This window comes from Hippoglossus hippoglossus, chromosome 8 (assembly GCF_009819705.1).
Source record: "Hippoglossus hippoglossus isolate fHipHip1 chromosome 8, fHipHip1.pri, whole genome shotgun sequence".
Taxonomy (NCBI): Eukaryota; Metazoa; Chordata; class Actinopteri; order Pleuronectiformes; family Pleuronectidae; genus Hippoglossus; species Hippoglossus hippoglossus.
Window position 1 is genome coordinate 7,435,196 of NC_047158.1, and position 144,179 is coordinate 7,579,374.

The 144,179-nt window shown below is 41.1% G+C and overlaps 6 protein-coding genes across 13 annotated transcripts; 1 reads left to right on the top strand and 5 right to left on the bottom strand.

Annotated features, from left to right (window-relative positions):
• Nucleotides 1-16,904: 16,904 nt before the first annotated feature.
• On the bottom strand, nt 16,905-29,636 carry micall2a (mical-like 2a). Of its 3 annotated transcripts, none has more exons than XM_034593278.1 (19): nt 29,593-29,636; nt 29,271-29,479; nt 28,931-28,979; nt 27,693-27,834; nt 26,052-26,218; nt 25,794-25,924; nt 25,193-25,702; nt 24,901-25,085; nt 23,570-23,630; nt 22,936-23,114; nt 22,298-22,393; nt 21,878-21,976; nt 21,643-21,707; nt 21,332-21,455; nt 18,986-19,088; nt 18,737-18,810; nt 18,538-18,652; nt 18,375-18,421; nt 16,905-18,299 (listed from the first exon to the last, which is right to left on the bottom strand). In XM_034593278.1, the coding sequence occupies exons 2-19, from the start codon at nt 29,411-29,413 to the stop codon at nt 18,220-18,222; spliced, it is 2,370 nt and encodes a 789-aa protein (XP_034449169.1). In that variant the 5' UTR covers nt 29,414-29,479; nt 29,593-29,636; the 3' UTR covers nt 16,905-18,219. The 3 variants fall into 3 exon arrangements, with proteins under 3 accessions (XP_034449169.1, XP_034449170.1, XP_034449168.1); XM_034593279.1 differs by having other exon boundaries at nt 16,905-18,296; nt 22,298-22,390; nt 22,933-23,114; XM_034593277.1 differs by having other exon boundaries at nt 22,298-22,390; nt 22,933-23,114.
• A 3,214-nt stretch (nt 29,637-32,850) lies between these two features.
• On the bottom strand, nt 32,851-36,978 carry si:dkey-43p13.5 (visual system homeobox 2). The gene is made up of 4 exons (XM_034592773.1): nt 36,931-36,978; nt 34,432-34,693; nt 33,986-34,143; nt 32,851-33,276 (listed from the first exon to the last, which is right to left on the bottom strand). Exons 1-4 carry the CDS (start codon nt 36,976-36,978, stop codon nt 32,851-32,853), a joined length of 894 nt encoding a protein of 297 aa, XP_034448664.1.
• A 7,313-nt stretch (nt 36,979-44,291) lies between these two features.
• ints1 (integrator complex subunit 1) lies at nt 44,292-61,874 on the bottom strand. 6 transcript variants are annotated; one of them, XM_034593276.1, is made up of 48 exons: nt 61,820-61,874; nt 61,297-61,387; nt 60,887-61,177; nt 60,275-60,471; nt 59,796-59,933; nt 59,554-59,713; nt 59,344-59,449; nt 58,950-59,136; nt 58,606-58,751; nt 58,382-58,523; nt 58,075-58,251; nt 57,871-57,979; nt 57,649-57,769; nt 57,473-57,550; nt 57,222-57,379; nt 56,881-57,007; nt 56,703-56,794; nt 56,530-56,590; nt 56,252-56,449; nt 55,572-55,701; nt 55,206-55,385; nt 54,965-55,114; nt 54,682-54,861; nt 54,468-54,572; nt 54,209-54,376; nt 53,897-54,008; nt 53,653-53,811; nt 53,417-53,563; nt 53,225-53,323; nt 52,613-52,737; nt 52,194-52,448; nt 51,929-52,088; nt 51,711-51,842; nt 51,087-51,255; nt 50,042-50,165; nt 49,807-49,922; nt 49,261-49,348; nt 48,887-49,143; nt 47,350-47,479; nt 46,719-46,852; nt 46,414-46,606; nt 46,201-46,325; nt 45,984-46,093; nt 45,641-45,754; nt 45,475-45,545; nt 45,278-45,369; nt 45,008-45,117; nt 44,292-44,811 (listed from the first exon to the last, which is right to left on the bottom strand). In XM_034593276.1, the coding sequence occupies exons 2-48, from the start codon at nt 61,349-61,351 to the stop codon at nt 44,696-44,698; spliced, it is 6,594 nt and encodes a 2,197-aa protein (XP_034449167.1). In that variant the 5' UTR covers nt 61,352-61,387; nt 61,820-61,874; the 3' UTR covers nt 44,292-44,695. The 6 variants fall into 6 exon arrangements, with proteins under 6 accessions (XP_034449167.1, XP_034449162.1, XP_034449166.1 ...); XM_034593271.1 differs by having other exon boundaries at nt 50,042-50,168; nt 57,862-57,979; XM_034593275.1 differs by having other exon boundaries at nt 44,557-44,811; nt 50,042-50,168.
• Nucleotides 61,875-68,558: 6,684 nt separating this feature from the next.
• On the top strand, nt 68,559-76,548 carry mafk (v-maf avian musculoaponeurotic fibrosarcoma oncogene homolog K). Its single transcript, XM_034593624.1, has 3 exons — nt 68,559-68,803; nt 75,168-75,246; nt 75,338-76,548. Exons 2-3 carry the CDS (start codon nt 75,202-75,204, stop codon nt 75,776-75,778), a joined length of 486 nt encoding a protein of 161 aa, XP_034449515.1. The 5' UTR covers nt 68,559-68,803; nt 75,168-75,201; the 3' UTR covers nt 75,779-76,548.
• Nucleotides 76,549-80,428: 3,880 nt separating this feature from the next.
• On the bottom strand, nt 80,429-101,921 carry tmem184a (transmembrane protein 184a). Its single transcript, XM_034593475.1, has 9 exons — nt 101,398-101,921; nt 100,944-101,159; nt 95,715-95,880; nt 94,022-94,112; nt 91,581-91,656; nt 86,196-86,287; nt 84,726-84,895; nt 84,442-84,639; nt 80,429-82,078 (listed from the first exon to the last, which is right to left on the bottom strand). Exons 2-9 carry the CDS (start codon nt 101,157-101,159, stop codon nt 81,849-81,851), a joined length of 1,239 nt encoding a protein of 412 aa, XP_034449366.1. The 5' UTR covers nt 101,398-101,921; the 3' UTR covers nt 80,429-81,848.
• A 1,036-nt stretch (nt 101,922-102,957) lies between these two features.
• psmg3 (proteasome (prosome, macropain) assembly chaperone 3) lies at nt 102,958-106,238 on the bottom strand. The gene is made up of 3 exons (XM_034593928.1): nt 106,069-106,238; nt 104,731-104,959; nt 102,958-103,966 (listed from the first exon to the last, which is right to left on the bottom strand). The coding sequence occupies exons 2-3, from the start codon at nt 104,947-104,949 to the stop codon at nt 103,814-103,816; spliced, it is 372 nt and encodes a 123-aa protein (XP_034449819.1). The 5' UTR covers nt 104,950-104,959; nt 106,069-106,238; the 3' UTR covers nt 102,958-103,813.
• Nucleotides 106,239-144,179: the final 37,941 nt, after the last annotated feature.

A 144,179-nucleotide genomic window follows, 5' to 3' on the forward strand; every position in this document is an offset into this window, starting at 1 on the left:
AATTAAGCAAACGTTCCCGCTCAAATTTTCCCAGCGCCACCTGAAGTCCTCGTCGGAGTCGTGCGCCGCAGATGAAAAATCGCTCTATTAATAACTGTTGCATAAATTATCATGGCTGAAAATGTGAATGAGTTAACGGCGGCGCGATCAGTATTAAAAGCCGGATCTTATTCTTTAAACTTTCCCAGTATAAGCAGGTCACGTCCAACAGCGGATTAAAGGAGGATTTATCTTGTGATGTACAGCTGCTTGGAATCAGAGCAGCCTCCTAAATGTTTTGTTAGTAAAACTCATGTGGACGATATTGATTTCAGATGTGCACACACTGTTACTGCTGCTCTCAAAGACTCTAATTGTTGCTGTCTGCTGCTCAAGGAAGAGAAAAAAAGGATGTAAACAGTGGATGTCACTTATAGTGCAGCCGTACGAGTGTCCAACAATGTACGACTTTGATTTATTACAATTAAAGAAAAGACAGTTTCAGGTACATATGTGTGTGTATCACAATAATACTCTATTTAAAGTTTGTTATTTATATTTATTTACCTTGTATCTGTTCATCATCTGCGACATTGTGTGGAAACTACGCCAAATTGACACACGTCCAACTTATGAAAGTACAAGACGACGATGACGAATCTTGACATAGGCAAACAAAATAAACATAAAGCAAACAAGCAATTATATGAGCTCACTCTCCACCGTGAGCTCCAACCATATGCAGCTTTAAAAGGTGTTCCTCTTTCTAATGGGCCCCGTGGGGACGAAGGGGTTAATTGATGCAGATGTTGATCGCTTTTACACACAATGCAGGGAGCATCTCCCCAGTGGCTCCTATTAGAGGCAGTTTTAATGAAGTGCTAAACAGAAGGCTTTCCTACAGTGTGGCCCGTCCTCGGGAAGACCCGGCAAAGGAAAGCACTCTGCAGGAAAACAAGGTCCCCCATTGATTATCATGCCAAATAACTGAATCCTCCCCCGATCAATGCTTATTTCTCAACTTATGGAACCTAATAGAAGACAACGTGAGAGGAAGTCAATCAGGATGGCGTAACGCCGCTTAGGGCGCATAAATGAGTGAGAGGCTGTGGAGGGAAAAGACCGCTGAAGATTTTAACCTCTTGATGGTAATGGTCCCAATAATTCAGCTGTTATTTCAGTGACAGGCTGCAGTTTAATAAAAGGTCAATTCTGGTGCTTTATATTATTTTAGATTTTTTTTAAATGGTTCATTCTTTCAATATTTAACTCATGGGAAATATAATTTTTTTTTTAGTATCCAAAGTCAGGACATTTTCACAGCAATGATCACACTGGGTAAAACAGAACACAAATAAAGAATAAACACATGCTGTTCCAAAATTAACACATGAATTTAATTCCCCCAAAAAAGCACATTTTTCTTTCTAAAATTACACCGAGGATAAAATCACGCCGCATAATGTGTACTAGTCAGTGGAGGTTGGTTAAAGTGACGGTAATGTAATGGGGCTTCTCACGCAGCGTTACCAGCCCATAGTCACTAAATTCTGCTCATTAAAATGACAAACCCAAACACACAGTTACTCAGGCGTGATCTTCAGCTGTGTGTGGCATCTGGCCCTGACGCACCTCCGCCCCCCCAACTCCCAAGAGCATCGCCGAAAAACACACACACACACACACATAAATGCGCACACACGCGCACACACACAAACGCAACCTTACCCCAATCAAATTTTAAAACAATCAGCATTCCCTTCATTTCCAATTTAGTCACCTGTCATAGCCTCCTATTAGTGTCCACTATGATCCAGTATAAGGGGTTTATAAACGAGGACGGCGTTTTTCCCTCCCCTCCAGTCTGAAGGAGTTTTCCACATTTTCCCCCCAGTCGGCTCCTCACTCCATCCGTCAGCCTCCTCCATCCTGATTATCAGGAGACACCAATTTCAAAGAGACATCTTAATAGTGATGTCAACGTATTAATTAGAAGTGTTAATGAGCTAAAATCAACCCAAATTAAATTAATGCAGCAATAGACAGAGAGCGAAATTAGCTTCAATTTCTGTAAATGATTCTGAAGTGTGCACAACATATCAGCCTGTCTGAACATTCCCATCCCCCAAAGCTAATCAAGAGCTACATTGCAATTAGCTGCTTAATTAAAGCAACACTCTGCTCGGAAAATCCGGCACAATTAAGTAATGGCTGTTATAGCATGAAGACAGACTGTATTTTTCTTCTGGAGGAGAGAGGGGAAAAAAAATAGAAAACAACATATTCTATCCCTAATGGCCTGCAGGGGATTGAGCCAGCCAAGACGTGCCAAGATGGAGAGGTTTCTATCTCACGCTTCAATGGGGATCTTTGCTCCAGCTGGAAGCCTTGTGAATCAATGACAGCAAGGCAGATCAAACCGCCGTGCCCAGGGTTGCCGAGACATCTGAATTGGCACGGAATGGGGTGACTGTGTCCTAATCACCAGTTCTGTTTTAGCAGCTCAATGGCTTCCAGTTGGACGGAGCAGCTCCAGACTATTGACACTTTGCACATATTTCCGCGGCGGACCTGTTACTGATCCCTGTGGCTGTGGACACTGTTGTCCTTCGGTGCCTGCTGGTGTGGCTGGAATACGCCACGGTGACGAAACCAACGCGGGCCAGAGGACGCTGACCGTATCTACATGGTTAAACTGGATTCAGTTACTGTTTGAAAATGACACAACACACACCGGACGCCCAATTAGAATACTACGGGCCAATTAGTGCTTGAAATTGAAATTTTCCTTATAAAGGAATGATAAGATTTGCTTGTGGAGGATCTAATCTGAATGATGACATGAGGTCACTTGAATGGCTTGTTTCGTGTGATAAAGTGCAAATGTATATTTGTATATTAGGGAAGCACAAAGGAGGCCAGAGATCATTTTAAATTTGATGGGAACTGATCCTCCCAGTTAAACTTCACTGGAGCAGAAGGTGTTCTTTCACTGGAGTCAAAATCCCATAGTACAACAGTTAACATGACAGAAATCAACATTCTTTACTGTTTTACATCGTAGACTGTTTATAAAGATGGACAACGCGTCTCCACTATCCATAAATGAAGCTAAAATATCCTGGATACGAACAAATTTGGATCCAGAGTCTGTGCAGTAGCAATTGGTAGGGATGTCCTGCCAATATTTCCGCTCGACCAATCACGAGTGAGTCTCAGCTGTCAATCATTATGTCTCAGCGTTTTTTATAGTACGAAATAACTACGTAAAACCAAACTCACTGAAAAAACGACACTTGCACAGATATCAGTGTGACAAGAAATCACTGGAACCGTCTTTGAGAACTTTGACATTTGACCTTTTAATTTGACCCGTGTCCCATCTACTAGCATTGAGGGGACAGGATTTAAGACGTGTGCTGCAGTCAGCCACCAGGGGGTGATCGAGACACTGTGGCTTCACTTTTAGTACAGTATATATATATGCCATTATCTTTTTAAAGATTGCAACTTTTTAGTTTGTTGTCATGTGTTTCTGCAGCTGATAACTCTTACTGCTCACAGTTTCTTGTAATATTTAGCATCTGTGTGTATAGCTCCTCCCTTTTCTCTATGCATTGCATTGTGGTGCAATGTGTCTATCAAACCCACATTTAAAAATATATTCTTGTGTTATGCATTCTAACATCTTGTTGTGTTTACTTTGTCACTTTGTCAGTGGTTTTGAACACACAACACCCTGCTAACAATTCAAATGAATTGTGGGATTCAGACAGAGGGACTAGATTAAGTGGGACTAGCAAAAACAAATCTTTTTATTCCACTGAAGAGTAACAGCTTTCAGAGCTTTTTAAATAAGTGTAATGTCTGATCTCGCATCTGAGGAACCCCTCCCTGCTCTTCGTTTATTATCTGGCTTTTCAAAGTGTCTGAACGAGTGGTGAGCTGTGGTTAACAGCGTCCTCGGAGGTGGAGTCCAGGGACCGCGGTGTAAACGCCATCCTTCAGCAGGTGTAGGCCACAGCAGAGCATATGCCGTCAGGTAACCAGGCTGGTTTGCTCTGCAGAGACTCCGCTGTGATCGTTTTCCCTGGGCCTGCTTCTGCTGGGAACCAGTGTCACTCACAAACACCATCTGCCAGGGAACAGGTCCGCCTGCGAAGAGCATTTATCAGCGGGTCAAGTAGTGGTGCCACACACCTGCTGGATCAAACAAAAGGAGATGGCGCGTCCTAATTTTCGTCTTTAGGAATGAGCCGTGTAAACATAAAACGGTAAAAAGCACTGGGCCACAAAAGATGGCTCAGAGGCACCAGTGCCCCAGGAAACCTTTCCCTTTGCTGAAGAGAGGGGAGAAGACACCTGAAGTGTTTGACGTTAAATTAGCTTTTCAAAGACAATAATTAGACTTCTCCCCCTAAAGGTAAATTACCTGCTAACCAAGTGAACTGTGTTCTAATTATAGGATCTTGCCCCTGAGCCATTGCCAAGGATCCTTGTTCCTAGCAAGAAGATGTAAAACACATTTTCACAGAAAAAAAAAAAAAAACATGCTCTCGTGGTAAAGCGCACAGAATACAGAGAGGAAACATGCTCTGTGCTCCAGTGGCTCTGGGAAACTGACGGATCACTCGCGCAACCTGTGGAGGATTTAAACAAGATAATTTCATACAGCGGCCAGATGGAAGCTATCGTTCCTTATGTGCGTTTTGACAGGAGAGGTTGACTGAGCAACACTGGATGGGTGACAACTAGGTACTTATCTGTGCTTTGCATATTTTGCCGTTGATGTGGTGACACTGCAAATTGATTTGTAAGACACACACAGTCGGTGAAAGGATATTGAATATTTACACTCACTATGTAATAAAAAAACCTATCATGTCTGCCGTGTGGGGGGGGGAGGCTTCTGTTGGCCTTTATAGGTCTAGGTAATTTCTCATTGTTCTGCCGGGTCGAGCGCCGAGGCTCCCGCAAGGCGGCGGTGTGGCTGCGAAAGTCACAAGACGAGGGGGCCCACACATTTGAATTCATCACCCGTGCCGATAGCCCGCCGCTAATTAATATGTAAATTCAACATTGTTTGTTTGCTGCTGTGTCAAACTTTGATGTGAGGAGCAGCTTCCAGGTTAACAGAGATTTAGTGGAGATTGAGGGCTGGAGACCTGCCACGTATCAGCAGCCAGCCTGTAATCTAATATTTTATTTAAATACATCCACTAATACTGTACGTCTCCACAGCTTAGAACCTGGGAGACAGGCTAATGATATTTTATTAAGCCAGAGTAATTGAGGAGCCCATCAAAATATGTAATTAAACACTTAAGCATAATTATCCAACACAGTAGGAACCCAAATGAATTAATTAAAAAAAACGCCAATACATCAATTTATTTGAATTCCTTTGTCCCTTTTCTACTTGTAATAATTAACATTTTAATTGCCTTAATTTGTGACGAGCAAAAAGAAATTCACACCTTATTCAACAGCAGAAATAAAGTAAGAAATTGTGTTCGCGGGGAAATGATGATGAATGTTGAAGAATAAGATTGTCTTTTTTTTTGTGGAGTTAAAGTAGGAGGGTGTGATGGGGTGTAGTATATCCATTTGTGTGTGTGTGTGTGTGTGTGTGTGTGTGTGTGTGTGTGTGTGTGTGTGTGTGTGTGTGTGTGTGTGTGTGTGTGTGTGTTGCTTGCCTGGGTGTATGTTCATTATCAGCAGTCTGGGCTTGATGCATACCTGGAGAGCAACTTAATATCCTCAGGCCACTACTACATGTCAGGCCATGAGAAAGATACACACACAAGACAGAGGAACATCTCTGGCCCCGGTGGAGCCATTTACCTTTCTCCAAGTAGGTTCAAGATATTAATTAAGATAAATCTACCTCAATTCACACATTCCGCCATCTGCCTATTTATCAGAATTATGTTAATCATTTCTGTAGGGCAGAAGAATTATTACCCATTTTGTCGGTAATTCGTATTAACATTCAGAACTAAATGATTTCTGCATTCTGCTCCGTATGGACTCCTCGCACCATGTCATCTTTTTCAGCACACATAGTAAAATAAGGGACACATTCGTAACACTCGCACAGAGAGCGCATGACAGCGATTTCCCTCCGGTACTCCCACAAACAATATGGAAATGTATCCATTCTAATCATACACAGCCTCTCAGGATTTATCCGTCATGATGCACCTCGTGCATTTGAGCAGCTTTAAACAAAACAATAATCTTACGATGATCCGTTCTGTCTCGCTGGCTGTGATTTTTAAGTGATTCGAGGTTGCTTTTTTTTTTTCTCCTCTCTTTTGGCCAATAGATGAGCTAGTTAATTAAACTCTGAGGAGATAATTAAGATGAGGCGGCTGCTTGAATCACGCCGGTCATCCTGCCATTATGTGGGGCAGGCCGACAGGTGGCACGCGCAGGCCTGCATCAGGTGACGGCCCAGCCAACAGATCGCACCATGTCACGGTGTGTGCACATTTCATAGCGTCCCCTGGTGCGAGACACTCCTGAAGACCCACGTGTCAAGCAATTCTACGGCAGATCTACTGAGTTGTTGGACTTAATTTCAGCTTCGGCTGTGTGGATGCTGCCGGGGCGGACGCCATCACTGGGTCGGAGTCAGGGGGCTACGGGGGAAAGTGCCAGGGCTAAAACAGGGCAGATCATACTCCTGCACAAGCCATGGGCTAATGAGGGTGAGAACGGGGCCAGGCAATGCTATGTGATTAAATTTAGATCTGGAGGGAGATCTTGACCCACGGTGGCCTACGTCTAAGTGACATTTACCCAAGAGAAACACACTGCAGCTGAGGCTTATTAACCTTTTATAGATCTAAGCACGGACGTCTGTCTTAATTGGCAATTGGATTATTAAATGGGCCAAATACAGAGTGATTTGATCCAACAAGGTCTTTACAATGTTTTGAAAGGTCCAGTCAAGGTGACAACGTGTGCATCTGATCCATGTAAGAGGTTCAAGCTTCTATAAAGTCAAATTTTTTCCGGCCAGTATTTCAGTCGATTACAGACTTTCAACAAGCCGCGTTGAAGTTAAGTCATTGGGTTAACTGTGAATTACAATCACACGGTACAGAGCTGTCAATAGTACAGAGCTTGGATCAGTTTTACAGCAAAAATCGATATGTCATCAGAACAGAGACGGATACTGAATGATAGAATGATGGAAACTCTATTGACCACTGGCCCATTGCAGTGCATTTTTTTATTAATGTAACAAATGATAATTCTTCACTTTGTTCATATATTGTATCATATATTTACTTTTACAATGTACAATTGAATTGATCTTATTTACAATTTAAGGCCAATTACAGCCACTTAGACAACCAGGTTAATGATATAAAGGATTAAAGTGAATGTCTTCTTTTGCCGGTGTGATTACAAACAGAACGGGTTACGTGTGCAAAAGTACTGTGAAAAAGTTAACACCAACAAGAATTACATATATATATATATATATGACACTGCAACCTATGTTTTTATAATTTGAGCTTATGGATAATAGGAGAAATTAATTGTACATATATATTTTTTTCGGGTGAAAATATTTTAAATAAATGTGCTGTGAAAGTTACAATTTATTTGTCATACTTTTCAAGTCTATTTTTGTATATAGAAAATATAGGAGGTGATAATGATAAAAAGAGCTTTGTCTGCATTGATCAAGAATATTATAAACACAGATAAATATGTGTTTGTAACGGTGACATGCACATCTTGAAGCACATGTGCAAGTTTTTGATACTGTATTCTCTTGTATGCTGTGACATTACCAGCTAATTCCAGGCATAATGACCTTTTTACACAGTGAAACATACAGTTTAAATTGTCCCAGTGACGATTACACATTGATTCTATGTTTAGCTTTTCTTCTGCACGTGTGTTGCTTCATAAATGTGTGTTTGAATTGAGTTTGAATTTCATATTTCAAACCTTGATATATCTTTGCTAAAAACGTTGATAGCTTTTTAAATATTGGATTAATTTTACAAAAGTGTATTTGATTGCAATGATGAAATATATTTAACATCTAGGAAAGGTATATATCTTGGTGGCATATTATCTTCACACGAAAGAAAACTACTGGAGAGCTATCATACTCAACACTTTCAAAAGAGCAGTTTTTATTTACTGTGAAATCTGTAATATTCACTCACTGGCGATTGATAGGTTATATTTATATAAACAAAAGTACGTTGTATTTTTTGATTAGCATCACATTTTATGTTTTGCTGCACCAGTATTTAATTTTTGACATGCAAATAGCAGATTACACGACTCCATGTGTCCCCAATTTACTGACTTTTAAAAAACCCACATGAGCTCAGTGCTCGACTCATCTTAAATCACAAGGGGAAAAAAACTTGATTTAGGTTTGAATCATCAGTGTTAGTGTGATTCACAGTTTATTTACTCATTGAGTCTAATTTAAAATAAAGAAGCTGAGCCCAAATATCCTCATTTGAACAGATTTTCCCAGCAGCTCTAACACTCGTGTCTGTTTTCTGGGGTTGATATTCATTAAGCAGGAGACGGCCACTTTTATGGACTTCTTACAGTCAGTTAAGATGACCGACAAGCAGTGGGAACATTAGTTCTGTGCCACAAGTCCCATACATCAACTGTCTTGTGGCGAGTAAGGGAGGGGATCAACATATTCTAAATGAGCAGACATAATCCCACTGAATGTGGAGTTAAGCCATTTCATAATTAGCAGATTTTCTAATGTATGCCAAGCTTTAATGACCTTTGCAAATGAGAATGGTTGTTTGAATTTCCATCCTTCACATCGTTTTATCCCTGCCATATCTGCCTGATAGAATGAGTGCACCAGTTGATGATATGCATAAGCTTAATGAACAAGTGCACACACTTCTGAATGGAAACTGATGGGCTCAAGCCAGGGAGATTGGAAATGCATTTCCACACCTTGCATATCATCATCATGACCTTAAGTGGCGCCTCCCTGACCCATTAACAATGCATTTCAAGCCTTTTCCTTCAATTAGGTACACTTTTCAGTCAGATTCCCCTCATCAAAATGCTATTAGTAGGCGATCTTATCAGAAATATACCAGACTTCTATGGCATCGCAGCCCTTTAAGTGTTGTAAATAACAAAATTATCATTCATTCAGCAGCGCAGATGGCAATCAGGAAGAGCAGGGTATTGCCTCCTGAGCCGGTTAATATGTTGTTGTGAAGCGCTCCAGATATCTAACGTGAAAAGTGTAACTCTCACATATCAAGTTTTAAATTGGCTTTGATCAATACTTTTATTCTAATTCCACAAAAGTCTGTCTGTCTGTATATGGAACTCATATCTCGATAACTGTTCATCTTATTGACTTCACACTTGGCATGTGTATTGGTGAGGGCCTGAGGATGTGCAGTGTGGAATTTGGTACGATGTGGACACGTGATACATATAATATTAATAAAAATGTGAATAAACAGGCAACCAGCACTCTGTAGCAGTCGGTGGGGGCGGGTCAGTCACCGTGACGGAGAAGCTGCATTCGGGAAGTTCATTTTGCTTAGGACGATTTCTAACTATAGGGAAATTACCCGGAAGTATTTCATAATAAGACCTGTTTGGATTCTCTAAATGATAAGGAAAGGAGCTTCAATGCTTCCTAACTTATCTCCTTTAGCATAGGAAACAGCGGACCATCCTTTATGAAAGCAAAGGAGAAAATACCGCCCCACAAGTCTTTGCGGCAGCAACATTTAACACGACGCAACCTCGTATTTGCACCTGGACACACCCAAGTAAATATAAAAAACAGAACAAGCAATTTGTCTACAAAGAAAAAACACAACATTCCTTTTGTTGCATAAATGCTTTATACTAAGCTGAATTACAGAGCTTTTATTTTGAAAGCTGTGAACTTGGGTCTGAAGATTGTGTTGGTTGCTTAACACACAATAGCCAACATTTAACGTAAAGGAGTATTTTTTGACTTCACTCTGCTTCCTAGACTCAACATCCAGCCATTAAACAATTAAAAGTGAGAGTATATTGTAGAACTGTTTGAGGAGAAGTCACTAATGACAAGGAAGAATTCTAAAATAGCTCCGGTGCATTAACACAGGAGAAGAGAACAGAACATTCCAAACAGGCAGGTTTACAAAGGGCACCGCTCTGGTATTAACAATAGACCACCTGACTACATATAATGTGAAAGTTACTCCTAGTGATGAATCACAGAGAAGGTTACCACTGCTGCAGTTTCCTGTACCTGAACTTGTCCTTGGCTCCCAGCACCTTACTTTGGTTTGTCAGTCTTCAACTTGTTTCACTGTCACATCTCTCAATGTTTTAATTTTTTTAAAGCTGTAACAGGCCACAGTTTTCTATTTATCAGCTATATAGCCACCTATTTCTAATATATAATCTAACATAAAAAGAGGTGAAACACAAACAAAACTCCTGTAAACACATCTTCCAAAAAGGTTCATCTTGTTTTTGCTGTTCCAAAGCGGCCACATTAAAGGCCAATAATTACAAGCTATGAAAAATGTTAAGTTGTCAATAACTCCCTATTAATAAAACAGGTAAATCGCCCACATTAAAGGTGAAGCACCTCACAGCAGAAATTGAATATAATATTAATAACTGTGTTTAATCACCTGAAACCAACAATTGTTGTGTTTTCACTATACTACTAGATTGAACCCTTTGAATCTTTGTATTTTACAGTGGCCCAGAACAGACAAAATAAACTCTGGCTCCTGAGAGAGTTCATATAAATTCACACTGGCAACAACAATCCACATGTTCACACATCTTAGGCCTGGAGAGACAATGTAAAACTCATATTGATCAGAAAATGTTTCCCATCATATGCTGAGTGATGAATGCATTTTTCAAGGTATCTCTGCTTCCCTTCAGCCTATAGACATGATCTAAAACTAATATAAATATAAGTTTATATCGATCCTAATAACATTGGGATGATTTAATTAGGATATGCCTTATAAGAAAGTTAACACCACTTTATTGTGGTATATACAGAACATGCAGGGTATGAATCACCATTATGATGCTTTTCATTACCTCTGCCAAGGAGGTTATGTTTTCACCCCTGTTCATTTGTGTGTTGGTTGTTTTGTATATTTCTTTGTGAGCAAGATTCCACAAAAACAACTGGACAGATTACCAGGAAACTTGGTGGAAGGATGCGATGTGGGTCAGGGAAGAAACCAATACATTTAGGTGCGGATCTGTTTCAGGAGGCCAATCCAAGATTTCCCCCCAATATTGCAAGATATGACGTTTTTTTCTTTGACATTTTCCCAGGGAATCATGGATCTTGATGAAAAATCCATTACCCTGATATATCTATAAGTGTGTGCACTTTGGTGCAGCTTGATTGAATTCAAGAGGAGTTTTGGGCCTATTGGCTGAGGTCAACGCACTGTTAAACGTGCATTTAACACTTTACCTTTTAGCAGGTCTGCAACTGATCCTACAGACTTTCCATAGCCTGAGCTAAGCTGAGCTCACCTCACCTCACAGGATTACCTCAAACTGAATTTAGAGACATAAAGAGAAGTTAGTCGTTCTAAGTAAAAAAAAATTGCAAAATTAACCCGACAATGAAATAAATACCAGACGTTAACGACCTATGGTAACGTCATTTTCTTATGAACACAGAAGTTCCAGGATATTTGACTTGCTGCCTCACAAAAAGCAGCGTTTGATCAAACGACACCATTGATGTGTTTAACGCCCCGCAGTCACGCCGCCTGACTCTGCCCCCGTCAGACGCCTCGCAAGAAGCCACGCGGTGGGCTCCACCGAAAGCCACCAACATTCATCATGGCTTTAATGCTATCAAACTCTAATCTGTCTGGGATTTCATGTGTGTTAACACAGCTACAAATGCAGAGAGCAAACACTCCAACAGCACTACATAAATGTCTCAATATATGAACGAGACAATAAACAACCTATTCAATTCCGGGGATTTGCATGAGAAACGTGAGCATTAGCGAACAGACACAAGTCCTCTGCCTTTCTGCTGAGCGGTACGATGGCTTCAAACATGATCCTTTGTCAGACGGGATGGGAGACACAGACGCACAAGCCTCTCGGTTTTTTGGCAGATCTTGGGCTCACAATGCCATAGATTAGCAGGAGCCTGACCACAGAGCCGAAATAAGCTAATTGCTTAATTAGCTGACCCAATTCCATAAGCTTCTTTTAGCATATTAACCAGAGCTATGTAACAAATAGTTTTGTTTCACAGAGGCGGTGTTTGTTTATGGAATTACAATAATGAGGATCAAATACAAACACACACGGTCAATGGCTCTTCTTTTATGGGATCTGTGCTTCAGAGAACAACAGCATTGACTTCGGCAGCACGGAGGTGCTTTTATTTCTCATCCACATGCGCTGCTGCTCACTTGTAATTGACATCATCTGCAATCCCTCTGTGTTTTTCTCCTTACAGTTTATTATTATTATTGTTATTATTATTATTTATGTTAAACAATTAAGCCGCTCCGGGGGAAACAGTTTGACCGCCCTCTCAATATTTCTGGACATTTGAGCTACGAGCGACAAACAAGAGAAGTGAGGGGAGAGAAAAAAACACATCTTATTAGATTGAATGATGATTGAAATGGATTAATTTACATTTTCTGCATGCATACTTTACATACATGATCTTTGCTCAGCACGGGGAGGTCTGGGCAAAAGAGCACTATTTGTATGAGATGAACTCATCTATATGCTAATTCATTGGCATGTAGACCTGCTTCATTTCTTCCATTCAGGACTGTTTACCTATTAGCTCTTATACATGCAAGGGGAATTGGAATATTAAAAGCACAAAGCTAAGGAATACAGAGCATTAGCAGTACATCACCTGTTATAATATTTATATTAGGGCGCCGTTTCTGGCCTTTGTTTAAGCCATAACCACGAGGCGACTTCCCGAGACACTCGTCACAAATAAAATAAGCCAACTCTTTCACTCGAGTGAGACTTGTTGCCGCCGACAAAGGCACAGCGGGTTTTTCGAAAGTCCTTCAAAATGACGAGAGCGGGCGACACCCTGCTGAAAAACATATGAGCCCCCCCCCACCCGATTCAAATGAGGAACGATCTGATGCTCAAAAGACGCAACACAACTTAGCCTGCTTAGCATTTCACAAGTCGATTTCTGGGTTTTAAAGGTGCTGTAATGTTCTTTTTGTGCGACAGAATACGACTCGTAACAATGCGGATGCTTGAGTGTTGCATAGAACGTGGCCTTATAAGGTCTGACAGATCAACTTACAAGTGGTGCCTAAATGCTAATGTAATTTCATATGAACCAGGCTGAAAGAGATGCAATCGAGCAGTGGTGATTCAGCCGACTGTTGTGTTTAAGAGGATGACAACCCTCTTTCTTATTGTCTATGTAATTCACCAAAATTGCCACTTACAGCCGCTAAGAGCGGGACGTTTCATCTCCAAGCTTCCTCTGGTCTTTGCTACTCATCCCATTTCTACTTCCTCCAAAAGTGCCACCACTTCATTAACCTTGCCAGGCGTGAGATAAGAGACGGCAGCGCATCAAAGCCGCCTGCCCACAGAGAGAACAGAGCCCTGCATGTCTCCACTACACAGCAGCCATCACACACGCGGGCGGATACACAGTCCACAGCCCATCCAACATGCAGAAAGGACCCTTTGTGTTCCGAACTGCCACTCAGAAATGTGTTCTGTGTGTGTGTGTGTGTGCGTGCAAAGGACATCATTGTGTTTTAATATAATTCTAAGTGGGGTGAAAACATTTGCTTATTCCAAAGGTTTTAAAGGGAGTTTGATTAGCAAGGAGAATAATTGGCATGGGTCAGACTCTCCATTGCCTCAGACACTTTATATACACTTTTATATGCTATAAGAGGAGTTCAGGTACACAGCGCCCGTCATCGCCGTGACCTAAACACTTAAAACCTTGAAAATGAGAAAATTAAACAAGAAAAGCATCAAAGCCGACTCCAGCTCGATGTGTAACAGCTCCCGACTTCCTCGAAGCATGAAAGTAGACGGTAGGAAATGTATTAACTGAGTCACAATATTGTTTTACTTGCACCACATACAAATCTCTCTGGTGCATTTAATCCCTCTACCCACAGTTTCTCAGAAAGGAGGATATAAATTATTTTCCTTTGGTGGAAACTGCAAATCCCTGTCTGGATTCTGTTAAAAGGCTTAAAATGTCACTAAATGCCAAGGCTGAGACTCCCGCTAACACGCAGGTCTTTAAGACAAGATGTTAAAGCGTTGAAAGTTACCTGAAACTGATGAGGTTAATATTCTTATCGCAGGCGGAGGCTTCTGTGAAAGTGGATATTGAAAATAGCCAGGTAACCCTCCATATTAGAGGCTATCACACGGATTAGCAGCATAAACACCAATTACACATTTAATTGTTTATCGTCAGTGGTGTTAAGAAAGCAAGCCGCAGTCTATAAATTAAATGCGACGCAGGGAAGGGTGCAGGGGTGTCCCGCTGCTTGTTTTTTTTTTAGACAAGAAGACGAGAAAATGTGTCCAAAAATAAGTCAAACTGCACAAAGTTGGGCTGTAAATGAGCAATTTATCCTCCTGTATCCCTCCACGACCATATGAATTTCCCGAACCACTGGCATGGAGGGGTCCGTCACTGAAATTTAAAATAGAGGACAAAAGGGCCACCGAGCAAATAGGTTTTCCGTTTTTTTATTTATTTTTTTATTTTTTCTCAGCGCCATCCTCTGAAAGCTCTGCCAATGTGAATCAGAGGTAAAATACAGTGCATTAAGTCGACCTCTGAGGCAGCACAGAGGAGGGTAGAGTGAGACATTCTGCTATCTATTAAGACTTGCGTTATGTATATATTGTGTTTTTGAAGGAATTTTACTGATCCACAAAACCAGCAGGGGAAGGATAAGAGTGAGTCCCTATAAGACCATGTGGTAAGCAACTGCAGTGCCGATTCGCAGGCAAGTTGAAAGTTGCTGTGCCGTTGAGGAGAAAGTCTGGCAGAATCCTGCACGCCCGCTGATAACATGGTTGGATTAAGGATGTTTAAGGGAAGTGAAAATTATTCATTTGAGATGGATGAAAGCTGCACTTGTCAAGTCTACCAGTCATGCACTTTATACATTTCATTTCCACTAGCCAGCATGCATAATTTCCCCTCAATGCAAATTTCTACACACTGGAAATTGTGAGCATATTTACCCCGCTCCCTTAACACACTCTGTGACACAGAAAACGGATCATCGCCACTGAACAGGGGAAACGAAAACAATGCGATTTTGTTTGCAGAGGTGTGAGAATCTAATTTTTTTGGTGCAGGAAGATAAAGTCACGAGACTCGGTAGAATACAAACGAGGGGCTTCCGTTTGAAATCATGCCTGAATCAGGAAAAAAAAAGAGAAAGTGTTTTAGTCGCCCCAGCTCAACAGAACGACATCCACGGAAAATAATTTTAGCACATGGCCAATTATCCAAACAGACTCCATGTTACGAGTGTAATTACTGGTTTTAAGTCACATAAGTCTCGGCCTCACTGTTGATCCAAGAGCCTTGTAACTGAGTATATGTGCTGTATATCTGTCTCTCTATACAAATATTATGATCTCTCTGATGAGAATTAAGTCTCCAGCCTGGATGGCCAATAAATTAGAGGCACGCTTCTCGTTTACTCATCAGAGCTAATGAGCCTGATAAAATTACCTCGAGGATCATAATTACAGGCTAGTGGCACAGACTCTGGCAGGGACTGGAATAAGACGACACACACACACACACACACACACACACACACACTCACACACACAGAGAGAATTCAGATTGTATTGCAAGTGGCAGCGTACAACCTAAAGCATCACAAAGCACTTACGTCTTATTAATAGAAAAACAACACACTGATGTCAATGTGCAGAAGCAAAAGATTACACATTGTCCTTTTTTTCCATTCACAGAGCATTAACTAGTTGTGCTAATGAGACGTATAGAAACCAGACAAAGTGTTCGACATCGCCACATTAAAAAAAAAAAAAAAAAAATAGAATGTACAGGATTAACATAATGCAAGGTGCCGAACAATATTACAAATTCCACCTTTCTGTCAGAGTTGTTCAGACAGATTTTTTACCACCCTTTCATAAAGATTAAGCACTTCATGGGTAATGGCATATTTTAATGAACGATGGCAGCCTGGACACAAGAGCTCACCTCAGAGGATTCCATTTCATCACACATTCACAGGATGAATTGTTTTACTTATGAATATTAATGTCCCTCTAATTTGAGGCTGTTGTTAATGCTTGTCGCTAGGAGCTTGGCAAATCAGGTCCCATTCCTGTTAAAACCATGTATTAGACACCCCCCTGACACTAAGCCCTCGCCTTTGATTCTTAATTGCAGAAGTGCAAGCATTTGCAGGAGATGGGGCGCAAAGCTTTAATTAACTCTAATATCACACATTCAGTCTCGACTGTCACCCACATCACGCGTGGCATTTTGTACCAATATCATCCCCAACTCTGCTCAGCCTGAAAGATTGTGTTCCAAGTTCATGATCACAATTTCATGCATCTCAAAATGAGGGATGTGCAGTTTGTAAGTGGCTGCGATTTATTGACGCCGGTGAATTATCTTGATGCCGTCTTTAAGGGGGCCTTATTAAAAAAGCGTGCACTGATGCAGCTCTGCGATCGGCCGCGCGGCTTTGACGCAAAGCAGCCGCAGCATTGTTGGTTTCTCAGCGAAGGCGACGTCTCGTCCTCGGGCGGCTGTTGAATCAACAGTGAAGCTCGGGACATGGGAAGTGAAGTTCTGGGATGTGTAGTAAAAAGGTGTTATTGAGTAAATAATTCAACCCTCTTACACACGCTAATCTTCAAAAAAGGATTTATTGGACAAACAGATTTCAAGTTTGAAAATATACGGTAGCACAAGTACATTCAATCACACTTCTAAAATATGCAACATTACAGCACATTCCCTGCAAACACTGCGAATGTCGTTTCCTCACGTTGTGTCGCTCGAACGTTTTTTAATAGCTCAGGTGCCGAGCAATTCTGATGCAGATATTAGTAGAGAGTAATGTTTAATTAAACCAGGTTTGAAGATAAAGAGCTCAATACAACCTATAGTTTATAAGCCTTCCCCGGCCATAAGCTACTGCTCTACCTAATCCTCTTTCACATAACATTATTGCATCAGCACAGCCGAGCACTTTTTTTTCGCAGCATTTATAAAATTAGCAAAAGAAATTAACTGTCTGTACTGTGGCAAATTGGATTTCCAAGTTGTCGCCGGTGCGATACTGCATACCCAGGCTGCCACCTACAGTACGGTAAGGAACGAGCCGGGCTGCAGCCAGGCAGCTCAACATGTGTGGCTCTTCATTTTTACACTCCACAGCCATTCAAACTTAATTGTCGAGGCGTTCCTCTTTTTTCTTCCTCCCCCTCCTCCTGCTAATATCCTTACAGGAAATTTGTTAAAATCCATTATTAAATAAATACTGAACTAATTTCATTTTGGATCAAGACTGTTGAAAGGATTACACATTTATTCCCCCTCATTCATATTTGCACGTGGAACAGCCAGTGCTCCCTTTGTAATTCACACGTCACAAGAGTTAATTTCGACTCCCAGCATCCACTTGTTTTGACCAAGTGCATTTGAAATTTGAAATGCTGGACTCATAAATTTACACACCTCATTCCAACATTGCAATAAATATACAGTATTTTTTACATAGTAGGCAGATCCATACATTGAGTGTGAGTGCTCCAGCTCTGTTTATCAATATAAAGGAAACAGCAGGATTTGCCATGTAATTAAACACCTCTTTTCTTTCCCCTTTTTAACCGTGAAAACAATCGTGAAAAACATGACACCCCATGTGAAAAAGAATTAAGATTAAATCGTGAACAATACAGAAATTCCCACCGCACTTAAAAACCAACAAACTAAGACCTGAAAGTGAGTCTTGAACCTAAATAACATTTTAGCGAAACACGAAAACCAACCTGAAACTGCAGTCAAAATAAAAACATTCCCAATTTCTTTCTTTGCCTTCACATTAGCACTCCATGTACTTACTGTAGATATCAAAACGACTTAAAATGTTTATAAAGAATATAAATACAATTTAAAAATAACTGAGTAAAAAATAAAAACAATAAAACCCATGAGGATCATTGCACTCGTCTTTTACTTCTTCGTCTGAACAGTTTTGAGATGGAGGACTTCCTCTTATTTTTTGTTTTCTTTACTCCTATTCACCAACAAAGATAATTAGAATTATATAATCTGACTGGAAAAACTTGTTTAAAATAAAAAAGATACTTACCAAGATTTTTCATCATTTCATTCAACTGCTGATCCTCCTCCACTTCCCTGAAATTCATCCAAAATAAAAAAAACTGTCAGATTTAGATTGTAGTATATAAACAGCATTGCTCCGCATTAGTGATGATTCTCTTATCAATCAATTACAAGACGCATCACGTCACCTCAGCCTGTCTTCGTCCAGACCCTCCACTATCGCATTTCGGCCGTTCACGATCTCCATCAGCATCTGCATCAACGTGGTCTCCCGCTGTCGCTCCTCTCTGGACTTTAAATGATCTGTGACATGGGAGTTGATTTCAGTGTCCAGTGGGGAAAAAAGGGGAAGTTAAAGAGTTGCAGTTAAAAACTGCGTTGTCTCACCTGGCGTCTCCAGCAGCCGGCGAAGTTCCCCCTCCACACCTGGCTGCTGCTGCTCCAGCTCCTGCGTCCTGGCTCTGGACAAATAGATCATAGATTACATGCAAAGAGACGCAAAACTAATTTATCATGAAAATTACAGCGATTCCAAAAATGTTTGCAATCTTGAACCGATTCATTTCGTTTGACAGTGAAGAAGTTTAAATTCTCCCTCACACTGGAATTTCAAAATAAGAAGTTATTTTCACTCACGTGTATACAATCTCCGACTCTTTTCTAATGTACATCTGCTTCTTTCGAATCAGGTTGAACCAGTCAACCATCAGTGGGTCCATCAATATGTCTCCCTCTCCCTCTGAAAACAAAAAAAACAAACAATACATTAATTTTTAAACAAATTGTGATCATTGATAATGTTCAATAATGATTTATAATGCCAATAATGCCTATATAATTATAAGTTATATAATTTAGTCCACTGCTGTGTTCTCAGCTTGTACAGTTACATTTGAGCAAATTCAATTCTGCAGGGATAAATTAAACTCAATGAAAGTGTTTAGAAAACATTGTTTAAATACGGTTCTGTGCACTAATGTCAAATAACAACTGAAGTGTCAGAATAATTCTGTCTTCATTTATATTATACCGTTTTCCCCCAATATAACAAATTAAAAAAAGAATCAGGGTTCATTTTATCATTGTCAGATCGAGTCTTTGTTTTCATTAGACTGTGTTTGTTGCACAATAATAAAATTAAGTGCAGTTACAAATGAGGTTTTGGTTTAATGTGGCTGGTGACAGGCGACTAACCTCCTGGGACCATGTCAGCACAGCCTCTTTAGAGACTGAAGCTAAACCTGAAGACGACGTCCTCAGAGGCTGCAGCTTATCTCACTCTTTACATTCAGTGTCAATATTACTGTCATGTGATGGAACAGCATCTTTCGACACCTTGAATTGTCCTCAGTTAGTAAGACACTGTCCCTGCTGTTGTAAACACCTCAAATAGAACATGACACTCCTTTATTTTGCAGGGTGTGAATATTTTGGTTGATCAATTATCAATACAGTTAGTTTCATATGAAAATGTCACTTTCCACTTTCCACTTTCCAAAACACCAAATATTCTTTGTGTCCAGTTTGTAAAATGATTTGTTGTTTTTCAGGCATTAAGACAAAACAAGCTTTTTAAATGTCACTTGTAACAAACATTTCTCACTACATTCTGATATTATATGTTGAAGTTGATGTTGCAGATAATGAAATAACTGTTATTTGCAGTAGATGCATATTGAAAATGTAGACCAACACTGAGGGATTACAGTGAAGTGCAGATTTGTCTTAATCGTTTATTAAATAATAACGAGCAAAACTCCTGCAGGGATTAGCTCTATGTATTTATTTTTTATAGTGTTTGCACTCTTTAAAAAAAAAAAGAAAAAAAAAAAGGGACCCGGCTCAGAAAGTCAAATATTGAACATTCTATTGCAGATCCAATTTACAATGTTAAATGCAGTTTAAATATTTGTATTAATATAATAGATTTGTTATGTATTTGTGGTTTAGTGACCCACAACATTCAGTACAACGCAGCGCTGGGTGGCAGTTTCGACAGCTTGCATTTTCTGCCTCACCAGGTCAGACTGGAGAAACCTGAGTAGGTGGATGAATTGATTTTTAAAAAATGATTATTGGCCATTCCCAATTACTGACCAATCAATCAAATAGACTGTCAAGTCAGTCAAGACTGTGACTGGAGGACCAGTCTGCCTTCACCAGAACAAACATGAACTGAACTTCTGTCAGGGTTTAGTTTTTCACGCCGACAAAATTCCAGTTGAGTTAGATGATCTCCTAGGTGGTTGTGCAATTGATGTCAAATTCCGGCCAAGGGATTGAACACTCAAGCATCCTGGGTGGCAGGTAGAGGGAAAAAAAACAAAAAAAAAACTGTATGCAATCGACCAGAATATATATATATAACCATACCCAAGTCGTGTTGACCTTGAGGAAAGCAATCAGGCCCCCGACTCCCACTACCTTAAAAAGAGAAGCAACATCCCTGTGGGCTGCCTGTGCCTCTCACCTCATTTGGCTGCAGAAACAGTAATAGAAATAGCAGGTAAATCCCCTCCACACACACACACACACACACAAACACACACACACACACATACCTCCAGCTGACAGTGAGTAAATGTGTGTGCGTGTGTGTGTATATGTATATGTGTGTGTGTGTGTGTGTGTGTGTGTGTGTGTGTGTGTGTGTGTGTGTGTGTGTGTGTGTGTGTGTGTGTGTGTGTGTGTGTGTGTGTGTGTGTGAAGCAACCAGGACACAACTCCACACTAGAGATACCGAGGCAGCAGCGGGAATCGACAGTTTGCACAAATTCAATAAAAAAATGAAAGTTTGCAGCGAGGTTATCCGCTGCAGGAGAGCAAAATGTTCCACTGACATCTGCGGCTGGTTTCAAAATTGAAAAAGCTTGTTTCTGATTTGTCCACACTCGGTTTTATTTGTCTAAACAAGGCAAAGGGAGGACGTGGAAGAGGATTTCGAGTGATAACGGGGGGAGAAAAAGAAACCAAAAAGCGTACCTTCCTCACAGCTGCGGAGCTCCTTTTCCAGCTCCACACCCTCCTTCTCCAACTGAGCCAAGTTTGTCTCGATATCACTCAGCTCCCTCTCGATCTGCTCCACCGGGACGTGACAAGACTTCACCTGATAGAAAAACAAAAGGAAGTCACAGTCAGGTAAAGATCGTTTTAATTTGAAAATCCAGACTTTGGCTACTTAAATGTAAAGAAGGTCGTCCATTTTTTTTTTTTTTTTTACCCGGGAATGTAATGAAAGCATATTTGTAGAGCTGTTAATTAATCTCTTAAGAGACTTAATGGAGGGAACTTACAGAGGGTGACCTCATTTCAGTCCTGGAGGCGTTGGTGGGTGACAAATACTTTCCCTTTTTAGCACCTAGGAGGTAGATAAAATAGGATTAGATAGTCCTTTCATGGCAGCTTTTTAGAAAAGCATTGTCGCATATATACCACATCACCTGATCTATTTTTGGTTTAAAAAAATAAGGCTCATATGAAATCAACAAGATGGCTGAGGCCTAGAAAACAAAGAAGTTGGGAACCAACCAGACGGACGTCCATGATTGGCTGAGCTGGTCGTTGAAATGCTAATAGATTCCACCGCTGGACGTCTGGGTGGGGATTTCACAGGCGAGCGTTTAAAACCTAAATTGAGGACAGGAAGGATGATGTGTTTTACATCTGCAGCAACTTCAATCCGCTAATGTTTTCTGATGAGAAAGGAAAAAAACTCACACATGGCAACATGCCTGTGTGGATGTTGCCTCATAAATGCCCTTGCAACTCTGGTGCAGACGGAAATAACTCAACACCTATTGAACTGATTGCAATATTACAGACATGCATGGTCTCTAGAAGGTACCATTAACTTAGGTGAGCCGCTTCCCTCTAGCGCCACCCTGAGGGTCACATTTTGTGGTTTTCAGTAAGTTGTGGATGACATTTTTCAAAAAGATGGGACCCAACCTGGAGTGGTGGTCGTTGAAAAGCTTGTAGATTCCACAGCTGGACGTCCGGGTGGGGATTTCACAGGTGAGTCACCTGTGAAATGTTTAACACCTGAAATAAAAGACAGGAAGGTTTATGTTTTCAATCTGCCGATGTTTTATTAATGTTTTCAGATAAATCCGACTGAAAATCTACAAAAATCTGACTTTGCAGCATGTGTGTGTGAACAAGGCCCCAACGAAAACCTGGGACCTTTGGGGCCCGTCATCGAAATCTTTAAACAATTATAAACAAAGTGCATAATGTAGTAAATGCAAACCCATCCACAATCCGAGGTACATTATCATTCACACATTTAGTTTTCAACCAAACCTCTAATATTATTAAGCTCTTAACATAAAGTTGGTGGCATGGGGCCTCGTTTGGCGGGTTCTGACCATGGTGTCGTTGCAGACTCCAGTAAACAGACGATTTTAGAGGTCAAGGGGGTTCTCACTAACGCAATCAGCTCTTCTCTGGGGCCCTCTCTCAACTCGGGGCCCCAGGCAATTGCCAGCTTTACCTATAACCTGTTGCTACACCCCGAGTCTTATTTTTGTTGCTTCATGAACTTTTAGCAATAATACTTGTGTCCATTATTAACTGTGACTCACCCAGGTTTTCAGAGTCGGGCTGGGATTTCTGTGGAGAGACGTCCACGAGGTTCACAGGGTCAGACAGAGCAAAGCAGACCGGAGGTGGCGCCGGCGCTGGGGACGTGGGAGGCCTCGTTGGAATGACGTTAGAGGAAGGCGAGGACATGAATCCAGGCTCATGTTGCTCAGCTTCAGCATCTCTGTGAGAGAGTCACATGAATTGAGCCAATAATTCTGGGACCGTTACATACCTGACAGACATGTAACACGCTGACAGAGCTGATAATCAGCAATAAAAAGAAGGAAAAAAGACCTCACCTCTTCGCATGATAAAAAGTGGGGAGAAGAATGGAGGGATCATCAGCAGAGATTGGAAATGAGAGAGTGGAGTGTTAGGAGAAGGGAAAGTTCAGGCCTGGCACTCCTCGGGGTTTGTTAGGACGTGGGACAGAGCGAGCGGCTGCACTCTGAGCCAGTCAACAAGAACAGAGATGGATGAAGCTCGAGGTTTCTGCATTCTGGAGAACGAACACGCTCAGTGGTCACTGTCGTTTGAAAGACAAAATGTTTTCCTCCACCCGTGTGACCCTCCTGTTCCCCAGCCGAGTGAGCTCTGGAGTAATCATTGATTATTAGATGATTGAGGGGTTCTTACTTTAGAACGAGCTTGGTTCTCACGGGGTTGAACTCTGATTGTCCCTCTCGGCAAACCGGATCTGTAGAGACACAATTGTACAGAAAAAAAGGAAATGAAAATACAGTTAGAATAAAAATATACAAGCATCTAATTTTAATTAATTTTAATTTGTTTTCTCAATTAATCTGTAATTTTAATTTGTTGATTAATTGTTATCTATCAGAGTCATAACAAGACAAATCTTATACCTTGTGAACTGTTCGTCTCATCAGCTTCACACTTGGTATGTGTGTATTTTTAAGGGCTCAAGAAAAAGAAGTGCTGAATTTTGTTTTTGCGATTTGAAGACGTGATATGTTCTATATTAATAAACTTTGAATAAACAGCTCTGTGTGCAGCAGCGATGGTGTGGAGTCACGCAGCCGATCTTTTACTGCGGGTTACTTTTACAGCTTCATAAAGAAGAGCTGCAACCAGCCCGTTCCAAACAGGCAGGTTCAGAACAGCCACTGCACTTTAATATAAAAACAGAGGAGAGCAGTGGATGAGATTTGAGAGTGAAGCAAACTGGCTCGATAAACAACTTATAATCAAAATTGTTCTGTTGATCAACCAACTGATTATTGGACTAATTGTTTTCAGCACTGAAAAAAGGAATAACGGTAAAGCTCATAACTGCATCCTTCACAAATCATCACCTTCAAAAATCAAGTAAACAGTGCGTTCATTTTAAAGTGTTTTACGAATGGGGTGTGCACTCAAAGTTTCTATATGACAAAAAAAACTTCCTGGGATCTTCTCCATGTCTGATACGTAAACAGATCAGAAGAACAATTGCTGGTTTAATTTCTTTCACCATAAACGTCACTGACCTCAACCTGCATATGTGCATTAAACCCACAGATGATTCTCTAATCTGTGCGTGAAATTAATGGATAAATGTACAAACTCTGTAAAATGTGAGAGTTAATCCTGATTTCCAAGACAAACTGGAGTTTTGTCCGTATCAACAAGCAGCAGAACTACTTTCCCGTGATAGAGAGACTTCTATCAGCGCTCATACTGTGGCAACAGTTAATTGTATTTCTGTCTTAAAAGCACATCCATTCCCTGGAGAATGACAGTTCAACTCCGAAAGTTCATTACAAGTGTGAGACAGAAAATTAAAATGTCAGCGAGCAGCGCCGCAGATAGATGCTCCGGCTGTATAAATAGGGCAACAGTGACAAAAGGGCTTTGTTTTCTATGAATGCGTTCTGAGACAGACAGACAATGGGCGAGGGGGTGGATGCTGGCTAGATGTCAAATAATGGATCAAGAATGACTGAAATGAATTTAGCAGCTCTTGCCTTTGGCGGTTGCGTGTACCGTCGTTGGCCTCGTGTCGTCTTTGTCGACGGCCTTCAGACGCGGCGATTCCTTATTGTCCGCCTGGCTGGTGGAGCGCTGTCCTGCCCAGTTTCCTGCTGGGCCTTGGCTGCAGTTCTCCTTTCTCAACCCGGGGCTGTCAGCTGAACTTGGCCCGTCTCCAAACCTGCAGCGAGAGAAAGCCCTCGCCATCAGCCTCGATGAGAAAAGTCATTATACAGAAACAACATACAGTGGGAAAGACGAGATGTATCCAGAAAGTCCAAATCTCACCGCCTCTCTGCCGAACGGACGGTGAACGCACGTTTGTTGTTATTGTTGCAGTTTTCTTCAGCTACTTTCCATCCAGTTGTGTTCCTGGCTCTGCTCTTCTCGTCAGTAGGGCTCAGCGTGACCTTTGGCCTCTCCAAAACACCTGAGGGCTCCGTGGGCTTCCTGTTGTCAGCTGAGGCCTGCGTGACTGGCGAAGCAGTCTCGAAAAACCTCTGCCGGGCCACCTGCGTCCTCTGGGCCGACGACGTCCAGGAATGGGGAGGTGGAGTCGCACTGACTTGCTTCTTGATGATACTGAGCGGGGCTGACAGCACAGACGATGGCCGCAGTGCATTCTGGGTCTGGCTGGCACCATTTGATCGCACAGCTGAAGTGGCGAGAACGTTTTTGCTCGCGACCTCAGAGGAGGGGGGTTTGCAACTTTTGTGGTTGGTGCTGCAGATGAAAGTGTCTGGAGTCTTCCCGAGTTTGTAGCCTCCTGCGTGGAGCGTGCCGGAGCACTCGCTGCATCTGGTGGAAATGTATGAATATCAAATTACCAAAGCAGTAAAAACACAACACATGACAGGAAAGTGTCAATAAATATGGATCCAGTTCTTACTTGAAACAGCTTCTGTGAAAGAGCTTGCCTTCCACAAAGTGCCTCTGCACCAGATGAACGTGGTTCTTGCACGCGACACATTTGCTGTTGAGAGTCCCGGATTTGTTGGCGTTTTCTGCCAAAACCACCTTCTGTGAAAGAAAATGAGAATCCAAAACCTAACCCACTGAAATACGATAAAAATCCACCTAATCCTTTAATATGTGGATTTTAAAATGAACATTATAAGACTGTAAATGCATGATGCTGATTCCTGACCTGAGCAGCAGCTCTGGGCAGTTTGGGTGACGTCTGAGCCGTGCGAGTGGACGGAGAACGATTCTCTGCCGTGGTTTTAGACACAAAGGTTTTGGCGACCACAGGGAGATTCTTCTTCTCTGATGGCTCCTCCTTGGAGCCCTCTGCTGGCCTCTTCACACCTCCCACTGAGCAGAACACATTACTGTCAAACACCAGGAGAGGTACTGTCCACCTGCAGCCCTAAAAATACATGAAAACTGCAAGGATGGACCTATAGATGTGTGAATCCACCAAACCAGTCCATTTGCAGGAAATATGGTCACAATCTGTTTCTGAATTCTGACGTTAAATAATGACCAGGAAAATGTTTTTGCAGAAATGATGAGGTCAAAAGTGAGGTTGATGTTTGACTCCAAATTTCATCATTTTATCCAATTAGACATTTGTCAATTTAACAAAGTTGTTCTTTTAATTTATTGCCAAAAATGGGATTTGTGGTGTCAAAGTGACCTTTAACCCCCAAGAACTAAAATCAGTTCATCACAGAGTTTAAAACTCCATCCACACTAATGCAGATGTTTTGTGAAACTTTTTCCTCAGTGTGTTTGGGACTCTCGTCCACACACAAACACAAACACACACGTTTTAAGTCCTTTGACCGGAGACTTTTTCCAAACGCCTTCCAAAGAGCAGATTTTCAAAAACTGTGCACTTGTGGAATGATGACGTCACAGCTCACTTTGTGCATGCCCACTGTTGCTCTGCGTAACGAGCGTGCACCAGAAACAACAAGCTCACTCAATTAGCTCACCGAGCATGCTCACGATGTTTTTCTCCGGCATTTGTCGTATTAATGTAGACTTTATCGCCACCTACTGGCCCTGTACAATTGTTTTCAGCGTTTGGAGACAATTTTCTGTTGTCGTCTGGACAGATGTATTTCGTAAAACGGAGGGGAAAGTATCTATATATATTGACCTCTTACCTTTAACTAACAAAGTTAAATCAGTTACTTTTTACATCCCAGTGTTTGTTTGTGGCAAAGTCCCTCAAGGTGGTGCTGAGTTATTGTGTTCAAGAGGCCAAAAATGTGTTTTGAGGGGTTATGGTGACATTTCACCTTTGACCACCAAAATCGTATTAGTTCATCCTGGAGTCCACGTGGACACGTTTGCCAAATTTGAAGGAATTCATTCAAGGTGTTTTTGGAGATATTACGTTCACAAGACTGGGACAAATAGACAACTCCCCAAAAAAGGTCTGAATAAAAGAAAATCTTTAGGCCCTTTCACATAGAATGTTGTTCGTGCTGCACTTGCCACTGGGCTCAGAACAATAAGCAGACTTTTTGACATTTTTAGCAGGAACTACGTTACTACATGTACTATTAGTGGGTCTGTTTTTGTTTTCTCAGGAAAAGAATATCTCAGGGAGCTCGGACACAATGTGAGCTTGTCCTGCATTGTTCATTCGGTGTCTGGCTGCAAGCTTTGTTTCTATTGGCGCAGTGGCCAAAGTTTAACATTGAACTTTACGCTTTGCTCAGTGCAGCGGGAAAAAAAATGAACTGTCCTTGTGCAACGCATGCCGTGTCCTATCTGAAAGGGCCTTAAATGGGATGGTGCACGACTGCTCCACAGTTACTGGTCATGCTCTCACTTGCGGCCCGTCCCTTGAAGTAGTTGTAGTACTGGGAGACGTAGGTGAGAATGCTCAGCCTGTCCGGGACCCTTAACGCCACCATGTCTTCTGCATCTAACAAAGCCGGGATCCCCAACTTCTCCTCTGCGACCTGAAAAGCCTTGAGAGGAAAAAAAAAGAAAATACAAAAATTAAACCAACAGCCATCGACTCCTGCCAAGACGACGTTTAATGCTAGTGTGCGTTGGGCCAAGTAAACACAACCAAAAGCCTTTTTTTTTAACTACCACACAAAAACATGGGCACACAGACTCCTGCCGTTAAAGCATGTGTAAAAATGTCAACCGGTGGACTTTAAATAGACCTTTCTGTGGCCCGGCCCCAGGGAGGTCTAAAAAGGGAGCTGTATAATGAATAGCAAACTTCCTGTGAGCTGGTCGGTATAAGAATGGGGATGGAAGGGGCAGGATACCAGGGCATTGTTAAGGATCAGCCTGTGACACGCTCATTCAATTTAAAGCAAAGCCCCACTGGAAAGTGTTGACGTAAAAAAGAAGAGAAGCAAAATACAGAAGAGAGAACGACCTCTTATTGAACAGCTCCTGAAAAACAACCACCTGTAAGTAACATGAGACTATTCATGAAATATAGAAGGGTGTGAATTACCACACCGGTCTCATTCTCATATTCCAGTGCAGCGAGCATCTTCAGTTGATGAGAGACTTAAACACACTTAAACCGCAAATCGTGGTTTTAGGTTCTTCCTGCTTCACCCCCCAAGACGTTGAACAGCGTCCTCATCACGTGGATCGAGTGGCAGGTTGACAAGATAGCCTCATTCAAAATGAATAGACCTCGAGAGCCTCTCCCCCACCCACCCCCCCGAGCTCAGGTTTGTTGTCATCGGTTCATCCAAGAAGAACCAGGAAGTCGTGCAGAGAGCGCACTGTGGCCCCTGCGTGGGGCCTGTCATCCTCACAGGAAGCTGGTGAAGTGGAAGAAGACTAAATAATGGAGAGGTCCCGGCCGCGCTGCTCGGGTCGTGGAAGGGTTAAGAAAATAAATGAGGTCAAGTGCACGGAGGGAAGGTAGAGATTCAGATATTTAAAGTTTGAGTGCTGCAACGTTAAAATATTAAAACAACCAGCAGCATAAAGGCCACGAGAAGATTTTTGTCTGATGTGTCTGGGGTGGGAATGTTTTTCCTTTATCCAGGAGAGCGTGAAGTCAATACGACAAGAGCGCCAACAACTTACCAGTCTGTTGTTCTCGAACACGTCCTCCTTTCTGAGTGAGTCATAGTTTCTGGACACACAGGAACACAATGGACGCAGATGTCAGACATGTTGGACAACACCTCATGAAGCTTAAAGCATCAGGACAGGGAGGAATGTAACTAAAATGTGTTTTCGATGCAACAACAAACACACTTTTACATTACGGGCTCAGATAATAACATAGCAGCAGACATTTAAGGGGTTAAAACGTGATAAGAATAAAACTGATCACTGACAATCACAGACTCTCGGAGGAAACTACTACAAGACTCAGAGATACTAACAGTTGTGTCTCCTTCATCCTGAGCTGAATACTCACATCAGGTCCGGTCTGTATTTGTGTATGAGGGCACAGAACGCCAGCCCGCTCCTGAATGAAGTGGTCATGTTGGTGACGGCCACATCTCTGTAGCCGTCGCACTGCAGCCTGCACCACTGCTCCAGAGCCTTGATGGCAGCCATGCTCCCGAAGAACACCCACCGACGCTGTGCGGGACGATCACCGCAGACGAGGAGCGCAACAGGCGGCTGTGAGAGCGTGGGGGGGGGGGGGGGGGGGGAGCCGGAGGAGAGAGACAGATAGAAACAACAGTGTGTGTGTGTGTGTGTGTGTGTGAAGAGTTTGACCGTGAACTGCGCACTGTGCAGCAGCTGCGTCCTGTTTCCTCCTCCTCCTCCTCCTCGGTGGGCGGATGGATGGATGGAGTGTGCGGGGACGAGCTGCGTGCGTGTGACGGTGCACGTTTCTCATTACACTAATTAACACCGACTGATGATTCGTCATTCACAAGCATTGAATTAGACCCAGACAGAGATATGCAAATCATTTTACATGTTTACATTTAGTGAAGATTCAGTTTCAAGTAAATCCTGCAAAATTAAAAACTAATTTTAATAACAATGAACTAAAGTGACCAATGCACAGTCCCATACAGGAAAGGAACATTATTTCTGCAAAAATAACATTATTGTGTAAAATAGTCATTGACAGATTGAAGTTTGAGACTGAAGTCAAATCCACATGTGATCATATTTAATAATATTTCTACCCCCTCTGTACAAGACAATCGCACAATTGTCTCGTATCTTTATACTTTTTATTAAACTTATTTGTATTGACTGCACTGTATTTGACTGTCTCAGCTTTACTAACTGTGTTGTGTTCAACTGTGGATTTTCTATTTTGTATTTCTGTACTTTCTTCATTTTATGGCCGCTATGACAAATCTATGTCAAGTTTTCTTATTCCTATGTAAGTTAACACAGGGTCAATGGTACAATGAAAGGTGAGCTCAGAAAAGCAATAAGAGTAGTAAGAGAAGTAAGAAAAGAGAGAAGACATTTTGAATAAAGAGTTCAACATAGAATACTGTATTGTACTATCAACAATGTATACAGTACTATATACATAGTTCCCCAAAAAGTCTATCTATCTATCTATCTATCTATCTATCTATCTATCTATCTATCTATTTAAAATCTAAAATCACCATCATCTTAAGATGAAATAAAGGAAAAGTCTCTTTTTAGTTTATGTTTTAGATTAATTCCTCCTGTCTGGATAAGTCACCTGGAAATTAAATTTAAGTTATAGTATATGCTTCTTAATATTTTATTTTATGTATATGTGCATGTGCATAGATAACATATATTTGACAAATGAGCTACTTTATTCATGAACCACCATATTGGGGGGGGGAAAGGGATGCTTCTGTGCTTTTCCATATTTAAATGGACACTTTAGATGTCACATGTGGACATTTGCAATAATATTTCCATTCAAAGCTTCATGAAATTCATTGTTTCGGGGGAGGGGGTCAGTGAGGGGGGGTGCTGATGGATTTGTGAGGTAATTAAACACCAGGCTATATCTCTGGCTGCATGTTGGGGTCATTATGCAGGAGGAGAACCAATAACAGAATCCATGACAAGCTTTTTTTCTAACTCAGTCACATTTGTGTGGGCCCTAATTAGGCACTAATTGAGGCCAGCTATAGTCACAGAAGGATTTTGACCTAATTGGCCCACAGTGCAGTGTCCCACTAAATTTTAGGGGAAAACTCGCGACGTGATCTCTAAGCAACTTTCATGCTATAACAGAGTGTGAAGAATTATACCACTATACGCACACGTCCGTTTAACTCAAACCTTGTGCTTCTCTGACCCGTTTTGAAATGCAGTTTCAGATTTGACCCACAGACCTCGTCGCTGACCCCTGACGTGAGGACTGTAATTAGTGTGAGACCAGATCTGAACTTCAGTGTTTGAAATGTGAGCGACCCACAGTGACCTCATTCACCACAGAACGGGTTACAAACACTGTGAGCATGAATTGTTTATTAATTGTCACCACAAGAGGCCTCAGGAGATATATGCAGAGAAAACACAGCTTTAAACATCTCTAAAAAATACGATGTTTGACAAAAATACTGTAAAAAAACAACAACACATGCAGCAGATGTATTTGAAGAATGAAGCCTTGTCTGCACTTTAACTTTCTTGACTGAGAACATGTTTGTGACCAGAGGGGGGCAGTGTCACTCTGCACTGTTAAAAGACAGTTTCATCACTGCAAAACTGTGGTCACATGCATACACAATACATACATGCATATATATATATATACATATATATACATATACATACACAATATATATATATATATATATAAATATACATGTAATAGTGTTGATGTTTGTAGAAAAACTTACCTCCCTCATGTATATATAAGCTGAACTAGAGAGAAGTCAGAACACCACCTGCAGACTTTATTTTAGTTTATATTTAAGTTTTATGAACCATCATTCATATCATCATATACTATTGTCATATATCATTATAATTACATTAAATAAATTGATGAGTTTGTGATTCAGGGGTTTTATTATGTAGCATTTAAAAGCTGATGAGATCTTTTAAACCAGTATCCTCTATGATTCTGTATGAACGCTATGTGTATACACACCCACACAATGTTTCACTGTGTTTTATTAATAAATGTAAAATGTGAAAACCAATGATAAATTGATATGTTACTCAGATTAATGTTGTGAGATGTTTTAGTCTCAATTTAACAAAACAAGTGTTTTTCTCAGGCCAAAACCAGATCAAGAAAACCAGAAAGAAACATTTTCTACTGGTCACATTCATTGGCCTCAACATTTATCTACCAATTATTTTATAATATTATATTTCTAAAATTTAGTACGTGTTGACTGGTTTAAATCACATTTCTTGTTTTAGATTAACATGTAAAAAATGTCAGTGTGATGTATATATTCTTACAAGAGAAATCCATCCGTCATGTAATTTATATACTGTAGATTCACGCCCCATGATTTCATTTTTCAGCTATTTCCATCGTTTCCTATGAGGACGTGTGGCTGCTCGCAGACATCCTGCCTGTGTCTGTGGAGGTAACCGGAGAGGTCAGGGATAAGCTCGTCATTAAGGGTTAGGGTCAGACTGAAATGATAAGACGGCCACAGTTGTCATTTGTCTCTGTTCTGTTCTATAAAGGACCCAGAACACAGTGTTTCAGTATAAACAGGTTTAAGATGGGATGATGAAAATCAGATTCAGATTATAATAACAGACAAAGAGCACATGCATGTCATGTTATCTAATTAATTCACTTATGTAGGATGGATTTAAAAATTTGTGTAAAAAAATAGACAAAGTTAACTTCAAAAGAACTTTAAAAGTCTAAAAGATGCTGAAATTAACAATAATGTAACAACTTGCTTCTGATCTTATAGAAAACTATGAACATTTCACATTGTAAGAAGTATGTATTAACTACTGCTAAATATACATATATCAGTTTCCGGCATAGCGATAGTATACACTGTGTTTCTTTTTGTTATGACTGTCTGTACAAACAGGAAGGAGGAAAATAATCAATCACTGTGCAGGGCATCAGCTTCCTGTGTTTGTGACTGTGTGTCAGCCCCTGACATGTTTACAGTGCTGTGGATCTCGGCCTCGTGCTCTCTGGCTTTGGCCCTCAGTTTGGCGATGCTGCAGGAGCGGAGCTCCTCGGAGCTCGGCCCCTCCAGCCTCTCCCACTTCCTGGACCTCTGGGTCACGGGCTGCTTGCGCACGCCCAGCGCGGCACCCGCAGCCTTTGTCCATGGATAGTTTTCTCCTTCCTGTCGCTTCTCCCAGTGCTCGCTGTCAGAAGTCTCTGACTGCTGCTCTGAACTCCTGCTTGCTTTCTCAGAGGTTTCATCATTGTCTCTTTTAACAAAAGCCCCTGCTACCACAAGCTGGCTCTGGAGCTTCAGCTGCCGCCTCATCTTGGCACGACGGTTCTGAAACCAAACCTGAACACAAAATATAAATATAAATATAGATGGCCATCTGGATTTGACATTCAACATCTGGATAAGAATGTACCTTTAAAGTCACACAAAACAGATTTGTTGGTTGCTTTCATCATTCGGTTCAGATTCCTCTCTAATGTGATTCCAAGGTAATCATGCTGAAAATCTTACAACATAAGACATTTTATCTAATTTGACCAACTGTAACTGCTGAAGCTGAACTTTTCAGTGCATTATTGGACAGAGCGCATCGTGTACTCTTTGACCTGCATCTCTTCCACCAAAGTAAAGGAAATATGGACCAGAGGATCAAGTACAGTACCACCAGTGACTGTCTAAGTGTTCATATGGGCATGTGATGAGTATTTCAAGATAGACTTAAGAAAATGTGACCATATTCAAGCTATATTACATTTATATTGATAGAAATACAAAAAAATTATGCATTTTCCAAGAATTCATTGTGATACAGTTGAAAACTTTGGAGCTTTTACAGAACTTAAGTGAGAGCTCAGTGGGGTTAAATGTTGCAGCACAAGTTGGTAGTGATGGACCTGTAAACAACAAATCATAAGGTCCCAACCTTCATATCTAAAGCACCTTGAGATAATAGATGCTGTGATTTGATGCTTTACAAACAAACATCAAACCTCTTCACAGTTAATATATGGAGCGAACATGTTCAGAGAGCGTTCAGTGTGCCGGTCACCTGCACTCTGGCCTCGATGAGGTCCAGTCGGAGGGCCAGGGCCTCCCTCATGAAGATGTCTGGGTAGTGGGTGGTCTCGAAGGCCTTCTCCAGCTCCTCCAGCTGCCAGCTGCTGTAGTTGGCCCGTGCGCGACGCTGCTTCGCTGGCCTCTGTTCATCTGGAAAGCACGAGCACCAATTACACAATCGCCAACGGGTGACAAAGAACTAATGGCTCTAAATTGGGTAATTAGCGCGGCAATCATTAGGCCCACTTTAACACTGCTTGATAATTGATTGTTAGTTACGAGCTGTTAGCCAATCTTTTGTAAACATTTACACTGCAATCGGATGGTGACTCACTGACTGTCTTAGAGACTGTGCCAGTATTGGCTGATGTGCTGTATCTGCACACGTCCTTTATCGCACAGTCAGTCTCCATTCGGCCACAGGAGGTTTGAACTCACCCAAGCCCTCCAAGAGTGGCCCCATCCCGACCGCCTGCGTGGCCAGGAGCAACGCCTCCTTGCATGGCTCTGGCTGCAGATAACTCCTCAGGGATTCGTAGCTGATAAAGGGCCCCGGGATCAGGATCTGAGGTTGGGAGCCCAGTCTGGTTGGGAACGCTGGGAAAAGGTGAGCCGCAGCAGGCGAATGGAAAACTGCAGGCAGGAGGGTAGAGACCAGTTGCCCCGGGCCAAACATGTCCAAGCTATTAGGAGTCCAATACTGAGGGGCAGTCCAGGCTCAGTCCTACAGGGAGGCTGGACGAATGATGAAATGCATCCCAACGTCCAGAGTAATACAAAATAAAAGAGTTATCATACAGCCACTGGATCCCTGTATCGGTCCAGTTGTGAGAGCTGCTGTTTTGTGCAGGTATAAGGTGTTGTCGCCTGGAGAGTGAAGGTATGACTTGAGCAGGGGAGGTGGTCTCACCTGAGCTTTTCTGCTCCTCTCCTCAAAGCCTCTCCCCTCCTCCTTTCCTGGTCACATGACCTCCAGACAGACAGCAGGGGTTGGTTTAATAGGACCGAGGTGAGACTCCAACCTGTGATTCATCCCTCAGTGGATTATCAGCATTACCCCATCAGTGCTCGCTGCATGCGTTCGTCTTTACTTTCCCGGTCGTAGGATGTGATTGGGAAATATTTCTATTTCAGTGCTATGGTATTTTTCCTGACGTTTCAAGCAGGGAGATGGACAGAAGCTCAGTGTGCACATGTACGCCGTGAAGATTTGGCAAAGGTCTTATCTGACTGGTTTAATAGTTGTCAAGTGTAATAAAAACAAATAACTGCAGAGCAGACTTGATGAAAACACAGGTTGCTCAGTCCCGTGGGACCAAATAAAGATCAGCGAACCCTGAAGAGCGAGTTCCAGGACAAACAAACCCGAGAAGCTCATTTGCCGAATGTTTTTAATCCCTTGAAGTGATGTCAAGTTTCCAGCTACTGTTGATTTCACTCTTTCAATCTTTTATCATCAAGACAGGCAGCGGCCAAATATCATGTCAATCAACTTAGCGAATAGGAGCAGTGTAAACACACAGATTCCTTCTCGTCATGACAGTAGGAATGCATTTATGTAACATAAATTTAATATATAATGTAAACTAGGTGTATCAGAACAATGACAACTTAAAAAGCAAAACACAGATTCATTGTTTTGCTTGACTATTAAAAAGGACATGTTCATGTTGCATGTAATGCTACTTATTTTATGTTAATATTTGCCTCCACCAAGTGTGTAGGTTTTGTTGGGTATATTTATATATTTTTTTACAATTTTACCAATTTCCCAGTGAATCATTTATGCGCCTTGATGAAAAAGTGCTGTTCTAGTCTGTGGGTTTGTTTGTCAGCAGGATTATGCAAAAACGACAGAAGGGATTTTCATGAAACGTGGTAGAAGAATGGGGCATGGGTGAAGAAAAGAAGAAAAAATATATAGTTTTGGCGTGGATTCGGACAAAGGGGCAGATCCAGGATCTTCTTTTTCTTTAACAATGTGAGATAAAGCGTTTTTGACTTTTAAACCAATTTCCCAGGGAACAACTCACCTCTTCTCCTACGTGAATCAGGGATTGTTAAGGGACTGATATGATGGTGTGTGATTTGATGCAACTTGTTTGAATTGTTGGGACTTGGTGAAGGAATGTGTTTTACTGTGTGCAATTTTGGTTTGTTACCTCAGTGAAGGAGGCTACTTCACCCCTGTCCATTTGTTAGTTAAAGAACCCATGTGGCGCAGATCCGGACAAAAGGCAAAATCCAGCAACATGTTCACTACTTTACCAGGAAATAAATGAATGTGTAAAATTTGGTGCAGATTCACATAAAAATCTGAATCTAGTGAATTTAAATGTGATTTCATAATGGGACTGTTGAGCCTTGATGGAGGAATGCTCTCCCAGAGCTGTTCTAGTTACACTTGATTTCAAGTGTGTAGTATTTTGTGGTAGCAGAGTGATTGGTGGAGCCCATTGTGTGTTTTTTTTCTTCAGATGTTTTACACCATCCAGACATGTAGTATATATTGAGCAATAATTGGAAGTGATGTTTTCTCAGTGCCACTGTTGTAAAACATGCAACAGTGAGTGTTCCGCAGACACTCACAGGATTCTTCCATCCCTGATCAAAGCACACACATCAACACATTACCAGTGAAGACAGGAAGATTATTAACACTTTTTTTTTTTCCCCCCTCGGAGCAGAGCAGCTGTAGCTTAGCGTTGATGGATCTCTGATGAGATGATCGCCAGCACCGTCTGCGTGAATTAAACACAGGTGAGTCAATTAATCCGTATCACCTAACAGCACGTCCCCGCTAACTGCTCGTCACCGAGACGGCGGCGAAAACACTGAGCTGTCAGTGTCGTCACCGGCGGACCGGCTTTGATCCGCCGTGGGACCTCAGCAGGAGGCAGCTGGTCAGAGCCGAGGTGAGTCACGGGACGGTCGTACCGGTGCGAGCAGCGAGGGCCGCCGACGCCTCACCTGTGGCCCTTTCATCTGCACCTGTTCAAACACCACTTTAAAGCCTCGGAGGAGGCAGAGAGGAGGTCAGGATACGGGTTTGGCAGAAAGTAATGTGACTAAAGGTTGAGGTTTAGTCGATTCCACGGGGGGGGGGGGGGGTTTCACCAAAACTACAAACATCCACTGTTTGATCTTTAAAGGTTCAGTGTGTACGATTTAGGGGAAAGGAATCTAATTTATAATTAATATAAAATAACCCTAGTGATATTTTCACTGGTGTGTTTCATCTAAATTGTACAAATTGTTGTTTTCTTTACACTAGAATGGTCCCTTTATATTTAAATACTTTATATTTACATCAGGACCGTGTCCTCTCTACTGAGGCCGCCATGTTTTTTTTTTACAGTAGCCCCGACTGGACAAACTAAACACCTTTTGAGTTTTTATGACAACTGAAGGCTACCACAAGTTCTCTTTCATGTTTGGAAGGGGAGGGTGAGGTTAGGGGTATCCAGCTGCAACATGCTACTTCACCACTAGATGACACTAAATTCTACACACTGAACCTTTAATATAATTTAGCTCAAATAGAGCTGGGTGATATGATGTAATTAGATAAAAAGTTTTCATATCAGTTGTTATTGATAATTATCATGATACATATCACGTTATATTTTAATAAGGGTTGAAACACAGGGGAGACAGAGCCTTTGCTGTTGTGGCCTCCAAACTCTGGAACGAGCTTTGATCCTGTGTTTAAATCTCATTTAAAAACCCATTTGTTCTCCTTGGCTTTCTGGGACCCTGTATGAGAGTTTGATTGTTTCTGGTTTTAGCTTGTGGTTTATTGCTGTTTTATAAACCGTGTTTAATGTCAAATTTATGTTTTATTCTATGTTTTATCTATTTATTGATGAACAGCACTTTGGTCAACTCAGTTTTTTTTTAAATGTGCTTTAAAAATAAATTTAGATTGGATTGGATATATGTTTAAAAATGGATATGAATATTTGATTGGAGCTTGTGGTTTCATTTTTCTTTACTTTCTCTCGATTTGTTTTGTCATGAGAAGGTGGACAATGATGTTACAATGTTATTTAGGAAAGAATGTCAAGGATGATGCTGTGATTGAAGCTCTGCAGTTGATGGATTGAATGTGGGGCTCCTCGATAGAGGGACATGATATATTATCAATATATCATACATAAACAAGTTTATTTAGATTCAACATATTCTATTTAATTTGTGTTTTTGTCCTTTTGTTTTGTTTGATAGTGTTGGGTTTTGTTTTGTTGACTTGGGCAATGTCCAGAAATTTTAAGAAAATATCCCCAAAAGAAGGAATTTTGCCTCTGAGTGAAGGTTGTGTGGAGGATTGCCCAGTCCTACAAACAAAAGTGTTTTATCTTCATAAGAGATCCATATTTCTTATAAGCTCAAAATGCTTAAAAGTTATATTGAATTAATACCGTGACAAAGTTTCACCGTTTTCCAGCAGAAAAAAGACGGACAGAGACCGAAATGAACCATTTCTTGTTTTTTGCGAGTTCTGCGGGGAAAAGGAAAATAGATTAAAAGTGTCTGCTTTGAGCTGTGGCTAAACCAACACGGTGTGTGTGGTGGGACTGATGACTGAATAGCCATCTTCGTTTGTCCCTGGCACACAGGTAGTTACAGGGATTTCTGCTCTGTCTGAAAACAGACCCCTGCAAACTTCTGTTTGTCTGTGCTGGGCTCCGTTAAGTCCCATTGATCCAGATAATCAGCGACAGAATTGGCGAAAAACCGGTGGGGGAGGTTCTGACAGTAGTTGCTCTACAGATAATTGAAGGAGGCATTAAGACAACAATGGTGACGGCTAATGCCCGGCCTTGTTGCTCGCTCAGGTATGTAGCTCCCCGGGATGATAAGGCAACACTGGAGATCCACAGCTAAAATGGCAATCATCGTATCATTAGCAGACCTTCAACCGCAGAGACATATTGTGTTTTATCTGTCGGTTTAGCAAACCTTGACTTGTTTCAGCCTGCATTCATTCATTCATTGCAAACTGGAGGAAAAGGACATCGGAACTCCCCTCCCGAGGTGTGTCACTCGATCTCAGATAACAGAGGTCCTCACATTTGGAAACACTTAAAGTCGCTCTCTGCTGAATAATGTGTTTTGCTTATTGTTACTTTTACTTGGCTGAGTGGACTTCACTTTGCAGGATGATGCGTGTGCCAACTGTAAAAGGCTGTTTTCACTTTCATCTGCTGAAGAAGGAACATTTTATCACGGAAGCATATGGAAAGCCACTGATAAGTGTTTTCTGCAACAAAGTCAAACTTGAGAAAATATATTAAATGTATATAACACAGTATAAACTTTAATAGCCTAAAGTTTTATTTTCAAATTCTACAATATATTGTTGCAGGCAGCTGTTTTCAGCAAAAAAGAAAACTTTTAAACCCACTGTACAATATTTTCTGCAGCAAACAGCAGACAGAAACTGCTGATGACACAGAGCGGAGCATTTATCAGCGCAACCAACCAAATCAATCAAATTCTATTTGTACAGCACTTATTCACAAATCTCAATTTGGCTCATAGAGTTTAACAAGGTGTGACATCCTCAGCCCTTAACCCTCAACCAGAGTGAGAGAAAACTACCAAAAACACAACAACGTTTAACAGAGAAAACACCAAGAAACCTCAGAGAGTCACATATTTAAAATGTTCAAAATTTAAAGAGCCAGATGTTTCCAGCAGTTGTTAAAGCTGAGGCAAATAGAGAGTGAATAGTGTAACTGTTGGATACAGAGAAAAGTAAGTTTCACACTGGAGCATGATTGGCTTCAAAGCTGTTTGTACTATCACCCAATCAAAGTCATACAACTGGGATGTGGAAACTTGAAGCCAGTAGATTTTTTTGTGGTAAAACCAAATAAATACAAATTCAAAGGATCTGAGGAGAAACTTTAAAGCTGCACTAACAGAAGTTTTTTTTTTTTTTTTTTTAAACAACACTGTCAACACAACACTGACGTTTCATCATCCTTTAATCTGACGTGATAAACTTGTGCAAATAGTTTTCTGTTCAGCTCCGTTTCCTCACTCAGAAATCTGTGGCTCTTCAGCTGCTAAACCCTCAGCAGTCGGTCTCTAACTGTGTGTGTTGACTGTTTGGTGCTGAGCATCTTCAGCGTACAGTGGGTTTAAGGGCGTTCCTGCTGAAAACAGCTGCTTGCAGCTGTATAAATATGCACATATTACCAGTGTTTACACTGAGATGCATTTTTCTCATCTTTGAATTTGTTGCAGAAAACGCTTTTCAGTGAGATGAAATTCAAATGGGCTATTTAACCTCTCGTTTCCATGACAGACACGGCTGAAGTGGATTAACTGTCGCACTCTGCCCTCTCCCTGTGACAAGATACAATCTGACATAATGGAGATCATCAACACAGCACAGTATTATTCTTTCTCTTTCACGACAGTGGCACTTCAGCTCATAAAACACCAGTTCTGCCAAATGTCACGCGGAGATGGATGATTATCGTCAGCTCCACTGTCATGGGAATAGATCTATCTGGTGTAATTTGCGGGCTGGAACATAAATGAGCAGAGATAAGATCAATATTTAATGAAAGTGTAAGTGAAGCTTAAGGGTTGTCACTTATGCGGCTGCTGTTAATGGCATGTCACATTATCATACTTATCAGATTGGGTCAATCTTAACTGCAATTACTGGCCTCATTTCTTTTTAATTCATTACAAATGTTGAATCATTTCAGTCGTCCACCTCTGTGCAAACACGCCAGGAATATATTCTCCAGCTGCCTGCAAGTGTGTCGGAGTGTCCACCTGCACAAAAGATTCAAACTAAAATCTATTAATGGGAGTGTGGATTGGTATAATTCAATCAACACACCTAAAATGTGTTTGTAACCAGGAAGAAAAGTGTATTTCATGGCTGAGGGGACCCCTATGCTCGGTGACTCACTCTCCCTGGTAATAGTATCCCGCAGTGAGCGGCCTGATTGTTTTAGTCCTGGATCACTGGTCAGGGGATAAACCTGAGAGCCCAGTGTGCTTTTCATGTCAAAAACCTTCAAGGGAAAGCGGCCACAATCCAAGAGCAATCACACTTGAGACATCAAAGTGCCCGGGAGAAGAGAGGCGAGAGACGGTCCACATTTTTTCCACGCAAGCCAAGTGCAACTCAAGCGTGGAGGAAGAGGAGATGATCTAAGGCGAGGGTGCCATTGAGAGGAAGACGGAGAGCAGACAGATGTGCACGGGCAGGTAGCGGCACATCGGGGCCCCTCGCGTAGCAGAGGGAGAAACCAAGACCAAGCCTCCGCTGGTCGCATTCCTGTCCGTTCACTGTCCACTTTCACATGGGCCGGAAGACGCAGGGGCAACCGCGTGTCTGCACTTTGACACGATGTTCAACATCATGTTTCAACAGCCTCATGGTCAGTGCTGCAAGAATATTCAGAATCTTTACTCAAGTTAAAGTACCTAGAAACTGTAAGGAAAAACAAAAAGCATCAAAAGAAAGAAAAGAAAGTAGTAAAAGAACTAAGTTCTGCTGAGGACACCCTGGTGTCCTTCAGACTCCCGACATGAAACCTCTCTCGCCCCACATTATCTTTCTGTCTCTTCTAGCAGCTTCAAATAAAAGCAAAAACACACAAAAACTTATTTTGATTAAAATTGGATTAGGATTAGATTAGATAGGAGATTAGATAGGAGTGAGAAAAAACTTGTTCTACGCAAATTTTTTCTTACAATTTTTGATTTTTTGCAATTTTTTCTTCAATTGACCCTGTTTAAGAAGTTTAGAAGGAAATCGAGCTGCTAACAACTGTGTCACAAACCAAAAAGTGTTTTTCCACTTTCTGTAACATTGTGAGATTGGGCGTTTTTAGACATTTTCACAATTTTATTCATGGACCTTGATTAAATCTAAGTGTGTGGAAAGTGATGCAGCTTGATTGAATTCAAGGGGACTTCCCTTTGAAATGTGGGGGAGTAGAAGTGTAAACTAAGAAATACTTTTTTAAAAAGTACAGTACATCAGAAGTGCACTTGTTACTTGGTTTCCACGGTTACCTCAATAAATAAGTTCTGTGAAGTTATTTTTATTACCTTGCACGCAAAAATGTCCCGTACGGACAAATGAGCAGCTGCATGCGAGGGCACCGGCCTGGTGCGATGAATAAAGGGCGCAGGGTTGTTAACTTGTCAGTGGTCCGTCAAGACCATTCAGCAGCGGAGCCCCCCCCCCCCCCCTCCTTGTTAGCTGTCACTCATCCCTGTTCCGCCTCACTGCCGCCCAGCCAATAGGATGCTGGCGCCTGACCAAGAGCCCAGGCTGCTAGGACTTGTGCAGTAAGTTGATTGATAACCATAAACAGAGCTTTCGGCTAGTTATAGGACACCATACAGGTGCAATTAACACATCGCAGACTGAGACGGCATTGAGAGATCAGCAGGTATGGTGCATGATGGGTAGGATGCTAGTAGGTGTACATTTGGACAAGTTATAACAATGGATGTGTGTGCATAATGCATAATGAGGGATTGTGAGGATTCAAAAGACTAAGGAACTTTTTATTATGTTTTCACCTGTATGTTTGTTTGTTGGTGTATTTGTTAGCAGGATTCGGCAAAATTACTGAACCCAATTTCAACCAAACTTGAGGAGGGATGGGTTCAGGGAGGAAGCCATTACATATTACTGCCGATGTGGATTAAAGGGCGGATTCAGGTTTTCTTTTTTCACTTTCATTAACTGTTTTCAAACAAAACCTTATTTTTCTTTGACATTTCTACTAAAAGAACTAGACAATCATGTGAAGGATTGTTTGGCTTTGGTGGAGGTATGTGCTCTACTGAGAGTAATATTTATTTAAATCCTGTATATGACTATTTTCACACAATAAAACTTCCTTTAAGTGCCTTAAATTGAAGTCACCTCCAGGCTGCAGTAACCTGCTTGCAGTTGTTCACCTCCAGCCTGCGTATCTCTTTTACTTCTGATCGACAGACTCCACTGACCCACCAGTGTGGGCATGTCTCGCCCTCACCGAGGATCCTCAACCGTGCCGTGGCTTCATCTCCTCCTATGTAACAAAACACCAGCAGCGGTCTGTGTTGCAAAAATGGCCTCTACCCACATTGCGTCTTCAAAGCAGCCTTTGGTCTCTGTGATTGAACAATTACCGCTATGGTTAATTTACCATGAATGGGGACGTCCACTTTCCCAGTTTGCCGGCATGTCCACACACTGTTTAACAAATCCCTGTGACTCCCATCAAGAGGTTTTCCCGGACTAAGTCAGAGGCAGCGGGCAAAACAACTCACACTTTCATGGCAAAATGGTTTCCATCACAGCGTGTGCATCACGCCTTTAATTTGTCTGTTACACCCCAGTGAAGAGCGAGCGTTCCAATGACAGCTGTTTCCAGTTTTATCAGGATCCAGGAGTTATTGGAATGAAATGAAAGGCCGCGAAACCTCCCACCATTTATTTTTCCCCCCCTTCAATCTCGTCCGAGGTGCTAACATGTTTCTTTGAAAGGTAATAATTGGTTCTTGTGGAAATTTGTGTTTTTCTTCTTTTTTTTTTTATAATTTCAACATTAAATTGCTTCTCAATTAAACAGTGGTAAAATGTCTCCGCTGCAGGAATGTGTTGCACTTTTCACTTTCTGTCAGATAAAGATGAATGAAACATCATTTCCCCCAAAACATAGTTTATTCAGTTGATATCAACGCGGCTCACAGACAGTGTTCTAGTAACAGTGAAGATGATTTTAAATTATTCATTTCAGTTGTGATTACTTTGAGCAATGACAATTTCTTTTTGTATTTTTGCTTCTCATTTTTAATACTTTTTAAGTTGTTTGGCGACTGCAGTCAAATGTTGAACGTGTTCGCTGTCAGACTCAATATTTAGCAAACTGCTCATAAAACACACGAGATGGATCTTGATGAAAATGTTTTAGATGTTTATTAAAACATTTACACAAACAAAGTATGGTGTGATTTTAACTGTTTGTTTAATATTCAAACTATTGAAAATATGAAGCCAAAATTAAAAATACGAGTGTAAATACACGACACTTGTATTGTTTAATAATGTAATTGCTGATAATTTAGTAACTGCACAAATGTATAAATCTCCCTCTAAAAATAAATGTTTATAATCATTTAAATTTAACTGAACACGTTATTTTCCAACTTGTACTATAATACTATAATTATGACAAGTATTAATATAATTTTAATATAATTACATTACAATTTTTTAATTATTAAATCAACCGTTTCTATTATTGACCCAGTTTTCTGTTTTATATGTTGAATGTTATGATAACATCACTTAATAATGTTCCGGGTTTTTGTTCGAATTTCATTACTGGTTAATGTATTGTCACATTTTCAATTAAAAATATAATTTACTTCCTTCACAGAGTAATGAATGCACTAATTGCGACTTTATTGCAATAACAGTAATTTCATAGTTGTAATTATTACATGTTCTACTAATTTAGAGGGAGTTTTAATACATTCTTTGAAGTCACTAAATTATTCCACTACTGGTGGGTGTGTCGCTCGCTGGAGGAGCATCTAATGTGAAGCACTGAGGAGAGTCTGATTATCTGCTGTGATCAAATGAACAGGACATCAAACGGTTGAACTAAAACAAAAATCTGGAATGCAGAGAGTGACACAGTGGACGTCGGAAGCTTTGCCGCTATGTGGTCGCCTCCATGTGAAGGACTTTCATCGACTCGGCGATCATTGAGCTGGTGTCAATTTGTCCGTAGATGCCCACTAAAAACGCCTTGTGGAGCAAGATGTCTGCGTGTTCTGGAGGGAGCAGAAAAACAGGACTTGAAATAATGCAGCTGTGGATGTGTGAGACAAGGATGCATACTTCATTAAATAACTATTTGCGAATAAAAAATATATGTTTGTATTGTATGATCAAATGAGAATCCAAGACAGACATGGGAGTGACTCCTTCTACCCAGATGACTGTCCACGAGGATGTGTTTCCTCTTACCCTGACAGAGAAGCACGTATTCTGGAAGGTTCCTGAGAGCGGTCTGTACCACGTCGAAGTTACCACTGCCCATACAGTACATGAAAGTTGGCAGGAAGTCTGTTGCCAGGCTGTAGCGAAGAAAACACACACATTACGTAATGAATAGAAACTGATGAAAACAATTGATGGTTTAAATTTGCTGATTATTTATGTATTCCCTTCTTCGTTTATCTCTGCACACTCCCCCTCAGCCCCAGCCTGCTCTCTGCAGGTCGGCTGTGAACTTACCAGGGATTGTTCTGAATGCAGCGCAGGGCCAGACTGAAGGCCATGTTCCGACACAGCTCCTCAGAGGAAACCATGAGTCTCTGCAGATCGTTCTACAAACAACAGAGACACAGGGTGGTGACGGACGGGTTACACACTGACGGATGCTACACTTGACCCCGAGTTTTTAGTGTGTGTGCCTGTTGTTTATGACTCACGGCGAAGTATTGGATGATCTCTGGGCTCCTCCTCGACTTATCATCCACCTCTGTCAACACTTCCAACACATCTATGGCGAGAAAAAAAAAAAAAACGAGGTATTACTCAATATGAAACGGGATGAATACACGAGGCATCTCGGCAGCAGAGGTGTGTTTTCGTTACCCTCGACTGCTTCTCCTCTTGAAATCTTTTTCAGGTACATGGTCATGTCCCCCGCGCTCAGCGAGACCGAGGCAGATATGTTGACGAGGGGAAGGGGACCAGTGGACACTTCATCTGGTAAAAAAAGAAAAAAACACAATTATTCAGAAAGATGAATGCCTCTGCAAAACTGTTTTTAAGGTTTAAATCTTAAAATGTAACCAGAGATCATGGTCTAAAACTACATCAGCGTCTTACTTTAAGAAATAAAATTCTACAGAAACAACCTATTTTAAATGTGCTCATGTTCTAGGTAGACAAAGGTTTGTGCTCAGAGAAAGCTTGATGTGAAAATTGTGCTCACCATCTCTGTCGTCTGCCGCGAACTCTGAAGAGGAGTTTTTCACCGGCAGAGTGAGTCCAGCCAGCAGAGACCTCAGCTGGACCAGGTCTGGGTTTTCTGCAGACATATTCCTAAAAGGAGAAACAGCAGAGCTACATCTCTGTGCAATAACACAATTTATAGTTTTAAAATGCGTCACAAATGAACCTAAAAAAGGATATTGCCATGATGTACTAACTGTAATATGTTGGAGTGCTTCTGTAGATAAGGAATGGCGGCCGCTGCATCGTGCGTTATGTACTTCTGCGTGAACTGCAGGAATTTGTTGATGAAGACCAACGGAGAACGAGTCCTCTGAAAGTTCTGCAGGAGGAAACACACGGGAACACTGTGAATCTAATCTCTGCTCTGAATCTCCTGGTGAGGACCTGAACGCCTGCGAGCTGCCCACCTGAAGGACCTTCATGAAGGAGAGAAGGCAGTTCTGAAGCGCCCTCTGGTGGTCGCTGTGGAACACCAGCGGCTGCAGCAGCTCCAGAATGGCGAGCACGTTGCTGAAGAAGGCCATGTGGTTCTGCTGGCGAAACTCCTGCATGTTCAGGTGAATGCGGCCGTGGAGCAGCCCTGCGATCATGGGCAGGTGTCTGTGGAGAAAAAAGTCAGCAGGTTGTATCGTCGTCTGTGGCGGTGGCAGTTAATCTCTTAATTTGTAGATTAATACAACTGCATGAAATATTTTCTCTTTTCTTATTTCACCTCAGCAAAAGGACAGGGTGCGACACGGCCATCTTACGACAGGCGAGGTTGGCGTCAGACACGCGGTTTTCGACAGACTTTGAGTCGCCAACGTCGGCGAGCAGGGTGACCAGACGATGGACCAGGACATCGAGCTGAGAAATGGAAATAAATACTGTACTCTGTGCCGTGTCATGGTTTTACATATGGTATTTCAAATAGTAATCAATATCAAGCACATTTTCTTTGACCTGATGAGTACAAAAGAGCCGTTTATGAATACGGAAAAAAGACAATAAAATCCTTCTTCCAGAAGATATTTGGTCTTTTGAATCGAACACATCGGCCCAAAATGTTCAGCTGGGTTGAGATCTGGTGTCGGTGAAGGCCGTGGAAAATGATTCACATCATTTTCAAACTCAAACCATTCAGTGATCCCTGACAACCTATGTATGGAGGCATTGACATCCTGTTCCTTCTTTCATTCTTTATTCTTCTACATTTACACAGCAATGACACAATCTGTTCTCACTCAAATTTACCCAAGAAGATACTGAATATCAAGCCTCTGGTTCTAAGTGACATATCTACTATAAAACTTTAAGTGCCACATCATAATCGGTTATATTTATTGTCTGTAAGAGATCTTCACCTTGCAGCTGCTGCCATCCGCAGCCCCTCCGCTGCTGAGGGTGCCCTCGGGCAGGGTGACGTGCTGGATGACCTCGGGAAAGTGCAGGTAGATCTGCAGCAGAAAGTTCTGGCACCTCTTGTTCATCGAACTGAAGGACAGAATAAACAAGAGAGGGAAGTATACGGTGTGTACGTGTTATTATTGGCTCAGGACAGTTCAGCTGTGCATCGAAAATCCAGCGGCTTAGCGGCAAAATCATCAACACTGTAATCCCCGATGTTATTGAGTTGTGTGGCCTGAAGCCGTTTAACTGACAGTGACCGGTTGACCAATTTCGTGCGGCTACGAAAAAGTTTGTTGCAGCTTTTCAACTCAAGTGAGCTCTACTCTATACAGTAACAAACATTATGAAGCAGACTATGTTCCCAGTTGGCTTTTGTGAATTTAAGTCCCCCCCCCCCCCCCATCACTTTCAAGTGATTATCATCAGAGTTAATACGAAATCACAGATTAAAGAGCACGATCCAGCACTTCTCTATTGTTTCCGTCTACAAGCCACAATAATTAATGTGCATTAATACAAAGTACGCGCATGAATAGCATAATGTAATTCTGAGGTATTTTGCCGCCGAGTCACTGCAGTTTCATACAATCCTCTTAGTGGCTCAGGCCCGTGTCAGGCTCAAATGATGCACTATACTCCCCAGTGACTGAAAAGTTTATTACAGCTATATGTTCAGCCAAACTACAGCGACCTTGACCAAGAGAAGAGAGTTGTTCAATAGTTGCTGTGTAATTGGAATAAACACCAGCTTATCCGACGGCGAGCCTTCGCAAGAAGAATGCCTCACATGCAGTCGTGTGTTTACTCAACACAAGGCCAAAACCCTTTACTTTCAACATGTTTTTATCCCGCCACATTTTCACAAGCAGCCGTTTCACCAGGCAGCTTAGCTGTACTTAAAATACTGTAATTCGGAAGCTAATTTTGCTTGACCTTGGCCAAAGTTTCCTCATTAAAGTGGTTTAATAACCAGAGACACATTCATGAAAGGAGGGTTTGCCTCCACAAAGAGTTGCACCCTGATCTCTGACAGCTAAGTCAGAGCAGGAATTCACAACACAGGCAAGTTTAGAGCTTCAGCCTTAATCCTCTTGGCTTCATTATAATACACTGAGCTTTTAAAGAGATCACAGTATAGACGACTTCTGCTGGTTTTAATTTCACACCAATAGACCTAATTATCGAGTTTTCCCTGGTCCACGGCATTGTGGCTGACAGAGGAAAGTTCATCTGCACTGAGAAGGAAAATCTTGTGCGATTTTCTCCCGAGTTTATCCGCGCACCATAACAGGAAGAGAAAAAATTACTTTCACTGTTTGGAGCTAATTAGAAAGAACAATACGATGTGTTGGAATAGATGGAATGAGTACTTTGGGGAAACTTGTAGAATAAAAATGTGTTGAACAGATGCGTTTTGGGGGAAATAGAGGGATGAGAAAGACGGAAGATTTGAGGATAGATGAGTATTGAAGCAAAAAGCATACACCTTACCTGTCCTCCCATTTCTTTGTGCAGCTGATGAGGTACTCCGACACCTTCTTGATGTTTTCCAGATCTCCGTTGCAGTAGGAGTGAAGGAGGGGCAGCCGGGACTGGATGAGGGAGCGGGAGGCCTGGTCCACGCTGCTGCTGCTGCTGTCGTCACGTTGTGTGTCGCGACTGTTGAGCTCCGACTCAGACAAGATCAGGTCCACCATGCTGATGAGCTCCTCTGAACTGAGTCGCAGCACGAACTTCTCCGTTTTCTTCTGCACGAAGGCAAAGATAAATACGTGAGTCATCATCATGAGCAGAATTAACTGCCTCCTACTTCTCAAGTGCCGGAAAAATCATCACTTCTAATAACTGTGTGCTTTTGATCTTACTTGAGGGATCTTCTGGTCACGTCCTTGCCAGATACGGGGGATGTGGCTGCACGCCCACAGGAAATCAAGGGCTGATGATGGGTCCAATCTAAAAAAAAAAAGAAAAGATAAGTAGATATTTAACACGAGTTCTCACTTTAATGCTAAGTTCAGGCGACACGACTTTCAAAGTTGTCGGATTGCTGTGCGATTCACACTATACAACTTTCCGCCTTGTAACTGGGAGTCTTGCAGTTGTCGTGTGCTTATACTACACAACTGGGGGTCACACATAAGACCATGTTTCAGCAGGAGAAAGCTTTATACTGCACTTAAACTGTCCTGTGCCTTGATTGGCTGTATTTGTTGCCAACTCGTCGAGATATTGCAACTGCTGATTGAACGCAGATTTGGCTCCAATCTGGGTCTTTTGTCTACCAATGGAAAATCAAGCCTAAAATTGTGTCGTGTGAACCAGGCATAATAACCAGCCACCTTAATGCTAAATCTACTGAAATCACACTGAACTGTGACTGGAAGAATGTTAAACAAAATAAAAAGTTGTACTTGTAGTCTCGTCGCTTGCAGAGAAGAGCACTGATACACTGCAGCAGGGTGCACCAGTTTGACTGATGTGTGAGCAAGGCCAGAAGATAGGGTCTGTACGCAGGGGTGCCTCGTACCTGAATTAGAGACATAAGATGCATGACTGACTCCAAGCACACACACACACACACACACACCTGAGCATTGCCAGCAGATACAGTCCTTATTCGCTGAAGATATTTTACGCTTATCTTACTTTGTTGAGGGTGAACAGCAGTTTCTGTTGAAGGTCCGGACACACCGACGTGACCTCTGGGTCGAGATGCTCCAGCCAATCAACGAGCAGCCCGGAGCTCAGTCCTGACTTGGTCACCTCGGAGCTGCTGGCGAAGGTCAAACTGAACGGTTAGTTCTGCAGGGATGTGACTGAAAATCACAATGTTCAACTACCGAAGACCTCAGAGAAAAGTAATCTACAGTACATCCGAGATAAAGTGGGGCTATAAAGTGCCGATTTACTGCAACCAGGAAATTTTGAGTATTTACCATTTATACTGACCCATTTGAACAAGACCCCGATATGAGCCTTTCACAGACATATCCCTGTCTGCATTTGTTTGCAGATATGAATACTTATATTTTACAGAATGAAAAAATGCAAAATAGTTGTGTATTTATATTGACATAATTAGAGGCTCTAATAACCTGCTTTTACATCGCGTCGCCGTCAACAACTAAGTTAAAACACCACGTTGTGTCATAATCTGCGGGAAGAACTTGTGTGTGTGTGTGTGTGTGTGTGTGTGTGTGTGTGTGTTCGTCTCTGTCTGTTTAACTCCATAGCGAACCAAACAAACAGAAAGCAAACCATAAGCACTGCACCGGTCCCAAGAACCTCTGACCAGTGACGGTGCAAATTGAGCGCATTTGGCATCGACTTGGTACCGAAGTATCAGTTCTTGTGACATCCCTACACACTTCTAGACACAGCCGGTGACGATGAGCAACTTTCAATATGAACCTGCCTCTCCGGCCGTGTTGCTGAGAACCAAACACAGAAAAAGACTCTGTAAAGTATTTACAGATTTTCACAGCATGTGAATGTGTAAAGCCAATGTAAAGCTGCAAAACCAATTAAACCTTCCTGAACCAAATCCAAAAGTAGTTTACAAGTACGAGGCCTCAGACGGCAGCGGACGCAGGTTTGCTATTTGTCACAGGCGGCTGTGCTTGTTATTTAGTCCCGTCAAATATTAATGTTTCTTGCGTGACTTGAGGGGAAATAGAAATGCGGTGCTCACTTGTTAGAATCCACTTCCTTTTTCACGGCTCGCTCCTCACTTTCTTGGAGCAGCAGGGAAATCACCATTGCAACCGGGCCAGCGGTCCCGTTCTGTGTGCCCACGGTCATCAGCAGAGACAGAAGCTCCTCTAAATATGGCGACTTCACCTCCATCAGCCCCTGTAACACTAGAAAATCATAATAAAACTGCATAATTAATAATGGATCTTGGACATTAACTGCATTTTTATGGAAGAAAACCAAATGTTAAAAGCTTTCAGTTTTCATGTCTTAGTGGTAATGAACTATGGAGGTACGAATACACTGAATTATAGGAGCCATTCAATATGAGGCTTTTAGATTGAATTTGCATGATCTAAAAACCAGGTCACCACTGAATTTGTTCCCAATTCTCACTCACAGTACTTACAATATTAAAATGGTTCAAAAAAGTTTTAAAAATATATTTTTATAAAATTGATTGTTATAATCACTTTAAAAATTGAATTTCTGATGACTCGTAATGACAATTATCTATATAACAAATTCAGTAAATTAGAAATTGTATCGTCTAATCTTTGAAACACTAAGTGTTAGATCAGGCAGTTCAAACTAATTCACATGAACCTAACTCCATTTATACCTTTGCCAATGAGCTCTGCTTCTGCATTACATCTGTCTCCAGCCTTCAGCATTGCGATGATGGTCCTCAGTGGGACCTCAGTGTCTCTGCGATATGCCAAAGCCTCAGCCAGGTGGAGGAAACCAGTCCGCACTGCAGGGCAAAGACACGCGTCACTCGTTGTTTCACATAAAATGGATCAGCCAGTATCTGCAAAGAGAAACAGGCCATGTCCTCACCATCATTATGCCTGTGTTTGTGAGAGTTCTGACTGGCGAGGGATCTGAGCAGAGTCTTCAGAGGACCTGCCTCCACAGTTGGGTTGTCTAACCAGATCAACACCTCAACGATGACCTTGAGGAACAGTGAGGAAAAAGCAACGTCCTGGGACACGAGACGCTGGAGAGAAAAGAACAAAAATAAAGTGTCAGAAAACAGAAAGACATTTTCACAGTTTAATTAATGAGCTATTGGAATTATGCACTATTTGTTAATGAGCCCAACCTGATAGAGGTGCAGTTGGCGCATGAGAGGACAGGAGAGGGCGTGGCTACGGTGCATGGACATGACAATGGGGCCTGCGTGGGCAGAGGTGAGCAGGGCAGCGATGGCCTGTAGGAGGCGAAATGCCAACCCACCCTGCTGAACCTGGCCTTGTTTGGCCCGCATCAGTTCTTTAGCCAGGGCTTGCTGCAGGGCCAGAGAGAGATGGCTGGGAGGCGGGCCATGCCAGCGAGGGTCCACCTTTACGGGGAATATCTGTCGGAGTAAAGGAAACAGAATCAAATTCCTTTTCACACAGTGACTAAGCAGTCAGAGGAACTGATTGGAATAAATAAAGGGAAGAACTTTTGCTCGGAGACTGTGTTCACCAAATGTTAAAGAGGGAAAAATATAGAAGAAACTCTCTAGTTAAATCCTACCTGAAGCAACATGCCGGTGAGATCATCGTCAGGCCCGACTGCAGGAAGCTGACTGGCTGATCTCATCTTCACAGAGCTGTGGGGCGTCTCCACGGTAACTTTAGCCTTACTTGTTTCAGAAGCATCTGATAAGAGGGATGTCAAAACATTAAGGAGGAATTTAGATAATTTACATTTTGTTCTTTTAGATTTCTGTCTGCTACGTCCATTAAAAATCTATGCCATGAAATATTATGAATAAGGTATATAGGCATCTTAAAGTATAAAGATACAGGACATTTTAATATTGAGAACTATAACTGTAGGAATGTCTGTATTTCTTGACAGTTGCTCATACGATTGATTTCAAACTTTGCAGAGTATTTCTGATGACCCAAGGAAGAGCAGAGTTTTTTGGATGAGTGATTGTTGGGAGTAAAAAAAATAAAAGACAAACAGAATTTACTCCATTTATTTTAAACTGTAAACGGCACTTGCTGTCAACCATGTTAACGGCATGGTACCAATGTTTTCTTTTGAGTTGATAAAACTAGTTCTTTATTATCATAATTATTGTGTTTTCTAAGTCGCAGTCGAACAGAAACAAACCATTTGGAAGATAAAGTCACTGACCTCTGTCAGCAGGAAGAGTGGAGCTCAGTAATGAATGGAAAGTGTGCCCCCCAGTGGCACCTCGCTCGTGTTGCACCTCAACCAGGTGGGCCATGTAGTCTGTTGCAGAGGAAATACAAAATCAGACAAATCAGAAAGATTTACAACCAAACTCAAAATCTTAAGAACAGAATATCTGCAGAAGACTCTTACGCTTGTCCATGATGTTCTGCTCAAGTGTATCTGTGTCATGGGAAACAGCCTGATCCAGGTACTGCAGCAGTTTACTCATGCTGGACACAGGAATGCCGAAGGACTGAACAAACAGCAGCAGCTGCTGAGGCTCCAGGTCCTGCAGAGCTGAGGGAAACATGTGCAATGATTAAAAGTAGAAAACAATATGTAATTGATGAGCCATGTTTGTTTCAGCAAAGTAGGAGAAGTTGTACCTGCGTCAACCAATCGAGAGACCTCTGATCGGATCATCCTGAGTTTCAACCAATCAGGCAGCAGAAGGGCCTCTTCTGACGTGTCAACCAGGAAGGCAGTGGGTAGAGGTTTCTTGTCAGGGAACCAAATGTCCAAAAGAGCATAGAAATCACTCTCTCCTGTAAATATTGTTAAAAAACAAATACAATATCAAAGATGTTCTTCATCAAAGCACACATTAAAATCTGACATGCACAGAACTACCTTTAGGGGGCCCCAGAGTCAGCAGGATGACCATAGCATGGACTACAAGGATGTGCATGGTTGCAGTTTCCCCTGTGGTCCAACGCAAAAACACCTGGTCCTGAGATTCTGACTAAAAAAGGAAAACATTGTCATTGTTAATCCACCCTGTTCTGTATAATTCACCAATCAATATCAAACAGGCATTAATCTGCAGTTATGAGGGGAATTTCCATTTGCTTTACATTGCGGTATAAGGAAGCCACGGTGAGAGAACCCACAATAAGACTCCAAAAATGTAAATGACAAAGTCGTTCATTTAGTGGTGCTCACCCAGCTGTAAAGATCCTCGCCCTCTTTCGTCTTCCTCATCCTCTTAATGTAAGCAGAGAAGATGGTGAGGAAAGCAGAGAGCACAGCATTGGACTCAGGCCTGGTGGAATGTTTGGCGAACATGCTGTTCATGATGGTGGAACGTTCGACAATCAGCCGCGCAACATCCTGCAGAGAGCGAAACGAAGAACAGTCAGTGATGATCTGTGACAACATCAAAACTTGATTTCAAACAAAAAGCATGTTATGATGTGATTACCAGTGCAAGGTCATTATGAGAGGCCTGCTCCTCCACTGGTGCATGCTGGGAAAGGTAGATGAGATAGGCACTGATCGTCTGTGGGTCGGTCTCCATGTGAATGGCCTGTGAGGGGGCAAACAGACAAGACTTATTCTTCTATCGCTTACTCATTATTCCACCTTTACCTTTGCTTCCGGTTATGCACAGTTCACTGCTTGAGTCGGATGCTGACCTGCTGCAGAGCAGTGGACGTCATGCCCCTCACGCTGTCGAACAACGGGAGTTTTGGGAGGTCCTGCAGCAGCCACTGGTAACCCGGCAAGAGCTCGGCATCTGCAGAATCTTCCTCCATGGGTTGTTCCCGCTCATCTCCATCCTTCAAGCCTCCTTCGGTCAGCACCAGAGACAAACCCTGGACACAAATATATTAAGTCAAATGGGGTAATTTTTTTTAAACAGCAACACAATGCTGATAGGGATTGTAACATGATATATGCTTCCACTGAGTTCAATACCTTCATAGCCAGGACTCTCGATGCCACCTGAGAGGAGCTAAGACGACGCAGGAAATAATCCAACACTTCACATGTTGTCTGTTCATCAGCCTTAGGACCTAACAAAAGATCCTGCAGTCGTCCAAGCAGCTGCCTTTGCTTTTGTTGTCTCTGAGAGGAACAGACAGGGTTTAGGACTCAGTCGCTCAGAACAAAACTAATATAAAAACAGGAAAGCTTTCGTTTAAAATCATCAACATACTTGTCTCTTCTTGGCCCTCTGCTCTTTGCTCTCTCCTTCTTCGTCGTCCTCTATCGGCAGACTTTCATCTGCAGCATCATGCAGAAGGAATTCACACAGGCACTGCACTGGAAGCACATCCAGGGACCCCTCACTGGACTGAACCAAATCAGCCAACCAGGGCATGGACTGAGAGGAAGCCTGTGATGGATTGAAAATGCACCTTACTTACTTGACCAATGGTGACACTAGGAAGTGTTATTTCCTCTTTTATTAGGTGGGCTACATGGTTTTAGGCTCAGTAGATCTATCCCGGGCCAGTGCTTGAGCTGCCGACACATCTCTGTTATCAAAGGTACAACATATATATGTGTGAGTGCCTGGTACCTGTCTCTGGATGATGTTGAGGAGGAAGTCTGGGTTGCGGCTGCGGCAGAGGAGGTGTCCCAGACGCAGGGACTGGTTGAGGGTTTTGACTTGCTCCTGGAACTGTGGTGGAGGTCGACGAGGAGGACCCCTGAACACAAACAAAAACCATTAGTCCTTCTCCCAGTGAACCAGCAGTGACTCATTTATCTAGAGTAAAACAGGATGTTACTACTGACTTTAAGTGGTAAAACCTAAACTTAACTGTCCACTGCATAAAAGGTAGGACTAAGACACCACATTTGATTATAACTGAGGCCTTTTTCAGAAATTAACACCTAGATACAAGGTCATAACATAACTGAAACAACAGGAAACTCCTTATTATCCTTATCTATTACCTTTTAGGATTTAAGGTGCAATTATTGTATTTTTTACCTAGACCTTAGTACAATATCTAATTTTATTATATACTCTAATAATAATAAAGTAAAAGGTTTAAAGCTGCATTACATTGATATAGGACAGTATCATGGGAGTTACAAAAAATATCAGGATTAAAAGTACTTTAAGCCAAATAAGTAATTTCAAAACATTCATATTTATGAGCAGAGATTTTCCCTGCTCCGGTGGATTTCTGTTTTAGTCACATTTAAGTCAATATTTCACAAACTGTGAAATACTTTCTCTGGGTGTCTTACTGTGGATCCAGGCTGGTGAGCTGAGATAACAGCAGACTGTTGCTCTCTGTGATGGTCTGCTTGGTGGACGCTGCAGCCAGGTGACTCTCAAAGGCCAGAATGTCTTGTTTCTCTCGCTGGGCCATCTGCAGCTCCCTGTTGATCATCTCTGTCTTTGTGTCCTCATCAGCAATGGTGCAAGGAGGGTAGCTGTAGTTACTATACACAGAGACGTGTGTTAGTTAAGCTTCATCAATCAACTTGGAGTCACCTAACTCGCAATGATCGCCTTTACCTACTTTGTCATAACCATCTCCATGAGCATTTTCAGTGTTGGATAGCCGTCCCAAGCAGCCAAACCTAAAGAAAGAAAACAAAGAAATGTCACACAATATATCAAAAGACACGATTTAATGACTTTGAATACATTTGAAAACTAAATTTATGTATGAAACATAAATTTAAATGTTACCTATTTTCTGTGGATTAAATGCAGCCACCACAAGCAGCAGCAGCCATGCCTTCCAATAGAGCATGGATATCGCCAGATTTGGTGGTTGGTACCTTAAAAATTTAACATAGAGTCATTCCTTATTATCGACAGAAAACTGTATGACCTAATGGTGTTTTTAAAAAGACATTGGATGTACCCCGCTGGCAGCTGAATGTTCTCTGGATGGTGATATGTGCACAGATTCAGCACTGCATCGATGAGTTGGATCCTTTCCACTTTCAGGACCTCCAGATCTGTTTTTGAACCGTCAGCCAACTCTGCAGCTTAAAAAAATAAAGAACAACATCACGTATTTGCCTTTTGTTCTTGTTTAGCTGAAACTATTTTGCTGACTTGAGAGGATAAGATGTAAATAAGGAGATGACCCCTTTGAATATAAAAAAAAAATGGTTTCTCATTAAACTGAAGCATGCAAAATGTACAGAGTGACACACTGAACACACTGACACAGTTACAGACGATTGGATCCTCACACACCTTCAGACTGAACTCCAGCAGCCCTTTTAACCAGGTGATCTGCCAGCTCCATGGCGTCAGCCGGGCCCAGGGGCAAATCACGCGACAAGCCGATCACCAGAACGCGCATCAGTGTGTCCTCCAACAGAGGCACCTCGGAGCACAGACGAAGGAAGAAACTGAGGAGAGAAAGAAAAAGATATCAGTTGCTAGTGTAGGTTGGTAGATGCAATCTGAAGAAACACAAATTTTAAACCTGAGGGGAGACTTACTTTCTGTCACTCTCAGGAGGCCAGTTGTCCCACTTGTAATATGTCTCAGGTTGCTCTGTGAAAAGCACTTTGTGAAGGCTGCAGGTGGGAGAGGTGATGATAAATTATGTTCAACATAGATGGAAACATCATTGGTTTAAGAGGCACAAACTGTTCAGGGGCAAGCAGATACCGACCAATGAACGTAGTCTTTCGCACCAACTTTGCTGATGGTGGGAACCACAGTGTGAAGCCACCACACAGCGTCCCTCTGTATGGAAGCAATCTGATTCTGGAACGACTTAAGGATGTCCAGATCTGAAACAATCCAGACACGCGTTTAGTGGGAAATACAAACACCTATTAAAAATGCGTTATGGTTATTAAATGCAAGATAAGAACAAACACACGAGACTGACTCTTCTTCTCGCCCTTGTCCCATGCAATGCCGGCTTCTTTGACCTGAGCAGTGATGCCCAGCATCATGGAGACAGTCAGTAAATCTGTCACTTGGATAACAAAGCGCTCCTGCAGAGAGAGACAGCGATAAACAGTTCAGAGCACAATTTAAATGCAGGATGATTGCAGCTAAAATGACAGGGGGAGTTTTCATTTGATCTTACTTTGAACTCCATGTCCACATAGCTGGTCTCCTTCCTCTCCTGCATTAAACCGAAGCAGAAGGACTGGAAGTTAATCTCATGCTTTGTCTGTTTGATGATCTCTCTCAGCAAAGCTCGGGAGGCGCGGAGGTAATCATCCTTATTGGTTAGCAGGTCCTGGAACACCATCGCCAAGAACTACAGACATAAAGGGAGACAGAGAGAGGGAAATAAAAGAATTTAGACACAGAAATAAAAAAGCCAAGAGAGGAAAAACAGACACTGATGAAGACGACAAGTCTTCCATTTCCATGTTTTCCATTTGTACCTTCGGAGCCTGTTCTGGGCTGTGCTGGAGCACTGTATGGAGAACTTGCATGTTGTTGGGATTTCTGGCATTGGACAGCTCATTGAAGATCACCAGCTTCACCATCGTGGCCAGGTTGTCTTTGTTTGCGTTCAGCAGCTCCCTGGAGAATCCCACAGCAAAGTGTCAGTTAATGCGAGTCACCAAAGACAAAAGAAGTAAGATTAACTGAGACTAAGACACACCTGACACACAACATGTAGTGGTTGAGGAGGACTTTAGGTTTGAGCCGGATCTTGATCAGGTTGGAGATCACCTCCATGTCGTCTGCTCCGTGAGTGTTGCAGTTCATACACATAGACATGAGGAGGTCCTGGGCCGGTCGAGTAAGCTGCACGCATTAAAAATAAAAGAAAGCAAGTTAATAATCAATTTAAAACAATAATCAACAATATTAGTTTTTCTTATGGAATTATAGAGTCAAGATTGAATTTCCAAATGCAATAGCTTACAGCAACTATAGCCAGTGAGATACAGTGACATAAAGCCGTTCAGGTGTTTGTTTATTCCAGGGTCTGACGCTTCTTACCTTTGGGTTCTGGAGCCACATCTCCAGCCTCTGCACGGCCATGAGTCGGGCCTCTTTGTAGCCACATGTGGCTGTAAGCAGACGAAGCAGGTTCCGTGACACGTTGTCCATCGGCTGCCTGCGATTCAACTGATCCCTGAGCACGTCCAGCACATAGTCCTCCACACTCTCTGCCAGTTCTTCATACCTACAATAACCCCAGAGGGAGCGACAGAGGGAAAATGTTACAGCAACTCTTGATAGATTCTGCAGAAATCATAAATTTCCTTGTCATCTAGACTGGAAAATATTGACACTGAATTTTGTCTAAGCGCAAATGACAGTTTTGAGTGACGTCTGTTGGACAGAGTTTTGTAGTGTAACTCACGTCTAAGAATATGACTATTTTTCATACCTCGGCATCACCTGCCAATCACCCTCGGGGCTGAGTTTCTCCTCTGCTATCAGCAGTTCTGTCTGGCTGTCATCCTCATCAGGAGTTGAAGGGTGGGGGCTGCTACCTAAAAAGGGAAAAAAGTGCCATTAACAATTGACAATTTTCCTTTTCCTGCAATAGCAATTCTAACCATCCAAAAATCCAGTCTATCTTCTCTATGCACTGCACCTGCACTGAGATCTCCACCAGAGCGACCGGTGTCCACCTGAAGCAGCATACTCTTCGGAGGCATCTTTGTGCCAAAAGCAGTCTGGATGTTGTCGACGAAATTCTTACAGTGAGAACTGTCAACCCAGATTCTTTCTCCCAGAGAGTCTTCAATGTAAACCTGCAAAAACATTTCAGAAGTCAAGGTTTAGACATGCCTGAAATAAAAATGACTTTTATTTGACTGTTAAGGAGATTCTCACTTTAACAAAAATCTCAGGCCAGTTCTCATCCTCCTCGTAGGCGGCCATCAACAGATTGCACGCAAGAACAGACACCAGGCTGTTCCCCTTCGCTTTGAAGTTGATAGAAGCATCGCGACGCAGGAGGCTACAGAGGGCCTGGTGGCAAGAGCGGGAATAAAGTCAGAAAGACAGTACTTAAAATCCAACATCTGTGAGGTTCAAGTCAATTATTTTGCAATACTTTGTTGAGTGTTTTAGTTTTAATAAAGACAACTTTCCAGTTATTCTTTTTTTCTCATGCATTAACATAAATAATTCAAAGCAAAGTAAAAAAGTAAACAAGTTAATAAATGCATAATACATGTTTAAATATTTTACCTTCTGGGCTACTTTGTGATTTAAAAACAAGCAAAGGCTAAGGGATGATGTACATTACATAATTATAACATTACTCCCAGGATACAGATATTACAGCATTACTGTACGAGCATTCTCACCTCAATGATTCCTTCAGTTGCAAACACATTGGGCTTGATTTTGGCCAGGAACATGAGACTGAGGTAGAGCGTGATGTCAGGTTTTGCTCGGTTCAACTTGAGCTGTTTCACCGCTCCACACAGAAGTCCCTCGATGCGATCATCGTTACCTTCAGACTCTGAGGCTTCAATCTCGTCCAGCAGCACCACTGGGGACACTGAAATGAAAGGAAAATAACAACTTTATTCATATAGCACTTATCTAAACAAGGTCACACAGTGCTTCACAAAATCCATGGAAAACCGTTATGGAAAGAAAAAAAAAAAAGGTATTCAATTCAATTTTAAGAGCCAAATCATAACATATTAAGGTCGATTTATAGATTTATAGAGAAACCAGCGAGTTCCCACAATGAACAAGCACTTTGGTGACTGTGGAGAGAAAAAACTCCCTCAATAACTGGAAGAAACCTCGAGCAGAGTAAGACTCAACCTCGATGGCTGTAGAAGAGGAGAGAGAAACCAGGAACAGTTGTGTAACCATCATAATAAAGGTCTGTCAGACTGGCTGTTATCATGAAAGTAATCATCTTCAGTTGTACATGGCATCATCAAATCCAAGTAATGTTTTACCTTCAATGGGAATCACTGATGGCTCCTTTATTGAGGGGGATATCGCCCTCTTGTCCACCGCAGCTACATCGGCGAGTCTTCCCAGGGCACTGACTGGAGGGGTGGTGGAGAGTTTGGGCCGCTTGGTGAGGCTGGACAGCCCCGATGAGGAGGGCAGGGCGGAGGACGTCTCTCTCTTACGGTCCGCTGGTAAACCTGTGGAGGCTGGCTTCAGGAGGACAGCGGGGGCTTTGGGCTCTGCCCCCTGGCTCTTGGATCCGAGGGCGATGAAATCCCCCGGGGGTGGGTGAGCTGGGAGAAGAGGACATCACAGGACAGTTGAGATGTTGTCCTTCTTAGCTATATATCATCATAAACACAAGCTGAGAAAAAGCAGCAACAACAAGGTGGCAGTGGGAGCTGCGTCGTACCTGATGGTTTGGCGGCACTGGGCCGCCTGAGAGTTGTTGGTTTGGGGCGATTCATCTCAACTGGAGGTGTCACAACCTAGTTCACAACAATCTGCGTGAGAAAAACACAAACACACAAGCGTCAACACACACGTATGAGGCTAAGGTTACAGCTAGCATCGTCTAGCTAGTTACGAGTGGTACATGTCACTGAAGTTAGCAGCTAGCATTAGCGTTTCAGACTAAAGTTAGCAAAACCGCTGTGTCCGGTCTCTGTTTATAGGCTGACATGTTAAATGACGCAGTTCTTAGTAGCTGCAATATATAATTATAAGGGACATAAATGTGTCTGTTAGCATTAGAAGTTAGCCTCCGTGTTTCAATGACTGACAGTGGCGTTAGCATCAATCTGCTAAAACGTAAACAAAGGTGCATTAGGTGAAAAGCATCTCACTCGTTGAACGGCTTCATGAAACAGATCGTTATCAGTCTGAAAGAGACGCGTTTTGAAATGTAACGTTAATAAAACTCTTAGAAAGCGAATCTTAGATCCAAGCTAAGGTTCACACAGAGCCATGGTGGTGGCGTCTTCTTCTTCTCTATAGTAGGTCAATATGCATACCGCCACCTAGTGCAAAGGAGTGTCAATGCTGTTGTTCTTCTACAGAGCACTAAATATATAAATATATAAAAACTAATCATACAAATCAACTGGTTTGAAAGTTAATAATTTAATAACTTTATTTGCATAGCACTTATCTAAACAAAGTGCTTTACAAAATACATAAAAATAAATTAAAATAGTGCTGCGGCTAAAGATAAATCTGACTGGCTTATGGCTTGTATGGCAGCACTATGAAAAGCCACCACTAAAATGTAGTTGCAAGTAAAAGTAAGATAAAAAGGATTGAAAGGAATTAAAACAACACAGTGGCACCAGAGTTAAAAATCACATGTTAAAAATGCTTCCATAGAAAAATAAGTTTTGAGTATACTCTGTTTACATTGTATATATTCTGTTCAGACAGTAGACATCATTACTATTTTCTATATTTCTTTGTCCAAGTCCTCATTCTTCTGGTAAGTTCGGTTAAATTAGTTATTTGATGCAATAAAAACAAAGTGAAACGTCATGATTGACAGCTGACACTGACTCCTGATTGGTCGAGGGCATTTATCGATGGGATCTTACTATTGCGGATCCATCCCCCCTATTGCTACTTGGCAGACCAAATGCACAAGTTATTTTAGCTTCATTTCTGGACAGTGCAAGGAAATTGAGATGTGTCGTTAGTCTGTATATTTACAGTCAATGGTTTATATTGTGCGTCTACTTATTTATTACTTTTACTAATATTTGTATCCTTGCTTCTTTAACACAGCACTGTTCTCCACAGTGGGACTTATAAACGATTATCATATCGCATCCTAGTAATATAAAATGTAATACAGAGTAATTGTGCTTTTTTAGAAACGTTGTTTGTATGAATGTGGAATTTCCCATTATCAAACCACTTATACAAATAAATAAAAATCTGTCTTTATTTTAACTTCAAAATTCTGAACATTATAATAGTCTTTTACTTGGATAATCATACATGACAACTTATAATTTGGGAACGTCTCAGTATTATGCAACACCAATAATTGACCAGCAGATGTCACCATTCCGATTGTATCAAATCCTGTATGATGACTAATTTTAAGCTCAGCTGCTTTCATGTGTTTCAGTCAGCGCTTGCGAAAACAAATTTTTCTCCAAAAGTGTCAGCAGATATTTCGCTACCTCATCATCATCATCATCATAATAATAGGCACCATTATTTCTGCGTGTATCACTTTCCTAGTAATAATGACTTGTCACATAAAGGCTCTTAGAGTCAGTATTCCTATCAATTTGCTGTTTAATTCTACAGAGAATAACAATGTACCCTAACAATGGTGTTTGGACACAGATGAACAAACCACCACTTTTGTAATAACATTTTGACCGTAGCATTTGGGAAGAAAGGAGCAAACACCTTTACTAAGGTCAAATAAACCAACAGTTTTTGGAGCTATTGGCTGAATTAAAATGTATTAACCTTAAGTAATCTTATTCTGATAATCAAAACAAAAGATCAATGAAAGACAGTTGTATACATATTTGTGTATCATATAAAAACAGCACATGTGACTTCTGGCATAGAATAACCAATGTATTCAGAGTTGATGCTGTTTTCCACTTAACAGAATAAAAGCACCACAAGAAGTGAAGATATTAGATTTAAAAAAACGCTGTGAGAGAGAAAATAATTTAATTTGCTGTTTTCATCCTGTTGCTTCACTAGATTCACTTTCTGGCCTAAAAAAAACAAAGCAGGTGACCTAATATTTGCACAGGGTTTTAAATTCCAGGGCTCCAACACAAGGTGGCAGCGCAGTCCCCATTTTTCCCACACTAAATTAAAATCATTCCATGTACAGGGTGGAATATTAGTTGGCCTCCTACCAGAGCAGAATTTGAAAGAGCAAAATAAACAAATACAGATGAAACAAATAAACATGATGTCAAATCCAAACAGAACAATCAGCAAATATAAAAGTAGAAGCATTTTGTGATGACTGTGAACAAAGACCACACACCTGAAATAAGAGCAATTTAACCACAATACATGTGCAGTTCCACACAGATGACACAGTGGAATCAAATGTCAAATCTGACAAGATGCAGATTGTTGGAGTGTGAAGTCAGTGAGTAAGTTGGAAATCTTAGAGTCATGATGAGTCACACACTGAGGTGACGTAGATGTGGGCTGTTCTGAGAAATGACCGCACATAAATGTTCGTCCTCACAGCTGTTTTCATTCTTTGACAAAGTCCCTGCCGGGAGGAAAATGAAGTAAGCGCATCAGAGCTTTTTTACCGCCCTTAATAATGTCCATATTTAGTACCGCCCATGGTCGGCGGCAGCGATTTGCTCATTCCTCGAACATTACTAAACCCTGACAAGACTATCAAGTATAGAAATGAGCAACTCTCAACTGTTGTACTTTCCTTAAAATCCCAAACTTTGACTTTGGCTATCAGGTGGTTTTCAGCATAGTGTAGCTTTAAGAGGGTTTTACAGCCGACAGGTAACCATGGCCTGCTCCAGCTGTCGCCTCCACTGCCACCAGCACTACTGTAGCTCCGTCATGTTTCCTTTCCGCACAGCTCCAACCCTCCAGCCGGGTTACGTAAAGTGTTTTTCGTATGAAACACAATTTGATGAAGTCAGTGGAATGTTCAGTCAGCGCTCCAAATTGAATCTTGTGTCATATGGGAAGTCTGCAGATCTGCAAAAACAATTCTTTCACTTTTGAAATTACACATGCAAGGGCCCCCGACTGGGCCACAGGCTGCTGTCTAGTGTGTCAGGTACTCTCACTTAGCTGGTCCTCAACAATGTAAAAAACACTTTGAGGTAGAAAATCGAATGTATTATGGATTCGTATTATAATTTTAGTCTGCCTGGAGTTTGAGATACTCGGCATGGCTGATATTAACCCCTTTGTTCTCTAATAATTCGGAGTATTTGGAGGAAGAAATGATCCCTTTACAACAGGGGGCCCCTTTGTGCGAGATCAGATTTCTGAGTTCAAGAGTCTGAGTCAGAAAGGAGCGAGATTAGTGAGTCAGAGCTACTTCCTGTAATCTAAAACGGCCTGAAAGAACCTGGACCCCACAGCTCGCTGATCTGACGAAAGCGCCGGCGTCTGCGGCACATGGTGCGCTGTTTTTGTTTTGTTGGACGGATCGGGTATATTTCAGGTCATCTGTGTACGCTGCTGCCAGATGGACAGTAATTGGGCGGTATGGCATCGACTGAGCAGCTGGATGTCTGACTGATCTAGAATAGCAGAGGTCATCCTGCAGAGACTTTCTCTCACCAGTTGTTCTTTTTCTCTTCCAGCCCCTGGCAGATTCTGCAGGATAATATAAACACAATATGCCAGTAGTTTTTTCTCTGTTTTGTTTTTCTATCTTGATTCTATGTATTCCCCACTCTACCACATTACTATCTGCAGTTGTTTGATTTCATTTGACTCTAAAATGTAATTCAATGTTATCTTATTTAATCATCTTAATGGTTCTCATTATATCTCAATTGGATCTCTTATGTAATGTCAAGAAATCTAATGTAATCTAATCCAATGTAGAAAAATACAATCTCGACTAATCTTTAATCATCCCTTCTCATCTAGTCTCATCTCTGATGTAATGTAATCCAATTCCATCTAATCTATTGGGATCTAATCTCATGTTCTTCCAATTCTCTTTCTCATTTCTTTTCTAATCCAATACAACAGTTTCAGATAATCTCATTTATTCTCCTTACATCTCAATTTGTACTATTGTTATCTATTGTTATATAATCCTAATCCATCTCGAATACAATATCATATAGACCAGTCTTGTTGCATCTCTGTAAATCTCATACAATGACATGTAATCCATTCTATCCTCATTTAACGAGATCTAATCTAATCTCATTTCATCCAGTTTTTTGTAACCCAATCTCATCTCTGATTAAAGCTCATGTAATTGATTCTCATCTCAGATTATTCCACTTTATCCTCATCTGGCTCTATCTCTAATCAAATCTATTTCAATCCAATCTCCTTAATTTAGTAATTTATCTATTCTAAATCTCATATTCACTCTAATTTGATATAATCCTCTTTGTCTCATCACATCTCTAATCTAATGTGATAAAGTTGCAACGCATCATGATCTAATTCTATCTAAAACAAACTAATCTGTAATATGAACAAATTGAAACAATACCATCTCAAATCGATTCAAAATTAAAGTTAATCCCACATAATTCAACTACTTTATACCAAATTCTTAATCTAATGTAATCCAGTCTCATTGCATCTCATTTAATCCCATCACATTTGTAATGAAATGCTATCTATTTTGAATGCAATGTAATCTAATCTCCGGATTTCCCACCTCTGCTGTAACCTAATGTAACCCTGTGGTGCCTCATTTCACTTCATTTTATCACACTTCACCTCTATGATAATCTAGAGTAATCAAGTAATATTTTAATCTTATCCTATAAACTGTTACTAGATCATAAAGCTGGTTAAACACTTGCATCTTACCCAGAATTCCTCATCATCTCTGATCAGGCCCACCCTCTATCTGTAGTGAACTTTTGATTCCACGTGTGTTTCTGAAGAACAGTTTGATCCGATGAGTCAGAAAAGAACGACAGGAACCTGAATCGAGTACAAGCTGAGCATGTGGCACAAAGCCGGAAGGTGAAGGGGATGAATACTCAGGAGTTAGTGAGTTTGGCTGGAAGCAGGACTTTGTGGGTCGAACAAAGGAATACTCCACGTGTGACTCAGAAAAGTCAATATTCAGTGTTGTTTGTCTAACACCACTGCTTTGGGAAAAACTGAGAAAGAAAGACAAAACCTTCTCACAACACAGAGAGACGTCTTAACAGCGAGAGTTCAGGCCTATTTTTGGTCTAAATAATCACCTCATTCAATTCTAACTGTAATTCTAATTTACTGTTCAAACTTTATCTAAAGATCAATATTACATCATGGATCTGAAATGCATGTGCGTGTCCTTATTGTGTCTGTGTGCTTCCTCTTGTGTCTCTGCAGTGGCTAAACATAGCAGCGTGAAACTGAAATCATCATGGAACAAAAATGATCCAATTACGATGCTGCTTTTGTCCTAAAATGGTCAATTAAAAAAAACTACGACTTGTTCCCCCCACTAGTCTGTCAGCGATAACAACTTCACGCTGATGTTTGATGACATATTGCAGACTGTTTGATTTCATTATTGAATTTCTGTCCGTTTGGAATTTGAAAAAAAAAACAACAAGAAGCTATTTGTTGTGCAGCGATCAGCAGGGATGTTGTCTACACAAACTGTCTCACATGAATGAATCAACTTTATAACCAATTTTACTGCTGTATTTAACAATGCCTCAGCACTATAATTAGAGTTAAGAGGAACACAGGTTCCAGATCCACACGATCACCTGTTCAAATGCCTTCCTTCTGCAATGTGACTGCTTAAAAAAAAATCTTATGTCAAACATTTTACAGCTGTGCATTTGAAGTTAATCCCACAAATAACTAGAATAGCACTCAGCAGGGCCTCTGCCAAGGGCCCAACATTCCCCTTAAATTCAATCAAGATGCACCAAATTGCACACGCTCGTAGATCAGCCCCGTAAATATGCTGTGTTTGTGCGTCAAGATCCATGAATTATTCCCCTGGGAAATCAGCACACATGTCCAGATCGGCACCAGAATTGAACGGGCTCCCTCATGTCCCATCCCTCTCAAGTTTCGTGGAAATCAATTTAGTAGTTTTCGCTGACAAACCAACAGACAAGTATACAATGGTGAAAAAAAGAACTTCCCTGGGTAGATCTTAATATCAAGAATGGTCATAATTAATATCCATATGCTAATTGGAGAAGATATCCAGCAAGAAACGCATCACTAGTCCACATAATCTTGGTCTAGTCAGCAGAAACCAATGTGGAAAATGTATTTCCCTCGTCTTCTTAGCTGCTGTCTGAACTTTGTAACCCATCGTGTCTATAGTGTAAACACTCTGGCTGCTGTTTTTCACAGGCACCACAGTCTGAGGCAACCTGCAGACCCAGGTCTTTTCTCTCATATCGGATAAACGAACAGGGGGAGACCCGTGCCAGCGAGGCCCCTTAAAAGGCTCCTGACTTAACATATTTACATTCAGTACTTAATTACCCAGAATAACCTGTGACGATACTGGGCAGCAGCGCAGTTAAAATAAGAGAAATCCTGTGACTGCCGGGGCTACTACACCACATACTTTCCTCAGGAATGGAATGCAGCTGCTGCCGCTCAAAAGGAGGGAGGGAGGGAGGAGGAGGACTATTTTTCTCTCTCTCTCTCTGTTTATGCACATTTTTGAAAACCTTGTTGTGTAGACCTGTGGTGGTGGAGAAGAGAGTGATGGGCCGAGGAGACAGAGAGAGAGCAGCAGGTTTCATGATGACGGGGACCTGAAGGTTTCCTTGACTTTCTGGCTGTGACGTTGGCATCCTGAAGTGACTTTGTACAGATTGGTTTTGTAAAGTAAGCAAAAGCAAGTCCCCAGCAGTGTCTGTCTTCTATTTATGGCCTCACCCTCCCCACCTCCTCCTCCTCCTCCTCTCCACCACCATGCCCCCCCTCCTCCTCTTTCCCAGACTGACGTCAGCAGAAAGTTATTTTCATGAATGGAGGGGGCGGTCACGAGGAATCGGTGACGTGAGTGCTTGCGGAAGCAGAGCGTGGAATGTTGGTACATTGTTGTTGTTTTGTAGTTTTAATTTCGTACGAGGATTCGCCGCCGGTCAGTCCGCCGCCGCTGGACGCGTTTTTACGCACGGACCGTGTCCAGTTTCTGAGTCTCCTCTGACGGAAAAAGCCGCCACTTTTCCTTTTTTGGGGGGTTTTACGCATTCTGGTCCACAGATATATCCGCGTCCACAGAGGTGAGCTTGTTTTTTTTTTTATATATTGGTGTAAGATGTTTTGACATTCCTTTGTAAATAGTTTGTCACAGGGACACGTCGCGGCGTGTTTGTCACGACGTGTCCACCAAATGTCCGTCATATGTCCGAGTTTATTAAGAAAGTTGGTGTTGAGTTTGTGGATGGTTTTCGCGCGGACACGTGTTGTGTTGAAGTAACATAACACAATGACTTAAAAAAGAGCGCATGGAGGAGCGCACAGGAAAAGTGTCTAAAAGCGGTCAAAAGTAACTTTGTAGAAATCCTCATTTATTAAATTTCCTATTCTGCCAGATTTCCAGTCGTTTTAATGCTTTTGGTGATTTGTAATAATACGTTTAAGTGGGTTAATATGACAGGGGGTGAATGATAACAGGGCATTCCTTCAAATATGACTAAATTTGAAGACTGCGCACATTTAACGAAAAAGGTTGTATTTCAATTACGCACTATTTTCTTTAAATCGACGTCAACATGACATATTACTTAACTTTGTTGAAGTTATTTGTGAGAAAACGTCATAAAAGCTTATTTATTAATAAACTGGTCGTTACCATGAGATAGAACGTGTGTTTATTGAGGTTTGTTCATTTCTAACCCACTTGCTGTCTCCCAAACGAGCTTATTGGGGAAACTGGAAGTGAAATAAACTCAAATGTCTGACTTGCATGTATAAAAAAAATACCATATAAATAACTTTCACATCCCCAACTCAGCACTGTTGTTCACTTCTCATTCCGAGGCGGAGGGGTTTATCACAGGCAGCTATAATGATGCAAAGAAAAAAAACAAAAAAACAGCAGAATATAAGTTTGACATTGGAAACAACACGTGGTGTGCATTTTAGACATGTGGGACAAAGGGCACGACGTGGAGTCAGACCACCAGGGCTGGGTGGCCTTTCACAGGGGAAACAAGCAACAGCAGGAGGAGGGAATATTTCCACAAACAGTAAATCACCCCCAGAGAAGGGAAAGGGCTTTATCTCATCTTCCTGTTTGGGCTGGACATACATCTTTAAGACCTGGGTGATGACAAGGAAACAGTATCCTGGGAGTTATTTGTTATAATTACCTCATAATAACAACACTTTTATCTTAGGATAATGACTCCTTGGCTGTCTTTTAAGTTTGCCCTTTGTCCTGTATGGGATAACTTGGGTTCTGACCTTAAAAAAAACAAAAAAAAAACACCATTGTGATTAATCGATGGAAAATATTTGTCTTTGAGTAACTTGTTCCACTGATATGGCCACACACGTCTGTTCTCTCTCTGACTCCCCGTTGGTCCTGGTGGGCGCACAGTGCGTCCGCTGCGCTCGGAGAGGCGGTGGGAGCGGGTGCAGTCCTCTGTCATGAGGTTACCATGTGGTTACATCTCCAAATTCATGATGTCTTCTTTGGGATCAGGGAAGTTGGACTGTCTGACTCATTCTGACACCACAGTGTGTGTGTGTGTGTGTGTGTGTGTGTGTGTGTGTGTGTGAGAGAGGGACAGTGATAAGGCACATCAGTAGAACCCCCCCCCCCCGGAGACACAGGATGAAGTTTAATCCAGTTTTGCACTATATTTGTCATTTTACTGGTCAGTGGTGATTAAGAAAAAGCGACAATGTTCTTGTGGTGGAGTGTTGTGCAAGTGGCATAGCTGTGGTTAGTGACGCAATGACTCACAATGAACACGTCCGTTGTGGTGGGTTTGGCTGCTTTAAAAAAAAAAACTATGCAGGGTTTTGATTGTTGACTTTAGAGGCTGCTAATTTTATATATACGGCTGAAAGTGAGTGTCACACTGGTGAATAACCGAGGGCCGCCCCTCCACAGTGACTCCCTGACAGTTTCACTGTGTGTGCAGACCGCTCACTCGGCCACCCACGGTGACCTGCTTCTCTGTCACAGCTCAACCTCTCTGTGGCCCAGAAGCGCCAAGTGGTTTCATCTGTGAGATTGTGTTATTGGGAATCCCTCGTTGGTTCCCAATGAGGCCGATTTGCTGATTCAGTTGTTGATTTTCTATGTCCCCCCCCCCCCATTGGCCAACTCCTGATTCCATAGTGACTCAAACTCCACATCTTCACAATATTTATATGTCGCTGTTGATGGAGAAACTCAGGAATCTGGAGGCTGCTGGGTTGTTGAATGTATTTTCAGCTGAGGAGCTTTGGTTTGTTTTGCCATGTCAAGCTGGAAAGTGAGACGTGATGCAATGCAAGCATATCAGAGACAGAACATTCATATTTCCCCGGTGCTTCCCACATTCTTCCCAACTTTGGACGGGTATATGCTCCCAGGTCTTTTTGCATTCCTGACATTTCTTTGGATCCCAGCGTCCCTCGTATCTTTGCTCAGACATTTTAGAGACTTCTCCTCCCTTTTCCTCACAAACGTTCCGGCGGCCATGCCAACCATTTCCAAGGTCCTCTGTACTTTTCCTTCCTTCCCATGAAACAACGGGAGTTTCCAGGAAACGTCAGATCGAGAGGGTGTGATTCCCTGCCGCTGGTCGCTGCTTTTACCAGTAAACAGCATGACTCACTGCTCAGCTATGCTCTCCATTTCCTTCACATAATATCCCGCTGAATGTGCTGCGCTGGAGAAAGAGCAGAGCGAGGAACCTCTCCACCTCCCTGAGACAGAAAAAACTGCAAGAGAAGCTTTCTGGAGCTTTCTCTCTGGAATGTGTCTAACTGTCAAGGGCATGCAACAAGTCTGCTTTCTGCTCAACGTGCTCCTGAACCCAAACAGGGAAGAAGGAGAAGAAAAACAAGGAGGCCAGACAAGCCAACTCGGCATTTATCAGCCCCAAGCATGAGCGCATGAGTCTTTTTGATGTGCTGTTTATTTTAGGAGCAGGCCGGGGGCCCCTCAGTTACCTGCTGGAGCTGAAGTGCAGCCTTGAACTTGACCAGATGCCTGACTTTAGAAATATAAACACTAGCCATCAGTGAACAGGATGAAAAGGTACACATAGGTTTAGATAGTATCCACACAAACTGTCACAAATGAGTTCTTCAACAGCTGTTTTTTGGTTTATGTTGGTTTGCGCAGATGAATCCAGCCCTTTTTTTTTTCTTGAGACGAGTCGTGGAAAGGTCCAAAAACAAGCCTCAAAAGAAACTGTGCACACCCAAAAACCATTCAGCCGTGCACATCAAATAAAACACTCAGCAGGTCAAGCAAGTATGTGCGTATATAGACAGTCGGTCAATAAACTCTCATGTTTCTCTTGGCTCTAGTGATAACAATGCTGAGTAAATAGTGGGTTTTTGGTCTCAGTTATCAAAGCAGCAACTTGAGGAATGAAGCATCGCTGCCTGCTGTTTGAGAAAAAGTAGAAAAGTGAAATGATTGCTGTGTTTACTATTCCTTCCACCGAAGAAAGATGGCAGACGTCTGACTTCCACACGTGTGCACTCAGGCGACCTCTGCCGTGTTTGGGCCATGTGAAAGGCTCTCGTCTGAAATTCCAGACATTTTGTGAATTTTGCAGCCGTTGTTTTACAAGTGGGATCGGCTGAACTCCACCCCCATCGCCTGAGTGCATCACAGGACACATTTAGACTGCATGTTCCCTCTCCGTGCATGTGAGGGATTGCACATGTGTGTTCGCTCAGGAATGTGGTTTTGCTCTTTATTTCCCAGACATCTGTAGCTTTTCCTTGAGGTGTTTTTCTCAGACTTGGGGAAAAAGGGAATAATATGAGTCCTGTTTTTTGTTTTTACCGCAGTGAGAAGCCGTGGCTTGTTGTGAAACATGTTTGCCTCGATCGTCTCTGTGGCAAAAAATCGTAAAGAGTGGGATTTGGCTGCATGCGTAACAAAATTATTGTGTTTCCTCCGAGGAAACTTTTGGCATCTTGATCAGGAAAACCTTGTCCCTGTGTGAGTTGCAAAAACATAAGCACATGCTCAAAGAATCTCAGGGAAACAACCTGGCCTCTCGCTCCGAGCTGGAGGCCTCTTGTATGGAGAAAGAGAAAGGGAGGCCCCCCCACACCGCTTTTCCATGATCCCCCGCTAAGGAATATACCCAGGGACCCCCCTCTGACGCAATACCACTTAAACGAGGCTGTTTGGGCCAACTTGCTGTCGAGGCATGTTTTATTTTTGCTCTTCATCTTCATTTGAAGCTTCTGAAGTTGCAGTGAAGCAACTCTTCTTGCTGCGTGTTTTGCAAAAAAAACGAACCAAGGACATCAGAGAGAGCAACAGATGTTCTCCAAGTCTCCAAAACAGCAGTTCATTTGGCTCTGGCTGTAGCTGTTTTTCTAGTGGTGTGTGTGTGTGTGTGTGTGTTTCTCATCTGCTTATTTTCCAAGTTAGGATTCTTTGAGGTTCGTCTGCTTGTGACAAAAAAAAACACCAAAGCAGATTCTGCAGACAAGACACACGTTCAATTTAAGCTATTATAAGGCCAGTGACTAACGCCTGGATCGCAGGAACAAAGTTGTTTTTCATCCTCGGCCTCTGCAAAGTCCTGTAAAGCGGCATTTGCAGCCATATAGTATGAAGTCGTGATGAATATCCCAAAAGGAGCAGCCACACCCAGAGGGTTTTGCTCCATGAAAGCTGCAGCGACCAGGCCTGCAGAGAATATTTGCCCTCTCACTGACATATCACTTATCGCATGCTCACTTAAATTGTTTAGTTGGCAGAAATTTGTGTCAGCACCGTGGTCTAAATATATCCAGCAGAGTTAAATAAGGGCATGGAGCAGCTCAGGAAAGCCCTGCGTGTAAGAGGATACAACTCGGCCCCACCAATCGATAGACTACATTGTCTCCCATGCAGAAAATACACCAGTGACTATAAAGGAAACTATTCCTGCCTGACACTCTATCCCCAGGAATTTTCCACACGCATATCTGCCGGCCCCGTAAAGTTCAGCATAACTGTAAATGTTATGCTGATGTGATGGTTTGTTTTAATGATGAGAGGGAGGCTGTGGACGGACTGTGTCCCTGCAGAGACGTCAGATAAAGAGGGGGAATTCAAGGGATAAAGATCACAAAAACACGCCGCAGGAATTCTGGACACAGGGTGCCTTTCACTTATCAGCACAAGTTGGTGCCTCTTATTTGTACTATGTATAGGCCGTGTTGCGGTTATGAATGAGACTTGTTTATCCTTTTGCTGACCATGTGACTCGCACTCCCACGCCCATTCGCAGGGTGTTTCCATGGCAGCAGCCGAGCATGGAACAGTGCACTCGTAGTCAGGCTGGTCTGCGGGCCCTGAAATGGAGCCTTGGGGGGATGTGTGCCTCTCACAGGATCACAGCTCAGCGCTCTCGCTTATTTTGGCCATGGCGGCAGTCTGGGAAGCATGTGGCTCCACTGTAATGAGCACAGAGAGGCTTTTCTAAAAACTGCCCTGGCAAAATGAAAAAAAAATAAAAAAGCAACAAGAAACAAAAATGTTTTGGCAGAGGGCTTGAATGCAGAGCTGTATGAAGAGAGGCTGCAGGTTTCTAATCCTGCCTGGTCCAGTGAACTACATTGTGGAAGCTCTCCTCCTCTTACAAGTAAATAAATAAAGTCTTTAATGGTGTCAAGCTGCCCTCTACTGGCAGCTGCGGCACTACTGCCATGCAAGCAGAAATATTGACACGTGCCATAACCCAGGAATGTTGTTGTGATCCCTCTTAAAGTGGTTCAAGTTAAAGGGGCAGTCACCGTAGAGACACACCGTCTTTCTCCAATGTCATGCTCAGAATCTGCAAACAGTGATATTCACTTAATTAAAAAATACCAATACCGCTTTTTAAAAGTACACTGATAGTAAAAGTCCTGTACTCACAATGTTATTAGAGTGAAAGTACTGGGAAAAAATAAGTACTCTTTATGCAGCCGGCCCTGTGAGTGATATATCACAGATACATTGTATAATAATACAATATGAAATATCATATTGTATTTTATATTGTCACAGATTAATTATTAAGTATATATAGCACAGTAGAGTTTCAATAATATAAAAAGTGACTTTTTCTATAGTGCATATCAAATAAGGTTAAAACAACATCAATAAAAAACATCAAAGATCAGTCATTAAAAAGCTTTCCTATAAAAATGTTTTAAGCAATGATTTGAAAAAACCTCAACTCCTCAAGTCGAATCTTACTGAATCAATTTTATTGTGTATTATAAATACTAATGTTGTAGCTGTTCAAAATAAAGCTAATTTTAAACTATAAACTTTGGTTTATTCAATGTGAAACAAACACCTGTCATTTTGAAAGTGAAACATTTTTTGTTTAAATAAATCTTAATACCTCTGAACTTCATGTGCATAGAGAGAACTTGAGCATTAACACGATATTATTTCCTCTTCATCTCGCTTGTCAGTGAGTCTTCTGTGAGAGCCGGGCCCGTTGTCTGCATGCAGGGAATGACGACTCATTTCAAGACGAGCAAAGCTTTAAAGGTAAGTGCGAGGAGTGTGGGAAGTGTTTCTTTGGACTTGACTCGCATCCAAGACGTGCTGCTGTTCCTCACCCACTGCTTGTGTCCTGCAGGTCAAGAAGGAGGCGGGCGAGAATGACCCAGCACTCAGCGACGACGAGCTGGTGGTCATGTCCGTGCGGGAGCTCAACCAGCACCTGCGTGGGCTGACCAAGGATGACGTCGTGCGGTTGAAGCAGCGGCGGCGGACCCTGAAGAACCGGGGCTACGCTGCCAGCTGCCGCATCAAACGGGTCACCCAGAAGGAGGAGCTGGAACGGCAGAAGATAGACCTGCAGCAGGAGGTGGACAAGCTGGCCCGGGAGAACGCCAGCATGAGGCTGGAGCTGGACGCCCTGCGAGCCAAGTACGAGGCCCTGCAGTGTTTCGCCCGGACTGTGACCCGCGGGCCCCTCTCGCCGGGCAAGGTGGCCAACACCAGCGTCATCACCATCGTCAAGTCGGCCAACAAGCACAACAACCCCAGCCCGACCCCGTTCTCGACCCTGTCCTAGTGTCGACAGGGCTGGGCTCTCCTCGTCCTGCCTGGTCCTGCCCGGCTCTGACCCTGCCTGGACCCACTCATCCTGCACTGAGAGGACGCTCAGTAGTTAGACTGAGGGATGGGATGGGGGTGGCAAGCTCCATGTGATGTTGTTCTGAATCCACCATCGTCGTTTTCCTCCTTCCGTCTGATTTACACATTCTACGTTGTCTGTGCACTGTGCAACCCCCCCCTCCCAGACCACCCCCCCAGCACCGGCAGGGTTATGGTGCCTCTGTGACCCCCCCCTCGTCCCTGACTGACGGCAGAGATTTGTTTGACATGCCTTTAATGTGGCAGCACTGGCCTAGGACACCTCGTACACCTATTTCCATTAAGCGTAGAACACAAGAGATTCAAGTCGCGTGCATATGTGACAGCAAAGCCTTCTTCCAAATTATATTTTCTTAACTCAAAAGTGCCTCAGCTGTTGCCTTAAACAGGATCCACGATTGATCCCACATGTAGTTTAACACCTCTCCACAGCCACATTACCAGTGATCTCCACCCCGATATGTTCCCTCGTCTCTTCTGGAGGGTGGAGAGTTTGGTTGGAGTGAGATCCTATTGGCCAAGGGGCTCCAGTCAACATCAGTTGTTTTTTTTTTATTTCATGCAAAACGTTGCTCGGTGGTGAGTCATGCCAAATACTTTGATGATTTGGGAGCTAATCTCAGATAATAGTCAGCACCCTCCAGGAACAGTCTTTAGAGTTTAAAAGGAAAATTTGGAATTTGCTTGAAAGCCCTGTGGCTTTTTGTCAACCGACTGGCAACTTACCAAAAAGATTGACAAACACGTCGCAGTTATCTGCAGGGTGTCTGTCTTTCAGGTATCTCAAAGCAGCAAATCAGTTCCGTTTTAATTTGCTGTCTTAATAGCTCGTCGGCCAAACGCTCGACTCCTGCCGGTGTTTTGCTTGAGAAATTGTTGAATCTGTCAGTGGGGCTGAAAAGTGTTTTTTTTTCACAGTGAGCTGTGATGATGAGTTGGAGCCTGATGGGACGGCGCTGTCAGATTCCGTTTGCATCCTTGCAGTCCCCCCCCCCATTCCACTCGAGAAATTAGTCACAATTTCTGCTTTTGATTATTTGAAACGAGTTGAATTACACTTTATTTCAACAGATCTTTTAAACTATTTTTATCTGAACCCGTAGACTCGGGGAGACTAAACATGTCGAAAATTGAGAAGTGACTACGGATCATTTTGGACCAGATTTCTTTGGATGCGGTTGGTTCTCACACTCGTCCGGCGTCAGTCATTATACAGCACTTATAAGGAAACTGTTAAGATGCAGTATAAACAATTCACATAAGAAACTGATCCCGGGAATTTGAGACGATGACAGATAGAAGCTCTTCTTGCATTTCTGAAAGTTACTGAGGCTGAAAGTGCACAATGATTTAACGTGGTTTGACCACTTATTGCAAGGTCAAGCCTTTTTACGTAGCTGAGGGTGGTTTACTGCAACATGCAACAGCACTTACTGGGTGGGGTTGTGCCTCTTTCCTTTATATGCCACTCTTTGGTAGGTAATCCATATTGGATAAAGTGTAATGAGAGCGGTTCTGACGAGTGAAATGCAATCAGGGTCACTTCCTGTATATTTAGAGATTTACAGTCGTCACTCCGTCCAAATACAAATCATTCCTACCGCTGGGTCACGAGAAGTGCTGCTGCCGGTGTTGGTCACTCTGAAACAGTAGCTCTTTACTTTGCTTTTGACACACTCTTCTGCAAGAGAACTCCTGACGCCCATCTCTAGTAACAGTGGTGTCACGGCAACTACAAAAAAAACAAAAAACAACAAAAAGAAAACGTGGTTATTAACACCTTCCTCCTGTTGAACGTTTTGAGATATTTAAAATATGATTATCACTTGAAATCAAGCCGTTCTTACCGAGGATCCATTCCTAATTTGGAGTGAAGTGAATAGAGATTGCTCATGTCAGGATTTTCTCTTGGCTAAGAGGACACGACTGTTCTTCCCCTGTTCCATAGCTGCAAAGAACAGTACGGGGAACTTTGCTGCTGTACAACCTGCTGTGATTTTGAAGCAGGGGCATTGCTGTGTTCTTACTCTTTTTTTTGTATTTCACTTGGTTTCTATGTTGATGCAACTTATGTTCCCTTTCTGATACTTAGTTTTATATGCATATACAGTATATTATAAATATATATATATTACATATTTTTCTATATTTATGTCTTTTACTATCCTGGGAGTGGTGTGATTATGTAATCATTCTTTAAAGTCTAAGTATGTTGATGCTGACCCTTTTTTTCTGAAAGAAAAGTTGTATTCACATTTACAATGAGAAAACTATTCTCATAACTTAAGCCTTCTTTGTGAGTATTTATAGCCCTTGAATAGTTCTTCTCAGCACAATTAATATTCGTCTCATCCACAAATCGGACAGACGTTGACTATGGTTACAAATAGGCCGCAGTTCATTATCGCTAAACGCTCAAGAATTAACTGTTTAAGAACAGAAACTATATTTTGACTGTTGGTTCACACTGTCGGTGAAGAGCGTCATATTTAACATCATAACTTGTAAATCCTTCATAATATTGCAGTGAAACAACAGGCAATACAGATTAACATTTAATGAAGTGAGAGGTTACAAGTCAAACTATCTATGCAAAGGAATTCACATATTTAACATTAAGTCTGGATCATTTGGATGGAAATTTATGCCAAACATGTGCTCTTTAGCACCGATATCAATTATCTCAGATATAGAAATCAATTTCAATTTGAAGGGCACTAGAGCGGATACCTCCACCAGTCCCCTTATGGAACCACATTCAAATACACTAGATGCAGAGTTTTATGTTAATCTGCACCACACATAAATATCGGTCCCCTAAACAGATCCATGAATTATTCTGATAAATTAACGAAAAATGTTAAAGAAAGTGAAAACAAATTCCTAAATCCACCCCCTGATCTGGATCCACACGTTGAATATGGGCTTTCCTGACCCATACTGGATCCTTCCATCAAGTTTCGTGGTGGTGCGTCCAGTTGTTTTTGCGTAAACCTGCTAGGTAACACAGACAAACAAACAAACGTAAACGTAATCTCCTTGGCGGAGGGAATAGTTCAAAAGAAAAGCTCATTAAAACAGAGAATATTTCATTATTTGTGTTCCTAAAACGGAGAGTTAAGCGACATGTAAACCTTTGTGGACTCTGTGTCGTAACGCAGACTTTGTGTCCTACTCTAAACACGACATTTGATTTTGTCGACAGTTTTAAATGACGATGACTGTGACGCTTTTGTAACCGCAAAAAAAATATATACTTTACTTTAACTTTACCTGAAATTAAAATTCCGAAGCTGCTAAAGTTGAAGGTCATTGAGGAATTTAAAGACATGTTGCATGTTTACACAAGTCATTTTTTCAGCACATTGCAAGAAAATACTGCTCAAAGCAATTTCTGAGAAAAAATACAATGACCTCTTCAAAAACCGAGTGCTGTTGAACGAGGCGTAATTTTCAGTCATTACTGTATTTGGATCACGTGAATGATTTTTTGGTAGCACAGTGTATATATACGTTTATATAGAGATATATATATTTACTGTGCCATGTTAGAAGACAAACCTCTCGGCAGGTGAATTCAGATTTAAACCTCCATCCAGTTACCCAGCAGAGGTCCACTCATGCTCTGAAACACATGTTGCTCTTGTGTTATTTCCCCACAAGCAAACACTTGCCAGACACAATTTCACGTAATACGATAAAACAATAAAAGCTGCAACTTAATTATTTTTTTTCAAATCACTTTACGGAGCATTATGCAGATATGAATATTTTATGGGTGAAAAGAGGCACAAAACATCACCTACCATGGGTGTTTACTGAAAGTGGTCTGAGCAGTAGAAGCGAGTGAAGCTTGGAGCTGTAATAGAACTGTTTAAGGTATCAATTGTTATTTTACTTTCTTTTATATATATATATATATATATATATATATGAACCATGACAATGCAATTGTATGTACAAAAAACGAGGTGGCTCATCTTGACCATACGTAGGTGTTCAAGATGAGTTTAAAATTTCGTCCTGAAAACGTGTGTCTTTGAGTAAATAAGCTTTCACACACACAAGCTTTGCCAGCCCTACAAGCTACAGTGTTTGACTTCAGCCGTGTAGAAAGTCGAGATTTATTACTGTAGATTCAAGAGATTTATATGTGCCTATAAATTCAGTCAAACAAAAAAGAGCTCTATGGTAGTAGGAATGGAGTTTGTGTATGGATTACATGGTTGTGGGTGATGTAATGGATGAAATTCATTGAATGTTAATTCAACAGCAGCAGTTTCTATGTCAAGTTTGTACTTGGAAAATTCTTTTTGTTTTGGTCTCATGGCAACACACTGAGGCTCAATGAGTGACTGTAAAGAAGGATGGTAACAAGGCAGCATGTCTGTGAGTATGTACCCCTTCACAACTTGTCATTATTCTGCTCATATATTTTTTATATTTATTTCATGAATTTGTGTAATTAAAACAAAAAAAAACACCTAAATTATTTGTTATTTTACATTCATTTATTTACATGTTTTCTCAATGAACTACCCTCATGTACAAATAAAATCTGTATTTGTTTCTGCTCTGATTTTAAGTATGGTAAATTATTCCTATAAATAGATCTGCTGTGTCTGTTTTTGTACCTTCAAATAAAGCTTCTTTCCTCATCTAAAAGTGCACGATTGCTCAATTCAACAGGTCCGAGTTACAGGAGAAAAAATAATTTATTTAGCAAATGCCAAACAGACAGTCACAGCAATTTCTTTTTGTTTTTAAAACTGTGAATCAATTTCTGCTTTCCCAGAAAGACAGCCATCATTGGCACAAGAGAGTATCAAAATTCAACAAACTTAGACTCGCTATACAAATCCAGTCCTAACTAATGCACTTAGAAAGCTACGGTATAAGAATATCTCCCATGTGAGATTTCTACTGAAGAAATGGGAGAAGAAACTGCCACAATTCGCAGAAAGCACAGATTTTAGTTTGTGTTTTTCTGCCCCCCCATGCAGATTTTAGTTTAATCCGACTGTGCCTGAACTGCACACATTAAATACATTTTTACACAAATAAAACAGCAAAATTTACAACAATTAAATTATGTACATATTTCATAAAACCTTGAAAGACTGAATGATAACATGTTTAGTTGTGTGAATGTATCAAACTCAAAAAGGTTCTGGTAGAAGTGTAGAAGCTGCAAATAGACCAGTTGTTACCGTCTGTTGAGCGGCTGTCTAGATGCACTGATTTACGCTCTTTAGCATGCTGGGAAAATTAATGAGAATAATACAACTCCCACTTTGTAGGAGACAGGTTTATCCAATTTGTCCACATCGGCAGTCTGCGGTTCGAGAAGCCTGCTCCAGAGCAAATGTGTGTTTGAATCGATTCCCTCTGTTCGTCAGGAAACCAGGCGGAGGAATGTTTAGCAAATACTTGAAACAAACAGATGCGAGAGAGTCCATGAAGTGTCGCTGGCTCCCCTGCTTCCCACATGGAGTGACGCAGTATTAATCACCTCTTTGAAACTGCCGTGAATCAGAGGGAACGTGCTTCAGACGGCCAGAGGGCGACGGCAAGTGCTGACACAATGACAGAAAGAGAATCAGGGACACTGCTGAGCACTACAGCAGCTCGATTTAAAGAAAAACGTACAGCTCCAGACTTTGCTGATACGGTGAAGGTGTTGTGTTGTTTTCCTGTGATTATTATTGCAGAGGTGGTGGCGGTAATCAGTTTTCTGGTCATTGAGTTAATTTAAAAAACATTTATCAATTTTCATCTTCCTCTCAGTGCTTAAAATAGTCATTGAAACACGACAGAAGTAAGAGGTCCATCTTAAAATACTGGGGAAATGAATATTAAACACCTGGGTTCAATCCAGCTCAGTGCAATATGTGATACAGCTGTTTCCCCAGGGGGACAGAGATATGGGGGGGGGGGGGGGGGGGGGACACACACACACAAACAACTGGATCTTGCTGGAAAAATGCCTAGAATTCATCATCGGAGGCAATCAGCATGATTTTGTCAGACTTGCGGGAGGTCATGTTGCCCGTGACCACTTTTCCGTTAGTGGTGGGCTGGACCACCTCCTGCGTGGACTGCTGGGTGTACTGCTGGTAGGCCGGCGAGAAGTTGTGGATGGCATCCTGCACCATGTCTCCGGGGTTTATGGTCTCCTTCAGGCCACTGGAGATGCTCTGCATCTGGGGGATGTTCTCTGCAGGAACAGCGACAGGGGGAGGTAGTTAGTCACACAGTAATAATGCATGTGTCACTGATACTGCAGCCTTAGCTCAGTAAAGAAGGGATCGGTTATGGCATCTGAATTCAAATATGAGGAAGAAGACATGTGGGTAATGATGGTGATGTTTCTTCTTGAAGATCAATCAAAACATGCCATTCTGTCCTGACAGCATGTTTGTTTATGAGTGGGTAGAGGTCTGTATTACATATCTTACAAGTGATTATTTTTATATTGTCAATTATTTTTTTAAAGTCCTAATTAAAATTTATCAAATATGAGAAAAAGTTTTAGCTCATAATATAAAGAGCTGCAGATTTAATACTCGCTAAATCGGAACTACAAGATATAATTCATTTCTGATTCATAAATTACTTAAAGCCCCTAAAAACCTGTTATAATAACATTATATATTATTACTACAAAACTTTTTTTTTATTAGTCGTTAGGTTTTGAACAATAAACAAATACTCTTTTCAGTGTGTCATTATATATTGATTAATATGTAGCTAGACTAGCTTGACTCATGCTTGGATGTTTGTGATATTATATTTTTCCAGCAGAGTCCCAGTGAGAAAAGTAAATGAAAAAAAAAAAGAAATATTTGAAATAAACAAAAACATATAAATTATGAATCCGTTAAAGTTCCAGTGCCACTAATCTGCAACACAATATTACTGGACTAACACAAAACATCACTGAAAGATTATTTTCTTTCATCGTGGCCTTTTCAAACGCTGCAGTTTATAAATGGACTGAACTCAGTCACAGCCACTGTCTCCATTCATGCTCCCCTCAGCGCCAAGCTGTGAGCCAGGTTGAATTTACCCCAGAACTAAAAGGGTGTCTAAAGCTATTAAAAAAAAAGAAAAGAAGGAGAGAGCCAGCAGATAGCCACCGCTCTTCTGTTTCAGGGTCACTGGCAGTGTGGCCTGCACAGGATTGGAGGCGGGAAAGAGAATGGAAAGGTAGAGTGGGGGTACAAAGCAGTGAGGCATGGTCTGCTGGGTTTCTCCTTATAGTCTGTCTTCCTGGCGCACAGGGCTGCAGCAGAGGGACAGTAAACCAGAGGTGTTGCAACCTCTGCAAACACAGACATCAGCACCCAACGGTGGAGGTAGAACTGGGCCGTTAATTTTAGAGTCAAAACATTTTTTGGATTTTGGAGGGAACAAGATGCCTGAAGCAATAAAACAATCCCAAAGTCAGGCAACACTCTGGAGCAATGTTATTATTATAATTTCACCGGATGATAACATTAATAATTGAATTTATTCATGTGAGCAGGATGAATGACTGAGGATTAAAACCATTCATTATTTTTGTCATTAGTACTTCTTTGATTTTCACCTTGATTATAAAAGCCTCAAGCTGATACAGAAATGCTCAAGTTTTCGTCATCACGTCCAGTGGCTCTGCAGTTTAGGCAGCTAAAAAGGGAATGAATGGTTTCTTGTAGCAGGGAAAAAAGAGGCAAAATGATTGATATCACTGTGGAGGGCTTTTCCCTCGGCTTGCATTTGTCTTTTCCTTGCGTGCGGCATTGACGTCAGAGGGACGCCCCGCGCTCCCTGCTAGTTACGGTAATGTACTTTGAATTCCTCTTCATCTTCCTATGCCTTTCTTTAATGGCATCTGTCCTCTGAGCCATGAGTGACTGTGTATTCCCTTGGGCTGATGTCTACCCCTGCTGACTCCCAACCAGACTGACATGCAGCTCACTATACAGCACTGCATTTGAGTGCAAATTGGCAGATATGCAGACATCACAGCTTGATTTTTACTTAAAAGAGGAATATTGAATGATGAATCTCATAAAAAACTATAATAGCACTTAGTAGAGTCAATACCTCCGCCGAGGCCCAACAGTCCCCGTATGAAATCACATTTAAATCCACTAGATCCATACTTTTGTTTGGATCTACACAAAAATTGCACACACTAAAACATATCTGCCCCTCCAATGTGTGATTTCTGATCAAGTTTCATTAATTATTTTCTGAGAAATGAATAAATATGTTGCATAAATGCTTTTTCTCACAATATTAAAAGAAAGTTAGAAAAAATCCCAGATCCGCACCACAGATTTAATGCGTCTTTCCCTAACCCGTACCACATCTTTCCACCAGGTTCTATGGTAAATTGTCTTGTCATTTTTGCGTAATCCTGCTAACTAACAAACAAACATAGATGAAAATATATTCTCCTTGGTCAGGTCGTTAGCCTGTCTGGTGTAAAAGGCTGCAAATGACACAGAGCTATGCAGATATTGTTGCTGCTAAAACTTTCAAAACTGGGTCAGTCCTTATTCTGATGGCCACGTTCAGTTCAGCGCTCACCTGGCACTTCATTCTTTTTCTCCTGATACACGGTGCAGGTGAAGGCGTAGCGGAGAGCAATGGCGGCAAAGAACATTTCGATGCAGATGATGAAGTTCTGCCAGCCTGCTGCCACCGTACCGGCACCGACCTCTTCTCCATCGATGAAGAGCGCGTTAGGGATGACGTCACAGCGCTCCAGGATGGCGAGGACCATTCCTTTAAAAGCAGCAACATTGTTACCATCAACTTCTTTACTGGTCCAGATACAAAAGAACAAAGAAAAAGTAAGGGCGTGGACTTACCTTGCCAGAAGGATAAGAAGATGACGGATTTGATTGTGAGGAATTTGAGCACCGGCTCGTAAGGCCTGAGCAGGTCGCTTGTTGCGAAGAAGAAGAGGAACAGAGCGTAGAGCGACAGGCTGACCGAGAAGTTGTAGATGATTGTGATATACAGGTATCCTCCATTCACACTGCATGGAAACAGAGCAGAAGGAATCGGCATCGTTACATGTGTGGAAAATTTACAACTATGTGACATTTTATCGCTTTTCGACAGCAGACGACAATTTATTGATGTTTCGACTGCATTTATCACATTGGACTGAATGAAACAGACATGCCATCTTGTGTTTCATGACATTTTCAGCCATATTTCATGAACACGAGGAAATGGAGCCCTTTTGTTCTCCTCATGAACAAGCCGTTAATAAAGGCTCTGTGCACGTCTCCCTCTCAGCTCAGGATGCATCTGATAAACAGGCAGATTTGTCTATATTCTATTGTCGGCCTGCTTTTCTAGCCTCTTTGCATTCTGGAGAGCCTCTTTTAAGGACACAGCTGAGACTACACTAATTACTCCCAAGCAAAATAGAACGCGGATGCTTGGATGAAAGTAAACAATCTGTGAATCGTCACAGATATTCACTATAGAGCTTAAAAAATAAGACATGAAAAAAAGACTGATCTCCCTGCTACTTTAGCTGCTGAAGTATACAGAGAGACAAGCAGCAAGGATTTAATAACTGCCTGTGCTTCAGCTCCGCAGTGAGAAGTCGACAAAATAAAGTGGATCGCAAACTTCTGTCTCAAGCCCTTGTTAAACTCTGTGCTTTTCCTGAGCAGTTTAGAAACAAGTGTTGTCACAGCTGAATCTTAAGATACTGAACTAAGCGGTGGAGAGGAGCACCTGAAAAGAAATCAGACAGTTTATGGGCTGCAGATCTTATAACTTTGATTACACACTAAAGACAATTTCATTAAATGCATTTCTCATCTCACCGTATTCTGGTGAGACCCTTATTGACTAAGCTGAAGCACTGAAATACTCTCGAAGCAAATGTGTCACTCTGCAATTTATCCCTCGCCTTTTGCATCACTTGAAATCCAAAGCCAAAGTATGAAATGAAAAAATACATCTCACTTAATAACACCATGCTCCACAGAGTGTAACATACAATGAGAGTTAGGGGCTTCATTTCAGAACATTTAGAGATTTAGTCCAGATTACAAAAACTCAAACTGAATTATGTTTTGCAATACCAACAATAACCAGGGGTCTGTGATTACAATGGTGACATAACTGGGACAACATCAGCAGAGGACCTGCGAAGTTTGAACCCACTTGAAATAAAACAGATTTCCTTCATGGCTGCTGTGAGGAGATGATATAATTATCTCCATATGCACACAAAACAGCAAATAAGCCTGTCGGCGATGGCATGAATGTATAAGATGCGTGAAGAGTGAAATGCAAAGAGTGGTGCTGCTCACCTAAAATCTCCATCGTGATATTTGCCAAAGGCCTGCAGGACGATGGTGATGATGGCCATGATGGGTTTGACAACGCAGAACTGGAGCGTCGCCTGGAGAACACATTGCAATTCAGAATGAGACACCCAAGCAAACAAGGACACCATGACAGGGGAGGGTGGAGGGTGAAGGAGGGCGTCAGAATCAGTCTGTACATCTAATAAGATGGGATGGATCTGTAACTGCTTATTGAAAACAAGCAGGTGCCAAATCCCTTTAACCCAAGACATCTGCTTCTGTTCCGTTATCTCTTTCTCATGCTGTAGCTACAATTTAAAAAGGAGGAGTTGCTTTCTGACAGGGTGTTCTGGGTGATCTGGCATAATGTATATGACAGATGCACTCATATCTGTTGGTTAAACAGAACTATAGCATATACAATGGACAACACGTCTCTACTTCCTGCCACTATCCAGAAATGAAGCCAAAATATTGCATAAGAACGTAGCCCATCTTGCGTATTTGGAGCCAGAGTCACCAGGGGGCAATCAAGAAATTTGGCTTCACTTTTGGGGAGCTGTCATGCTGTCCATCTTTCTAGTATCCAGTCTGTGATCTATAGGCAGGTTATCAAAGACTGGAGCTAGCCTGGCTCTCTCCAAAGCAAAAAAAAAACACATCACATCATCAGGACTAAAAGCCACTTAGACATGTTTTTAAACTTCAAGTGCAAAAATGCCAATTCACTGCTTACAGACAGTTATGTGTTGGATTAACAGCTGGAGTCTCCGCGGTTACCTGGCAACGGCTTAGAGCCAAGAAATAGTCCTGCCATTAAACCCTCATAAACAGCAATTTGTGTTTGTACAGATTCAGCAAATGAGATAACAAGTTGATGATTGTTAATTAGTGAGCTTTAGAGGAACTGATAGTCGGGTATTTGTTTAGAGCCAGAGCAGCAGTTTCATTATTTTCCAGGATTCAGACTAACTCTGAGCAAGAGAGCCATTTAGTGCATTTGCTAAAATGTCAAACTATAAAATATACAACCTAAAATCTTATTTGATCAAATTTGTTTGTTCAAATCCTAAAAAAGTAAGTGATGTGACACTGATGTCTTAATGCTGATTTGGATGGGGACTGGCTGGGACTGGAGGACATGTGCCCGCTGACTGGTGTATTGAAGCCCGAGCCAACCAATTTGACAGAGGCTGCTCTAAACTCCCATCACTGTTGCAGTACTTGAAAGCAACAGACCAAGGGCCTCATTTAACGGCTGCATAAACACAAAACGGGGCCTGAAAGGCATATACGCCACTTCCCACGCAGAAGTTGAAACCCATAAAAACAAGGTTGATGCGAGAACGTGCAACCCTGTGCGGAAACTCTGACCCGTGCATGCGAACATTTTGGAGACAGGGGAAATTGGCGATGCAGATGGTGAGTTGGTAAAATGAATGGAAATTAAATGAGATTGGCATCATTATACATATAATAACGATGCCTCTCACGCATTTAATTTCGATTCATATCGCACATTCCGCCCAGATCTTCTTTATCAAAAACAATCAAACCAGCAGTGTATACTTGTGCTTTTGCCAAATGAGCCATAAATGTTATACAAAAGATATAAAGAAAACTTGCATCTCAAATTAAATTCTGCTCAACATTTCATCAGCACTGTTTCACCATCACTTTCCCCAAACCTCGGAGAGCAGAGGAGAGGGGTGGACTGTATGCTGCTACTGTCACTGGTGGTCAGCTGAGGAGCCGCTGCAGCTGTTTGAAATGTAGGATGATGCCAGGATGTGGCAGATGGCGGGCTTCAGGGATGTCTGGCTCGTCTTTACCCAATTTTAAAGCGTGAATGTACAGACTCCTATTCACCTCAACCAAGGTCACGTCAGGTAGAAATCCAAGATAACGTCAAACAGCATCAAAGAATTGCAGAAGAGTTGATCTATAAAAGTAAAATAATATATTCTATGGTCTTTCGGTTTAAGAGCAGGATTCAAATATACCCTGCTTGTGCTTTGATTTCCTGCACTCCAGCTTCAGCTCCTCTCCACATGCTCACACTGCTCATGATGAAACGTCTGCTCTCGGATTTTTTTTCTTCTGCTCTTGGTCTAAATTCCCCATCTAATAGAATGGCAGGTGTAGTGTTGACAAGTGAAATTGTGCCCCCATCACTGTGGGTGTGTTAGCTTTATTTCTTTGAGAGTCCCACACAGTCGGTTACTTTAACAGGGTTCGTGCATGAAGAAAAACAAGGATACCTTCATAGAGCAGGAGTCCAGCAGGTCCCTGGTCAACATGGAGTGGCAAAATAATTGCGGCATAAAATAATCTTTCACTCATCGTAATCGAGATAAAAGTTTGTCGTGATATTGATTTCAAGTCATATCAGCAGGCGCATTAATTAAGAACTTTGCATTGACCATTTGAGGTCTAATGTTGGCGTGTAAAGGGCGTGATATGAGGATGATGCATGCACACACATTCCCAGTTTGACAGTGATTTATTAAAGGGAACATTACCTGCAAGTGTGTGCGTGCTTAAGTTTTTTTTTTTTTTTACAAATCAGACTATTTTTGATGGACGTGATCTGTGGTTTGTGTGTGTACACTCACACCCTCAGTATGGGTCCTATTCACTTCACCACTTACATCTTGTAAGGGAGTAGTGTTTGAGTTGATGTGCCAGAGGGAGGTTTCTTTTTGTTAGGGCTGAAGTCAGTGGCGGGCTTTACAAAATGACAAGAACAATCCTGTTTAGAACTGATTCACTTTGAAGTTCTGACTTCTGACAGTCTTTGCTTCCTCTACGCCTGTTTTGATTCCCGTCTTGACGCTGTGAATAACCCCAAAGCAAATAATTTAGCATGATACTTCCTGACATGCTTGATATTCCAAACACAATGCATGTTCATAATCCCAGTGAATTAAAAGTCAACCGTGGTTTCTGCCTCAAATTAATTTACTGCACCCATGCACACAGATTCATAGACAACCAAGAAATGAACTTTATTACTGAGATACATGCGAGTGTCGGCGTACGCTGCACGATACAAGTGTACGATAAGAGGATATGTTAATATGTTCATTCTGTGTTTGTCAGACACGATGCTGCCTTGTCAGCAGCTCCATTACAAACCGGTGCATCAAAGAGTTATTTTAGTCTGGAATAATGTGCATATCTGTTAGATTCATTACATCTGACCTTCTTCATTTTTGTCAACAACCAACTGATATTTTCCACTACAATACTAATGTCATACAATAATATTTAATTGAGAATTCACAGCTTGAAATGACTCAATGCATTTTCTATCGGTTTAATATCACTTGAGAGTTTACTGTAATAAGTTCACTGGTAGCAGCAACTACTGACAGAAGTACATTTCTATTTAATAGCTTCACCCATCCCCTTTGTGTATTACACAGAAAAACTGAAAACTGTTTAATTATGAATCCATGTACTGTACAGGTCCATTGTTTGAAGGCTCCGTTGTTCTTCTCCCTGGCTCTGTGATGCTGTCCACTCTTGCAACTTTAATTTCTACAAGGAAACTATCAGAGGCCCTTTTGATAAAAAATAAAAAAAACTCTACTGAACACCAAGAACTGTGAAGATACTTTTAAATATCAACTGCTTCCTATTGTAGTCTAATTTAGGAAAGAAAACAACAAAAGGATCCTTGAAAAAAAAAAAAAAACCTTGGCAGAAAAGGTGCTCTACCAAAATCTTTTGCAAAAAAGTAAAAAATACAGGAAACAAATAAAAACGTATTATATTGTTGATAAGTTTCTATAGTTTTAGCCTCAATACAGTTGTTGCATATTGATGTTGAATCAAAGAGCTCTGGTAATTGGATATTGTTTAAGGTAAACCCAGCTCCACCTGCTGATTCTGTATTCTTCTAATGATATATTGTATGTGTACTTATGTTCTAATGTGTAATATAGCCTCAGCTGTCATTAGTGTTTATGCTAAAACTGCAAAAATGTGTTGGTCACACCCACGTGCGATTGTAGTTTATTAATTCCATTGCCATCTTTTGAGTCCCCATTGGCCGTCACCAGCAGCTGGCCCTCGCTCCACAGGATTAAACTTGTGTCCAGTTTCCGGGAAATAAGGCTGGACAGTGTCCTACAATACGATAAAAGAGCTCATCCTCATGAGCTAACCTTAGCTCAGACAACCACCAGAACTCTAAGCGGCTTTTCCATATTACTGATTTATTTGTTAACCACTCTTGTAACTTAACCTTCACCAATCGTCATATATGTTGAGTGCTGGACTCTGATGAGCTGTTGAAGATATTTCACCTCTGTCTAGGATGAGAACTCACCTCACGTCTTTCCATAAGAGCAAACTGTGGTTTTTAAATCCAAGCCACAACAACATGTGGTCAATATAATGGAGTAAGAAATCAATTTAGAATAAATTAGTATGAAAGCAGTTGATCATTATTTCAGACCCAGTTAACTTCACATCAAACAGCTTTTAATAACTTCGGAGGTGTTCGATATACTGATTTCTGACCCTTTGCTCCAGGAATCACAATTAGGAGGAGCCATTAACTCAGTGATAAGCCTTCACACTAATCCTCCACTTCCACATAGACTCCACTCAACTAACAACAAGGCAGTTTTAGCCAGATTGTTAAGATACTGTAAAAAAAAAAAAAAACTCCAGAGAATGTCTAGTGTGCCCATGTGAGAACACAGCAGGATATTGTTGGAAGGATTCACTATGTGCGAGTGGATGTGTTGACATTTCAAACACTAACACACAACGGGCGCAAAACTGAAAAACAAGAAACTAAACAAAAAGAATACAAAAATCTCCGGATTTGAAAAGATTGCAACAACTTGAGAAACAATGCCAATCGGGTCTTCGTATAAAAGCCACTGGAGGAAACTTCTCAATTTCCCCCAGCTTGTCAATGCATTGTTTATCGTTAGCCACTAATACAATTACAAAAAACAAACAAACATGTATTTAGTTTTAAAGACACAAATCTCAGTTCCAATTCACATCAGCATTAGACTGGGAGCTCGTGCAGCATCCCAAGACAGTGGGAGAGAGCTCTGTGCTGACAGCTCATATCATCTCTCTGTGTATTTTATCATGCTGCCTTCACCTGCCCTCAATTGCTTTGTTCGCCTTTGTTTTTTTCCCCCCAACCAGTGGATGTTATCCTCTGGAAAGCACACAGCCAATCGTAACAGTTGTCATTTCTCAGCAACCTGGCGATCTGGGCAGAATGGTAATTTGCGAACAGAGAATTGCTTTTTCTTCTTTTTAAACATATTCTTGTTTTTCGAAAGTGTGTAAATTTATTACAGCGGTTGAAAGGAGCATCTCGAGAGCATAGATAAGGGGAAGATTGAAGCTCACCTGTTTGCAGAATCTTAAAAAGCCGATGGAGTAGCTCATACCACCGAGACAGCAGGTACCGTACAGACAACTTGACCTATGAAGCCAAGGAGAGACAGAGTCTTACTCAATTATGTGAAAAATAAAACAGATACGAAGCAGCAGAAAACAGAATCCATAAAACACATGAATATAATACAACAGCGGTATGACAAAAACATATTCACATAAAATATTCAGATTTGATTGGTTGCTAATAACAAACAAAATGCCAAAGGCTTTTTCCAAATGTCAGGGAGTTCTCAATGGGTTTACCCTTTGATATAACTCCAAACTGAATATCGTCAGGTTTTAGATTTTTCCTCAGACAAAAATAAGACATGACCTTGGATTGTGGGGAACTGTGATGGAAAAAATTTTGCATTATTATCTGACATTTTACAGACAAAACAACTAATCAAGAAAACAATCAATAGATTAAACAATAGTGAAATGAATTGCTTGTTGCAGGCCCTGGTTGATGTTACTGCACAAGTTGCTTGTATGCTGACTCTTTCTTCTATGGTACCTTTCGTGTGAGGTGATGCATTTGACTGTAATATATTGAATATATAGACCACATCAATACAGGCTATTAAACAATATTGCTCATGCAAAGCTGTGTAGATGCCAAAAATCTAAGTGGGAGTTGTAGAGCCTACAATGTGTGCGTTTACTTTAAAATTTGAATTATTTGTATCTTGGAATATCCGTATTATACTTGAGCATACACATTGCTGTTATTTAATATGTCTTTAGAACAATATGATCAAACTAGGTCGAGGTGTCATGTGAGTCTGTGGATTCAATGGTTCTTGGTGTCATGACGTCTTCAGGCTAAAACAACAGCATCAAAGGCATAGTGTACAAATGCACAAGTCACTTATTTTGTGAGAACTAATTCAGTAGTTGTGTGTTTTTAAAAAAGGAAGTTTAATAAATGAAATCTGCACGTTGCTTTAGGGCTGAGCCTGAGGCAGAGAGACAGAGATTAGAACTAAACTCAGCCTCATCCTTAATAATACCTCCCATTCAGCTTGATACAACAACACAGCTCTGTCAGCCTCGTAGCCCTGAGGTGCTTTAGATGCTCTTAACCATCAGACAGTACAGATCATGACATTTATAACAAAACATCTAGTCATACCCAGCAGGGAGGTTACGTTTCCACCCATCTCTTTTTGTTTGATTTGGATTTCCACTAAACATGGTGGAGGGATGGGGCCTCAGAAGAAACCACCACAGTTTGGTCTGAATGCTAATCGAGGGGCAGATCACTGGGTTTTCACTTATTTAAACATTGCTACATAGGTTACTTTTTCTGTTCTAAGGGAATAATGCACTGGATTTTCCACAGTTCCGGACTATGTTTTATGACAAATAAATAATTTGGGTTTTCAGACCACTTCCTTTTTAATTTCTACAATAATAATAAGACAATCATGTGAAGGACTGTTTGGCCTTGTCGGTGAAAGGCCAATCTAGTTTTGTCTGTTTTTCATTTCTTTTTAAAATCCAATAAGATATGTGAAGATCAAATGCAACCTTAGGACTTGCAAATAAGAACAAGAGCTTTGAGTCAAAATAAATTTGAAAAGCAAATTTGGATTTGCCTACAGAGTAATCATAATATATTTTAAATCATTTGCTAGCTGACCCCATTCCTACAAAACCTGAGGTGTGTCTTTGTGCAGTTCACACATAATCTGGCTTATTAAAAGGGAACATGACATATTACAATGAATGTACAATATTAAATTTAAATAAGACCGGTCTTGGTAATTCTATGCCAATGTGATAACATGCAGACAGTGAGCATAGAAATATTGTGCATCAAGTATGTTATCTTGTTCATCTCTCATGTTGCTTATTAAAAACATACTTGAACAATGACAAGTATGAGTTACACCCTTGTTTTCCTCATGCCTTGCGCCTCGTGTGAACTGTTTTCTGGAGATGAGACATTGTTTTGCTGGATATTCGGAAAATAAAGAAGAAACAAAACATTCATTGTCTGTGTAGATCCTATAGGAAAAGTTTAATTTACCCTTTGTCTCCACTGGCTGAATCTAAGCAATGCAATCATTAATCAGGACTGCACACAAGTGTCTCCACTGTCTTAAGAAGCTGAGAGCTGCTGCCCTGTGGCTGAGTAAGCCATAAAACACAGTCTAACCAGGCTGATCAAAAGCTCTGAGATAAAGGGTAACTGTCGCAGATTAATACCACAGATGTTTATTGCCAGCACTTTCACTGTGGTGTTCAAACTAAACGCTACATCAAGGGCAGCAACGTGCACCTTGTACCTTTTGTGATTGTAAATATGATCCATGATTAGCCCCGGTTGAGCTGAAGTTGTCATTACTTTCAAATCTTGAACATGCCGAGACTTTTTCATGCAGGGCTGAAATGAGAGCACTCACTGTATGGGCTTCCCTCGGATCTCGGACATGATTGCGCTCTCTCCTCCCAGATACTCAAAGGACAGGCTCAGGAAATTGTAAATGACAAATGCTGTGAAAAAAACAAAAAACGAGAGGGGATTGAAGAGTGAATTAAACTGCAGAACAAAATTCCTCACCAACTTCAACTTCATTTACATAAAGGGCAAATGGTTTCAGGGGAGAACGCACCCACATGATAAAAAAAAATAATTAGTCCAACATTTTGGAACAATACATGTTTCAGTCCTTACATTAAGAAGCTTCCAAGGGTTCTGTGTCTTGGAAATCCCTCCCTAATCCTTTGTTGCTATTTAAAGAGGGATTAAGAGAAGCTAATGCAGATGGTGTCCAGTCAAGAGAAGGTTCATTATGTTTTAGCCGTGGCTGCTGGTAGTATTTCAGTCTCGCTGCTTTCTGGTGCGCTTCGCTATCAATCACCCACAAAATTGGCCTGCAAACTGGAAACTAATCTCCTGAATAATGCATTTCCTACTTTTCCCACTCCCAAATTACTTGTAATCCATTTTGCATGTGACTCACCTTTGCCACCGGTGAAGTGCTTTGGTCTTCAATACATAATTAAAGTTACCCTGTATATAAAAGGAAATTAAGCTACAATCTACAGAACAACGCTTACAGTGCATAACAGCTCTGAAATTTATCAAAATCTATTTCTTAAAAATTAATTAATCTACCTAAAAGGTTCAATATAGGTTTCTTTCATTTGCTAAAATGATGCAAGCGTTTGTCATGCAAGTGCAAAAACTGCTGCTTCTAAAATAACTCCTCCTAGAAATGCAACACCTCAAATAATGAATAACGAAAAACTAGTTTGGGGAGTTCTATTCTGGCAGCCATCTAAAATATGAAGACAGCAGAAATGCCATGTCTGACTAGGAAGGACGTTATCAGACACAGACACTGATCAGCCACAAAATTAAAACCAGGAACAGGTAAAGGGGAACATGTATTATCTCTTTATAATGGCTCCTGTCAAGGGGTGGGCTATATTATAAACAGTCAGTTGTTGAAGTTGATGTACTGGAAGCAGGAGAAATGGGCGAGTCTAAAGATCTGGGCAGCTGTGACACAGACTAAACTGGGGTGGCTGGAAATCTAGATGAGAGCCTGGTTTTGTGAAGTGTTCCCACTATGCAGTGATTGTTGCATAACAAGAGTGGTGCAGGGCAGGACAATCACTGAACCTGCAACAGGGTTATAGGTGCCCGAGGCTGGCCCGTGTGGTAAAATCCCATAGAAGAGCTACTGTAGCGCAAACTGCGGAAAGCCAAGTACATCCCTTCAATGCAACCTGGTGGCAGTGGCCTCCCTCAGCAGGATAATAAGCCCTGCCGCACTGCAAAAACTCTTCAGGAGTCGTTTGACAAAGACTTAAGAGGTGTTGACTCTGCCTGCAAATTCTGCAGATCTCAATCACTTTAAAGATCTCGGGGGTGTGCTGGAAAAACAACCCAGATCCAGGGAGGCACCACCTCGCCACTTATACGACTTAAAGGATCTGCTGCTAACGTCTTGATGCCTGGTACTACAGGACACCTTCAGGAGGTGGAGACCGGAGCATGAGGGGGACAATACAATATTAACTTTGAATTCGATGTTGTGGCTGATCAGTGCGAGTAAAAAGAAAAGGGGGTGAACTTGTGATATTTACCTTCATAACAGTCCCGAACGGAATCAAAGTACACATAGTACTGGTCGTTGCTGATGAAGAGCAGACTGAGCCAAGAGTCAAAGGCATAAACTGGCACAATTAACAGGATGCGGATGATGTAGCGCTGCTCGTTGGGGACCGTGTAGGATCGAAGGTGCGTATAGATCTACAATGAAAACACATGAGAAAAACATCAGTAAACAAGTCGGCATCTTATTGATGTTAATGTGATGAATCAGAGAATAGGTGTGATAAATTAAACAAGAAAAATTTAGATTAAAATAAAAACATGATCCAGTGCAGCCTGCACATTAAGCCATTCACATGTATTTTCCATAAGCGCTGCCATGACAATAGACAGTGGTTGCTCCACAACATCTAACAAGATAATAGTTTTCATTAGTCATGCATCTTTGCTGAGGCTCCATCTAAATGTCTATTCAATATATTGATTTGTGGGCAGACTGTTTTAAATGGACATTTTTATTTCCCACCACCTCAGACAGATTTCCTAATTGTCTGTTACCAGGCCAACAGTCCAGAGCCAACATTGATTTAAGACAAAGACAAACATAAAGTATTCAGTTTTCATTAGCTATAACCAGGAAAGGTGTTGCGTCTGTGCTTTGGAAAATACATTTTTCTAAATATCAACCAATCGTTTCAGCTCTAAACAGGACAGTTTGTTGTTTTGATTATTTTCCAAAAAAGGTATGCATTTATTAATACACAAATACCAACAATAAAACTGGAACATGTATTAATAAGCCTTGAGATGCGTCAGCATAAGCTCATCTTTGTGTAACAGTAACACAGGTTTATCAAGCATCCTTTGTTAATGAAGGAGAACTAACAGTTAGTTAGTGGTGCAACACTGACCCTGAAGTGATCCAATTTTCAAGGGTGTGATCAGTGAGGAATTTCACCCTCCTGAGAGCTGACCAAAAAAAAACAATAGTGTTTTTTAAAAACTGGACGGTCTTATTTATAGCTTAATTTTAATTGTGCACTCACTGGCTCTGTCTGTGTGAAGATCTGTCAGTGTGAAATGCAGCAGTGAGGCTGAGTGAAGTAAAAAGAAAATCAGCAAATTCCTTTTTTTAATGACCCGGCACAACATTCCTGCTTTAAACTTGGACCTGGCCACACTTCATATTGTACAGCTCTATCATCACATGCAGACGCAGACAATAAGATCAATAAATAAGTTTTATGTTCAGCGAGATGCTAAAGGTCTTCGCCTTTAGTTTTAAAACACACACACCTCCAGTGTGCCCTCATATGGCCTCCATAAAGATAACATTGTGCAGCTGACAACATTTAGGGGCACAAAAACAGCATATGGTAAAGATCAGATTATTTCCCTGACCTTTAGTTTTTCAGACTGATGTAAAACTTTTCCACACCAATTGGCCCCATCTTAAAGATGAAATAAATGTTTGAATCCCTGATGAAATGTACAACATGTCACTGCAGAGAGTCTGGGGTGACTGACTTCACTCGGACCACAAGCAAATATGTTTTCAGCAGTCTGAGTAAAGTACATCTGTCTCTCCTGCTGATCTCTCAGGTCATGACTGTAGGATGGTTAGTCCCACTAAATTTAACAAATATTAAAAAGCTATTGCATCATGGAGCTGTTAGGAAACTTCTATATTGTGGCAACATCGCTGATCCGACACAAGGTGTGGAACAGACATGTCATAAGTCAGTCAAATGGTTTCTACATCACTACTGTCCACCTACAAATGGATACAGTCGTGTAGAGAGAGCTCTTAAAACCCACTGCTTATTAAAAACCAAAAGCATACCAGGGAATATTACTGCAATACCAGAGATGTGGCAATAGTTTTCTAGTAATACCTGATGACTCATTATTCAGATCATAAAAAAAAAAGCCAAAACAGTTTCTGAGTAGACTAGGACGGTTATTACCCATTTGGCAATTTAACAGAGTGAGAAAGCGATCAAATTAAGCTCCAGCCATTATTGACAAATATCTATAACTCTCTAAAGAGAGAGTAAAATACAATTAGATAAGAATTCATAAAACATACGAAACCCACACAACCAACCCACAGATTAAATGATAAATGGATTAATTGATCAGTATAGTGGCACAAAATCAAGCAACTACTTCAGTAATTGATTCATGGATTGCGTTGTTATTAAAAAGTAAAAATAGCAAACATTCTGAGAATATTCATATTTTCTGCTTTTCTCTTGTGTGCTCATAAACTGGATATTTTGGGATGTTAGACTGTTGGCTGCAAAATGAAAAATCAAGACATCTCATTGGTCTTTAGGAAATCCTGATGGGCGTACTTCACTTTTTTCTAAGCTATTTTATTGATTAATTGACAAAATAAGATAAATGCAGACAAATAAATAATGACAATATTTGGTAATTGCAGCTCTTATTTTACTTTCAGCCAAGACAATTTAGCCACTGCTGGTAAGTACTTGTATCACCAAATACTAGTATGCAGTAATATCTACTTGTACAAGTGCTTTTAGCCGATACTTGCTGAAACAAAATTATCTACAACTTCTTGCAAACAAGAAAAAGCAATTAGGAGACTTTTCTCTTTTCATCACAGATCTATGCAAACAGAATATGGCCACTCTATTGACAGGACTGGTGATTGTGACTGTCCTCCCTGTATTTGTAATGGATGTTTTTTAACACAGAATGAGTGGGTTTTTCGATGTGCTGTGAGAAATAAATAGCAGCAAGCAAAGATCCCCCTTATTGTTATTTTACCCACATACAGTGTTTTTGCTTATACCTGGTGTCACTTGCTGAATAATAATTTCCTATTTTTCCACAAAATTTAAACACATCAGAGGTTCAGAGCATTTATACGTTTTTTAAAACACCATTTGTCAAAGCGGCTGATTGTTTTTTTCTTCTCAACATTCAGAGTTTCTATCTAGTCAATACGTTCGGCTTGATTAAATGCCCATTAGAGGCTGGACATTAAAGCCTGATTACTGTGAGGGTGGGGGTGAGATTTATTTATTTATATATATATATATATATATATATATATATATATATATTTATATATATATATATATATATATATATATATATATATATATATATATATATATATATATATATATATATATATATATATATATTTATATATATATATTTATATATATATCCTTCCCGGTGCCTTAACAATGCCCTGATTTTAATTCTTATTTGCAAGATAAATGGTGGCTTCAAGCTCAGGTAAAACTCAGTCATTTCTGCCTTAACAGAAGAGTTAAGGTCACAGGAATTCCATTTTAGAAAATATTTTAAAAAATAAGAAATAACGAAATCAGAAGGGATTCTGCACACTGTAACTAAAAGTGAGTGTCATGTAGAAAGCATAAGTCCAGTCTGCTCCTAATCCCAAATGCATTAAATTGCAAAAGGGGCCAATGAGCCCTCCACGAAAAATGAAACACCGGTCGGAAAAAAAACTCTGGGACTTTACAGCAAAGAGGATCTAAGGTCATTTTCTGTCTGTGTTTAGCATTCAGAATGTGAGTTTGAGAGTCTATAGCAATCCTCCGGAGCCAAGTCAGATGAAACACCACCAGCATTGCAACAATAGTCCTGCAGACCATTTTATTCTGTGTGAAAGGACGGATGCCTGTTGCAAACCTGCCCCGTTCTCCCTGCGGTGCACTTGCTGTTTATTTGTGCAATTAAAATGCCTTCCTGGAAATTGTTTGGCCCAACAACTACTATATTAAAAACGATAGAAACCAATTTGCTGGGTGTTGACTCACAAATCCCTGAACAAGGTTTGTTCTTTTGGAATCACAAGATGTAACATGTTGCTGCTTCTTGATGATATTAAAAAGCACATAAGAGTACACAAATAATAACAAATGTTTTACTAGAATAACACTCAGAAGAGGCTCAACAGGGAACTCAAATTCAATCAAGCTGCACCAGTTTGCACACACTCAAAGATATCAGTCATTATAAAGATGCCTGATTATTTTCATCGATGAATTACTCTCTGGAAAATTGATGATAATGTCCTTTTCTGGCAAGAGTTAAGAAAGTGAAAACAAATTCCTGGATTCCTAGTAAGTGCATTATCACACCAAAATGTACTGGGCTCTTTCTTGACCCATGTCATAATGTTGTAATCTGTTTTAATAGTTTTTGTGTAATCCTTCTGACAAACAAGCAAACCAATAAACTAAACAAAAAACAGAGGTAACTGGTGAAGGTAACTAGAATCGCTCTAAATATATAAATATTTCATCAGGATCGATGAACAATGAACAGGGAAATTCGGGTAAAATGTCACCTGTGGGATGCCAGATCCTTTTACCAAGTTTTGTGGTAATCCATCCTGTGCTTTTTGTGTAATCTTGCTTACAAACAGACAATGCAAATATAACCTCATTGGAGGAGGAAACTAAATACACCACATGACAGATACAGGTATAACTCTGTGAGTATGGTTATGATACAGGTGTAGGGCTCTAGAAGCGTGTTTGAGACACAGGTTATAAAATCGTCAACTAAATTTCAAAACCATTAAAACAGCAGAGCAAAACAACACCCTCATCCTTTATAATGCTGTAAAATGTTATCTCAGTAGCAATTGATTTCCCTGCTGATAATACACTGCACCCTACTGCATTCTCCACAAATGATAAAACCATGATGATAAGCTATCATCAGTGCACAGTGGGTAACTCACCCACACGAGGAAACACTCATTTACAACAGCGATGAAATGGATTCTGGGTAAACGGGGCCTGTGTTGAGCCATTTATTCGTCTTAACCATCCCCCCCCCCCTCCCCCCACACTCGCTGCGTAGTCATTGTCCTTTTAAAAATCGACTGGAAGGTTTTCCATGCATTTTAAACCTGATGGCCTCCGTCAACTACAAAGTAAGTAAAACATTCCCACAACGCACCGGGACAGTGCAAGTGTGAAGACATACTTTATGACTAGATAAGACAAGGAGTCAGTGTATAAGTATGGAAAAAAATATGCAGTGTGAGCAAAGCCACTGAACGCACCACACTATGCAGTGAGGTAATACGCCTTTAGTGACACAAACATTTGTTTGCGTCCTCTGGCGAGGGAAGTGAACTCTCTCACACCCCAACTGTCTCTGATTACATTTACATTTACACTCTGAGGCTGTTTTGCTCGTGAGCTGAAGTGATTCGAGTCCCTTCAAGGCTTTCCGCTCACCTGGTGGAACGTGATGAGCAAGGCGGACCACACGAATGTCCCCGTCAGGACCTGGGCAGCCACCGTGCTCAGAAACATCTGGTCCCTTATGATCGAGCCGTTGCTGGTTTGGATGATGGTCAAATTGGAGGCGGCCGACTTGTCAAGCAGCGAAGGCATGTGGAGGATTGAGCCGTTCTCGGCCGAGGGATCCACGTCTTCCATAGAGACGTTCATCTGAAAGAGACAGGGGACACAGTATGGTCAGTGCAGGGCTGACAGGTGAAATGTAAGAACATGTCCCCTGGGGACTGAACTGAATATTCCCCCAGTGGGTTCATGCTGCCTGCCGAGCACTACACCTTTACACTTTACTCTTCTTATATCTAGAAGACATTCGGTTATCAGACACATGTACAGACAGTGTCAACATGTTTTGGTTGTCCTCATTCTTTACTGTAAACAACGTGCTCACCTTGTCCCGAGGAGGCTGGAGGCGGCTTTATCCAACTGGCCGCAAACAAAGCAGGGCTGGTGTCACGACGCTACAGGCCAAACATGGAGGATAAATCTGCTTTCAGAGGAACCAACCGTGGTCAACAGCCGCCATTCACCGACGACTTCATCAAACCACGGGGCTTCGGGACACTGGACTTCCTTGTTTGAGAAAGGCGCCCGGCGCAGGTCGAAGTCCAAAGAGTCGGTGAAACAAGCCCCTGAATTAAAAAAACCTTGAATTAACAAAGATAGACTCACACGGAGGCAGAGGCGCTGCTGTGGCCTGTGGCGTTTCCTCTGAAAAACCAGTAAAACGTCAAACTTGCTGAGCGAACGACGCAGGTTTCTGCTCCGAGTCCGATGAGCAAGATAAACAGGTTGGGCACAGGTGGATGGATCACGTGACCGCAGCTCCGCGTCTGACGTCACCACGCTGTCTCTGCCACGGGGAGAGTTTTATTCTAAGAACTAATAGAATATGTTTTGATGAATTGAGTATATTATGCTGTGCTTTACCGTTAGTTATCCCCAAGACTGTATTTTTGTATTTACTTAAAGTATGTTACACTTTTACTTACATCTCTCTACAACAACAAGTGATCCTCACTTTAAGAGTTACTTCTAAAACTGAAATTACTGATTTATTTATTGATTAGACAATTGACAGAAGATTTAATTTGAGCAATTTGATAATCGAATCATCATATAGGTCAAATGAAAAATGAAAAATGTACTTGTTCCGACTGCTGCAATTTGCTGGATAGTTCAATTGTTTGCTAATCAACAAAACAATACACTAGAATATACTGACTTGGGCTTCAGGGTTTCCTCGACTGCTTTCTGCCATTTGATAGACTCATTAAAGAATTATATTAAAGAATGGAACTGTCAGATGTAGTGACAATGAAACTAAGTGTTAATTGTGACGGTTTGTTTAACACAAACATGCATATTAATTTATATATATTGTAATATATTGAATAATGCAAACTCAAACAATTAAGGTCTTATAAGTAGAATTTCACAAAGGATCCCCCAAAAAAGTGGTGAGATTTAAAATAAATGAATAAATACATAAATTAATAAATAAATAAAGAGGAATAAAATGGTCAAATAGTGTAGACCTAAATGATCATTTAAGCCTGGTTGCCCACTTGTTCAATGAAGTGTTGTATATTATACTAACTCACAAATCTACAGGTCTTTCAAAACAGCATGTGTATGCACATTACACTATGTATGTATAATTGAGTTGAAATAAGTCACTGAAAATAATCAGCTACAATTTTGACAATTAAGCAGAAATAACTGCAATCAAATTTGACAATTTATTCTAGATCTGGAATTAAATTTTATTAATAAAACAAGGCATGTCTCCAGGAAAATGTGACAGACGTTTCTCTCTATTTTCTTATTATATAGATTTAACAAATGAACTATACATCAAGAAAATTACTAGATTGTTAATAATGGGAATAGTATGTTACAGTCATTATATAAGTAGCTAAATGTTACACAGCAAAAAAAAGAAAACAAATTTCAAAATGACATTTTATTTATAACATAAAAAATACAAAGATATGAGTCAATATTAAACACAATAGTGAGAGTCTGACAATGTGTATGTATAGACTACTGCTGACCTGTAATGCGACTTTTTTCTCATAATCTGCAGTAAAACAGTACAAGCACAGAGTATACTGCTTTGAAATGTGCTGACTGAGCCTAAATGACTGCTTAACTGCATAGCAGCCAGTGTAATACGGCCACACCTGATAAATGAGCCAAAGACCTCAGCCTGATTAGAAAAGGCCTGGACCAATTTTCCAGTTTGATGGGGATATTTGTGATACTTAAAATGTTGATCCAGAGCGAAGCCTAAACAATTCTTCACTGGGGCAAACATGATTGAGTCACATTTGTTTCAAAGACAGGAAAGGGACAAGTTTGTGGACAAGTGGCCAGTTTTATTTCGAAGTTCTGCATCAAGACACAATTTAAGACAATTTGCCTTGGACAATACAAACATATTAACAGTATAAAGTATAACAGATTATAAAATGAAATGCAGGGTCTGTGATGAAATTGAATCCTTTTTCATGAAGTCTTTGCACATTCCTCACTTTTTGAGAGCACAGAGGCGTGGAGCAAACACGCCCTTAAAACCAGATTAACTCTAACTTGTTTTCCATAAGATGTTCCTTCCTATCTCCACAAATCTAAAGGATTAGAGCAAATTAAATCAGATTTATACATTTCCGTCATGACGCACAAGCCAATGGGTTTTCTTTTTGATATATGAAATATTAGCATTGAGTAGAATCCTTTAAGTTGATGAAGAATATGACATTGGTGGCATCCAGGAGGAAAAAAGTGTCCGTTTTGTTGACTTCCTACCAGACTTTACAGCTTTTGATGATCTCTTTCATTTGTTTTATTGAATCTATGGACGAATCCTTTAGTGCCAGTCCCAGCAACACAGGCCTGTTGCTGGCTTCCTGTGACACAAACGTCGCCAAGTTTTTGGCACAGACATGTGTCAGAGGCTGAAAATAGAAACAGAATGCCGTCATTGTATTATTACAAACATAAATGCTGCAATGTAACACGTCTGCATCATAAGAAAACTATTTGGCTTCTACAGTCCTTCACAATGTGTAACAGCAGGCCTGTGAAATCTCACAGTTGAAATGCAAAATGCTCTTCATCTCACACTGTAAAAAAGTTGTCCAGAAAAAAAACTGCTGCCATTGCATATGTGGGAAATAGTTAGAACTTGCCTTTACTGCCATACAGCCTCGCTGATGGCTTGTATTACACAACCATCATAAGAAAAGTTAATCATTTTGGAGAAGTTCTCCCAAAATAAACAGCATCTATAAGTCTTCCAATATGACTTGACACAATTTTAATGAAACCCATTATAGGGTTATGGCAGGTTTCTGGCATCTGTGCCTGATCTATATATCAGTTGGCCGATAAAAATCAGCCAATACGAGCCTTTCACTGAGATATTGTAGAAACAAAACAATATCCGGGTATTTTCTATATTATTTTCAAGTACTATACATTTTTTGTATATTTGTTTATACATGATATTTATACTTGTGTACATTTTAACAGATCTCAGAGAGTCTAGGCACCTGCATTCATCTAATTTCTCCCAATCAAGCTGAGCAGGGTAGAACCTCATCTGCCCCACCACACCATGAAATGAATTACCCTGTGCCGCACCATCTGACTGATGTCCTCTGAACAAGTCTACATCACATTGACACAATATTTATGAGAACAGTTTCATTCAGGTTACCTCGTCTTTGCCCAGCAGCACCTTGGTGGAGAAAGTTGGGGTGCTGATATCATTCGATCTGGAGTCAGGTGTGACAGATATCAAGCTCCCGATTTTGCCGTACTGAGTGAGAACTATGAATATGTAATTACTGAACTCCGTACAGACGACCTGCGTTGAAACTCCATTGACGTCTTTCTCTGTCTGTCTCGATTTGATGATGGGCTCCGGTGAAGACATTCTGTCAATCCTAGAGAGAGAAACGAAACAGGAAATTGCACATGAACATAATTAAAAAAGGAACCATACCATAATATTTGCAGTCTCACTGTTGAAATAACCACACTGTAACAAAGTTATTGTATTTATATATATGTTTTTACTTACTTTACTTTATATTATTATAATTGATAAGCCTAAAACAATGACAAGCAGCAGATTTTGATAATTAAAAACCTGGAATTGGATAATATTTGGCTCTTTTTTTCCCCGTGAACTAATTTAGACATTTAATTGATTATCAAAATGGCTGCAGATTATATTTTGTTGATTGAATCACCAATTAAATGACAACAAATTTCTGCTGTACTACTAGGGCTGGATAATAAAACAATATCAATAATTATCAAAATAAAATGTTCATCAATACCAATATAGCAAAGGTTCAATATATATTGAAGTAATGCTTATTCATTGTGCAGCACAATGAGGAGATATAACACGTGTTGGATCTACCTCAGATTGTATTAGATAGATAGATGATTATCAAAATCATCTGGAAAAAATCTTTATGTAATATGTCATATACTACATCTACTTGGTCTTGGATATGATCAAAACTGCTTAAGCTTAAACAATGTATTGACTTACTGATTAGTCGATTTAACAGTTTGCTGTAAGTGTGTATGTGATTTTAACGTTCCTTAACACTGCATATATTTGAGATTTGATCAAAAACACTGCAGGGGAGACATCAACCAAACATCACAGTTGTTGGCAAAATATGTTTTAGAAGATGAAACACGACTCGTTCTAGATACACTGTGATTTACAGGCTCTATCACAGCTCACTGTTAGCAAACTGTTAGCAAACTGTTAGTAAAGACAGCAAACAGGCGTGTGAGATAATTGTGTCCTCACTAAAATCCCCATCTCACTACCCGCAGATTATCTATAGATTAGATTATAGATGATTTATATCAGGGCAGTGGTAGATGAAGCTCAGCAGACTCCTCACACTTGACACAGGAACGTGCTGCACTCAGATGCTGCACGGAGGCTAACGTTAGCTTCGCAGCTACAAGTAGCTCCGGTGAACCTCATAAGGACGTCCCCCTGTTTAAAATAAAAGGTCCTCACCCTGTGGGTTCGTCTGGTCACAGTGGAAACTGGTCTCAGCACTAAACCGCTAAACTAAATCACTTCCAGTAACTTCAGAGCAGCTCAGTCATTCAGGAAACCACCAGGAAAACAAACCGAAAACAAACCTGCCTCGTTCCGCGGAGCGTAGGCACAGCGTGATGACGTCGTCTGACGTCACTGCCGGTTTGTAGTGGCTCAAAAGAAAAAGAAAGAAAGAAGGAGATAGATAAAGAAAGACATAAAGAAAGAGAGAAGAACAGAGAGAGAGAATGAAAGATAGAAAGAGACAGAGAAAGAAAGAAAGAAAGAAAGAAAGAGATTGAAAGAAATGTATAGTACACGAAAAGACAACCTGCAGTCTTATTTTGGTGGTTACTGTGTTGTTATTATTGTTCTCTCTAAAATACCGTTATACACTTTTAGTATTTGTGGTAACATTACCAGCAGAAAGTAAACTCATATTAAAAACTTTTTTAATTAACTGATATGATACACAACTATATGTATTATTTCTAGATTCGTGCACAGTACAGTGGGGCATCTATTCATATATTTTATACAACATCGGTAATATGATCGAAACGTCTTTTCAACTTTCAAGCATTGATGGAAAGTAAGTACATACTGTAGTTAAATACTGTCCATAAGTACAATTTTGAAGTACTTATACTTGAATTTTTTCAATCCATGCTAATTTTTATGTTTACTACTACAAATCCAAGAGAAATAGAGTGGCATTTTCATTTCCCTAGATTAATTCCAGAGCCATAGTTTTTCTTTTCAGATTAAGAATTTTGAAAGGCTGTTTTAACATTTATTACAATACATTTGTCACAGAGGTTAAATGAGTACTTCCACCTTAATGCTATTTCTGATAAAAAAACTTCTGCACATTATATAAGTAGGTTATTTCTTGCAGGACCTTTACCAAAGGGAGACATTTCATTCCTTCCAGAAATTTGCAAAGAAAAAATATAATTACAATGTAAAATGGTCTAAGGAATTCATAAGAACAACTATTACAATAAAATGTACATGGTGATCTGTATTAGAAGCCCTACGAAAGTCAATTTCAAGAATGAAAGGTGTTTAAATCAAGTGGGGACATTGCATGAGAGAGTAAACCCTATTATGAGGGTCTTTGATGATGGTTTGTGTTAGAGAAACAATAAACTTATTTGTACTTAGTATTTTTTTCACGAGAAATATGATTGATTTGTTTTGCATTTACCTGATGTTTACCTGATGGTTACAGCAGGACTGAGCACTGAAATGCTTTATGGATAAAAAGCATATTGTTTTTCTTTCAGTTTTCCCCATATATAGCCTTCAAGGTCCCTGTGTTGTTCACAGTGATTATATTTAATCTGTGTAGTCATTTTCCCAGGAATGACAGCTGTGAAGTGAGGATGATTGAACTGAACTTTAATGAAGTATTGTCAAAAGTGAATTTCTTTAAGTTAAAAATAAGCTGCTCCTCTGGCCTGGTACACTTCAATCAATATTAAGGAAAGGAAATAGCTCTTCCAAAGCAAGAAACCAGAGAGGCAGGATGTTTTTTAATTAACTGTCAATGGAGCTTTAATTTTAGGAGCAGATAAAGTCTTGCGCTTAATTTTGCTATTTTTAGCAGCAAGGTTTATTGAATAGTGGCACCTTATTTTCCAGGCAGAGACATTTTAATGTGAGATATCCATTCAGGAAATAGATGGGCAGGAGAGCAATTTTAACCTTCTTGACTTATTCTGCCTGGTGGTGCAAAGATTTACTTTACAACTAGAATTGCGCCCTGCAGTTGAATGCCGCTGCCAACCGGGGCAGTTTCCGCCTACAAAGATCTTTTTCCAGATTCAGATGAGGTCACCTTTACCTTTGACCACTGAAATCAGTTCATCCTCGAGTACAAGTACGCAAACTTGAGATATGTTCAAGAGGCTAAAAACACCCAATCAGAAACTCCCCCAAGGTGAGATGTTCATAAGACCAAAAGCTTGTTTTGTAAAGTCACAGTGACCTTGACATCTGACCTACAAAATTCTAATCAGGTCATCCTTGAGTCCATGTTTGTGCCAGATGTCATGAAATTCCCAACAGGTGTTCCTGATGTATCACATTCACAAGAAAATGAGGTCACTCTAGCCTTGACCTTTGACCTTCGACCACCAAAAACAAATAAGCTTATCCCAGGGTCCAACTGAGTGTTTGTGCGAAAACTGGAAAAAATACACCTCAATTAATTCTTGAGATATTGTGTTCACAAGAATGCGATGGACGGATGGACCACCCAGAAACTGCATGCCTCTGGTGCCGAGCCCTCCAGGACTCGCAGAGGGAGAACCAGGAGCTGGCGGCTGAAAACGCCCGTCTGAAGGAGCTGGAGGCTGAAAACGCCCGTCTGAAGGAGCTAGAGGCTGAAAACGCCTGGCTGAAGGAGCTGGAGGTACTAAACGGTCGACTGGAGGCTGAAAATGCCTTGCTGAAGGCTGAAAACGCCCGTCTGGAGGAGCTAGAGGCTGAAAACGCCCGTCTGAAGGAGCTGGCGGCTGAAAACGCCCGTCTGAAGGAGCTAGAGGCTGAAAACGCCTGGCTGAAGGAGCTGGCAGCTGAAAACGCCCGTCTGAAGGAGCTAGAGGCTGAAAACGCCCGTCTGAAGGAGCTGGCGGCTGAAAACGCCCGTCTGAAGGAGCTAGAGGCTGAAAACGCCTGGCTGAAGGAGCTGGAGGTACTAAACGGCCGACTGGAGGCTGAAAATGCCTTGCTGAAGGCTGAAAATGCCCGGGTGAAAGACCTGGAGGCTGAAAACCAACGGCTGGAGAAGCTGAGGGCTGAAAACGCTGCTCTCAAAAAGCAGATCACCATGGAAAATATTTCCTGGGGAGAAGAGAGGAAGAAGATGGTCGAGAAGTTGGAGTCTTCTACCTCACTTCTGTTGAAGTCCAAAGACGACCTGACCAGCTTGATTCAGCTCGTGGAGTCTGAAAAAGCCAAAAACAAGGAGCTGGAGAAGGAGCTCAGAAACATGAACAAGAGCTTTAAAGTAAAAGAGGAAGAGGTTGTCTCCCTCTTTAAAGTAAAAGAGGAAGAGGTCGTCTCCCCGAATGCAGACCTGAAGCTCCAGCAGGACAAGCTGCAGCACTACATCCTCAAAAGTGAGGGCAGGTCCGAGGAAATAGAGGAGCTGCAAAAACAAATTGGAGACTTAGATGAAAGGAGGTCCACCGAGCACGAGGAGTCCCTAGAAAAGGAAGTCAAGCTGGAGGACGACATAAAACTCCCGATCCAGCAGAACATTGTGCTTCAGGTACGTTACACCAACTCATTCTGATTGAATAATATTGGATTGTTGATTTGTTTCCGATTCAGACTTTGAAAAAGAAAAGAGTGAAACTTATGTTGTCTCTGTGTTTTCAGGAACAGGCCTTGAAGACTGACAGCTACAAGGAGAGGGTCAAGAAGGAGAAAGAGGAGAAGAAAGAAAGGAAGAAGAGCGAGAAGGAGGAGAAGATGGAGAAGAAAGAAAGGAAGAAGGAGGAGAAGATGAAAAAGAAAGAAAGGAAGAAGAGAGAGAAGGAGGAGAATGAGGGGACGACGAGGAGGAGGTTCCCCTGTTTTCTCTTCAACTTCAAACCCTCCTAATCTCCTCTCCCATCCTTTCTCTCCCTCTGCCCTGTCAATCATCCCCTCATCCCAGCTCCCCCCACTACCTTACACCTTACCCCCCTCCCCTCCTCACCCTCCATCTACCTGTATGTGTTAGAAAATAAAAAAGAACGACCTATCAATAACAGTGACCTTTCCTCTGTCTAGTGATTCCAGAAAGCTCTGTCAGTATGTGACTTGTATATCTCAAGAACTGTTCTTCTTATCAGCTACACACATGTTTATTCAAAGGCCGATTGAAGAGCAGTTTTTGTGACTGTTGTGATTTCTTCTTTAATAAACTTTGAATAAACAGACAACCAGCGCTGTGGCTGATGTTTGGTCCACAATCAAAATGATGAAAACCAAACATTTATATGTAAAAAAAACTAAATATCTATTTATATTTTATTCCTTTGTTTTTTAGCTGGAAAACACACATTCCCCGCGCAGCACTATCCTTTTATTAGATTTAATTATATTATTTTGAAAGACACTGACAGACTATGTATCTACTTAACTAAGGTATGTTTACTTAGTTTTTCTGCTTATTATTCTGCATCAAAATATAAAGAGGCTGTACATCACGTAATAACTCCGCTGCAGAGATCACATGGTTTTGTTGACACCCCATCGACACCGGTGTCGGCTATCCTCAAAACAAACTCTCTTTACGTCTTCATCAGAGGTCCCCCACCTCACATCCTGAACAGATAACAAGCTCATCAAAGGGCTGACATAAAGAGACAAACCACCATTCATGCTCACATTCACACCAATTTAAAGTCTCCAATCAACCTAACCTTAATCTGCATGTCTTTGGACTATGGGAGGAAGCCCAAGTACCTGGAGAACCCCACACAGGCACATGGAGAACATAGAAACTCCACAGAGAAAGACCCCAGCTGAACTGGGATTCGAACTAAGTAGTAAGCACTGTATCACCGTGCCGCCTCAAATAGTTCAGTATTTTTTATATTTTCCACACACAACAACAGATCAACAAGGCCAATCAATGTTATCCTTCTGAAATTTGTAGGCCATCCAAGGACAATTTAGTCAGCCCTTTCCTTTTTGGTTACAGATTGGTAAACTGCAGCCGTCACATCTGCTTTTAGAGTGCTTGCATTGTTTTCTTCTGTATCTTCTACTCATCAGAAAGGAGCGGTCCCTGTGTGAATATGACACATTTGTCAGATAGACGCAGCTAGCTGAATTGTTATGCAGTCTGTGTAGGCAGCAGTAGGTATGAAATTGCTTGGACCACTTCCTCTTACTCCCCGGTGGACCATCTGCGTCCTTGAAGGATAGTTTTGATCTAAACTACATCGTAATGCAAATACCCATACGTAACAGTTCAGCATTAATGTATGGAGTATTCGGTCGTGTGTGTGTGTGTGTGTGTGTGTGTGTGTGTGTGTGTTTGTGCATTGAATAGATTTAAGAGAGAAATCAGAGGCTGTTTGTCCACAGAGCCTGTGACGGTATAACAGGGCAGCTGTGCTCAAACAAGAACGATGGGGAAAGCACAGACTATAACATCACGAGGGGATACGGCCACATTTTCTCGCTCAAAACTGATAGTGCCACTTTAATATTAAACTCAATAATGTGGGAGTAAAAGTTCAGACTGATAAAAAGAAGACAGCCTCCCATTCACAACTAATAAAGCAGCTTCAGGCTGTTGCATAACCGTGTGACAGCTTTCATATGTCTTGGGAATACCTTACGTTTAAGTTCTTGGCCCAGAGGGGTTTGGTTTTTTCTTTCTCAAGGTGTTTTTGTTTAGGTCTATCATCTCCGCACAGTAAGATGACACCTCTGTAAGAAAAATCCTTCCGTGTCCATCTCTTTAATTAAAGGTCACGCTTCATAAGGTCAAGCTGCAAAGTTGAATTTCCGTATTTCCAAAAAGAGTAAGGCAGAGAAACACGTACATGAGACCTGGCAACCGACAAAGTGTTTCTCAAATTAAGCCACAGCAAGCGAATTAACACCTTCAATCAATGATTACATTATGTGGTTTAGTTTCTACAGCAAGTGGAAATTTCCACATGTAAACATTTTCCCCGTAGCCCTTTTTATACAGTTTAGATTAAAACACAAAGAAATAAGTTTGCAAAAGTTACTTGTAAGAGATGTTCTTATGGCCCTTGTTATTGTAATTAATCAACAGCTATGTCATGAAAACAGAGATGTATTGTGTTGCTAGATGTTTTGTTGAAAACGTCCAAATTGACAAACATTAGCTCTTATTCAGGAGTAAAAATAGGTCACACCAGGTTAATCCAGTGGGTCATAGGCAGTTTTTTTTTTTATGATAGAAAATACCACTGTGGCTTTGTAATGAGCTCTATTACTCATTCCATGTAATATTTCTTTGCATATTACTAAGGCCTTGCTTTGCATAATGAATTACAGTAGACTCACGCTAATGGGTACAGTGGCTGCTTTATGGGTTCAAGGGTCCTTGAGCTGTTTCCAGGGAAAATGAGGAATAGTTTCATTCATTATAATTTGATTTATGTGAAGACAGCACTGGTTGAGAATAATTATAACTCTTTTTTGGTTTCTTTTTCTACACTAGCTTCAGCCTTTTTCCAAATCATCTGACTTGTTCACCAGTAGTCTTACATGCTCAGATTCTGTTTCCAAATAAACAAGATGGCGGAGTTCATACCCACTCAATTTTAGCCTCATTTCTGGATAGTGGGAGAAAGTCGTCCATCTTTATGGTGTAAATATGTTTATTCTTATCAACATGTCGTGCATGTCAAAATTAAAGGTCCAGTGTGTAAGATTTAGGTGAAAGGGATCTATTGGCAGAAACTGAATATAAAATAATCCTAGTGATGTTTTCACTAATGTGTGATATATCCACTAGATTGTACGAATGGTTGTTTTCTTAACTCTAAAATGGGCCCTTTATATTTAAATACTTTATATTTACATTGGTAGCGAGTCCTCTCTACAGAGGCCGCCATGTTTTTTTACAGTAGCCAAGACTGGACAAACTAAACACCTTTTGAGTTTTTATGACAACTGAAGGCTACCACAGGTTCTCTTTCATGTTTGGAAGGGGAGGGTAAGGTGAGGGGTGTTCAGCTGCAACATGCAACGTCACCACTAGATGTCACTAAATTCTACACACTGAACCTTTAAGGAACCAGATGCAACTTTAACCTTCTTTGGGCAATCAAAAACAATCTACAAACATCCCAACATATCTGCATGGTTTCACACAAAAGAAAACAGTTTCTTAAAGAGTGGATGGTGAATAAAAGCCTCAGTTTTAGAACCACATCCTCACCAACCTGCATTTCATCTTCTCATTTAAATTCACCGTGTGAGTCAGATGTGTTTGTCACAGACCAAAAAAACCACTACATGCAGGCTCATTTTCGTCTCTTTACACTTTTCAAACAATATCTCTGTATCAGGTAGCAGGTCACCAGGGATGCCAGCTAGAGTGGATCTAAAACCTCTTCCTCACACATGCTCTTTGAAAGAAGAACAGATATTGGCAAAAAAAAGAGGACACCTTGATACTAAACTGCGCTTCAAAGTCACATATTCTCACACTCACACCCACACAAACACACACACACACATAAACAATTATTACCCCTGTGTCCACTAGAGTGCTGTGCTGTATTACAGATAGAGCTCAATAGCGACTTTACCATGACATTTGAAAGTAGCACTCAAGTCATGTGGGATTAACCACTGAGGTTACTTTCCATTAAGTGTTTTTTCGACACAAGCAAAGATAAAACCAAAGGGTAAAAAGGGTCATAGCCAATTGTGAGAAATAGATTTATGATTTGTGAATATCCTTGAGGAAGACTAAATGTTACACTACAATATAAGGATTATACCATTCAACAGCAGATCACTTCACAGCAGTGGAGGGTAACACAAAAAAGTGACTGTTCAGCAGCGTAAGACATTTCATTCTGAAGCCCAAAAAGCAGTTAATCCAGTTGAATTATTCAGTGTTACGGCATCATGAAAGGGGAGAGCAGTTTCTTATGTTCTGCATTAGGCAAAAAGGAGCACGTCTCTTCACTTTGTCTGCTGGCTTGAATGGGCCCTGACTGACAGAAGGCACATCTAAATATTTTGGAGAAGAAAAACGAAAAAATCAGAGAAGCAGCAAAGACACCTCCCACCTCGTCTCATCTCGGCTCCTCACAGTGTTCCAGAAATGAACCCATTAAATCGTGACTGGAACATCTTTCAGTCAGTAAAAGGTCCTTTTTCTTTTGGCTTGATGTTTGAATGCTTTGTCAAATTACTCCTCAAATCATATCTCACAGGAGCAGAGACGACAGAGAAACATGCTTTAAAATGCGTGTAACGGATGGAAACACGATGCTTCAAATGCATCTGCAGTGTTGATCTGTAGCAGATGAAGAAGTTCAGGTTATTAGGGCAGAAATTCTATTTTCACGTCATTAGTACAAGTGAGGATACTCAGCTTGGTTTTTTATGAATGGACAATGGCCGTTGTGAATGGATAAATAGTGACCAGTTTGCAAAAGCTCTTCCTCTAAAGCTGAAGCTCTGCAGTTCAAACATTTACACTTCAAGTTAATATTTTGGAATAAACAAACATAGCATGCTGAGATAATCTTTTAATCCAACTGTGATCCAATTAGGCTGCCTGTCAGATAACACAACTTCCAGCTATAACTTATACCTCAGCACATGTTTGGAGGTTTGTGGCCGACACATAAAAGCACTCATAAGGGCCGTGTTCGTTTTAATGATTTTTCTTTTTTCACTTTTGCTGCAACTTGTCTCCGTCACCCCATAAATGACCCCATTTTATAAGGATTTAAAAAACACTTCATAATCTGAGTCACCGCACACAGTGATAAACAACTTATCTATTTGAGTTCTTACGAAAATAATCAGGAAATTCACAAATTCTATCCAACATAAAATCTGTTATACATTATTGTGCAGACTTTACGGGCAGTTTATACGCTCTTCAGTCTTAATGATGGGATAAACAGACATCCACAGCAAACCAAATGTCACTTAATATTCTACTTATTTGTTGAAATTTATGCATTTTCTCTTTTGTACAAGACAAATGTAACATGTTTTCATATTCATCTGGCCTGAAGTCTATTCAATAAGAGGCTCTCTCATGTATAATTGATGCCAGATCATTATCATTAATAGTAATCATCATTAGGTAGCTTACTGTGTTACCCAGATATCACAACACCAGGGTTACTATGCTGTATGTAATGTATTAAAGCTTTGTACTATGTAAATGTCTTGTCATGATATACAGTTCATATAATATACAGTAAAATACAATAATAATAATACAAAATACAGACTTGCAAAAAAAAACAACCTAAAGTCACTTTCACTGCAGTTAATATGTAAGTGAGAAATATTTGTGTGAACCAATTTATTGGAACATCCACACTGACGGGAGGAGTAAAATGAATCCAGTGACAGGAGCGGAGGTGAGAACTCTGAGCACTATTAATATTTTCCATCATGTTGAAAGTGAAAACTCGTCCTTTGGTTACATAATGCTTGTGTTTGGCCTTCACCACCTTCAGACTCCCTTGTATTCCGGTTAGCAGCACGTGCGCTTTTCTCGACCTTGTTTCTAGATAACTCAGACTCATCCTTAGTCTGCATTATTTTTTGCTTATGTTTTTATATCAGTGGAAACACTATATCTTAACCTATTCAATGAGGATATTGGAATAATTAGCATCAAAGAGGACTTACGTGAAACAAATTGTCCTCATTAAAGCGCTCCACTTTTTTTTGTTCTCACGCACTTAGCAGCAGTATTTGGCCGTCCCGTCTCATATTGGTGATGATTACTCATTAGCGGTGACCTTCACTGTCTTAACTCTATCTCTACATGTCCGTGCATGTTTGCTGTGCAGACTGAGAGCCAGACTCTGCCAATTATGAAAATATAATAGTTAATACAAGATGTCATCAGAGTCAGGAGTTTATTGATGGGTTTCAGCCGACTGTGTCTAAACAGTTGAGCTTATTTGGTTGATGAGTTCATTAACGGTAATCAGATTCAACTGCCTCTTGACACGTGCATGTAAATGAAACACAAGCAGTGCACCCTATAGTGTTGTTTAAATTTTCCTACAAAGGGATCACTTGATTAATTCAAATAACTTGGTTAATTTGTGCCACTGATTATCTGCCCGGTCTGTGATGCATCACCTCATTAGATCAGAACAGCCAGAAGGCATTCATTCAATTCTGGCTGAGAAATGAAACATTCTAAACAAGTGAAATTGATATTCAGCGGCATGACGTGCAGCAGTATAATTCCTAAGTGAATTATTAAATGTACACTGAAACATGTTTGAAACTTCAGTTCGCTAATTGCATAAAAATGGGGAAGCTGAGAAAACAATTTTGTGTCAGCGATGCACTCCGGTCGTCACAGCAGAAATAATAAAGTGCACTTTGCTTACTTTGGAGGACAACAGAAAAATTGCTGGGGAGAGAGCATAAAAAGTACATCACCATGTTTTTTCATAGATGGTAATAGGGAAGAGTTATTTTTTTCCTTGACGCCTCAGGAACTGGACTCAAATGGCATCCATTAGTTTTCTACACTTTTGCTGAGTATTCCCACGGAGGATTCACCTCATACCTTCAAACTCCAGTGGTACCACTCGAAAGCCCATGAGAAAGATGGCAGGTACTGTGTGCACACAGTGAAATGCACGTTACACATCGCATCGGTCCTTCAAACAACAGATTGTGCACGTGAGGATAAACAAACTGCTGCAAACGGTCCCCAGTCTGCATCAGAGTCGGCCATAAGTACGAATCTGAAATGTTTTAAATATTTGATTATTGGGAGACAATGCTTTATGTGTGAAGCACCATCAATATTATAATTACATTGATGAATCAGTTGCATATACTGAAGGAAATCACCTCTTCTGATAACTGTTTGAGTTTGATATGGTCAGAAATGATGGAAAATAGTAAAAAAAACCATGACACGGATGAACGTATGTGTGAAATATGGAAAGATACAAGGAAAGCCTCAAAAGCACTGATTCAGAAGTTGTGTGATGTGTCTGACCTGTCAGCCGCCCAAAGTGTCAGCCACCCTGTTACAGTGTGGGAGAAATTAAATATTCTAAACATTTGAAATTGATATTCAGCAGCATGATGTGCAGAGGAATAATTCTGAAGTGAATTATTCAATGTACAATGGTATGGAGGCAATCCCAGCTGGCTCTTTATTTAATTTTTTTATTACTTGAAACTCTGTCTTGTAATGGGATTGTCGTATTTTCTTCATTCAATCCCCAGGACAACGTCCAACAGGCCTCGGATGAAGTGATTGATTTGATTTGATTTAGATCAATGCTGGGAGTGTGCTCGTGTACATGAGGCTGCTCTGTCCTTCAATTTGTAAAGACTGGAGCAAGTCTACTCCATGTGACGCATGAATCTTCTTCCTGTTTCCGTCCTGAATGGCTTCGGGAAACAAATGAAAACCTTCTCTCCTGGTGCTTTTTGTATCTTTCTTTGAACATTTTAGGATGATTCTGCTGGCAAATGTTGAAGGATTCTTGAAACATATGAATTTGGAGACCGTAAAATGTGAATAAGAAAGAGGTCAACTTATAGAAAGAGGTCAAAGACCCAGATACACATTGTACTTTGCTGAAATGTACATGTCAATGTTTTAATGTGATACCATTTATTTTCTCAGACAGTATCCCGCTGAATAAGGTATTGCTGTACCAGACTAAAAGACTTTTTTTTAATTATACCCTTTTTGTGACCCAGTTGTCACAAAAGCCAAAGGCACAAAGTAGAGCAGGCCGGCAGAGAAATCATTTTCTTTCTTACATATAAAGTAGAAATACCTTGTAAAATAGCTCAATTTTTACAAGTAAAAGTCTATTTTACTTTAATATTTAATATTCTGAAGGGAGCGGTTCAAACTTTTCAAAGTGTGTCTGTCTTCACTCCTCAGTTACATTGAAAGTGCATCAGTGGGGTGTATTTTAATGGTCATTGTGAACAGGAGCAACATACAGAGAGCAAAAAGCTATTTCAATGCACATATGGGACATTTGGGACGAACATTTAAAGCTGTCAAATTGTTCTATTTTATTTACTGATATTGGTGATATAATGCAGTACTGCATGATAAATTATATATTATATATAAAAGAGGTTATTTTGCAAAGAGCTGTCAATATTGAGGCAAAAAGTATAACATTCCACCAAATCGTTATGGACTGGAAGCGTAAAACTGTATAAAAAAGAAAGAGTATGAAGTAAAATCTTGTCAAACTTGTACATAGTTAACATTCTTCCAATGAGACCAGTTGATGTTAAAACTATAATTAGTCCTTTAAAGTTGTGTTAGAATCACAGTGTGCTCTGTGTCTGGTTCATCGATTAACGCGTAGATGATTGAGTACATCAGATAAACCAGATTATATGGCAGATATCCAGCGGAACGCAGAAGAAGCAGGCAAAGGCAGCGTAAGAGACAAGCTGGCAAAACAGAGACGAGAGGAGGGAAGGCTGCGGCGTGGCAAGCACAATAGACAATCTGGAGAGGACCTGAGTGGAAACGGGCCGGTGGCGTAAAGACTAAGAGCTCATTAGGGAAATGGGAGCAGGTGAGTAGGAGGGCAGGAAAGAGCCGAAGCTGAAAGGAGCAGGAAAGCTGTGATTACTGCGGGGCACAAGGGCGTGGCGGGGTCTGAAATGACAGCAGAGTCGGGTGAAGAAAGGCAGGCGGAGAATGAATGGATGCACGAATGAACTGTGACACTTTTAAGAACACTCCGTGGCTTTATCATCCGATTTTTTCCCACATCTGAATGCACGCAAGACTCAAATATCATCACCTGAGGCAGAGCGGTGTTATAATAGAAATGCGCGCTTATATTCAGGGTGCTGTCTTGGAATCGTTCCCCAATACCATGTTTGTTTTTTTAATTTGGTGGTGTTTATAATTTCCCAATTGGCCTGTTATTTATTTTATCTCAGGCTCAAATATCCTCCTGTCGTTGATTAAGTTTACATGGATACGAATATTTTCTGATATTAACCGTAATCAAGACAATAGTCTGAACAAGACGCTGCCATATAAACAGCATTTTCTGACTGACTTAACCAGCATTAACAATAATTGAACTAAGACGTGTGGAGTATCCGGACCTTGATCGCATTATGTAAACATGATTGATTAATTGATTAATTGCATTACAACATAGAGTTTTCACAGCATTTTGCAATAATTGACATACGACACTTACCAACTACTTGATGTCCTGGGTGTAAGATGGGAAAATAAAAAGGAATTGTACTTTTTCATAAATGGAAAGAAAACACAAAGATGGCATCCGTGGCTCTGCAGAATAACATCGCAAGTATAGTGGACATAATGTTGATGTGAGTCATAAACAGACTGTTACATGTTAACAGGAACATGAATGAAATGTCCCATTAGCAACTCATGTAAACAACATAATCGAATAACTAACGTCTATAGTGGTCGTAACGATGTGCACATAAACATTGTCATAGTCAGCTCATAGAATCCGGACAGTTGCGGCATCCACTTTGATTTGTGTTCACTGAAACACCAGGCAAATCCAAAGCAGCTCACTGTGGAGCTGTGAGAAGGTGGCTACATATTTAATGAGTCTGTCTTTAATTGAACAGGCCGTTCCCTGAAGAGGTGGAGAATGAGGAGTGTTTATAGGTGGAGCGGAGTGAAACTCTCCACTGCACTCTGACTCCAGAATTTATTGTAATGAATTCACCCTGTAAACAAACAAACATCCAAAAGTACAATTATGCAGGTTAACGGAGAACATTGTACAAGACAGTGCAGCTTGTAAGATCGCTCACATCCAGGCGGGGGGGCACACGCTATTTCATGTTGGAGCAAAACATACATGATATGCATATTTCAGAGAGCTGCGAGTTCTCAGCCGTGCATTACTGCTAAGAGGGCAATTCACATCTGAATACTTCACGTGACGAAGTGATCCCATTTGCACGTCCGCTGCACATTTGGCTCAATGCAGCCCGGGAGATGCAGTCGGGCACGAGTCGAACCTCAAAACAATCAATGAATAAAACAGGACTCGAAGCTTCTGTGAGAACGAGGCGCTTTTAATTTTCTCTCGCCCGGATCAGCCTCTGCACAGCACTCAATTTATCAGTAGTCTATCAGCACTGCTGCCTGCAGGCGGAGGCTCGTCACAGGGAGCTCTGTTGTCTGCCGCTCGTCCTTGTGTGCGACTGGAGAGGAACTGAGAAAGGCTTTTTTGTCAGCAGACAAAGAAACCTTTTAATCACAGATGTGGTCTCGAAAGAGCGCCGTGGCAGCAGGTTCATAATGTTCGGGCCTCTGCAGGTCCTCATCTAATATTCTTAAAGGTGGGAAACATATTGTGTGCTGATTTTGGGCTGAGCAAGGGAAATTAAATCTGTAATCTGCAAGCGGCCTCCACAAGCATTCTTCATTTTAGCACAGAACTTCTTTTCAGAGCTGTTTTTTTCCCTTTGGTTGTTGTGGTGCCGGGACTGTCAGGGCTGCTGTTGTGTGTCATTTTGCATGATTTATCAGCAGCGTGATGACTGTTCACTCACACACACACACACACACACACACACACACACACACACACACACACTGAGGATGGTGTCATGACTTCACCGAAAAACAAGAAAAAAACGAGATAGGACATTAAAGGGATAGTTCACCGAAAAATGAATATTCCCTCATTATCTACTCATCACTTTGCTGATGATGGAGGGGTGGGTGAAGTGTTTTAGTCCACAAAACGCTTTTGGAGTTTCAGGGGTAACTGGTGAAGGAGTCACCAGTTGGAGGCGATGTGGCTGCAGTGCTTTAAAATGAAGATACACATTTTGAAATGTCCTTTAATAAACCTATTACATTTTGCCCGTCGTCACGGATTCCAGCGGCAGGATTAATCTCCCATTTGGCTGGTAATCAGTTTGTAGTTTGATGAATATGAGACCATCTGGCTATTGTTTTTCATGAGACATAATGGGCAACATTTTTTACAGTGACATGGCAATGTCTTTGTAGGCGGCCCACCCTAAATTCATTCATCAATCCGGCTCGCTGTGTTTGATGACTGGGTGGCATTTGGTGAAGACTGAGTGCAGGTACGCTGGCAGGTCCGTGATTGTCCCTTGGCGTTATTTAGAACAGCAGGAGACTCACAGATACATTGCACACACCTGAGAAAAGGTCACCGGGAAAGATGGAGAACAGTGGCAAATTGCCTCTCCATCCCATTACTGTTCTCTGTTACAGCAATATGTTATCCACACTGCCACACTGGAGGGCCGACGTGAACTATGGGCTCTGACTTGGGATGAGAACTCCGACTGCGTCACATCAATCTGGCCCGGGTGTTTTCTACTTGTCAACAAAGTCTTTGTTTTGGCTCCTCGGGGGAAATCGGAGCAGTAGGCGGCCGTGGAATTATTTATACAACTCGTTTAATGTTTGATTAAGTGATTACCTCACATTCAGGTTCTGGTTATATTGATAATTGCGGGTTTTGTAATATTGGAAGTGACATTTATGAACATGAATGAGGACCAGTGATGTGTGTTTAGACTTTAAGGCTGTTATTTTTCTTCCCTGTTAAGTAATTAGGCTATGAATTTATTGTTTTTGCATTTCAACAATTCTCAAGTTGCCGATGGAAAAAAGTATGGTAAATTATTAATGAGATTTTGCAATCACAAAGATGAATATCCCTCCCCTCTCACTGCTGTGGTTTGCAACTGATCCAATCATCTGAACTGTGAATGTGGACTCTCTTTAAAGCTGCAGTAATGCACAACATTCAAAAATGATTCATTTAAACATTTAATATTGTCATATTTAATATAGTGAGGAATTCTTCTGTTGATTAAATATGTATGTGTACTGCAAAAAAATCTTCTGAGGAAATGATTAGAGATAGATACTGTAGATGTGTCCCAATTCAGTGGCTGCATCTGTTGCAGGACTCAAAGGCCACGTCTTCGTAGTCTGCGAAGGCCAAGCCGAAAAGACACAGGTGGAATGTTAGGACGCATTTGTCGGCCATGTCTGAAGGATCCTTCAGTATCATCGGTCTTCAAACGCAGTCTCAGAAGGACACAGACCCTGAATTGGGACACAGCTCATATTTGTGGTTATTTCACTCCTACTCTCTTTCTCCGGCAATTTCAGTCGCTATGACAGTTATTTCACATCCGTCCAGTCCATTCTCCATGTGTTTTTCTCAGTGGATGAGGCCTTACTATGATGCCACAAGTTCTCACTGTTTAACCTTGCCGTAACAAACATGCAGCTACTATATAAATACAATTGACTTGACTGTGATTGCACATGTATGATACCAATATCATTATTCACTGTGAAGAAAATGTGATATTTGTCAAAATGTGCACAGCTGTTTCAAAGCCTTCTATTTGCTTTTCAATTTGGATGAGTAATGATGATGTTATTTTTTTTACTCAAGAATTCTGGGTTTAAAAAAACAAAAGGTGTCTAGCCATCCCGGACCCCTGGACTCAGTCCAAACAACTCTCTGACACTATGAGGTAAATAATTAATCAGTGTGCCCTTTAAAATCTAATTTACAATTCCCCGGTTTTTTTTTTACACAAAAGTTAACAAAATACAACTGTGAATCTCATGGCTCATTGCCATTCATGAACTTCTTGAATAAACACTAACCTACATTCAAGTCATCTTTATGGATTGCTATGATTTTTATGTTACTCAGCAAATCAAGTTCCCCACCCCGGCCTTTTTTTTTAATTCTCCGGCAGCGCTCCGCTAAATTAACATGACAGGAGCAATTTGGAGTGAGAGTGCTCTGCCTGTCATCATTCACAAAGGCATCAGAGCATCATTGGGAGTGTGTGAGAGCCTGTGTATGTGTGTTCGGAGGTGTGAGGATTGAGAGGTTAGTAGCTAATGAGGTGAGGGTGGTATGTACCTCTGCGGCTCTCTGTGGTGTTGGCTTTGGTCGACAATCTGTTTTGAAAAGACTCCCGGCAAAGCCTTGACTGTTCAGGGCTGTGTTTCTCTGAGTGTCCGGGGCTCGTCAGGCACACAGAGCAGGAATCTGCCAGTTTAATGTGCTCACTGAACAGGAACATTGGGTTTGACTTTGACTGTTCTTATCTGCCCCTTGGTAGTTTCCCTCTCACATTCTAATTTACTCTCCACTGAAAGGCCTTTTTGTTATTATTTTATTGAAATGACTGCCATACTGTACGGAATACACTGCCTTATTATTCCACTGCAGGCAATAATGGTTTCTCACTATTTCATATCGTTTTAACCAAGAGCCCTTTAACCACATGCAGTGCGAGGAGGAGAGTAAACAGACTCATTCTGTCATGTGGAGGATTTTCCACACATCAGGAACCGATGAATAAAGACTTAAAACCCAACATTATAAATATTTACATCAGCATATCACAGTTTAATCAGGGCCGTCAGAGTTAGGTTATGTATATAGGAAATATCTATATATATCACAACATGAAAGCTATAAATAAATGAAAGCAGCATATTTTAGTGATATTTGCAAACTGCATGATGGATGGTACTACAATTTTCTATGGAAGTTGTATACAGGGCACATTTTGGAGTATCACTTTAAGGCACAAAATACATTATCCATTAATTCATTTAAAAGTACCCTGCAGCTTGATCTTGATTCATTCATTAAAAGTACTGCCTCAAAAATACTTTTTTATTAGGTCTACTAGCTGTTAGCTTAGGGAGAAACTGAATAGATTTCAGTCCTTCTGTAAAACCTCATATGACAGACCAGCACATCAAATTTCCCTAAAGGTTTTTTAAAACAGTTACCTGTTGCTGTCACTTGGGTGATCTGTGAAGTTGGCTGCAGTGAGCCAAACAGCAGGAGACTGGAACCACGATGCAACATCTGTGTTTGTCTTAGAAGATCAGAGCATAGACCATAATTAAATATGAGTTACACTCCTCAACCTCCTCTCACTGTACAAAAATGAAGCTAAAATATCCCAGATAAAGGTGCTGCTGTCTTGTCTGTGCAGTGCTGATCGTGGAGGGGAGGCACAGTTTTAAGGTCCTGCCTATACTTGCACTCGACCAATCCCAGTCTCAACTCGTGATGTTTCAATCTGATCACCCAATAGCATCAAATAATTAAAAAAAAAAAAAAACATCTGTGCGATAACATGGAGGAGATGGGATTTATGACCTTTACTGCAGGCAGCCACCAGGGGGCAATTAAGATGGTTTGGCTTCATTTTGGGGCGTTGTCATGTCATCTTTCTTAACATGTTGTCTGTACTGTACAATCATTTACAACATGGAATATGGAAATATAATATTTGCAAATATTTTATTTATGATGAGAAATCAGTGTTCAGCTACCGACTTAAATATTGTAGAAATACTACAAATACTGTAGAAGTAACTGCTAAAGAAGTTGGCTTTGAATGTTTCTCAAGATTTATCAATATCATCATCATCATCATCATCATCATCATCATCATCATCATCGTCATCGTCATCGTCATCATCATCATCACTGGTCTGTGTGGTAAGATTTTTGACCAACCAAATTACTGTTTTATGTTTTTTTAAAAACTCCAAATAATGGCTTCAGAGCCACCATATGCAAATGCCAACCATTTCTCTAACTCATCTTCACAACTCTTCATCACAGGGAAGCTGTAGGAAAATGTTAACTCTGCCCCGGCTGAAATGGAGTTGAGGAGCCGCAGCTCCTACTAAAATGAATTAGAGATTTCCAATGATGGGACCATAGTTATAAATAATCCAATGTCTCGAACCACAGGAGCCTGCTTCATCGTTATTGTTATCAATCTTATTTCATTTATTTCTTTCTTGAGCCAGTACATATTAACCTTTGCAATCGACAGCACCTTCTCATAACATATTTTGGCATCCGGGAGATTTCAAGACTCAGGTCATGCAAAAATTTAAAGTTTAGCCAAAAGTCTTGTGTTCCTGCGATTTTAGTGAGGTATGATGATATTCCTATGTCTCCTTTTTTATCTCGCCTTTTAATTCTCGATTGATCGGTGTAGTAACCCCCCCGTGTTTATATTCAAAGATACTGGATTTTTCTAAAATCTATTTCAAATGTCTTTTATCTATTTTCGGATCTATAGGTTAACTTATTTTAACTGATTCAATACCCTGCTGCTTGTCAGATCAGCGGCTGCCAATATGAGTTAAGTGAAACATTAGATAAGGAACTGGTCCTGTCTTACATTTATCCACCTTGATTTTCACATGATGAGCTCTGCATGAAAATCACTGGGAGGATTACTGCTGCAGATTACAGGGACTGAGTCATGTATGGGTAGAACAGGTATATGCAGAAGCAGACGTGTTGCTATGGCGTCGGACTTGAAAGTACTCTTTATGTTTGAAGGATCTCAAACTTGCGTGGGCAAAGTCTGTGCAGCTGTCATCCATCCGACTGCCGAGCTCAAACCGCGTTTCTCCGAGCTTTATTTGATCTAAAATATAATGTCTCGGGAGAAATGAGAGCAGTGTTTGCAGTAATGAAACTGCGAGAATTAGACTAAATCAATGCTCTTTTTTTTCTCTCCACAGAAATGGGGCTAAATTGTCGGCAATGGTTCTCTGGTTGTTTTGTTAGTTTGGAGGCCAGAATAACATCTTCTGAGATCAAATGCGTCCCGTGGCACTGCTCTATATATTCCCTTGTAATTGGTTCACACATTTTGGAATTCTAATAGAGGACAGCCCTATATTTCGGAAATATAGGCCTGCACTCTTTTAAGAATCTAAAAGCATCCAATATCGAACGGCGCAACCCAGTTTTAACAAGTTTATATATTGCTTCTTTGTGAATACTTTGTCCTATTCCTTTCCAACCTTGAAATGTAATTCTGCAGTGCAGACAAGATGTATGAGAGGATCCCCGACCGGCTGGGTTACAAAGATGCACCAGTTGTTTACATTGCAAAGGTATTTAAACAACATCGATAAAAAAACAATGAATTGCAATATATGAGTCGTTGTGTTTCGCTATTACTTAGAAGGGTTGATTATTGATTTGATGCAAGGATGGATCAATGATGCCTATTGTGTTGTGATTCCAGATGGAGAGTGAGGGGAGCAAGATTCCAGACAACACTCTGCTGGAGTTTACACACTGCAATGTCATCTGTGAGCACCGGGGGCACGATCCGAAACACAATGAGTTGTGAAAAGCGACTCTGTTGGGACCACCGGAGGGGGGAAAAAAACAGACTATTTGTTATGCCCTCACTGGAGAAGCATGTCCCCCACTGGATGGGTGATGAGGCAGGTTCAGGTAAGGGAAATAAACACACACAAATAGCATGAATTCCTTGTATTTTTTCAGACAGGGCATCTCGGTGGGTTGAACACAGGGGCTGGTATACAGAGTGAGTACGAGATGTGACTCAGCCTCAGTTCACAAATTGTTTGCCCTCTCTGCCTCCAAAACTGTGTGTGTTTGCAAGTAACGCTTTTATTTAGGAGCAACACCTGAGAATGTACCCAGCAGATATATCGTTTGACTCCTCTGACTGTTCTCAACACTCCCAAAAGTGACTGATAAAAGAAAATGCATGTGAACTAAAAACAGGAGCGAAGAAAATAAAACTATTTCAAAGTGATGGGGGCTGTTTGCTATTTGACTGGATAAATGGTAAAACGTTAATTTGACAGGTAAGTAAATCACAGTTAGAGGCAGTGCTAGTGTAAGTAGATTCGTTCATCTTTCTTTTTTTTAAAGCTATTTCTTTTATTATATTTCTTTAGATCACTTTGTACACAAGGTAGGCGATGTATATAGGTATATATCACATAGTATGGAGTACATGCCGCTGGCTGCGTGAACAGAAGCTGATTCGGGAGCAGAGGGAATGCAATGCCTCAGTGTGACGTGAAATTCAATGCATGTGAGCATTCATGAATATATTGTATGTGGGCAATTACAGAAGTGCACTGCATCAAAGGTGGCAAATTGCAGCACAATACTGTAGTTTCACTCTCACTTTCACTGATTGGTTGCCGCAGACACTGTACAGCTTCCTTCTCCATAATGCCTCCCTTCTGCTGCCGTTCCTCAGAGTCGGGTGAAAATTAAAACGATAGAGTCATCGCTTTATCCGCACACCCGTTACGTCGAAAAACTGCTCTGATTCTTCAACGCGTGTGACGTAGATTTACGACTTCTGTGTCTTACCCCCGTAACAGGGATTCAATTAACAGAAGTACTTTGCAGCTGTTGTGTGTGGATGTTCTGACGTGACGAGTGTGTCATCAACCAGCTACGACCAAAGATTAGCAAACATATAAAAAGGCAGGAATTAATGGTAAACCAGTCATGCACATCAGCGCAGCCCCCTCATGCTATTTTAAGTATGGACGCATCCTAATAAACTCTTAAGCACTTACAATGATTAGCTATTGCATAACCTGAAACCGTGCCAAGGGGTTAAAGCCCAGTTTTAATGTAGTTCGGGCATTACGGGGCTTCAGTCTTGGGCTTAATCCAAAAGGACAATTTAGGCAAATTACTGGAGGCACATCAAGTTGTCAAGATCCCCATTCCGTCAATGAAAGCTGGAAGAACTGTCGGGTTGCTAAAGAGAAATTCATCCCACACATGTGGCCTTTGTTAATCTGCTGCATGCTTATCCTGAATTAACCCCTTCTCCTTAACTAAAAAACAAAAAAAAGAGAAAACAGCAGATAGGTTCTTCTAAGGTAGCCTATTGTACGTGGCTGCATTATGTCTGTTGTGTTTATGAACTTTGATGCGACGCTCTGTGTGGGCTGATGCACAGAATTCAACACGACATAACAACAGTGGTCCCTCGATTTCATTTGGAGTACATTTATAAAGAGCACGATTGTTATTTTGTAATTTTAGTTTGAGACATGTTGTTGTTCATTTGGATTCCTGCTTCCACTGCGTTCTATCACGAGGAGAAGCTGAGAAATATGGCAATGGATTTAAAGAGCTTTGGGCATTTTAGAGTGCTTTTTATTATTTGTCTAGGAAAATTAAATTTTTCGTGTTACCTTCACTTTGGCAGAAATTCTTACATAAACCATCAACCTTGAAAAATCCCATCAGTACTTAAAATAAAGACTCCATCTGAGCTCTTGAGACAAAACGGTTTATATACAGAAATATTTTTAGAAGTGTACACATTTGAAGTAGTAGCTTAAGTGAAGGCTCAAAATACATGCACACTCTACATTATGCAATTAGAATTAAATCAAATAAAAGTGTTTAAAGGACAGAATATATGGGGGGTTTTTTTGTCTTTTGAATGGATGATCTAATGCTGTATATTTATATCATAGATGCCAGTTCTGCAAAGGTTCTGTCAGCATTTGCACCCATTAAATGAAACAAATTTGTCAGGGGCATGGAGTCAATGTCAACTTTTTAAGGATAATGGATTTGTAAACGGACAAAGAAACAACAAGGTGCCGTTGCATCACTGCTGGGGCACCCACTCGCTCCCCTCTTAGCCAGCGGAGGACTCAAGTCTCCGCATGCAGGGCGCCAGCAGGTTCGCTTAGAACTCTGCCCTTTTCATGTGTTCCTCCCCCCCCCCAACTCTCTCCCTCTGACCACTGTCGCACCAAAAGAAAAATCCCCATAACATATCTATACATGACTACATTAACCTTAATGTCCTGAAATGTATCTGATAAAACTCACAGTACAAAAGTGAAGGAAAGAAGCAGAGATATAAGTGTATAAATTAATTTCTGGCTCATTACCGACTGTCATGAGTACAGAGTCTCTGTCTGTGTTGCAGTCCCCAGCTTCTCCTGCTGTGTAAGAGAAACTAATAAAGAACAATGTGTGTGTGTGTGTGTGTGCTCACAGTGCTGGGGAAGGTGATCCATCACTGCAAAACAAAGGATAAAACGAATATGCTGAAGATTATACTCTTTCATCTGGGTTACAGCAAATGCGCTGTCTTACACTGTGATGAGCGAAACCTGAAACATCATACAGAGCTGCACAAGTTATTTTGATGAAGTAACGCTGTTATTTTCTGTTCTGAAGTTTGTTGTTTTCTTGATGATCAGAGGGTTCACAGGATATACTAAACACGGGTTTGCTGGCACAGTCTAGACGTCATATCTGGCAAACTTTTGTCGATAGCTGTAGTTGTTGTATCAACACCATCATCTGTTTTCACATTCCTCATGAATTTTGTCCCTTTTTTTAAAGGAGCAAGTTGCAGCTGTTGGCAGAGAACCCAGGCAGGGGTCAGGTGAAGAGACACATCAGATATCTACTTTGTGGACTTTTTCTTTTTTTGCCACCTGATGTACAATTACACTTGGATCAGGGAACCATTTGTGTTTAAAATCCTTATAATATGCAGACAAATAAATGGACTACAAGTTACAGACTACACATTCATGTTTTCATAATAATACATTTAAAGGGGAACTGCTTTAACAGGTTTAACAGGAGTAACGGCTCATTTATGCTCAATGTATATTATGTGTACGAAAAGGGATTGGAGCCTTCTGTCTGTACCTTCCTTCATTTTGTCTGAATCAGTGCACGTCTTCTGGAAGCTAACAGATAAGGACGAAACAGACAAAACGGAGCAGTACCACTGGAAATCGTCGGGTGGCAGTGTTGCTAGTAGATCAAAGGAGACACGGGATACAAGGAAGAAGTTTTAATAATGGCTGAACTTCTTGAGGAGACTCAAATTGGACCATCACCATTTGGACGCATGAGAGGAAAAGGATGTATTTGTTTTCGTACATAAAGGCAGCATAATGGGAAAAAAAGTTATATTAATGTCTTTTTGTAGTCTACTGCATTGATTTTGATACAAATAATGTTGTAGGAGCAGTGGAGCTCGCTTCATAGTGCAAAGGTATTGGACTGTGTCCTTTTTCTATTTTTGTAAAGCACTTATTTATTTGTAAAAAACAAGTATTTCTACAAAGATACAAAATATAAGAGGTATCAGGGTTTTAAAGCCCTGTAGGAGAAAGTTTGGGTTGCAGTCTGTCTGCAGACTTACAACCTTCTTTTGAAAGACCTTTGGTTTGCTGCCAAAGAACAGCACACACACACACACACACACACACACACGCACACCCACCACAGGTTACAGCTACAGAAACCCAGGTGTCAGGAAAAAAAGGTGGTTTCTACTCTTTTGAATACACAAGTCTCCGTTCATGACCCCTGTTTTATATTCAAGTTTATGTAGCTGCTCTACAAAAGGTGAGATTTGACAGAGCTCTGAACCAACGCTCACTTTTTTCCTGCAGGTTCTTTGTCTCATATAGACAATGTCGTTTTTTTGGAATCAGTTAAAAGCGTAATGTAACACGTGGGAGTGCTGTTCTCGCCTGTGTATTGTCTTTGTTCTTCGTTAGGGACGCCCGGGCCGAACTGTTGTACTCTCAGAAATTCGGGCCCGAGTTGATGGACGCTGACTGAACATAAATATTCAGGCTCTGTGGCACCATCTGTGCTGCCACCTTTTAAAGCAGCACTATCATTTCACTAAACAAACGCCACACCTATTGTGGGATAATTATATTGTTTTTCAACAACACAATGGTGTTTTTTGTTTTTAAAAGTGCATCATTACTCAAACGGACAATTTGCATAACGCACAAAGGTAAAGTAGGGACTCACAGTGTTACTCTTGCAGTGACTACGAGTATTTTATACTTCTTCAAATGACGACAGGGATGAAAATTCAATGGATAAAACAGAAAATAGAAAAGTTCAAAATTAGCCCAAAATTTCAAAGAAATAAACTATATTGAATATTGTGTAGCGTTTAAGGATTTCATCCCCTTTCTGTTTTCATCTTAGACTGTGTTGTGAAATCGTAAGTGTATTCATATTCATTATTGAATGTTTCTAATGTGGTTACCAAAGCGGCTCAGTTCTTTTGACTGCCACAATCATCAGTGGGAGAAAAAAAAAACTGCATATGAGTGTTTTTTTATTTATTAAAGTGCTTTCGAAATGCCTGAGGCAGCTTCTAATCTCAAAGCAGCATGTTGTTGAGGATAGGAATATGTTATTTTCCGGTCAAATGTTAATTCTGTGCAAAGGGTTCCTATCGAAATCAAAGACCCGCAAAATGGATGTCGCTTCTTCATGTTTTCAAATGGGGATTTTTTTATTTGACTTTATTCTCAGATGTAATGAAAAAAACCTTGAAGTTTGTCTGATGTCACTGAGTGGGGAACTCAATGGAGCTTTTTATGTTAACTGCTGACTAATTGCTTTATTCAGCTCTGCTTCACTCACTCAACAGTGTTCACCTTTCCATTGCAAACAGCTTTACTCTTTTTTTGGGACAGTAAGAATTTACCCACCGCAGTGGAAGTACCTGAAAGCTTTTTTCTTTCTGTAATATTGAGCGAGAGAAACTGCCGGTAAAATATTTGATTGGGGAATTTCAACATTTAACTTACCCTTTATTTAGGATTTAGTTACATATTTAGCTTGGAAGGCAACTTGTGTGTAGGAGTTCCTTTTAGAAAACTTTTAGTCAAATATTCTGTATTTATTACACAAATGTTGGCAGGGTTTGGCAAATCCTCCCACTGAACCAGAACATATTGCTGCAGAGTTGCAGGGAAGCCCATCTGCAAAGAAGATAGGAGACTGGATCAGGATCAAAATGAGAGGACTGAGACTGAGACAGAGAATAATGCATGTCGCTTCTTTCACCCGTCAACAAAAAAATGAATTCTCGAATGAAAAGCAGGAACTCATTTAAAAGTTTCAAACATAGGTGGAGCATGCGGTTCAAAAGTGAGGTTTTTAAATTAAGTGAGGATGGCGCTGGACTTGCTGGGCGGCAACCCTAAAATCCCCACGACCACATCAGAGCAGAGTTTATCAGGGAGGGCAGACAGGAGCAGAGAGTGTGTGGGGGGAGTGAAGTGTGTGGGGTTGGATGAGGTCAGGTGAATCAGGTAAGTCCAAGACCATGGAGGGAATTGAATATGACCATGTCATAGCAGACAGGGAGCCAGTGTCAGTGCTGCACTGTCAGTGCTGCACTGTGGACGAGGTGTTCACAACGTCAGAGCTGACGGACACTCAAAGTTTGGGGCAAAGTCTCTGTGTAGATATTTCCCAGAGAAAAGCACTGGAAGAAAAGCATGCACTGGGTCGCAGGTGGATGAAACATAGGTGTGCATCATGTGTCATGTGAACAAATTTCATTAAGAGATAAGGAGGGTTTTATTCTTTTAAGTGTAATCTGGCGATATTGAACTATTTGATGCAAAATGAATCTTGGCAGTTCTAGCAAACACCAAAGGCCTCACGCCTCATGAGATCTGAATCTGCATGGCTCTTACACTCAGAATATAAATGAAGCTGAGGCTCCACGGACCAGTGTGTTATCTTTTTTCTTACCAGCGGCAAGGTATATATTTATATATGTGACGATACAGAGCCAGAACATCCTTAAGAAGAGGGAGACTCCGTGGCCCCTTTGAAAAAAAGTGTCCATCACTGGTTTCTCGGCACATCAATCAATCCAATGCTGAGCAGCTTCTATTGCAGACAGACCTGAAGTATTGTGAAGGTTATGATTCTGAACTTGGAATAAGAAAGGAAGAATAAAACGAAAAAAATTACCTCCCTGAGGTTGTATGCATCCACCAGCCAGTGCAGTTCCTGTCTGCATATATTTTCCAGACTCGTGACAGGTCAATGTGACCTTTGACCTTCGACCACTGAGCTCTAATCAATTCCTCATTGAGTCCAAGTGAAAACACGTCAAAGCTGGAAGAATTGCCTTAAGGCAGACTTGAGATATGTTCATGAGGCCACAAAGTGTTTTGTGAGACCACTGTGACCTCTGACCTTCGACCACCTAAACTTACAATGTGAGTCTAAGTGACATTTATGCCAAATTTTGAAAGGATTCTCTCAGTGTTCTTGACATAGGGAAACGTTTTGTAAGGTCCCGTTGACTTTGACATTTCTAATCTAGTCCTCCTGGGGTCCAAGTGAATGTTTGTGCCAGATGTCATGAAACTCCCTACGAGTGTTCCTGATATATCACGTTCTCAAGAACACGAGGGAAATGTGACCTTGTCCTTTGACCTTCTATCACCAGATCTAACCATTTCAAATTTGATAAAATTCCCTCAAGGTTTTCTATTGGAATAAGAGATATTGAGACAGACCTGCAGATGGACGGGTGGACGAACCGGAATCATAAGGCATAAAAAGTCAGTTTATTGTTTTTTTTTCATTTCTTTAAAACTGGAGTTTTTTTTCCTCTTAATGTCACATATTAAAATTTAAACAGATGAATATTTGGCCAGCTGTGTACTTTATACACACAGGAGCGATAAGGCAATATCATTTAAATACATTTCCCACAAGAGCAGTGACCAGGGACACATGTAGTGTGAGTAACAGCCAGAAGAGATGAGGGGAGAACTCACAGCACAGGTCATAGATCAGGAGCACACGTTGTGAAATGGGCTCATTGTTCCAGGAGGAACAACCTATCAAGAATTTTATGAGCAACAGGCTGGAGGAACCATTACATAATATGATGTTATGGCACAGTAAAGATTTACTGTTCCCACAATTTCCGTTTTGATGTGATGAACATCGAAACGCTGAGAACTATTCACGAGACTGGCTGTGAATGGTCCTCGTTTCAAACCGTGACACATGTTTCACCCAGAATTTTATGTCCAACCATCATCGATGGATGGAAGGAAGGGAATTGCTGTGGGAATATTTCATGAAAAACAAGCTGGTGTTGAATGTTCAGCAGCAAAAGTCCTGAAAGTTAACTGTAAATGTGGCATTTTTGGGAAATATGCTTTCTGCGCGTGGTTGCCTGGCAACCTCAGGATGACAGAAAGAGACTTCAACTCAGCCAAAACAAATGTCTGGTATATGACCACCTGTAAAAACAGAGAAAACCAGTTGCAAGAAGGAAGCAAAGATGCTTCTGCAGGTCCAGACTCCATCTAAAGCTCAATGATTTAATTATCCAGGCAAACACAAACAGTCTGGTCTCTGTAGAGACTCAGTACCAATCGATTGAAATGTACCCTCTATATGCACTGCCCCTCACCACGACCTGAAAAGAACTACAGAGTTACAAACTAAAATTGTCTTTGTGAAATTGATTGACTTTCTGCCCTGTAGTGATAACATTAAAAAAACTATTATAGGGACTTTAGGAGATGAAGATTAAGCAATTGTCACTGTGACAACGACTATAGCTTGTAAGAGCTTGATGCAGATAAACATCCATCAATCCATTATACCACTTATCATTTGAGGGTCACAGGGGGGCTGGAGTCAATCCCAGCTGACATTGGGCATGAGGCGGTGTGCACCCTGTGCAGGTCGCCGGTCCATCTTAGGGTTGAGACAAACACAAAGGCCATCCCTGGTCGTCCAGAGGTCCAAACCCGGAACAGTCTTTCAGTGATGTGCAAGTGCAAATCACAGCATCACTGGTGCATTTTTGTTCTTTATTTTTGAGATACTTTCACATCTTTAAAATAATATTGTGATAACAGCAGACCATGTCTTTGGATTCTATTTTACTGAACAATGTCCCTGAGAATATGATTCATTCCTCTGTCTCAGAACCAAAGACTCTGTGGAGCTTCTTTGCTCATCGTTATGACGCATTTAGCTTTCTCTGGGCTATATTCAGTTTAAGTTTAAAGTTTCAAATAACAACCTTTTTTAGCTTTGTTTATTGTGCATCACTACAAGTTGCGCGGGTGCCCTAAACTAAACCTCAACTTAACCAAACACGAAAACAAAACACAAAAGTGGGAGGTTCTTGTGCATATGAAATATAACCCTGGCGCCCCCCCCCCCCCCCCCCCCCCCCCCCCCCCCTGCACTGCACGACCGGGCTGCTGCAGAGAAACATGCAGATCAAAATTAAATGAAATCCACAGGAAGTCCTGTCCCCCATTATAAATAATTAAAACTGGTGTTTACACAGTAGAATTAATAAATATATTTAGATTTTGTTGGTGACTTTTGACTCCATTCGCCGGCTCAGCTTCAAAAAAGGTCACAGACTTCCCAGGCAGGCAGAGCACGAACAAAACGATTCTGTCACTTTTTCCCCCCTTGACTGAACATCTGATAACATGTGAATGTAAATACGACGAATAAAACATGCTAAGAAAATATGCTTATCGCTTTCTGACACAGGGTGAATGCTAATTGAGCAGAGTTTATCATCACAATGAATTTAAATGAGAACAATATTGTTTTGGGGGGCAGATACAATTATCATTTCAAATGCCTTGCTATTCAGTGCCCCTCTCACCTGCTTGACCTCCCCCAAAGAGTGGAAATGTCCTCTGAATTTTAAATAAGCAATATAAAGTTCCTTGTTGCGGAAAAGGTCAGGAGGTCTCATTTCTCGTTTAGCCTTTGAGACTGTCACTCACGTCCATGTTATTATTAGCAAACCAACTTTGAAGGTCCGCTGTGGGCTCCGTGCAGAAAGCGCCGGTGACATGAGACTTTAAGGATTCATTGAAATGTACGATCTACTTTGAACGGAATGAAAATGCCATCTGTGCGACAAACTCTTCAGGATTTGTTGATGTAAGAAAAGGGAAAAAAAATGGTTACAACGTCTTTGAGGATCCCAATCACATCCCATAGTTTTCACTCCATCTGCCATGTGGATTTGCCAGCTTTTCATACAACTTTTTTATTTACAACTTTTCTTTTCTTTTTTTTTTCAGCATACATCTTGTCGTGCAAAGGTTTTTGCCAAAGTAATATCTCTCAGTGGTACGGAGTGGACGGGGACGACCGCCTCTTGTCCGGAGCCAATTTTCTTCATCACTGCCGGCAGCAAATTTTTACAAATAATGTAAATTCAGCACCTAATTGGCAGCACACCAGCTGTTTCTCATCAAAATAATGAGTCAGTTTTTCTTTTACGAGAAGATTATCAATCGTCTCCAGACGCTGGAAGCTCCAGCCTCAGTTTCCACGTGTTTCCAGTCAGACACTGACTACGGGGGGGGGGGGAAATGGACACCGATACTCCCTTACTAACCAAATTAAGGCAATAGTCATTAATAAGACACTGCCATGTAAACAGCAATTGCTGATTGCCTTAAAGGGATAGTTCACCCAAAAATGAAAATCCACTATACCCACCGCTATGCCGATGGGGGGGGGTGGGTGAAGTGTTTGAGTCCACAAAAAACTTTGGGAGTTTCAGGGGTAAACAGCGTTGCAGCCAGATCCAATACAATTGAAGTAACTGGTGACCACTTCTTCAAACTTAAAAAAACAACAGAAAAAAGCATAAAATGCCTCCACACTCGTCCAAGTGTCCGTAAGCCACAGACAATCAAGTTCTACTGCAAACTAAGTCATTTACACCATGTTTTTAGCTTAAATATTCGCATAGGCGAACATGGCTATGGACAACAAGATCATTTCGGCTGAAAACATGGTGTAAATTATTTAGTTTCGAGTTTTATGGAGGCATCTTATGTGTTTTTCTTTTGTATTGGATTTGGCTGCAACGCTGTTTAGCCCTGAGACTCCTAAAGGGTTTCGTGGACTCAACCACTTCACCCACCCCTCCATCGGCATAGTGGTGAGTAGATGACGAGTGAACTTTCATTTTTGGGTGAACTATCCCTTTAACCCAGATAAGGTCATACTCAGAATAAGCAACAAGCACTTTAAAACATGTGGAGTATTCTTTACTTATGTACACATACTGTACATGTCTTAATCGCATTATAAAGGTCCTATTACATATTTCAAAGTATTTTGCAACATCCACACACAGCAGCTACCAACTGCTTGATGATGCCCGGGGTGTAAACAAGATGGAAGAATAAAGAGGAGCTGTGGCTTTTGCATAATTTGAAAGAAAACACCCAAAAGGGTAAACGGTACATTAAACTATTTCAATTTGGGTTTCTTAAAACTGGTGGAATAACATCGCACGTAATAGTGACATGAGTCGTAATCGGGCCAAGGTCGATAGTGGAAATATTAGTGTCCATGTAAACATGCCACAGCCTGAGGTTTCCAGACAGAGATCCGGTCCGAACCTGCCTGATGCTGCCAGCAGCCTGAACAGAGAGAGGGAGGCTCCGACCAACAGGCAGCTCACTGACTGACTGATTCATTTCCTGCCTTTGTTGGTGAAGACAATATAGACTCCATCATAAGTGGACCACCTTGACCTCATCCTCCATGCTGCACAGATTGAGTATATGTAGATGAGGGGACGTGATGAAGTCCGTTTCGGTGCACATATGCATAACCTGAGGGTCTTAGACCACTTGAGGGTGACTTATTAATCATTTCTGGGACTCCGACTCTTACACACGCACCGGGAACATAAAAGGTTAATAGGTATTTTATTTTCTATTTCCAAAGAAAGTCAGACGCTGGAGGTCAGAATGCAACTCTTGCGGGGTATTAAATAAAAAGAGCCTCCTGGCATCGTGCTTTTAAAGACTGAACAATAGCACTAATGAATTGCCGATGGCTGATTTAATGAGACTGCCTTCACTTGTATCTCAAAGTGAAGATATTCAGCCTTTAATTAAGTTCTTGTTGGATTTTAATGAGTGAACATTAAAAAAGTGTCACTGATCAATATCTGCTCGGTTCTCATAAGAGCTTGATAGTTGTGTTTTTTCCAGGTTTTACGCAAAATTGTCAAGAACCAAAACAACTGATGATTATCTCTAAAAACAAAATCCAGCAAATAATGACGTGGAAGTCGTTAGTGGAAAAAAATACTGGAGAGATGAAAATTTGAACCTGATAATGATGCTAAATGACAAGATCGGTCCGTTTTGAGATGCACGGTAACGTGTGTGCAAGTTGTTATATATTTCTTACAGAATCACAGATGTGAACCATCAAATTCATCAAGAAATAGAAGGACACTCAGTAGAGCACATTCCTCCAGCGAGGCCGTACAATACTGCACATGATTTTCTACTTCTTATAGGAACATAAAAAAAGATCTTTGCTTTTTGACTTCAAAAAATTTACCGTAGAAAATACCGTAGCTTATTACACCCCCACAATTATTCTGTGTTCCTCGTAAATACGTATTCAACAGGGAACAATTTTCCCATGTGGCCTTTATGGCTTAAATGTAACTACACCTTCCTCCTTCATTTCATGATTAATCTATGAATATGCCAATTTTGCCCCGCCCCTGCTCCCAGTCTCTCCACCCCCACAACGCCACCTGCAGTTAAGCGCAATTCATGCTTCTGCAGTGAAGCTACGCCATATGTCCACATGTAGCCTACGCACGGGGCCGAGCATTCATAGTTGTGCGCAGGTGTGTGTGTGAGTAGCGCTGTCATTGCGCCGCCGAAATGCTAGTGGCGATAGAGTTCCTATGCTGGTGTTGAGTGTTTTCCGGTTTCTGGTCCGCTTATTTACAAATTCTCAGACGTCTCTGTTTACTTCAGAACAATGGCGAGGGGTTATTAAGCGGATCGTATTGGAGTTGGAGCCGACAGATGTTGAAGAGCAATTACTTTTCTTAAAGAACTGCAACTAAGAAAAGAAAGACGTCGTCCGTGTTCGTTCCTTCAACGCAAATGCGACGCTACGAGGCGGACCAATCACAGCTCTTATGGCCTGCGTTGCCTCGACTGGGGGAGGGGGGAGGTGCACGTCAGGGTACGGCGTAGGGTTCTGCGTAGGGAACACGTCCATGGCGTAGGCTGCGGCGTAGCTTCGACGCAGAAGCATAAATCTGGCTTTGAGGAGCCTTTTTCTAATTACTTCCAATTACTTACCCACAAGTTGATAGAATTGGTTTATTAGGTTTGCGATGTCACAAACCTGTCAGAGTGACACTGGCTTCTTATTTTTCTCAAAATATGTCTTATGGTATAAAAGGCACAGAGGGGCATGTTGACTTTCACTGCAGGGGGAAGAAAGTAAACAATATTTAAATTGTTATTTGCGATCTCACCAAAATTGAATGGGCCACCAGACTCTGTCAAGACATCACGTTAGTAATTTTTTTGCATAAACCTGCTGTCAGACAAAACAAACAACAAACCAACTTGGGTGAAAACCTCCTTGTCAGAGGAGCTGATCCTCCTGGGACCATGAACGTCTCTTTCCCGACAACACACTGATGAAATATTTCACTGACCAAACCAATTCAACAGCTTAAGAAGTGTTTTAGCGTAAACCCTGCCACACCTCAAACAGTCTGGATTTAGACACTGAGCACTACTCAGACATGCAGCACACACTGTACTCACTCACATACACCCATAAAAATATGAAACACCTAAATGCAAAACACTTGTGACACTCGCGGCGCGGCACATAAAGCTTACCGTCACTGTGAATGGATTTTAGACAGCACTCATGGGTAATTTTCCTCCACAACACGGAAAAAAACCCTGTGTTGTGAAGTGGCTGCACAGTTTCCATGTGATGTTGCAAGTTAGTGGATGTGTCGCAGAGGGTTCACAGCCTGTGTTGTGCTAAATTGCCGCTGCATATGTTGGTCCATCTTTTCTCCCCTTTCACCTTCCTTTGTTCTCTAAATAAAATGATCCCCCCCCCACTCACTGTACATAGACTCTGCATCGCTGCTTCCCCAGGGATCCTATTTATCGACACTGATGTCAATCACTCGATAAGTTAATGAAACTTAACATGTTCGTGTGTGAGATGGACATACATTTTAGCTTTATTTATGGTAGTTTGTCGTTCGCGTACAGCTAATTATTGTTCCATGCATGCTGTTATTGATTACTGCACAGGAGCATGTTCTACATAACACTGGTATACGTAATGGTGATCAATTTACAAAATGAATCACTGTTATTCATAAAAAAAGGTGGTAGAACTTTTACAGTGATGTAGTGGAGCTATTGTGAATGAACAATGGGACAAACCGCTCTCCTCTTGCGGCTCATGTCTCCGCTCTCACTCGCTGAGCTACAGCTTCCTCTCAGCATCACTTTGGGCTCACACAACCGACGCCGCTGCCTCCTCATTACGTGATTTCAGTCACCAGAGGTTAACTGCCGTTCATGCTGCCGTCATGATGCTCCCGCGACAGGGGGGCCACGAGCTGTGCAGGTTTACTGCCCTAATGGAAACAGAAACTGTGAAGAGGTGCGTCTGGCATTTTCCAGAAGGATGAGAATGTGATTCATTCAACTTGCCCTCTGGACGGTGTGCTGTCATTCCGGGTTATTCTTTCATATTCAGATACATATCCACTGTCTGTACGAGCCGCTCTGACAATTTCCTGCTCATCCTCAAGACTGACCTCATCAGCCAATTAGAGAAACTAATATACTGTTGATATAATACTGTCTTCATGTCCTATCCTCCTTTTAAAACCTAATATGACACAGACTGGACTATAATCCTACTTCTAATAACATTTACTCTGATATTACTCCTCTTCATCAAAACGACAGGCACGGTGGTTGAGGATACAAGTGAAGCATACTTGCTTGTACATTATACCAATGTTTTTTTGTACTTACATCCCAGTAGTGAGACCTCACAGCTGTACAGATGTTGGATGTGCAGGAAAACCTTAAGTTAGACCTGCGTAATGTCTTCTAGTTCGGTTGTTCAAACTCTGCTGGTCCAAATCTTACAACTCGTAAAACACTAAACTGAACATTAAAGTGATCCTAACCCTGGTGCAGGCACGTTGTATAAATAACATATTTGTTTAATCTGTGCAATTCTAGTTAAACCGTTCAACATAATGCTTAAAGTGCAATCATCCAGTGCCACTGCCCTTTCCTGTATTTTCTCTATCCATTATCTGTCTGTAGTGAAAGTTGTATATTATATCTCTGCATTTTTTTGATATTGTTCCTATTTTGTATTTATTACTTGCTCTTTTGTCTTCTTATATTATCTTATCTTAGAAATAAGTGCACAATATCGATGACATATTTACAACTTCAACTCGAAATTGGTTACAAATAATACCAGCTAAAAAGGTAATATAACTTTGCTTAATTTATTCTTCTGAACCTCTGGGACGAATTCTACCAGCAACAATAAAATCTGAACTTTATTGTTAGATTTAAACGCCCCACATGCCTCAGTATGGTCGGACAGACAGTAACACAGTCAGTATTTATGGAAGCTGTAAACACGTTTGCCAGGACACGTAGCCAACAGTGTTTGGAGTAATTATGTTGGCACTTCTTGTATAGTCAGCTAACTAGGTAGTGGTGTTTAGCTTGTATCAGGCCTCACAGATAATGTCAAAGCCAGGGATGAGTCAGATCCGCTCAGTTGGCGGCAGCTCGCTGCATAACTGAGGACCTGGGACCAATCAGCTGCTGCGAGGGGGTTAATGATGTTTGTGCTGCCGTTGCAATGAATTTATACAAAGTTTGGGACGGAAGTGTCCTCGTTTATATTTGTGATTGTGTATTTCTGTTACCTCATAAACAAAGAAACTTACTGCAGGAGGATTTCATTTAGCGAACCGAACGGGATCAAATCACGCCCGTGAGTTTTACACTGTGAATAAAAAGACCAGCAGCTTCCTCATTTGCACTCAGGTTTTTATAAATCCTTTAATGAGAATTTTTTTTTCATTTGGTGTGACCTAGCAGAACCAAACACTCTGAGGCAACCTCTGAAACTTCCATTTCGTCTTCAATTTAATGCCCAGGCTGTTAAGGATTTAATGTGGAAAAAAGACAAACAAAAAACAAAACAATGAGCGAAGGAATGGAAACTTGTGAGGTAACAGAGAAAACTGTATAATTGAAAATGAAATCATGAAGCCCCCCTAAAGAGACCACAGCAATTTGCATAATAATGAATACTGGTGTGTTATTGTGCATTCTGTCACATGCTGTTTAACTGTGAAAAGACTTTGAAATAGTTTGTTCCTGGGCTCTAAACCTCTCCGGTGTACCGCTGATGACTTTGCACGGAGCGGAGTGACAGCAATATAATGAAACACCATCTCTCTCACATCAGAGTTCTCTGTAAGTTCATTTGAACACATCTGTTCCCCTGTAGTGTCATCGAGTGTAAAATATGTGGGAGCAACATTTGTTAATGGCAGAGAGAACATTACCCATCGTTTACTTGTGAAATGGGTTTATTTGTGTACTGGGCTGTCTGCTCAGGGGACAGCAAAATGATATCCTTGCAATAAATTGAAAGTGTATCTAAATGTTGAATAGCAGTTTAAAAGCCACTCGTGTTATTTTCAACAAAAAAAACATGCACCATGTGCCTGCCATTATCATATCGGTTATTCACTGTGTTGGCGGTGTTTTTTTTACCCTTCACCTGAATGAAATATTCAGTAAAGAGCTGCACACACATACATTCGGATGTCAGCTGTGGGTGGGCAACAAGCAGACGACTTCATCTCCAGAGGTCAGAGTCACCGTGGTCTCCGTCGTTCCGCTCTGACCTGCTCCCGAGCCGCACAGACACCTGAATCATTTTAATGGCTTCATCATACAGAGGCAAAAAGGAAGGATCGCTGGGATTGCACGTGTCTCGCTCTGGTGAAATCCGTCTGCGTGGTGGCATCACAGGGTCACGCGCGGCTGTGATTGAAGAAGCCGCAGTGGCGGTGGATTTTTAACAAACCTACAAAAAAAAATAAACCTGCGGTCCAGAGAGAGTCAAGGTCTCTTTGGCGTTCACAGGGTTTCAGTCTCTCCTGCGAATCTGAGCTGTAAAGAAATTTCATGTTGAGAGTTTGAGGTAAAGTCTCACCGGAATTATATTTAGGGCAAGGAATGTGTGAAAAGTTTCTATAATTTCAAATCTCAGTTTATTGTTCACTGGTAAAATAGCAAATCTCAAGGCTGTGCAGTAAATATGATTAAGACTGGAAATACAGGGAAACATATTGGCTGTGTCCTTCAGAGGCTGCATTTGAAGACCGATTGCATCACAGCGGCGCAACTGGAAAGTCCTATTTCAAATGCTCCTTCAAATTCCACCAACAAATTCATCCTTAATTCCATCCCAGAGAAACAAAAGGATCCAAAGGGTGGATCCTTCCCGGCCCAACCTATCCCAGAATTCATTGCGCTTCAGTGACAAACTGTTTTTCAACGAGGCAGGCAACGAGACATTGAATACCAATGTATTACGTTTCAATACAACAGAACACATAATTAAGTTCCTCGTCGTGTCCAACTTCAGTCCTGTTACGAGATGAGCTGGTACAGAAATCCTCTGTACCTAGAGGTGCTGATTGATCCATTGATTTAGTTACTTATATGGACAGAGCTATGTGGCTATTCCCCCCCCCCCCCCCCCCCCCCCCTGTTCCCAGTCTTTTTCTGCTAAGCTTACCAACCTCTGGCTGTATCTGTATATTTAATAGACAAAATCTATAATTGATCTTTCCTTTTAACTTGGGAAATTAAATACATGCACAGCATTTCCAGAGTTACCAACCTTTCCTTTAAGTTATTTTACATCCAATTAAAGTAGAAGAAGGTGCGCGCAGACTACAACCGGGCTTTATGTTTAATTTGCTGATGGAGCCGGTGGGCTTTTCAGCTGACTGCCTCCATATGCTGCATGCCTCACACATGAAAGCTGCAGGCCGGAAACAAGGCAGGAGCTGTTCTCAGCGGTCCCTCCTACATGCTGCTTGCTGTCTCACGGGCTCTCTGGTTTCTGCGTTTGTGGGACCAGACTCATACAGCATTAAAAACCCCTTGCTCTGTTCCATATAAAAATCCCCTATATTCTCCAGCTGCTTTCTGTGACAAGACAATGCATTTAACACGAATGAATTAGTCTTAATTCACTAAGCTCATCTTCGGTCTTCCTCTCAGAACTGCGCTGGGAAAAAAAAAGAAGATGTCTCTATTCCGCTCTGACGTAACGAGCAACTCGCTTTTAGCCGACGGCAAATTATTCACTGGATCATTACAGCGATACCAGCTGCTGCCCTTATACTTGCTGATCTGCGCGTTCGACACCTTTGTAAATACTGCAAGTGGTAGTATTCATAGCTCTTCCTGGAACACTGAATAGTAATAGTGAGTTGCATCAGTTTTAAAAAATGTACAGTAATTATTAAAGACGCTCCATTCGCGAGCTTACAGTTAACCGCTTTTGGATTTCCTCGACATTAAGCCTTTCATGAAAGCCAGGGGAGATGTTGTGATTTATTTTTCATTTGGCTTCTTTACAGACTCCTTTAAGGGACCCCGCGGTGCCACAGTCACCCTGATTCAAAGTGTTTTCCTCCGGAAGCAGCTCTCTCCGAAACTGATGTGTGATTATCTCTGCTGGTTACAATCTGAGAGTCAGGTGCCACTCCGACGTGCAAGAAAGCGG

Excerpts from the sequence above, each read along its gene's own strand:
- micall2a (XM_034593278.1), bottom strand. The coding sequence starts at position 29,413 with ATGGCTGCCATCAAGGCTCTGGAGCAGTGGTGCAGGCTGCAGTGCGAC. Across the intron at positions 25,703-25,793 it reads TTTCACAGAAGCTGTTTCAA|ATGCAGCGAGTGCTCCGGCA; the intron begins GTAAGAACTGGA and ends CATTTCCACCAG. Across the intron at positions 21,708-21,877 it reads CAATCATGGACGTCCGTCTG|GTGCTAAAAAGGGAAAGTAT; the intron begins GTTGGTTCCCAA and ends TCTACCTCCTAG.
- si:dkey-43p13.5 (XM_034592773.1), bottom strand. The coding sequence starts at position 36,978 with ATGAAAGGGCCACAGGTGAGGCGTCGGCGGCCCTCGCTGCTCGCACCG. Across the intron at positions 34,694-36,930 it reads GGCCCTCGCTGCTCGCACCG|TATTGGACTCCTAATAGCTT; the intron begins GTACGACCGTCC and ends ACTGCCCCTCAG. Across the intron at positions 33,277-33,985 it reads TCATCGAGGCCAGAGTGCAG|GTTTGGTTTCAGAACCGTCG; the intron begins GTGACCGGCACA and ends TTTTGTGTTCAG.
- ints1 (XM_034593271.1), bottom strand. The coding sequence starts at position 61,351 with ATGAATCGCCCCAAACCAACAACTCTCAGGCGGCCCAGTGCCGCCAAA. Across the intron at positions 59,714-59,795 it reads GGCCTGAGATTTTTGTTAAA|GTTTACATTGAAGACTCTCT; the intron begins GTGAGAATCTCC and ends ATGTTTTTGCAG. Across the intron at positions 57,551-57,648 it reads GCGAAAGACTACGTTCATTG|CCTTCACAAAGTGCTTTTCA; the intron begins GTCGGTATCTGC and ends TCCCACCTGCAG.
- mafk (XM_034593624.1), top strand. The coding sequence starts at position 75,202 with ATGCAGGGAATGACGACTCATTTCAAGACGAGCAAAGCTTTAAAG. Across the intron at positions 75,247-75,337 it reads AGACGAGCAAAGCTTTAAAG|GTCAAGAAGGAGGCGGGCGA; the intron begins GTAAGTGCGAGG and ends TGTGTCCTGCAG.
- tmem184a (XM_034593475.1), bottom strand. The coding sequence starts at position 101,159 with ATGAACGTCTCTATGGAAGACGTGGATCCCTCGGCCGAGAACGGCTCA. Across the intron at positions 94,113-95,714 it reads CGTTCGGGACTGTTATGAAG|CATTTGTCATTTACAATTTC; the intron begins GTAAATATCACA and ends TTTTTTTCACAG. Across the intron at positions 84,640-84,725 it reads CTTCTTATCCTTCTGGCAAG|GAATGGTCCTCGCCATCCTG; the intron begins GTAAGTCCACGC and ends CTGCTTTTAAAG.
- psmg3 (XM_034593928.1), bottom strand. The coding sequence starts at position 104,949 with ATGTCTTCACCGGAGCCCATCATCAAATCGAGACAGACAGAGAAAGAC. Across the intron at positions 103,967-104,730 it reads TGCTGCTGGGCAAAGACGAG|CCTCTGACACATGTCTGTGC; the intron begins GTAACCTGAATG and ends TTCTATTTTCAG.